Source organism: Arvicola amphibius, chromosome 2 (assembly GCF_903992535.2).
Source record: "Arvicola amphibius chromosome 2, mArvAmp1.2, whole genome shotgun sequence".
Lineage (NCBI taxonomy): Eukaryota > Metazoa > Chordata > Mammalia > Rodentia > Cricetidae > Arvicola > Arvicola amphibius.
In genome coordinates this window covers 11,628,620-11,772,798 of record NC_052048.2, presented here as the reverse complement: position 1 = coordinate 11,772,798, position 144,179 = coordinate 11,628,620, and positions in this window count along the sequence as shown.

The window sequence follows — 144,179 nt, the reverse complement described above, 5'->3', positions numbered from 1 at the left end:
AAAGAGCCATATCCCTTCTCTTTGTTTTTTCTTCTCTCTTTTTTCTTCTGCTTTCTCAGATCCAGGCCATACATGAAATACAGGCTCCACATTGAGCACCAAAATGTAGCTTATTTACTTACTTTCTTACTTTCATATTTTTACTCTTTAGGGGTCTGCCATCTAGCTACTAAATAAATACATAGAGACTTTTTCTTACCTATGAATGCCCAGCCTTAGCTTTTCTTCTGTGTAACCAGCTTTTCTGACTTAAATTATCCTGTTTCTATTTAACTATGTTTTGCCTTTGAGCTTTTCACATTTCTTCATTCTATATATCTTTCTTTCCTTCTTACTCAGTGACTGCCTCTGTGGCTGGTTGGCTAACCACTGGCATCCTCGTCCCCTTCTTCTCTCACTTCTTGTCCCTTTCTCAAGCCTAGATTTCTCCTCCGATTTATTACCCTGCCTGACAGTCATGTCTGTTTCTCTCTTGCCTAGCCATAGCCATTTAGCTCTTTATTAGACCAATCAGAAGTTTCAGACAAAGTAACACTTTACAAAAATAAAGTCAACATAAAAGAATGCAACACATCTTTGCATCATTAAATATTCATTCTACAGCATAAGTGATTGTCACACATCTTAAACTAATATCCCACAAGAATGGGTATTCTTGGCGATTTTCACTCATTCATTCATGCTAATTTTAACGCTCCCAGGTTCTGAACATCACCTCAGATCACATCAAACTCAACAACTCATTTGATTATACTTACTCTTTTCATTATCCATCTTTGTTGATACCAGAGAAGGCATGGAATGTGAAGCTCTGTTGTCTCTACTAGTTTTGTCTCTGCAAGTTTGCATTCCTGCCTTTTTCCCTGAAGCTGACTTTTCTTCTCAGCACTTCTTCTTATCTCTCTGACTGTTCTTCTGGGTTCTGACAGCACTTTTGCCACTTTGGATTCAGATTTGTTAACAATAATGCTGCCTTATATTTTTCCTTTTTTTCCTTAAAATGTTCTCCAAGCTATACCTTTAACATCATCCTCTTAAACGTGTAGTTTTTCTAACTTGCTCAATTTGAATGTGACATCTGACCAAAAAAATGACTGCCACTTACAATACCTTCCATGAAGAAAGAAGATGATCTTATTCTTAAATCTCACCTGAATATTTCTTTCCGTCATCTTCCTGGAAGATCTGGGTTTCATGTGATGATAGAGACCACCTATAGGGAGATTTAATTTCGGAAAATTCCCAGTGTGGCCTTCTTGTCTGGAAGCTACCATTAAATAAAAATAGCAATGCTTTATCACTTGAAGCTCTTTGCCAAGTTTTGCTTCTACTAATAAATCCTGCTTATCAAATTCAGGACCAACAAGCAAATTAAAAGCCAGAACAAGTAGAATGCAGCCAGGCTACATACACTAAGAAAACCTACTATCTTTTAATAAAGCACAATTTCTCCTGACCTGTTTATAATTAAGGAGGATATCCTCTGTGGTGGGAAACTACAGACTTTATACTTTTTTCATCAGATTCCCTTTATGATTGGTTTTGCACCCAAATGCTCTGGGCCTGTGGGAAAGTGTGGGCTGTATCTGCCTTAGGCCTAGGATCCATTCCTTGAACACGATGGTCACAGGAAGCTAAGACTAGGGGCCTCTGGAGTTCCAGGAAACATAAAAAAAATGGAATAAAAACAAGAGATGTGGCCAAGTTCAGACTATCAAATGTTAATTTGAATTTTATCTGTGCACACATATTTCTCAAACAGTTTAGTCAATATATTTTTATATGGAATATACCTTATTTTTCATGAGTTTTAGAATGGCTCTTGGGAACATCTTAATATTTTAAATCCTACATCCTTCTTCCTTGTCTCAGAAAGGCTGAGGTATTTCTTGTCTCTAGCTTATGTTTTTCCTTATGGTAAATATAGAGGTTAAAAAATATCAAGTCCTTAAAGCTTAAGTGCTAGTATAGTCTATTAACTATATTCCAACTCAATTTTTCTCAAACCCTCCAAGCATGATCCTTACCTTTCCCCTTGCTGGACCATTTTATTACAAAATTTGTCCCCATGTTTAGCCTTTTATTTCTAAATAACATTTCTCAGTCTTAGACCCCCAGGCTGGAAACTTGCCTAGCAATGTGGTAAGTAATCACTTTCAGGAAAAGGAAGACAGTCTTCACTCATGACTCTTTGGTCTCTCTGTCCATTAGGGTTCTAGGATGACTGTTTTCCTTACATGATATCACACTAATGAAGGGAATGTGTTTCATGGTAAGGTCAAATAGCTTCCCAGTTGGAAAAAGAAATCACTGATAGTTGAAAAAAGTGGGTACCATCCATCAAGTCTTGCTATCCAGAAATAACAAAATTCTGTCTGGAAGAAGAATGAATAGCTTTATCAAGAATGAAAACCCAAGAGACTTCTAGTGTGCTAGTGCTGACCCTAGTGTGTCACTGTCTAGTGTCTCAGGTTATTTCATCCAATGTTACATAGGACTCCTGCTTTTAAAAAGTTCCTCATTATCTTCTATGGCCATCCTGAAGTGGGATTTATGGAGCCAACAGCTTTTTAGCACAGAACATGACGGGGGTGGTGTGTGAAAAGTTCCTGGGTAATTTTAGAATCAGGACAAGTGTATAGCTTTTAAGCCATTGCTCATTGATGGCTAATTGCTTCCTGCTTGTTTTCTTTTCCTTTTTTTCTTCTCTTTTCTTCTTTTTTTCCCTCCCCACCACTCTTTCTTTTTACACTATAATGGTTCCTTAAAAGAGTCCTTGACTGAAGGTTAATTTAGATCTAGTAATTTTCAGTCATTATTTGTATGAAATTTTCTATGAACAGTTCTTTAACCATTATTAAACACTGAGTTGTGTTCTAGACTTATTCTTGATGTAGGTGTGTCTTCTATCTATCTGATGATTTCATTGGTTAATTAATAAAGAAACTGCTTGGCCTGATAGGTCAGAACTTAGGTGGGTGGAGTAGACAGAACAGGAAGAAGGAAGTGAGGCAGATGGCTCAGACAATAGCCATGCATCTCCTCTCTGGGACAGAAGCAATGGAGCCAGCCACCAGGTCAGACATGCTGAATCTTTCCTGGTAAGACACCACTCGTGGTGTTACACAGATTATTAGATATGGGTTAGTCAAGATGTGAGTAAAAGGCTGAAACTAACGGGCCAGGCAGTGTTTAAATAAACACAGTTTGTGTGTTGTTATTTTGGGGTATAAGCTAGCCAGGCAGCCGGGAGCTGGGCAGGAATGCAGCCCGCAGCTCCTCACTACATATCTTCATTTTAATAATTATGAATTTAATATAAGCAGAAAAAAGAACAAGCCAATAAATCAAAGAACTGCCTTTGTCCACTTCTATCAGTAGAATGACTTCTGTCTTACTGAGACGTAAGGAAATTTTTATGCATTAATATGTAAGTAGTGTAGTTAACTAAAGTTGACTTTTCCATCCCTGTAGTCTAATAGATCTTGGATTGTTTGAGGCCAAGGACAAATAAAATACCCAGGCTAGAATTCCAGTCTATTCCAACTATACTTGAGTTCGGTCAAATATTGATTTGGCCCTATTTCTTACAATAGTTGGATAAAAATCTCAAAAAATATTCAACATCCCCAAATATCCTGTTTTTCTTTTCTATGCCCCATGTAACATTCTTCTCAAGGAATACAATATGTTTCAAAAGGTATTGCTTGGGGCATTATTTTACTCGTCAATGATATAACAATATTCTATTTTTATCTTGAATATATGTTTTCACTCTGTCACAGTGCCAATGCAGCAAGTTTTGTGATGACATCGTATTGTTAGTACTTGCATTTCTGTGTATTTATTGTACAAAAGTAAGTCATGATACTTCTTGTAGAATAGTTTAGGTATATCACGTACTTTGACCTTGAGCCTTCTTTACTGCCCTTCCTGTATCTATCCTCCTTCTGTTAACTCTCCTTATCTAATTTCTGTTTCCAAACCATACTTCTGTTTTCATGCTATGTGCATACATTACTTTAGTTCTCTACGCGTGAATAAAACACACACACACACACACACACACACACATATATATATATATATTAGGTAAGAGCAATATATACAATGTACACATATATATTATCTATTCATTTACTAACACCACATAAGCTAATCCTATGTATCAGAATTATCAGGATATTGAATTTTTAGTATTTCTGAAAATAGTCCAGAAGCGTGGAGATGGGGACTGGTTAAGTTGGACTTCCAGGAATTAGCTTTTCTAGCATCTTTGGTGTTTGAGTGTGTGTGTTCCAAAGTGAATAAAATTGAAATAATATGTCAGCAAAACTTTTAAAAGCATATGTACATGCATGTTTATGTAGAACTAATTTATGCCATATTGAAACAAGCATGGTATGGTGAACCTGTTTGCTTCCTTTCTAATATCAGCTTTCTTGGTTGATGCAGAGTGTTGCAATTCTGATAACTTGTCAATTAGAGAAAATGATGCTCTTCCACACCATCTCTATGGAACTTTTGTCATTATCTAACCAAACATAGCAGTGATTATCAAAAGTTAAGGAATATGCTAACTCTGTTAGGCAAATATAAATCTGAGAGTCTATTCCAAGTGACTATTATTTCATTCTAAATTTGGTTGTTCCTGGTGGGTACATAATCATAAATATTATGTACATAGTTCATTTTATAATCAGGCCATTCCAGATGTTCAATATATATTTGACATGCAAAATTTGTTTCAGAATACCAGTAAATAATTTGTTTATTTTGTGGATATAAGAATTTGTAAGTCATCTATATTCTATTTGCTTTTAATTTGAGTAAAACAGTAAGACTCAGAAATGGAGTCACTGATGAAGTTGTAAGAGGAAAGATGATGCTTCAGAATTAATAACATACAGTAACCTTTCAGTTGCATGGAATGGAATTGAAGGCAAGAATTAAGATTGTAAGACATGATTGGAAGTATGAACTATGGAAAATTGAAAATAACATTTTGATAATTTTAAGTATCATTCAGAAGCTTACTATAGAATTTTCATTAGAAAACGTCAACAGCATCAGATTAAAGATGAAACTGATATTAATGCTGTGGAAGATATTACTTCTTCAGGATAGATCCAATGAAAATAAATTAAGGGTAAAAACATGCCATGGTTTTGAGGGTCAGTAGTGGAGAATATGATAAATTGGCATAGAGTAAGAAGTAAAAGCTCATGTGAGGAGGGAGATCCTTCCTTAGTTTTGGATATCTTGTAGATTGCCATTGTCAAGAAGTCCAAAAGGCTTTTATGAACACTTACCAGAAACCTCTTAAAGACTGCTTGAATTTGACTACTTTCTTTACTTTTTTGAGAAATAAATCCATGGGGTTCCTAGGAGTCCACGGGGTTGACCCCAGTTAGGACCCTGGGCAGTGGACGAGAAGGTTCCTGAACTGGCCTTGCCTCATAGTCAGACTAATGACTGTCTTGAATTATGGCCATAGAACCTTCGTCTGGCGATGGATGGAGACAGAGACAGAGACCCACATCGGAGCACTGGACTGAGCTCCCAAGGTCCAGCTGAAAGCTGAAGGAGGGAAAATATGAGCAAGGAACTCAGAACCATGAGGGGTGGGTTCACCCAATGAGACAGTGTGCCTGAGCTAATGGGAGCACACCAACTCCAGCTGGACTGGGACTGATCAAGCATGGGATCAAACTGAACCCTCTGAATGTGGTTGACAATTGGGGCAGACTGAGGTGCCAATGATAATGATACTGGGATTTTTCTCTACTGCATGTACTGGCTTTTTGGGATCCTACTCTCTTTAGATGCTCACCTTCCTAAGCCTGGATGTAGGGAGGAGAGCCTTTGACTTCCCACAGGGCAGGGTGCCTTGCCCTCTCTTAGGACTGGACAGGAGTGGTGGAGAGGGTTGGGACGAGCCACAGGGAAGTTGGAGGAAGGGAGGAAGTAGGAATTTTGATTGGTATTATTTATAAAGTAATAAAAAAAGAAATTAAATAAGTTCTCCATGGCTCAACTGCACACATAACCATCTTATAAAAAACACAATCGATCAAGTGCAACAAGTGGAGCTGAGAGTGAGGAGAAGGAAATGAGAAAAGCTGTTCCAGTTCTTGCCCTGTACTGACATAGCATAGCTGGCAAACAACTGTACTCAAAGAATTGCACAAATACTGATACACTGCTATCTAAAATGATACAATATATCAAACATATTTATATATCTGAAGTAGCATTAAACATTATTAAACCTGAAACTGAGACTATCAAGGGGTTTCTTTGAGGAAACAGGCTATGTCTGGTGAGAAGAGTTAGATCAAAGTACAGCTTCTAATACACGGCTTTACCTTTCTTTGTTTCGTTTTCTTTATCATAATGACACCATCCAGTACTCAGATATGACCAAACTGTTTATGGATCCAAAATGGCACCTTTCTTCTTGAGAAGCTGAATAATAAGATGGGAACTCAGGAACCTGTGCAAAAGCCTCAAAGTAAGAATATGAGGAGGTGTATGCTGTTGGACTCTTGTAAACCTCTAGGTGAATCCCTGGGTCCCTAGATAGCAGTGCACACATGTGTGGTTGTGTGCATGTCCAGAAATGAATTAGAGTCTTCTGATGTTACCTCTAGCTAACTTTGCAGGTTTGAATAAGAAAAATGTGAGGAGAAATGCAGACGAGTAATGTCTGGCAAAAGTGCCAAGTGCATGCCACACACAGATACCATCTTGGCAAAGGTTTGGAGAATTGGTCTCATGTGTTTCAGGAAATGTCTGTCTGGTTCCTAGCTGACCATAAACCTTACCACACATATGGATAATGACATGTGGCAAAGAATGCACACTTAAGTTTTTTAGGGAGAAATTTATCTTAAAAAGTCATATTGTTGCTTCAATATTCATTTTTCAGTACAATACTTCAAACATGTCTCTCCTCATTTTTTATCTATTTTTCCTGTTGTCATTTCACAAGGCTTCCCTCAGATGCCTTATGACCTGTGAATCTTTAACCCTAGTTTTGACTAAGAGGCTGAACTGCTAACTGAAAGTCTCTGCTGATGGATTAGCAGACTAGTGTGGAACATTCAGAGAGGTTATAGGGCCAGTTAACCTAGATGCTTTTTACCAAGACCAAGGTACAAGAATGTTCCCCAGGGACTGTTGCTTAGAATGGCAAATGTGTCATAATCTAAAACAAGAACTGGGGACAGGTTACAATATATGACAAACAAGCATCAGGAAAAGTCCCCTAAGAAAGGAGCTCTAGGGCTGGCAGGACATGGGCATTCTTTCTGGTAATTCTAGCACTTGGGAAACCAAGACAGGAGGATCAGTTTGAGGTAATCTGCAATGCATACCAAGTTCAAAACCAACTTGAACCACATGAAATACTGGAGGAGAAAATAGAGAAAGAGTAAGGGAAGGATCGGGAAGAAGGGAGGGAGGGAAAGAGAGAGGGAGGGAGGGAGGGAAAGAGGGTGGGGGAGAGGGAGGGAAAGAAGGTGGGGGAGAGGGAGGGGGAGAGAGACAAAAGAGACAGGAAGGACAGAAAGTAAGATTGTAAGGGCAAGTCAGTTTAGGTGTGTTTGATTCAGACTGTCTCTGTTAAAATCAAAGCTCCATCCTACCACAAAGACACTTGTTCACCCATGTTCATTGCAGCTTTATTCATACTATCCAAAACTGGAACCAACCTACATGTCTCTCAACAGGAAAAGAAAATGTGGTACACTTGTACAGTTGAGTATTACTAAACTGTTAAAAACATTTACATCTTGAAATCTGCAAGCAAATTGATGGAACTAGAAAATGTTATCTTGAGTGAGGTAACCCAGACCCAGAAAGAAAAACATGATATGTTGTCACTTATAATAAATATTGTCTGTTAAGTAAAGGATAATCAGAGAGGCTAAGAACCAAGCATGGATCTAAGCGTGGGAGCTAGGTCCTTCATATATATATATATGTGTGTGTGTGTGTGTGTGTGTGTGTGTGTGTTTCGTTTGTGTAGCCCAGCATTTTTGTAGGACTACTTAACAGCAGGTGTGAGGATATCTCTGATTGCTTTGCCTGTTCTTGGGACCCTTTTCCTCTTCCTGGGTTGACTAGTTCCAGATTTGTTATGAGAGTCTGGCCTAGTCTTATTGTACTGGCTCTGCTGTGTTTGGTTGATATGCCTGCAAGACATGTTCCCTTCTGAAGTGAAACAGAGGAGGAGTGAATCTAAAATAAGGAGAAGGTGGGAGGGTAGACTGGGAGAAGTGGAGGGAGGGGAAGCTGTGGTTGGGATGTAATATATGAGAGATGAATAAACAAATAAGAAATCAAACAAACAAATCCAATTAAACACACTACTACTCGGATCTAATTTTTCACTCACAACTCTTGCAGGAGAGAAACACAAAATGAATTTAGAGAGTGTAATTTAATTGACACCATTTTCACGGTCTTCTGATTGATGTGCTGGTGTATGATGCTATCCAGAGACAGATGGTAAGGTAGAGGAAGGATCCAAAAGCTTAAGCACCTTAAGTAACTAACAACAGTGGCTCCTAGAAGATGTATCTGTAGCTGAAGAAGTTCTGAAAGGATCAATCTTACTTCAGAACTGAAAGTTGTACAAAATAAACTTATAAAATTTGGGGCTTATATATGTAAAAACATCTTTCTTTCCGTCCTTTCTTTTAATAACATAACAAAGACCTTCAAAATGAATAAATTTACTGAACTGAATGTTATATCATTTGTCTATCATGAGGCACCTAAATCTATACCTTTGCGGTGTATGTCATTGTGCCCATAATGCAACAATTGAGGAAGATGGATTAGAAAGTTTTTCATGATTATCACTTTAAAGTTTGCAGCGAAGTAGCAATTGACATAATAATAGTAGAAATGTAAAAGTAGACATATAGAAAAAGTCTTTTGCTGACGCCTGATGATATACCATAAAAGTGTCATTCACTCAAATATTAAAGTATGATGTGTTATTTCAGATCAAAATACCTGTTTGGGACCTAGAATGAGAGCTAAATGGATAACTTTGAACATTTATCTGAGGAAACAAATTCTTTGGAGAGAATAAAGAGATGCTATGGTGATGTGGTCTTCGTTTGTTCCAATAGGCTGAGAATGTTAACTGGAACACTGACGTTCTCTTTAATGCCATGTCTGTGGGTTCATGTTTTCTTATGGGAGTGACCCAACTCATGATATTATTACCAGTTTCTTTACTGTCAAATCAACATCTTCACAGTAGGTTTCTTATTCATTGTTCAAAAGGGAACTGGAAGAAGCAAAGCCTTAGCAGGTAGAACTTTCATCTTACGTTTTTGCATTCTTCCAGATTATCTGGTTCAGTATCAGAAACTTATTTAGTGATGAATTAATGAACAAATGAATGAATAAATACAGTAAATGGAAACATTCTCAAATGTTTGAAGATAAGATATTAATAACCTAGCAAACCTTTAACAACTTAGAAGCAGAATACTCATAATCAATTGCATTATTTATTAAGTTCATCTTGGCAATTCACTCTTTAATTCGTGGGGGAAAGGATAAAAGTTTGATAAAGTGTCTTATATTAAGCAAGGAAAGAGTCATCTCTCCACAAGGTAACTCTTAAAATCCTCCAATTAAGATGGCTTCCTGTAGTCTAAGGGGACTGATTGCAAACATTTATTTGAAAAAGTTGTTTTTTTTCCACAATTTAATGTAACAATAGCACACTGCATCATCTGGAGAGTTTATCCATGCATCTATACCACTTATAAGTCCATGCACTTGTCAGAGATGACATACAATATCCCATCCCCGGTACTCATGACTGTGTTAGCTGGCACAGAAGGCAGCATTGCAGACTCTTCACCTAGATGTTATTCACTTATTATTCACTTGGTTACAACCCTTTTCTAAGTAGAATAGACACCTTGTCTCCCTTCCTCATAGGTTTTCTGTTCTATTTCTTCAGCTTCTTTAGTGTCATCAGCTTGGGAAAGCTATTTCTATATTTTTCCATTTATGTAGCAAATCTTAAATCAAGGAAGTTATGGACAGTAGGGGTGACATTGAAAGTTTTATTGGGAATATTAGTTATTTTGCAAGTTCACCTAAAATATCCTCACTCACCTTCAATCTTCTACCCTACGACCCCCAACAAATTCAGTCTTCTGAGTCTGGAAGGTGATCAACTGAAGTTGTATTGGTGGGGAATGTAGACAATGAAATTCAGTCTTCTGAGTCTGGAAGGTGATCAACTGAAGTTGTATTGGTGGGGAATGTAGACAATGAAATTCAGTCTTCTGAGTCTGGAAGGTGATCAACTGAAGTTGTATTGGTGGGGAATGTAGACAATGAAATGAAACAGCTGTCTATGTACATTGTATATGTATATATATATATGTATGTGTATATTGTACATTGTATATTGTATATGTTTAACTGAACTGTTTCAAGCAATAGGTGACAGATAATGGCTGTGTTTCAAATGCTCTGTTCAATCTTTTGTACCACATAAATGCCTTAGGAAAGAAGAATTAATTTAAAAAAAACTCAACAAAATTTTCAACACATTGGAAGTTATTGCTAATATAACTTTATTTCTTTCTTGCACTACCAGTATACAGCAGGGGGTTGAAAGTAGAGTCTATATATTGGTTTCACTGGAGAAATATTCATGGAATTGATACAAATAAATGCTTTAATAGTATTCAAATCCAGAGAGTATGTGAGGAGACATTCATATAACATTTTAGAACACTTGAATGATTCTCAGAAAATGTTGGGAAGCATTCACTGTTGCCCCAAGTTGTCTGATATCAAATAAAAAAGACATCTAACTCAGAAATAATGGCTTCTTCCTTTATTTTATAAGCCCATTTTGGCTTACATAATAATTTTTATTTATACAGCATACATGCCAGAGTGCTTGCATGCTATGGGCTTTCTTTTTATCAGAATTTTTCAGTTTATTTCTCCCTCAGCTAGGATGAGTCACTGTGCATTTCTTGTCTTTTCCTCCTTTATCTGTGTCTGTGGGCTGAATGCGCCTGAGTTGACTTTTCTCACTCTCCTAGCAGGGGAGACATCACAGTCAATAACTTTAATGAGAACATTTGATGCATAAATATTACAAATCTGGGATCTCAGTGATGAGGTAGTAGGAGAAGAAATAAATATTGTAAGAGAAGCAAGTGGGGCCCTAATGGAGCTGCAGGAGATGTATTCTTGTTAGGAGAACAGATGACACGGAATGTTTGGTCTTTTCTGATGGGAATGAGGGTTTTCAAGGATGCAGTTCTTGTTCTATAGCACAGAAAACCAGGAGAATGCCATTACTATTAGAGAAATTCTTTTGGTTTGACTGTTCATGTATTTCTTACAAAGATAAAGCTAAACTGAAAGAGGAATTAAAAATTGAAAAGCTAAAAAGCTATTAAAATTTAAAATAATTATTAAATAGAAATCAACATAAGCTTTTTACATTTATCTTGACAGGTTTTGAAACAATGTGTCAACATAAAAAGAAATGCAACATCAAACTGTGTTGGAATGAATTCTGTCCATATTTCTTCTTTACTGAAGTACAAAAAACAGAAACTAAAGTGGGCAGACGCTCTTGGATGGAAGCCCTCTTCTTCTAGTTTATGTGTAATGTGTTTGCACCTGTTTTGAGCTTCAATTTTACCAATAAGGGGTCTAGGGAAGCACTCCTCACACTTGGCCTCCGGCCAACCCAATAAACACAAATGTCATTAATCACTGTCACTTGTCAATTCTCCATTTAAGAAATTGTCTCTTTTCATTGTTGCTCCTAAAAGAACAAGGGAATTTGATGAATTTTGTTTTGGAGAACTGAGGCTGAATTTTCAAAGGTTGAAAATGTTTTCTTTTCCCCTTTTCTCTTTTTAAGGAGACTGTGTTATTTAAAGATAGATTACAGCTTCTGCTAAATATAACTAAAGAAGCAAAGGCATGAATGGCCTTGAGGATAGTCATCCAATAAAGATCTTGCTAGATGAATCTGCGTGTAAAAGGCATGCTATTTCTGCAACTCATTTCCTATAGGCCATCATTGCAAGCTCAGTTTGTCATTTAGGAGAGCTATGTATTTGTCCTCTACTGTTGCTCAACATGCTTACTCAATGTCATAGATGGAGCTAATCAAGAGAAGAACATTCACAAACTCGTAACAGTCCTCACTGCTTATCAACGTTAGGTCAAGTGAGAGCATCCCTTTCCAAAAGCCAAGTGGTTAAATTACCCTATATGCAAATCTCCAAATTCCATTTAACAAACAAAGCATGGACCAAGCAGGGAACATTGTCTCCACATTACCATCCTAACTGCATGGCTTCAGAAGAATATAATAGAAAATTTTCAAATCTACCCTTCATTTTATTGCATAAGATTAAAATAATGGCTGAAAGCTTCGGTCCAGTAGTAATGGAAGTGAAATACATATTGAAGATGGAAACACATGGATTCCATGCAGAGTGTGAACTTTCAAACCAAAGCACACCAAGTTCCTGTCTTTACATGTCTATTAGGTAAAGGCTTGGGATATTATTCCTTTTTTAATATAGTAAATGGTATCTGCCTTGCAACACAATGCACCACTCACACACGCACACAAACTTAAACACACACACACACACACACACACACACTCCTCATATAACCAGATATAGTCAATAGCAAGTGTTTGATCATTAAATATATAAATGTTCCATATGATACACACTCTATGCTTTCATGAACCACATAATCTGACATTGTACTTTCACTATTTCCTTCTTTTGTTTCTTTATTGTTTTTAGTTTTTCAAGACAGGCATTCTCTGTAGCTTTGGAGCCTGTCCTGGAGCTCACTCTGAAGCCCAAGCTAACCTCAAACTCACAAAGATTCGCCTGTGTCTGCCTCCTAAGTGTTAGAATTAAAAGCTTGCCCCAACCACCTCCTGGCCCATTCTTTCCTTTTTTTAAACTCCTTTAGAGAATTGGTCCTTTTAACTTTACAATGGTGAAAACAGGAAAACAAGATTTGGTAAACTTTTTTGCAATAATTAATCCAAATATGTGTAGAAAGGCTCAGTATAGCATCTTACTAACCAGAGACAATATTAAACTAATTAGTATTAATTATTTTTGGTTTTTCAAGACATTTTTTCTGTTGCCCTGGCTGTCCTGAAACTCTCCTTATGCACCAGGTTGTCATCCTAATAATAGAGATCTGCCTACTTCTAACTCCCTGTTGCTAGGATTAAAGGCATTCACCACTAGCCCCTGGCCTCCAGATTATTATTATTTTAATTTGAAAGCATATAAGACATTTTTATCATGTCTAGAATTTGGTGGGAACTCTGGATTTCAAAAGATAAATTGATTATAAATTTTAACTCTGAATCATGCTGTCTTAGTGTCCTCTAATTGGATCTCAGGGCTCGAGTAACATCAAATAAGTAGTCCATCAAATTAGATATCCATACTTGTTTTCTGAAACCCAGAGTCCTAGGGAAATTATGGTAATGTAGGGGCCAAGGTCAAGTTTCTTCCTTTGCCATACAGAAAATGAAACCGAGAAAGCTTATGTGGCTCATCCAAGATAAGAGCTCTGTTACACTTCTCAAGATATTGGGAATTCATCATAGCACTGAGATGATTTTAGTGATGCCATGAGCAGTAATCACATTGAGTCCATCCTCGGTTGATGTCAGTTGAAGCACCAAAAGGAAAGAAAATTTGGGAGGCTTTAGTAAGGAGATGTTGACTAAACATAGTCAGTTTACTATTTAGTGACCACCTCAGAATCTGAACACCATTTCAACTAAGGTAATCAGTCTATGCAAGGAGATAAATAATTAATAAGACATGCCAACTTTAAAATATCTAAGACTGTGAGTCCCTCATCATGCCTCGTTCATCTTTACGCAATAAATTATTTGGAATGGAGTTCATTTAACTTCAAGAATGGAAGGAGGCAATGCTACTGGCATCTGGATTTTCAGTGTTTGTTTTTCCAGAAAAAATCAGGTTTACTTTCTAATCCTGATCATTAAGCCACCCCAATAGCTTGTGGCATGTTTTAATTGAGTTGTGATTGATTTTTGTCTTCAAAAACGATATTTAACTTAACAACTAAACTGTGATGCTCCTGAAGTTTTGGGAAGAGAAACATCTGAGTAATAAGAGTATCTTTTTATATTAAAAACATTTAACCTCTTGTGTACACATGATAGTTTATGTTCAAGAAAGTATAACCTACTGTTTTGCCATAACATTTTATTAAGGTAAAATATTTATTTAAGTCATTTCAAACTCTTTCCTATATTTCTCATTTAATGCCAGAATATTGATGTCTGTTAACTAGTAGGGGAAATCACCTATATAAATATGTTAGTAATATTCCTAAAGACAACACTGATAGTTTTACTTTTTCAGATCTAAGGTGGGCAATCAGTTATTGGGAGAAGCCAGCTATTAGCTACCTGCTGAGTTTATTTGCACATGGCCTTCTCTGCGTGATGCAGGCATCTAAAAATTAATTTGTTACTAGATTACTTTTTGGTACATAATATTGTATTGAATAATATGAGATTTTGAGAAAAAAGTGGGCAATTCAAAAGCATTATTTTAGGTCATTCAGCCTCTAATCTTTTCTAGGGCTCTTTTGCATGTAAAGTGCCTTTTATTAAGTTATGGAAATTGGAACCCATCTCCTGGTTTTTGAAAACAATGATTATTTTTGTCTGTGTACTAGAGGAGTTCATGCCTTTTCTCTTTTCTATTACAATGCCTTTTCTTCTCATTACTTCAAATGTTCTGCTCTCTGGCTGAGATGTCTGCTTTTCAGTTCTTGCTTTTATTTTCTTATTCTTCATCTTTTTAGGTGCTTATGCTTTATCAAGACTTCTTCCATTTGTGTTGCCTCAGTTAAAAGAATATTTCCTGCACCCGTCTTTGAGATTGGCTCTTTCTCCACAGATAGCTTACAGCACATTAATATGTACACATTTAGACTATTATATAAATATCTGTACATATCAGCTTTGCAAATGCACATTATATAATTTTATATCAAAAAATGTTTTAAGAAAATCCTGAATATTGGTAAATGCACTGAAGGATAATATAATTTTTATATTTTAATGGACTCAGAGTAAAATTTCTTGTGTCTCACAACCAAAATTATGAACTCTTAAGGAATGTGATAATTGTACATCTGGTAGAACCAGGAAGGATTGTGATTATAACAAGGACCCTTGAGGCTGGAAATTTTTGGTATTACCTAAAAATCATCTTTCCCTCTTTTATTTCCTAGTTACTGAAACAGAGTTTTCAGTAATCGCTCTTCGTTTTATATTTTTCAGATTCATGTCATTCTTTTGCCCTGTATTAAATTAAATATTTGAAACTCCTCTTCCTATGAGCTATTTTTTTTTTTTTTTTGAGTCATGTCTTCACTGACTCGGCTGTGCTTGAAGGAAAATATGTTCAAAATATCTGGCAATGAAAGGTTTACTAAATAAATGCCTAGCCTTTTGTGACATTTATTCTTCTGACACAATGTTGTAGAAAACATTTGTTCAACCAATTGTCTTATGAATTTGACCAAGATTTTTTTCAGATTCATTTTTTGTTTCTGCTTTTTAAATGCATGCCTCTTTTCAGAACTAATGATGATAGAGTCAGAGTATCCAGCTCCTATGGTTTTTGAATATGAAATATGCTAACAAATAGGTCAGAAGCAGATGGAAGTTGGTAGAAGAATGTATATTCATATTAAAAATTTTCCTTACTTACTAACCTTAAGATTTCTTCCCATTTCGTGCTTATCATTTCTGTTGTCTTACCCACAGAGACAATCCATCTAGAAAACATCCAGGACTAGATCTGGTAGGATGGCTCTGTAGATAAAGGCATTTGTTGTCAAGCATGCCTTCCTGAGTTCAAGCCCTGGAGCTTATGTGGAGAAAAAGGAAAATTGACTTCAAAAGTTGTCTTAGGTCCTACAGCCATAAATATAATAAAAAAAGCACATGCACATATAAATATGATAAAGAAGTAAATGGAAGATTAGAATTATAAAAGTAGTCAAAGAAATATAAAACATTCTTTATATAAACCAAGCCACCTTAATCTTACACCTTCATTCCTCTAAGTAAGTTGATATTAGAGAGAAATGAATAATGTGTGATTTATCTTTACTTTAAAGGTATTTGTCAATATTTGTACATCTTAAACAAATGAGAATAATAAAAAAGATTGAAAACAGCAATTCTGTATGGAGTGAGATGGAAAAGCACAGGTGTCATACTGATAGAAAGTGTATACTTTTTATTTTACAAAATTGAGATTACGTGAGTGCATTATACCTGAATTAAACTTTTATATCCTATCTCTAATGACTTTTAAAAGTATCATAGAGAGGTTATGAGGAAGAAAGCACAGAACTAAAGACCTAACTTGGGATGGATAGCTTTTCACCTGAATTTTAATTTAGCAGACCTTGAAAGTCATTAGTCATATGACCACACAAAGAAATTTGTGAGCAAATATATATATGTTATTTTTCTCAATACCACCAGACAATTGAGATCATGGTAAAGTTTACTATCTTGTGAACTGGAGAGAGTATGGGATGTTAAATTAAACTTTTTTATATTGCTTTACAAAGAAATTGAGTTTATTTTACTAAGGGTTATAAGGTTGTGAATGTTGGGGGCATGGTGCCTGCAGTGGTGAGGATGACATCAGGAGAAGCTGTGTAGAAAGGACTCATGGACACAGAGGAAGACAGCAGTACACAGGGATCCCAAAATACTTTACCAAGAGGCTCCCCCAGTGACTAAAGAACCTCCCTCTGGCCTTTCATCTCTAAAGGTTCCATGCCATTTCCCAATCCTGTTATCCTGATGATCAAGCATCCAGGATATAAAACACTGGACCACATATTCAAGCACCAATTTCAGCCCAATAGACTTACTGATAGAAATCCTTAGAGCCAGAACACACAGGAAGCATCTAATTTTTCATATTGACAGATCCATTATGCCATCAACAAAACTTACAAACCATGTTAAAATATAGTGTAAAGAGACAAAGCAGAGACGACAATGACAAAGATTGAAGACTGTAAAACAAGAAATGCAAAAACTATATAATATATTTTATATATTATATTTCAATTTGTAGTTATTAACTGTACTATTATTATGTTCTACTTAATATCCGTGTTTTCACATACCTTACCCCAACTTCTGCTTTTGAGCTCATGGGATCATGGATGCATCTCAATTTTATCAATGAGAAAAGGAAGCCTAGATTTTCTACTTCAAAATATTGACATTATTAGTATGATGTTAGTTTTATTTGTTAATAAAAATGTTTTGTTTTTCATGACTTTTGGAAAGTCTAATGGTTTTTAATGATACTCCTTAGTTTGGAATTCTGAATGGTCACTTAATAGACTGTTAATTCTGTTTATCGGTACTCAGCCACAGTTTGAACCATAAGAATTTCTACTAATACTTTTTTAAAATGTCTCTTTAAGGGAACAATATTAATGGCTTTGGGGACATACTTAAAACATATATAGTATATTCACCAGGTTAAAGGAATGTTCATATTCATAGTTTGAAATACTATTTAAAATTACAAATAAGGGTTTAATTATACCAAATGTTTTATGTGAATCTGTTAGCAAATAATGATTTCTATTTTTCTATTAACATAGTTAGATAATACAAATGTTAAATTTTTCCTTGAGTTTCTAAAATAAGCTTCATTTTTGTTTTGATACAGTATCTTATTACATTTTTATTTACTTTGAGAGATATGGACTGACAAGATTTTTACTTGAAAGACTTCGGAAATTTTCAAAGCAAAGTTTTACTAATTTCTTTAAAAAAATAAAACTTTTATTCTTCATTTGTACATGTTGGAAGAATTTGTAAACAAATGTGAAAACTTACAGAATCTCTTTGATAGAGCTTTCTGTGTGATAAGGGATTAAAGTTCTTCTCTCTCTCCATCACAGTGAGTAGTGATCTTTGCAGTCTGTGTATGGAATATACAGTGCTGAATTGGATATGCACAGACTCCAGTTGCTGGGCCCCAAATGCCAGAGAGTAAAGACAGATCGAATCTTCAGTTTGTACTTTATTCATTTATGCTTCCTACTTCTTTTCCATCGTTTTGACTTGTAGCTTTTCCAGGTTCTTCAAATTATTCAGAGAGCTGGTGATCTGAGATGGGAACAGATTAACATAAAAAATAGCTGCCTTATGTCATTTGGAGTCGGCAGGCTTGACAGAGAGTGGGGGGTGTTCAAGCCCCAGCCTTACCCTTCTGACTAGGTAGTCAACCACATCCCCAAGACTTGCAGTGTTCCTGTCTCCCATGCATTTCCCCTTGGTGTTTGACGTCTGCTCTCAGAAGCACTGCAATCGATGAGTCTGGTGAGTATGTACTGGTGTCAAATTTGTTCTCCTCCAGGGTCACCAGTACTAGGGGCAGCCTTCACTAAGGCAAATAGAACTTTAACAGTCTGTGCATGTTGAACAATTGATTGACCTCTATACACACCATTTTGCAATAGGAAAAGCAGGCAATTTCAATGATACATACTTTAAAAGTGTCTGCCTGTCTCTCCTGTCCCCTATTTACAGCATCACAACTAGATACCTTATTTTTTAATACAACATCACCATTTTTTATATTTCTAATATCTATAGTTATTACTTTTGGGTTTTAATTCCTGAGAAGTGTAATTGTGTTTTCTCTTTATCCATACTCCAAGTATGCAAATTTTTAAGTTTTGAAAAAATTTTTAATTATGTAAGGTTTTACATAGTCTGCATTTGTTTTATTTTCCCTATCCTTCCTGCTCCCCTCCTTTCTTCTTTCTGATCTCCTTCCTTCCTTTCTTCCTTCTTCCCTTTTTCCTTCCCTCATTTCCTTTCTTCCTCCCTCCCTTCCTTCTTTCCTTCTTTCCCTTCCTCCCTCTGTCCTTCATTCCTTTTTTCCCTCCATCCCTCCATCCTTTTCTCTCTCCAGTCCTTTCTTCCTCTCTCCCTCCCTCTTTCCCTTCCTTCTTTTATTTTCTCCCTCCCTTGCTCCCTCTTTCTTTCCTTCCTTCCTTTTCCCTTCTTCCCTCCTTCCCTCCATCTCTCCTTTCTTCCTTCCATCCTTTCTTCCTTTTCTTCCTGTTTGAAGTGTCAGGGACTGACCCTGGGGATCACCACAAGCTAGATATGTGCTCCTCTTCCCCGAGCGCTTATGTCCATAGTCAATTACTTTTGTTCTTGTTTTTTTCTTTTTTTTTAAGTTTCTATATCTTTTTAAATAATGTTCTTAAAAGGGAAACTTAAAGTTTTGGGGGGACATTCTGATTGTTAGTCTGTTTTAACTACATAAATAAAGCTTAAGTCACTGGTTCCTAACCGTCCCAATGCTGGGACACTTTAATACAATTCCTCATGTTGTGGTACTCCCCAACCACAAAATTATTTCATTGCCACTTCATAACTGTAGTTTTGCTACTGTTAGCAATCATAACATAAGTATTTTTAAAGAAAGAGATTTATCAAAGTGGTTCTTTTTTAAATATTTATTTATTTAAAATGTATACAATATTCTGTCTGTGTGTGTGCCTGCAGGCCAGAAGAGGGCACCAGACCCCATTACAGATGGTTGTGAGCCACCATGTGGTTGCTGGGAATTGAACTCAGGACCTTTGGAAGAGCAGGCAGCGCCTTTAACCACTGAGCCATTTTCCAGCCCCTCAAAGTGGTTCTTATCCACAGGTTGAGAACCACACTCGTAAGAAATTTCTATCTACATCCCACAAATTTCAATCTGTCATGGATCATTTTCTTTCTCTTCAAAATGCTATTAAGTTTCTGTTTTTTATTTGCCATGTTCCATATAGATTGTTCTAAAGTTTGTTGATTAACAACACTACTATCCAGTTTATTTACTTAATTTTTGTCATTAGTTTCTAACGTATATCAAGTTTGGTGAATACAATTTTTTAACCAATATATGGGTTAAGTGTTTTTGACATAATTAAAATTCTACTGCTGGGGATCTTCTAAATATCTCAAGTAGATTAAATTTGTTCACTATTGCATTATATTATTGTGTGTTACAGTTTTGGAAAGAGGTCTTACAGTTTGATTAAAATTTCATTTATTCTATCAGTCATGATTTTAGTTTTCAAATTAAGTTGATGTGTATTTAAATGGATAATTGCTAAATTTTCCAGTGTACTGATCTCTTGCAACATTATGTAGCACCTAGCACCTACAGTCATCTTGCTTTATGGAAATTATTTAGAAATAATGCTAGTTTTTGGCCTCTTTATACTTAATTTTCCATTGTGCTTCTTTCATCGCATTTATTTTTAACCTTTCTTTGTCCATGTAGTTACAATTTATCTTTTAAAGAGCATATTTTTGTATTCTGATGTATTTTTCACTTCTATACGATATTATTTTAAAAATTCAATTGGTCTATAGTTTAGTTGGTAAATATTTATTATAAATAGTGAAGGGTTCATAAAGACATTCTCCTTCAATAACATCATATACTTTGCCTACACTGAGCCTTAACACCCTTCATATCTTCCCTTTCCCTACTGCCTCCCATCAGTCCTCTGCTGTTGCCCAGAAAATCTTGCCCAGTTACCATTCTGATGCATACAGAGGGCTGGTGTGGAGGCTTGGAGTTAGCCAGGTAAATTGAAAAAAAATCATTATTTTGTAATGAGATCCTTAAAAGATGCTTAAAACCTTGCCTACGACTGACCTGGAAAACATAGTGAGTCCCAAACTAGTATGGTCTCCTGTGAGACCTCACTTGATAAAAAACAAAGAAAAATATAGCAAGCAAGAAAGCAAACAGTGCCTTGAGAACACCATTACCATTTCATAGCACAAGTAACTGCCCATCCCCTCATAGCTGCTGTTTTATGGTTCTCTGTTAGGTTACTGGTTGTTCTTAGTTAATCATTGCACTTCTCTTAATGTTTATCACTGTCCTCTTTTAATGCCTCTCCCAGATATGCTCTTTCCATATAAAAAAAAATTTTCCATTGTAATTAAAAATGTAAAAGTAATGGGAGATATTTAAATTATTCCTTTTAGTCATTATTAATACTCAAGGAAAGTGACACACACACGTATGCATGAACCTCAGGTTCAGGAATTCAGTTTGTTGCAGCACGGTGCATTTTGCCTCTCTTGCACATTTTCTTCACTCTGATGTTTTCTCCTCTGGCTTCCCTTATTACCACAGAACTTGTTTGTGAAATTATAAAATTCCAAATGTAGACATTTCTTTGGAGGAAAGAAGGGAATAAGGTTGGGGAGAGGCACATTGGATAGATGGGTATCTACCCTATTCTTTAAAATTTTAGTGAATGATATTACCACAGGGGCAGGGAGAATATTTCCTCATGGTGCTGCATATATATTATTTAATCTGGTAGTAAATGTAAAATATAGCCTTATATAAACATACAGATGTGTTAACAGTTGAAGGTGGCAAATGAATTATAGAATAGAAAGTTGGTCCCCAGTAGTCTGACAGTTCTGTGCATGAAATTGCATACTATGTGAACACTTTCCCTAAAAGACCTTCCCTGAATAATATTCTAAACAGTGTAAGGTACCAGGACCTTGATGTAAACCTTTTCATTTTTGAAAGTGCATTTACTACTTTAAGATTCTGTCTGGAATCCGCTGTGCATTTATATGCTGCCTCCTACTTTTTACCCTGTGTACCTGAATCCTGACACAGAGGAACATGAGAAGCTGGCTTATCCTCCAAAGTTCATTTCTGACTACTGATAGGGTATGGGTCAGTGCTACTGTAGATGGTGGGATCTTATTTCTTCATGATTTGTGTGCTGTGCATTGAAACTCAAGTGAAATGAAACAGTTTTGGATAAACCAATCAATTCATGTTGTTTGAGCTCTACTAATATGATAGACAAAATTGAAATTGAATGTGTACCTGGAGATAGCCATGCCTTCTAGGACACTAAAACCTAGCTAGCTTACAATAAAAGAACAAACATGAAAAGCTATAGTCACACACAATAGCCTAAATCACTATGGAAGGTAAACTAAATTTAGTATGCAAATTTTATGACTAGTGCTTCCTATCAGTAAATAAAGATAAAGCACCTAAATATTCAAATAATACATTTTTTTAAAAAAATTAAAGATAGTAGTCTCTAGGCACTAAGTTAGAAAAGCACCATTACAATAGTCCTGTTGCTGTCAATTTTGGTAACAGTGACACAAGTCTTGTGGTAGAATTATATATGAAATACAATTTGAAAATGAGGCCAACAGGATGGGCTAATGTAAAGAATGAGAGAAAGTGGTATGGACGATGATTTATAGATTTGAACCCAAGCAGTGGAGTGTAAGTTGACACTCCCAAATCCAGAGAAAATGAAAATGAAATCATATTTGAAAAAGAAAATCAGAAATGTAGATCTCAACATGTTAAACTCTGCAAAATCTCTTTGGCAATGAAAAGAAATGCTGAGAAAGTAAATCCCAATATGATGATTTTGGTGGAAGATAAAGATAGAGTTTTGGCATCATCAACACTTAGATTGTATTAAAAGTATGAGACCTGATGGGTTTACAAAGGAAAGAGATAAAGAAAGGTGAGGTACATAGACATACTCAAGCACTTCAAGATGATGAGGACCCAATGGATGAGGTAGACAAAGAACAATCTGTAGATGGGGAGACATCAACAGCAGTACTTCCTGGAAGTCTAGGGAATGCATTGTTTCCTGAAGTAGGTGATGAACTCTTATGCCAATTTTCTGGGCAAAGTAGGATGAATTCTCTTAATGCATCATACTGCTGTAGCAACAAGAACTTTATGACCTTGAAAATGGTATGTTTATTAAGATGAAGAATAAATCATAAATGCAGTGGTTTCAAGAGGGAAGAAAGAAATTAAAGTATGTGGGTGTAATTATGTTACCCTTTCATTATCTAGGAGTAAATTAGTTAGACAATTAGTGAAGGAAATATAAAGTTGGTTTCAATAGGAGTTGGTGAGATGGGAAAGTAATGAAATGTACTAGGTACATCAAGTACCACCTAGACTTAGTGGTTTGTAGTAGATAAATATATTTGTATTATTATAGTTGTGTGGTTTTCAATTACATTCATTTGTACCAAAATTTGTAGTCATCCATTTTACTGTATTTTCTGCAACTGTACAACTTTCATGGCTGAAGATTTAAACATGCAATTTGTTTTCTTATGTACTACTTTTATATTTGAGATACATCAATGATGTTCCTTGAAGCTCCTCCTCCTTCCTCCTTTTACCCCTTCTTCCTGCTTCTCCTTCTTTCAAGACAGGGTTTCTCTGTGTTGCTTTGGAGCCTGTCCTGGAACTACCTCTTGTAGACCAGACTGGCCTCAGACTCACAGAGCTCTGCCTGCCTTTGCCTCCCGAGTGCTGGGATTAAAGGTGTGCACCACCACTGCGCGGTGGTGACACTACATACTCTTAATTTCTCATATAACATCAAAAAACATGTCATTATTTATCAGTCTTTTTGTTGAATAAATTTGGTTTATTTTCAATGTTAACTATAATAAACAAATAATGATAAGTATTCTGGAATGCCACTCACTGTTGAACACATGTATGTATGTTTGTTTGTTTGTATGTATGTATAGAAGAAAAATTTAAGAATCTTGGGATTTTTATGGGTTTATCTTTCTGATTTTATGTCACAATCTTTAGTTGTACCAATTTGAACTCTTTTTCATACAATGATATTTTTAATACGTGATGTGTTGGCTATTAATTAAAATAAATACTTGTAGTGTCTTAAAAAATATTTTAATTATGTAGTTTTTAGTATAGTCCCTCAACTGGGGGATTTTCTGACTTGTCACAGGAATGCTTCTACAATTTTAATATTTGTATGACATTTGGCTTTGGTGTACCTAATACTACATAATTGTGTATTCTGTATGCTGCTCCATAAGTCACCCTATCCTTATTTGTATGACAAAGGAATTAGTAGATCTGTATACTAAATAAGTGTTTTTTTAAATATTTCAATGCTCCTCTATTTTTCTAAAATAAAAATCTGTATATTTTAATTTGTTCATAAATAATTATTGATTAGACACTGAGAAAGACCATTCAAAACACTACTTTTTTCAAAGCTCTATGTAATAAAAGCCATAGGGGAATGTACTTGATAGATGGCTGAATGTCCTGCATAAATGGAATTATCTCATGTGCATGTGTGCTGAACCATGACTTAAAAGTTCATTGTTCCTTTTCAAGTATAGGACTCCAAAATCCTATGATGACCCATCTGGGCATTTATAGTTCCATATCACAACCTGTAGTGTCAGGGTATTAAAGGGTCAAATATGCCAGTTCCTCAAATGTAGTCCAAGCAAAATGATAAAACTTCTGAGAACACTACTTCCTTCATTAAATTGCTAACCATTTCATCATTTTAGTATGGGTATTAAGAGAAATAATATGTAAGTTCTTTGTAAACATTAAAGCTAGTACCTGGGTATATAGTATTGCTAGAGTTCGTGTACGTGTGTCCATGTGTGAGTGTGTGTATGTGTGTGAAGCCCTAAATTTAATATTCAGGAAGAGTCCAATAAACAGTACAGATTTAAAATGATGCTGTTTTGATAAGCAGTGATGTCAGTGGTATGAACCTGGGTACTTCTGACCTAATTTCCTCGGGACCAAGATACAAATTTGGCCTTTTCCAACTCTCTTGGAAGCCTGGAGAGCTTAATTCTGAAACTGTTGACTTTAAAGCCTAGTATTTTTTGATTCAGCACAGATGCAGGATATCTATGCTTTAAACCCTGCACTGTTATAAACTCTACAGACTGCCATAAATCAAAAAGAATGAAAACCGTATTATGAACCTACTGTGCTACAGAGGTGCCAGGGCAGATTTATTCATTTAAGCAACAGTCCAATCTGTCTGCATTTCATTGACCTCTTTCTAAATATAAAGTGCTACATAAATTCTTAATGATAACAATAGTGACCCGAGTTACTGTTGTCTAATGGCTTTCAGCTCTAAATGTTGATGGTGCAAGATCAGTTTATGAGACCAGTGAGTGCCTACACCATGGAAACCTTTGTCATAATCAGCAAGGATTAAGAGAAAGGCCAAAGTTTGACTAAAGAGGTTAAATTCCCTTCTTCCTTCTGTGACTATTGCCCCTAGCTCGATATTACCAGCATGTTTTTTAATGTAGTTTCTTTTCAGAAAACCATAGTTAAGCATGAAATAAAGCTGGACGGGTCAAATTTACATGGAGAGGAGAGAAGTACATGTAGGATAAAGTCTGCATTTGTCAGAAGAGATCACCTAGAGCAGAATGGAGGTGCTATTAGGTTTTGTTTTGTTTTGTTTTTTCTGGACAAGCCACCTAAACCTTGTGATCCTGTTGCTTCTTCCTTAAAATAAGAATAATAACAGGTACTCCACAAATCTGTAGAATCTCACAGGAAATGAATATGGAACAAGGTGATTTACTGTTCGCATTATATAAGTTATTCTGTTTGAAGATTTGTCTCTTGATTTCCCAAACCAATTTCCTAGCCATAGCCTAAAATGCAACCATTAAATTTGTCAGCAAATACTATCAATTTCAAGTAATATCATAGCTAAAATCCATCAGTTTTCGTCATCATATTTCTTTTCCTCAATTCTTTCTCATAAGTTACCTGTACTCTGTCTTAAAAATCTTTTGGAAAAACAATGTGGTAATGCTTCTTGCTTATGCAAACTCATTTTTATAATTTCTTATACTTAAAAGGAAATGGAAGCCCATATAAGCTTGGTGTGAAACTTGCCTCCTCCCACCCTCTTGTCCTGCAGACGTCAGGCTCAGTTTCGGACTTCACCTTCAAGGGTCTCTCTCATAACTGTGCATTCTTGATAAAAATAATGAATAACACTGGGAAATCCATTGTGCTTTCTCCTCAGTCTGGGACCTTGAAGTTTTCTCTTTCTGATGGACATTTACATAGTCATTAACAATTCCACTGGAAGAGACTTCAGGGTTTCCTAAACTCTAGCAATCTAAAGTCTGTCAAAGATACAAATGAAAGAATGATCAATCTGATATCATTTGAGTAATTGTATTTTATAGTTCAGTAAATCAGAATCAAAGGTGGATATATTTGTTTTCTTTTTTATTTTATGCCTCTTTTTCTTTTTGTCACTTGTATTGAATATGGTCCCAGTTTTTATAGAAGACCTTCATCCTTTCGACAAATTAAGAAAAATACAATTTGGAGTAATAGCTTTTTATTTCAGTTTGACAACTTTTTCAAGACAAATTATATGAAAATATGTTATATTCTGGGAAAGGAAATTTATATGTTTTAAGTTGTTTGACACTTACCTACTGATGTTGTTTTCTATTTTGAGACATAAATTGTGCTGTTTAAGTTCTCTTGTTTCTGTTAGGTAAGTGTCACGGCTTCCACTCGATGTGTCTCAATTCTTCCTGACTTCAGTCCCGAAGTCTTTATTCTTTGGCTCAGGTTTTAATCTCTTCCATCACACCTGACATGACCCCTTGCTTTCATTTTCCACTAGGCAGCCCTTGTGTTTTAATCTCCCTAAAGCCTCTCACACTGTGCATATGTACAGCAAGCTTGAGCTGGGTGAGGTTGCAGAGAGGATCTGGAATTACAGCCAGGACCAGATTGATACTTACTTTCGCAGTCTCTTCCCTGACCCCACTCTCGATGTAGTTTCTCGCCTGAAACACTCCATCACTGAAAGATGCACAAACAATAAATATCTCGTTCTCCTGTCATTTTACACACATTCTAGTTTCTCAAAGCAAGGTATTTTAAGTAAAGTGATTCAGGGGAGAAATGTAACCTGTACTAACTAATAAAAGGAAGAGATGTAATACCATTGCAAGTTCCCCACGAGTGACCGTACAGATCAAATTTCCCCTGGGCAGCCCAAATCACATCTGGTGGTAAGAGCAGTACAAACCTTGTCAATATTTGAGTCATGCCTCACTTCTCCCACAAGAAGGGCCAGTAACTCAAAAAGTGCATTGATAAAGATATAAAAGGGAACATGTTTTGGAAAAGAGGAGGTGTTCTCCTGTGTGACAGAAGTGAAATCTTACCCCACCAGCCTGGATTGCTTATTGGAGAACCAGTCTGCTTTTAAATAAGCATTTGGCCTGAATACTCAAAAGGAAATTAAGTCAATTTCTCCACAGACAGATTCTCATTTGGTGTCCTGTCAGAACCCAAACGGAGGTCATCTTGAAACACAAGAACACTAGATTATTGCAACAATGCTTTCAGATGAAATTAAGAACTTTACATTAGGAGTTACAAACTTGAACATCCATGTTGGTCAGGTGATAGCCTTCTCGTATAATGGGAGTGATTCTGTACTTCCAGATATGGCATGGGAGCCTCATCCTGTTCTGAGGGCAATGTGCCACACTGATGTTGCTTTTTTCCACTCTTGAAAGAACAGTGGAATGAAACCTTGGAGTCTCTGAATACTTTAGAGCACACATCTTCACCAACGGGGACCTCCCTGGAAATTTCTGTTAAGTCACATGATTTTTTTCTGAATTATACTGTTGTCTTTGCAAAAACAAACAAACAAAAAAAAAACCCAACAACAACAGACTTTTTCTTTTTTGTTTTTTTTTCCAGTTTATTTATTTTTTATTAAAAATTGCCATCTCCTCCCCTCCTCCTCCCCCTTCCCTCCCCTCCACCCACACCCCCACTCCCTCCCTCTTGAGGCCAAACAGCCATCAGGGTTCTCTACACTATGTTGAGTCCAAGGTCCTCCCAACTCCCCCCAGGTCCAGAGACTTTTTCTTTTTAGAATTTGTATTTTAGGTGCTTTATAGCTAACTACTACATATACTATACATACCAAAGAAACACACACATACATATATACAAACATACATATGCATACACACTACACATTCTGTAGATGAGTGGATATAATGATTTGATAGTGTAAATTCTGTAGGAATCTTTTTTACTTGACTAATTGGAAAATGGAAGGATTATTTCCATCTTCATCATCATCATAATTAGAATTTTTTTCTTGAGTTTAAAACTAACAGGTGGGAAGCCTGACCCTTTCTGAACAGAAACAGAGGAGGAGTGGGTTGGTTGGGGAGGAAAGAAGAAAAAGGGGAGGAGAAAAAAGAGGGGAAACTTCAGTTGGAATAAAATTAATGAATAAATTTAAGTTAAAAAAAACTAACAGGTGGAAGCCATGAGGATGAACCAGCAAAGAAGCCAAGAAGGTAATTCCAGCACTGTCTCTCCTGTCAATGCCCCTTTGACCACACAATCTTATTTCTGACTGATCCACTGTTGCATAAGATACTGAACACAGCTGTGGATCAATGAAACCATTTACAGATTCACCTCATGGGTAAGATAAATGATGGATTAATCTAAGTTCCCAGGGACTTTATATTTGGAGCATATCCTAGTAGTAGCACAAATCTATTGCTGGCATTTCCTAAAATTATTACCTTCCTTTCTCATTTTTTTCCTCAATGTATTTTTTTTATCGTTCATATTACTGTCCTGTCATCATTCCCAAGTTTGCCCCATTCTGGGGGAATATTGACCAGCCTTAGGTTTTTCCATGTCACAGAGATAAAAATAACAGACCACTGTCTTGTCGGTGACACATGGGAAAATAATCCCGCTGTTTGTGATTAATCGGCACTTTTAGAACTGTGGGCTGCACAATTCAACTCTAATACCAGATGTGAAGATGGAGGGAGAAATAAACAGGGGACAGAAGATTTTGTGACAAAAATAGTACCACATTTTCCATGGAGTCAAAATTTAGGTTGGTCATGTTGAAGGCACAGTTAAGATGATGCTGGGTGGCTTCCATGCTTTTAGTGTTCTCATTTCTGATGTCAACGGCAGAGCCTGGTTTCAGTGTCAGTGGTGTTAGACTGGGTTGTGTTTGACTGATATATATTATTTTTATTCAATTTCATGATATTAAAGTAACCATATGAGGAAGGTGAACCTTTAATAGATAAGGCAGGGTCATTAGAAAAGGAAGCCTTTGCTGGGCTGAGAAGATGGCTCGGCAGTTAAGAGCACGGCTTGCTTTTGAGGAACTGAGTTTAGTTCCCAGCACCCACAGCATTGCTCACCATCATCCCTCTCTCCTGCTTTGAGTGAACCAACATCCTCTTCTTGCCGCTGGGGGCACTGCACATATTTGTTACACATGCAAATCAAAAACACTCATATACATGATATAAAATAAGCCTTAGAAAAGAAAAGGTTTACACTGTTATATAAACAGAAAGTAAATGAATTTAAAATGGATTTATGATGTTGAGTTCAAGATGAAAAAAAAAGTATAAGAAAAACTAGACAATGCATTTTTATCACCAACTCTATGGAAGAAACAGAAAAAATGTGGGCTTAAAAGAAGGATAGAGAAAGTCTGTAAAACTTCTTCTGGGAATCACAGAGCTCTTTGCAAACATGAACTCACAGAAGTTGTGGGTATTGATGTTGAGCACAAACAAGACTGGCCCTGGCAATAGTCCAACATGAGTCCGGTAAGGAGCCTATGGAGACTGACTTCTTTTTGCTAAATTGTTGGCTTTGAACAGTTCTAAGGATAGGAATAGTGCTTATCTCCAAGATCCAAAGGACAGAGAACATAGAAGACCCCAGTTTATCTCAATAGGTCACAAAACAAAACAAAAATACAGGAAAGCAGGAAAGAGGCTTGTGAGGAAAGAAGCAGGATTGGTGGAGGGTTTACAGAGGTGCTGTGGGGGAGGGTTTCCAGAGGCCCTGTGGAGGAGGGGTTTACAGAGGTGCTGTGGGGGAGGGTTTCCAGAGGCCCTGTGGAGGAGGGGTTTACAGAGGTGCTGAGAGGGAGGGTTTGCAGAGGTGCTGTTGAGTTCAGAGAACATGCAATAGAGCTTAATCATACTATATTATATGCATATATAAAATTATCATACAAGAACAATTCTATTATTTTAAAGTCCACAAAATGAGCTTTGGACAAGTAAGATGGATCAGCAGATAAAGGCTATTGAAAAGCAAGCCTGGTGACTTGGGTCACATTCCTGGGACCCGTAAAAACGTGGAAGTGCAGAAGTGACTTCATAAACTTACCCTCTAAACTCCACAATGCAGGATGGCATAGGTGTCCTCTCATATCATCTCATATCATATCACACACACAATCTCAAGAAAGAAAAAAAAAAAAACATGAGTGACATGTATGTTCAATCTATATGCTTGATGTCAACATTTTTCTGTATTTTGTATACAAAGGAATATGTTAATTAAAAGGTCATTGTGTTTTTATGCAATTGGTTCTTTAACTTCAAATGCATTTATTAAATATATAACATTTATTTACTTATGTATTTGTGTTTGCATGTTTGTGTGTGTATGTGTTTATGTGTTGGCAGTGTAGGTGTGCATGTGCCACAGCACACTTGTAGAAGTCAGAAGACAACTTAATAGAATCAGTTCTCAGTTTTTACCATGTGGTGATAGACTCAAAATTATCTCTTTTATATATCTTTCTTTAAATATTTTAGTTAACCAAAATCCAACCATATCTTATATCATTTATTTATTCTTAAACTACATCGTGTAGAATGAAGCGGCGGGGCTGTGTCCCGCCACCCGGCTAGCTTTACCCAAAATAATTACATGGAAAACTGTATTCTTTTAAACACTGCCTGGCCCATTAGGTTCAACCTCTTATTGGCTAACTTCTCACATCTTGCTTTAACCCATATTTAGTAATTTATATAGTACCACAAGGGGTGGCTTACCAGGAGAGGTCTTAACCTGTGTCCATCTCAGAGAGGGGAAGCATGGCGACTGCATATGGCGAATGCCTGAAGCGTCTCCCCACTCCTGCTACCCAGCATTCTGTTCTGTCTACTCTGCCTACCTAATTTTCTGTTCTCTTAAAGGGCCAAGGCAGTTTTCTTTATTAATTAACCAATGAAAGTAACATAGACAGATAACTCTCCTCCATCAACATCGTATGTATTACTTTTGTGTGTTTCAGTTAATAAGAACTTATTCTTTAGAATGATAATGTCTGTACCATGGGGGATGATGTTTGGGCTCACATATCATCCAAAATGAATGGACAAATTTAGTCTCGGCATCTTGGGGGCAAGATGAGTTAGCAAAAGATTTGTTCGTTTAAAGGGTGACTATCCATCAAACTCTTCTGGCAACATATTTCATCTAATTCTTATATTTCAATAATAAACTTTTGTATCTGTGAATTTAGAATTTGTCTAACCTCTTCATACTTACTTAATTATCATAAATAAGCACAGTATTATTTTAGAGTAAAGCAACCCAGGCTTAATAATCTACCTTTTCTAAGTGAACAACACAAAACTTCCTTGTAGATCTGTTTAAGTTCCTTCTTTTTTTTTTTTTTTTTTTTTTGGTTTTTTTCGAGACAGGGTTTCACTGTAGTTTTAGAGCCTGTCCTGGAACTAGCTCTTGTAGACCAGGCTGGCCTCGAACTCGCAGAGATCCACCTGCCTCTGCCTCCCAAGTGCTGGGATTAAAGGTGTGCGCCACCACCGCCCGGCTTAAGTTCCTTCACTTGCCTTCCAAATTTTTCCATTTCTTCTTCATTGTTAGACTTGTCTTTCAGCTGTATTAATGGTACAACTCTAAATAAAAATATTCCATATTTGGGTACTTTTCTGCCAAAAGAGCTATGTAGCTTAAAATTACAATTTATTTCTATCTGGTTCAGGAAACATTGTTGGTGGTGGTGGTTTGGGGTTTTTGTTGTTGTTGTTTTTTAATTTGGAAAGGAAACCGAAAGAGTATTTGGAAATCAGTGAACATGCAAGAAGTGAAAAATATCTAGCACTTCCTAAGAGCAACAACTTAAACACAGTTCGTGTATTGATACTTCAAGTGACAATGTGTATAGATATAAATTTCACACAAGAATAGTGTTAGTTTATGATCTTTACCTTTGCATGTATGTGTCTGTATATGTGTGTGTATGTTTGTGTAAATGTGTGTGGATGTACTTGTGAATGAACATGTACTTGGATGCATGAATATGTATGCGGTGGGAGAAGAGTTCAATTCGATTTCAGTATCCTCTAGTCATGCGCCACTTTTTTTGTGGGTGGACAGCACCACTTAAAGGCTCATCATTCAGCTAGTCTAGGTGGTCAATAAGCTCTACAAATACCCCTTCTTCTACTTCTTCACACCTGACATAAGGGTCTATGACACGATGTGCCACTCCCGTTCATTTTTTTTTACATAAAAGTGCTGACGACTGACCCTTGACCTTGTGTTTATGCAGTAAGAACCTCAGTAACTAAGCCATATCCTCAGTTCCTTGCATCTTTAGCCTTACAAATATTAGTGACCCGTGAACAGGATAGGGAGGACAGAATAACAAGAGGAAAGTAGAACAGTAACCAATGAAAATTAGAAAAGCTATGTGTTATTAAAGAAGACTGATAGGGGGTTAGATCTCAAGAAAGTGAGTCAAATTGGAATGTATTCATGAAGCCTGAATCTGGATTGTAGGCCATAACTTGCAAAGACAGACATGAGAAATGGCAGCAGAATTGGTAAAACATTGCTTTCACTTTGCAACATCTCCTCCCCAAGCTATCAATGCATGGTAGCAAGGAAGATTCATTGATTAACACGAAATAGAATATGTACACTGCTTGACAAAGAATTCAAAGTAATTCTTTAATCTTAGTAAGCTACAAGTTAAAATATCAACAACCAACTGAAGTTAGAAAAAATAAGCATTAATAAAACAAGCAGATGAAAAAATGGGATTGAGAACTTTTTAATGAACCAAATAAAGATTTCTACATCTGAGGTTTACAGTGAGATAACTGAGCAACTGGCTAGAGATAGTCAGAGAATACTGGGTCAGTCAAAATGACAGAAATCAACACATTTGATGGCAAGTCCTGAAAAATATTCATCCAGAGAAGAAAAAATGAGCCAAGAGGCACCAAAAAGGTTCAGAAATTGCCTAACGTACACCAAGCTTTGAATGCATGCTTTATTATCACATAAAGTAACCAAAAAGAGGAATATATATATATATATATATATATGTGTGTGTGTGTGTGTGTGTGTGTGTGTGTGTGTGTGTGTGTTAAAAAAGGGTATGAAACTTAAGATGCATATTGACTAAACTAACATATACTTCATGGGGGCTTCAGAGAGAAAACAAAGAACTGATGAACTGCTTAAGTTCAGAGAGAATCAGAGCCACAAATCCCACATGACTCTAAAGAGGTATACATATAAACATATTTTAACCAAATGATTAAAAGTCAAAGACAAAGAATCTTGAATGCAACAGGAAAAATGATACATATATTATGGAATATCTATGGCTGTAATTGAACTTGGTACTAACAACCTGGAGGATAAAAGGAACTGGAAGGTCATAGTCAATGAGTTAAAATAATTACCCAAACCATAAATACTATAGAAGAAAAATAAATCTTTCTTTTAAAAATAGAGATATAATGACATTCACAAAAAAAAAATGGAAGCATTTTCTTACTACTATACCTACTTAACCAGAACTCCTCAAAGGAACTGTTTAAGTTAAAGTAATTAGATTCTAAATATTAATAAAAATATGCATAATGATATAAATTTCTTTGGTAAAGTTAAATGAGTGGATAGATATAGAATATTTCAATATTACAGAGCTGCATTCATCATCCTGACCATTCTGTAAAACTGAAAAGATACTGGCTCACTTTTATAGTACTAAAAGGTACTATACATGCTACCAGAGGAGAAAAAAAATCAGTCTTACTTGACTGTGAGCCTTTTAGGCTACAATGATGATAATCCTGGCAAGACATGTTTACTGATACAATAGTGTCACAAATTCCATGCTAGTAGCCAACTACTTTCTGATTGAATTTAAAGCCCACTGCACAAGACATAACCCATAACAGGGCCAAGAACCTGTGACTAGAATGGTCATATAGGCCCTAGGAGAAAATGTACTTCCCTGATTCTGCTAAGTGGTGATAGTTGTAAAACAGCTCTTAATTATTCACTGTTATACCTTTATGCTAATGTTTCTCTCAGTCCTCATCCAAAGTGCTTCTTCTAGTAGTTTGTGAAGATTAACTCAGAGATTCCTGACTGGTTCAGAGACTAGAGACTGCAGAATGCTCAGGTCTGAAGATGACATTTATATCATGCTCCTTCCTTCTAAGCCTCCAGGACCAGCATGAGAAAGGAGGCAGAAAGATTTTGAGAGCCAGAAACTGTGGGTGGCTTCAAAGAAACAGTGTTTCCTGGACAAACAGGGAGGCTACATATGAATTCACAGCAGTTGTGACAGTGTACTCAAGATCTGGGCAAGCTCAGACCAGACAAAATTCCACCATGGGAAGAGAAAGTGGGCATGAAGTCCTGCTTGGAACTGTTGAATTGAGTGACAAGCAATTAACAGCTTCTGGGAGAAAGTCAGTTTTCTTTAATGGTGCCACTCCTGCTAAGTCAACCGCATCCTAGATACAGCTCTATACCCGAGAATACTTGGGTAGCTTAAATTTTGCTCAATGTGTTAGGAAAAAGGAAGACTAGAATATAAAAAGTAGGATGGATCTGAGAGGAGTTGGCGAAATGGGAGCGGGATATGATCAAATACATAACAATTAATACAAATAAATTTATAAAACAAATGAATTAGGAACAAAAATAAATTTTTAATGGACTCAGAGCTTTATAAATAAGTAAATTATGACATTACAACAGCGAGTGTCAAGAAAGCAGAAGTATACAGACTTTTCTTACACTGATGTCAAATTGTTGTTAAGGCAAAATATTCTATTATCACTATGACAAATTTTCTGTAACCTCATGAAACTCTAAAAAAATGCTACAGTAGATAAAAGAGAAGTAAAATTTACTACTATCACAATAATAAATAAATCAAAAGAGCAAATAATATCAACAGAACCAATGAACACAGCAAAGAGACAATGTAAGTTTTTGCATAGCAACAACCCTACAAATGTAAATAGAATAATTAATGTCTCTAAAGTTCTAGAGCAGCAAATAAATAATAATATAATAATAAATATTGTGCTTGCTGCTACAGACACATTTGAGTTTTAAAGACATATGTGACTTAACAGACATTGTAGTATATTAGCCTAGCATATATTGAACACTTTCAGACACTTAGACTTTTTGGAGAAAACTGCTTAATGAAAGTCATGTTTATAATAAATAATGAATACTTATTGTAATTAGTGTTTGTAGCATGTGTCTTAGTTACTTTTCTATTACTGTGACAAAACACCATGATCAAAGGTATCTCATTTAAAAAATCATTTTATTTGGATACTCTTTCAGATGTTTAGAGTCCATGATGGTGGCTCAAGGGAATAGCTAGGAACACATATCATGATCTATGACCAGGAGGCAGAGATGAGAGAGAGAGAGAGAGAGAGAGAGAGAGAGAGAGAGAGGGGGGGGGGGTGGGACAGTATGAGTTCTTTAAAGCTTTCAGCACAAGTGGCAAGTCCATACCTCCTAACCCTTTAACCCTTCCCAATGAGTTCCACCCCCTGGGAACCAATTCTCATTCAAACTCCTGCAGTAAGAAAATGTTAATAGTAGCCATCAGTTATGTTAAACCAGTTATGTTCAAAATTCAAATGCCAACATCCTTTGTGTAGTTTTTATAGTAATGTGAAACAAAAACACAGAAGTTAAATATTTATTTTTTTAAAAGCACAATTTCAATATCAACATCAGGACTGGTACTTTTGTGGTTTTTGTTTGTTTATTTGTTTGTTTATTTGTTTGTTTTATCTTACTAAAGAGGAAAAAAAGAGAAGAAAATAAAAGAAAGTTCTATCCTGTGTGCCATCAGGAATCCAAAACAAACATTGTGAGACCCCACTTATCTCAGTAGGAAAGCATAGGATGCCTTTAAAATGGGATTACAGTAATGAATTCCAAGGAATAAAAGAAGGAAAAATACTGCTGGTCATGTCTAAAGGAAACAAAGTGTGTGGCAGAGGATGAAGAATTCCTAGAGATATACTGAGCATCATACTGAAAGCTTAGTTCCATTGACCATGTTCCATTTTATGATTAAATACTAAGAGCTTAGAGACTCAGTCTTATCATGCAGTAAATGATGAAGGAAAGTGAACTCTCAAAAGTGATCAATAGGCTCATGGCATTGACATGATGACCATGGCGAGTGTGTGTGTGTGTGTGTGTGTGTGTGTGTGTGTGTGTGTACTCATCCCTGCTTCCTATTCAACTGCATATGATAAATGTATAGAACTGATTGATTGATAATACCACTTAAACATAAGTGCACATTATTATATGTGCAACTTAGGATTCAATCCTCCCAAGATCCTTATGATTCTGTACTAAATGAATGACTCTGGCAATGCTGATGTATAATGTACAGGAATACAAGTCACCCTTTGGGCAGTCACGAGTACCATAGCCATCACAGATGTTCTTAGTATTTGTTTTATACAGACCAGACATCCTATGTAACATTTATAGTCTCTTTATCTGTTACTAATTTTGTATTTTACTTATGATGACATCTGTATATGGTGTATGATTAAGTGTGAGCTAATGCTCTGATTATCAAACGTTATAAGCAGCAACACATCAGATGGTGGGATTGTAACTTGCAGATTTTGTGAAGTTGAAAAAAAATGTATTTCTGAGGAGGAAATTCCAGCCTTCCTGGCCTTGATAGTTACTTTCAGCAGGAAGATAATATGCACATTCAGCACAGCTCTCTGTTGATGCTTGCAGTGACCAATTGTTTCTGGGTTACATGTGCTGGACGGACAGATAATAGGTGTGAGCTATGTGTATATGAGGCAAATAAGATAATACACAATATATCCTGGTTTTGATGTTCTGAGTTCTGCAATGCCATAAAACTGCATTTCTTCATTAACTACCATCTCATTTATCTGTGAAGCAGCATCTCCCCTAGCTGGAGTATGCTGAGGTGCTACTCTCAGCCATTTCCAACCACATATATACTTGGACCTATTTGTTTTTTAAATACAATCACTTCTTTTACTAATTGCAAAATAAAGTGTACTGGCCCACAGTGGTGGCATGGTTTACAATGTGTGATCTGTGATCTCTGCTTTCATGAATTTCATACCTAAACAAAAATGATAGACACGGTAAGAAAATGGTAGAACTAGTATTATCTCAAGTGATGGGATATTCTAGAATATTGCAGTGACTGAGCATTAGAGATGACATGCCATTGAGAGGTAATAACATTTAGAAAAGTAAAGTATGTTAAACTGCATGATGCTGTCATGGAATTGATGGTCATTCAGGGAAGGGACAGGAGTCCTTCCCTTGACATGTGGCACATTATGTCCTCCCTTTCAGCTCAAAGCACCTGCTTAGTGAATGATTGCACTCTATTATCCCCAATTTCAAAATCCTCCGTAGTTTCCTCTGTGTTGCTTTGGGATCTGAAGACTCTCAAGACCATAGGTAACATTGCTTTTTTTTCCCTTAGTAGTGAAGATCAGAAGGTATGGTTAGCATTGTCATTCATGATTTAAATGTGAAGCATTTTCCAACATCGTTAGTTGAAATGTGATTTAAGAGTTCATGACTTTTAGTAATTGGACAAAAAAAAAAAATAGACCTGCCAATTCATCAAAGACCACTCTCATATATGTTGTGTTGGTATTTCAGGTTTTAAATATGCATCTTGTTTTACTATAAGGAAGGTTTCAGACAGGATATATTTACTCTTATTTATGTGACTGAGGACAGGTATGACCTGACTTCAGCTGGTAAAAGATCAGGCGGGATGAGTGCCCCTACAAACTTTCCTCTTTGATTCTTCTGGAATTCCAAGAGGAAGCTGGTTCTTTTCATTTTATTTGCTGTCTTATCTTTGTACATTTGATTCTGGGTATCGAACTCAACGCCATACACTTGCTACATAGACACTTGATCAACGAGCTGCACTAACACCATTGAAGTTGACGCTTTAGAGCATTCATTTATGTGTGCATTTTTCACTAGCTATGTACGCACACAATTTCCTCCGGATAAAATGTGACTAGCAAAGCACTTAAAATTTAAAGGAAACTGAAAAGGAGAACAGCTGTAGGTAAGGGTGAAAGAAAACACAAGAATTCAAGCTACGAGGAAGCTGACGGCTCACCTGCACTCATTACACAAGGCAAAGATTCCTTAGAGTTTGTGGTTACTATTATTTACTTTCAGAGCAGACTGATAGTGAGCTGGTACTTCCTTTTGTTTCATTTCTTTGTTTCCATTTTATCATCATCATCATGAAGATTAAACAAGAACTTACTGAATTGTAACATCAAATACTTATTAGCAAATTGCTAGGTGATCATATATATTTAATATGTTTATGTATTTATACACAGATGACCTAAATCTGCAACCAGAGCCACTGGTAACTTCCTATAACTCTTGCACCATTAATTTCTTCCGAGTGACATTCTGATGTGAGCTGAACAGATGGAATTGCAGGATTGTTCTAGCAAATTTATCATAAAAAATGCATCCGACACCTGTGTAATTTGCCTAATCATTTTCCTAATAAGCTCCCACCATTAATTATGCACGATTTCCACAATGCAATCAAGATAAAAGTAAATCTGATGACTTAATACCCTTCAAAATAATTGGTTCACCCAACACAAGGCCGCCTCTGCTTTCCGTAGCCATTTTAGTTAATTAGGAAAAGGGTGCACCCTGTTGGAGTCAGCAGAAAGGAGCCTGAGCGCTTGGTGGGTGGTAGACCTGCTGGGTTTTTGGGCAGGAGTCAAGGATATTAAACGTGGAAGAATAGAAGAGAATGTTGCCCCGTCCTCTGATTCTCTTCCCTTCAATCCCCCTTCCAAGTTCGCTGCCTCCCCCACCCCACCCAGCAGCAAACAGATGCGATTAGTGTTCCTCAGCCATCAGAAAACTGACTGCGGGACTCTGCGGGTCTAATGAGAATCAACTTTTGCGAGGCTGCTGTCTTGCAGTGCGGTCCACCTGTCACATCATTAGGTGCGGCGTGTGCCTTGAATTCACTTTGCTAAATGAGATTTAGAGGCCCCACTGAAACCCATCCCGAAGCATTGCTGCTTCAATTAGCCAAAGATTAATTGTCTGCGAAAGGGAATGAAAGTTTTACTTCAACTGACCTGGAAAAAAAAAGTGGGCAGTGAGGAAAAAGGTACGGCTCCAGTATTCCACACAGGCCTAAGGCTCCGTGGAAAAACGTGATAATTTAAAGGTGTTTCAAATTTCCTTCGCCTCGCCTGGATGAATGAAACTAACTAGCACTAAAAGCTGTCAAATTAAAGGTTGACTTCCAGATATTAGCACCTTAAATGTCACCGAATAGTCTCCTTCTTCTTCTTTTCTTTTTTTCCTTCTTCTATTTTTTTCCTCTTCTTGGCAAACATTCCTGTCAGCACACCTGCACAACCACACAAACATTTTCTTACTGCTGTTCCTGCTAACTGCTTGTTCGTGCCCAGCCGGGAGTTCCTCGCTATAAATCCTTGATGTAACCATGGCTACAATGCAACTGGCAATTACAAAATTTCTTCCATGTTAATGCTCCACTAATTATGTTTGAATGTGTTTTAATGGAGGAAAAGAGTTAGAGGTGAGAGCCGCTCCAGAAATGAGGACGGTGTGTGGGCTCGCTGCTTCCACCTGCCACGGTTTCTGGGCTCCGAAGACACTCAGAGGCCTCAAGTGGAGTTGGTGTGCTGATAGCTGCGATTTCTTCATTTCAGGATCTTTATGCAAATTTGAGAGCACAAATGCTCTAACATTACGGGAAATGGACTTAGGGAAATAATTGTTAGTATTTATCATTGTGGGATACTCAAATACTTGTTCAGATTTGGGTGGAAAAGAAGTAAGCCTTACTAGCAAAATTATTATTGTTTTACTTAATTGACTAAAGAAAACATCTTGCACTCCCACTACTTAACACAATGACTTGCACAGGGAACCTCATTTGGGTGCTCCAGACACAGTACAGATAGAGCCCAGGAGGAAAGAGTGGGCATTTTCCACAGCAGGCAGGACCTTGGCTATCAGGGACTCCTCTCCAGCTAGCTTTCTGCACAGTGCAAGGAACAACATCTTTTTGGTAGCTTTCATGTATGGACAGCAGCACCTATTTCATTTAGTATTTTTTTTTTAAAATTTTGATTAAGGGAGCCATTATGGGGCTAGCAAGAAACCTGGCACTAGAGAAATTCCCAGGAATCCACAAGGATGATCCTAGCTAAGAGCCTAAGCAACAGAGGAGAGGGTGCCCTGTAGTCAGACTATCTTAACTGTCACCATATTATTTTTATTATATTCTCTCTGTGTCTCTGTCTCTCTCTCTCTCTGTGTGTGTGTGTGTGTGCGTGTGTGTAGCTCAGATGACAACTTGAGGAATCTTTTAGCTTGGGTGTTCCAGCGATTGAAGTGATGTGCCAATCATAGAAGCAATTCCCTTATTTTTTGAGACATCTCACTGGCCTAGCACCAGAGAATAAACCATAACTTCAGAAAATAAAAACCAGCCCCCAAAAATCTTTATGAAAATTGCCTGAGTTTTAAAAATATTGGAAATGCAATCAGAAATTGCAATAAGCACATGGTAGAACTGAGAGGCTTCTGTCTCCAGGATAAGGTCTCTGTTACCAACAAAAATCAAAAAATAAATAATTACCTAATCTAAGCACTATGTTAAAAAATAAACTCTTTTAGAAAGGGTAGAGTTGGCCGGGCGGTGGTGGCGCACGCCTTTAATCCCAGCACTCGGGAGGCAGAGGCAGGCGGATCTCTGTGAGTTCGAGACCAGCCTGGTCTACAAGAGCTAGTTCCAGGACAGGCTCCAAAGCCACAGAGAAACCCTGTCTCGAAAAACCAAAAAAAAAAAAAAAAAAAAAAGAAAGGGTAGAGTTTATTTCATACATGCATTTGAATCCGCTGTCATTTACAATGGCTCTTACTGTAAAACACATATTTTTGTAATACTTGTTAATAGCCAGAGCCAATGCTATGAAAAGTAAAGACTAAAATATCACCTAAAATATTTTATTTGTTCTAAAATTTTGTGGATTCTTTTCTATAGATGCATTATATATATATATATATATATATATATATATATATAACACATATAAAATGCATTTATATCAAACATATGTTCATTTCTTTACTTGCTGGGGAAAGGTCTCATTGTGTTGCCCAGACTAGCATCAAACTCTTCAGCAGTTCCAGCAACAAAGAATCTAGCTAATATGGATGAGAAAATCTTCAACAATATGGTGGCAAATTATATCGGCAAGCATCTCAAAGATGATTTTTATTTCAGAAATTCAAAGGTGGCTTTATATACCCAAAGAGTAACCATAATATATCACAGAGGAAATTTAGCACTCAACCACGATGATATAGCAATAGATGCAGAAAAAATACTTGTTTTTAAGATGCAAACTCTTTTATTTTAGGGAGTTTCAATCAGTTCGACTGCAGGAATGGACCAGCAAAATCAATGATGTGTATGAAAGCCTGAAAGATCACTTTATTACTGATGTGAAATGTTTAAGTATCGCCTTGACAGTCTGGAAAAGACAAGGACATTCCTCTGAACTGTAGGAAAGGCAAGAGAAAGATGAAATAAGAAAGCTGAGCCATCTGTCCTGGAGAGCGACACAATTTTACCCAGAGAAACATCTGAAGAGCTCACGGCAAAGATACTACAACTACTAAAAGGTATAATTTCACTATTTAAGATAATTCTATAATAATTAGTGTTTTCTCTTACACACTATGAAGAGTATAGGGAGGGAGATATAAATGAAAATGGCATTTTCAATAACTTCAAAATGTGTAAAATAAGTTTAAGAAGATGAACTATCTATGATTAAAAGTATAGACACAGTTGAAATGCAGAAGTAGAGGAAGCAAGATGAGGATACCTTACAGAGAAAAAGTTCCAAGATATGTGGCTAAACATAGAAAAGAAATATGAGTTAATTTAAGTTGTAAGAGCTAGTTAATAGTAAGCCTGAGCTAATAGACCAAACAGTTTATAACTAATAGAAGCCTCTATGTGTTTCTTTGAGACTGAATGGCTGTGGGACATTTTGTCCTAGTGGGACAAAAGCTTCAATCTAAAAATGGTGCCTAAATGTTTGGCAAAAATTTCTACATAAAGCCTGAGAAAACTTTTTAAAAAGTAGATTCTAGAAAGTCAAGAACAAAGTCAAATTCAGTTCCTTGATCACTGTCTTTACTTTACTAGGCTCTGTTTGCTAGTGACAAGCAGAGATGTAGCTCCTTTAAGAAAGGCTTCCTGACTGAACATTAGCAGCAAAAACCCTGTTGCTTCTTCAAGAGACCCTGCACCAAACACTTAAATAGTATTTATGTGCAGCTGGTGGCAGGCTTCTTGGTGGTGGCATAGACTTTAAAACTCTACAAAGTTGTGGCAATAAACATGGCTTCTGCCAGTACCTCTGGCATGAAGCTAGACTCTCAGAAAGCTACAAAATTGGGTGGAACTAAAAGCCAAAGCAGCATCCTTAATCTTAGCCATATTACTTAGCAGATTAAAGACTTGTGTGCTCAGAAAAAGATGGAGATATACAGTAAAGACAGATTCAGATGAGAAAAAAGCCCTCTATAAACAGATTACAGTGTGTTTAAAAATATACATACACTTGGGAGAGAAAAAAAAAGCATGGAGAAACTCCTTTAAAAAAGACAGAGTATCTGGGTATGGTGGTGCAAGCCTTTAATCTCAACAACTGGGAAGCAGAGATTAGTTAGTTAGTTAGTTAGTTAGTTAGTTTGAAGTCAGTCTGGTCTATAGATTAAGATAAAGGACAGCCAAAGATACACAGAGAACCTCTTTCTCAAAAAACAATAAAAATAAAAATAAAAATAAAAATAAAAGAAATAGAGTTAAAATGTCTCATAAAGATGGAAAATACAGAGACTCTGGATACTATATGTTATTGTGTTGTCTTTAAATTGTTTGCCTGGTGAGGAGGGAGCAAAAGCTGCTGCTACAAATAATTGATTATTTAAGTTGTAAGAGCTAGTTAATAATAAGCCTGAGCTAATAGGCCAAACAGTGAATAATTCTTAGGGAATTTAATAATTAAATTAATTTCAAGACTTTAAATAACCAAAGCAAATCCAAAAGAACAAAGCTGGATACACACCAATTCCTGATGTCAAAACATAATTCAATGATAAAGTAACCATAAGGTCACTAGATACATAAACATACACTAGTCTATGGAACTCAATAGAAATCATAGAAATACCTCTGATTATTGGTTGCTACCCAAATACATTATGGAGAAAGGACAGTCATCAATACATGGTGATAGGAAAACAGATTCACCAAGTACAGAGGAATAATGCCTGACCTATATTGCTCAAAGGCATAAACATTAAGTCAAGAGTCTTCAGAGACTTACATGTAAGGTCATACACTATAGAAATGTGAGGGGAAAAGACAGGGAATATTCTAGACATGGGCTGTATGAGTTTATTTTTCCTTAAAAAAAGATTTTTAGGACTTAAATAATGTGAAGAGCATATATCAATAAAGGAATAGTCAGTATATGATTATTTTATTAAAATATATCAGTATAGGAACTGATACAAAGGCTAAACCTCCACTTATAAGTGATGTGAGAGACAAAATTAAAGAAAATTAAGTTAAGTACTAAGCAATTATAATCTTTATATTTGAGATAAATGGGTACAAATCCCATTGAGTAGAAGTCTTGCTATGAATTGAAAACTGTGGGTAAAGGCTATAAACAGGTAACTGACATAAAACAAAACTGTAAAATGAAATCAAAGATGGTAAGTTCCATGTTTCATCCTAAAAAGATAAAACGGTGAGTAGTCAGGTGTTGTTTTAACTTTACAAACTAGAATGTGAAGAAATGAAAATGTAACATGGTTAGTGAGAACATCTAACCTAGGTGTAGAATCATGGTTCTGGGGAACACAATTATATATTTGAAAAGTAGATGCCAACAGAGATCAAAGATTTAAAGATGTTCTTATCTATTTGCCAAACTCAACTGTCTTGCTTCAGTAACTCACCTTGATCCACTAAAGAGGACCTGGCTGCAAATGAAACAGTAGTAAATGCTCTAAGTGTCAGGAAAAGAAAAGAGAATCATTAAATACTAGTCATCAATTTTAAGGGGAAAATTCAATAATGTGTACAACAATAAAGGAATGTTTATGCTCAGTATTACAAAAGTAGTATAGGAATCACATGACATCAAAAAATCAGTTGCGCCGGGTGGTGGTGGTGCACACCTTTAATCCCAGCACTAGGGAGGTAGAGGCAGGCGGATCTCTGAGTTCGAGGCCATCCTGGTCTACAAGAGCTAGTTCCAGGACAGGCGCTAGAAACTACAGGAAAAAACCAAAAAAAAAAAAAAAATCAGTTGCATGGAGCACCTAATTTGAATAATATAAAAGCATTTTAACTATATAGCATAGAGTTCAAGGCTAATTGTCTGCAATACAGGCTATAAAACTGCTTTCATCCCTTTAATTATATCATTTTCTAGTTTTCTTGTTCTGTTGGAATATAAGTTACTTGATTAAAATGATAGTGATGACCTGTACTCTACATTGTATGGAGTACGAAGTTGGTTAACTACAAAGTGGGCTTTGCATGAGCCCCGAAAGAAGATAGCACTAAATATTGCTATTGTTGTCCCCAGATGTTGATATGGTGCTATGATTATTCTCCTCACTTCCAAGCTCATTACAATTTAATAAAATTTTGATAGGCTTACATTTTTGAAGTCTATGTGAAGAAAATATGTGTCTGTTTTTCAAAAGTCAAGGTGGCCATTGACTACAGAAGTTACATGCACAGATTAAAAAAAATCTATTTACCTGTTTTGCTAGTAACTGTAATTTTATTATATATGAACACCTTGTCCTTTTATTTATTTGCTCTGCAAATAATTATCTAAGTATTAAGAATTAAGTATGGGGACATATTAAAAACACTTGCTCATTTTATTATTCTATTTATAAACTTTATTGATAGAAAATTAGAAAAAATAATGCACACTTTAAACCAATAGGTGTCAAAGAGTAAACAGGAGTTATAAATGAGAAATAAGTCATATTCCACATAGCCGGGTGGTGGTAGTGCATGCCTTTAACCCCAGCACCCGGGAAACAGAGGCAGGTGGATCTCTGTGAGTTTGAGGCCAACCTTTTCTACAGGAGCTAGTTCCAGGACAGGCTCCAAAGCTGCAGAGAAATTCTTTCTTAAAAAATATATTCCATGATCTCTCTCCATCCGCTCCTCATCAGAACTTTGGGAGCTCAGTCCGGTGCTCCAATGTGGGATGCGTTCACCCACTGAGACGGCAGGACAGAACTAATGGGAGACCACCAAGTCCACTTGGAACGGGACTGATGGAACATGCGACCAAATCGGACTCTCTGAGGGTGGCTGATGGTGGAGGCTGACCGAGGAGCCAAGGACAATGGCGATGGGCTTGGTCTCTACGACATGGATGGGCTCTGTGTGAGCCTTGTCAGTTTGGTTGCTCACCTTCCTGGACCTGGGGGGAGTTGGGAGGACCTTGGACTCAACATAGTGTAGAGAACCCTGATGGCTGTTTGGCCTCAAGAGGGAGGGAGTGGGGGTGTGGGTGGAGGGGAGGGGAGGGAAGGGGGAGGAGGAGGGGAGGAGATGGCAATTTTTAATAAAAAATAAATAAACTGGAAAAAAATATATATATATATTCCATGGAAAAATCACGCAAAATATACTTAAAGAGATGTCTTTAAAAGCAGAACTCTGATTAGACAGTATATTGAGACAATATATCAAGAATCTAAGTAATATGGTTTTGTCTAAAATTACATTAGAATCAACGAAGGAAAATGTATCCATGTGTATAATAATGTAATCAAAATATATTGTGATTAAGACTTAATTTCTGAATATATAGTTACAATATATTAATTTCTTTTAATGCATTTTTAACTTATTCTTTTCTCATATATTATATCCCAACTACAGTTTCCCCTTTCTTTTTTTGTCCCAGTCCTCCCTTCCACCTCCCCTTTCTCCATATCCACTACTCCTCTGCTTCCCTTTAGAAAAGAGCTGGCCTCCCTGGAATATCAACAAAACATAGTGAGCAAGCTATAAGACTAGGCACAAACCCTCATATCAAGGCTGGATTACATAAGTTAGTAGGAGAAAAAGGGTCCCAAACACAGGCAAAAGAGTTAGGGACACTCCCGTTCCCACTGTTAGGAGCACCACAAGCACACCAAGCTAAATAACCATAAGGTATATGCAGAGGACCTAGCTCAGACCCATGCAAGCTCCGTGATTATCATTTCAGTCTCTGTGAGCTGCTATGAGCCCTGCTTAGTTGATACTGTGGGCCTGATTCTCCTGGTGTCCTCAATCTTTCTGAATTCTACAGTCTCCCTCCTCAACTTCAATCTCCTCATAAGATTTGGCTGTGGATCTCTGCATCTGCTCCCATCAGTTGCTGGATGATGTCTCTCTGATAATAATTGAGCTAGGCTCTGATATATGTATGGTTTTGTTTCTTTTCTGAAGAGTTGAGTGAGATGGAAGAGCGCCACTCTGTAATGATTACTTCCATGCAATAACCCATGGCTAGCTCTCTCACACAAATGTACCTTCAAAGGACCTAAGATGTGAGGTTGTAATACCCATGATGTCCTTCATTCATTCCCAGCCATCATACAGGGTGGAGAGTCACCAACCACTCAGTAGAAACAGAAGGAAGCAAGAATAAGACTTTGTATTGATCCTTAATAACAGAACAAATAATAAAATCCAACACTAGGCAGACAAATAGTCATGAATCTTGACCTCAGAACAAAAGCCACAGCTTGACGCCCTGAACATATAACACTGACAAACACTTCCAGATATTGCCAAAAAAAACTTGAGTTCTAGCTTATATGATTGACAACTAATAGCAGTGACCTTAGCATATGGGTAAATGACACAGGTAGACTGTGCCCATAGACTTTATGTTTCAAGTGTCTCACACTGCTACTACAGTTTTGGCACTCGTGGGATTTCAGTCAGAGTTTGTGTAGCTCCAAGATTCAATACATTCCAGATCAAGCTATGTTAACTGTGACTATCAAGGGGTTGGGGAATCCCAAAGTGCTGTTGCATCAGCAGTGGTCGATATAAGTGTTTCTCAGAAAATTTTCTCATAGATTCAGTATTAGATAGTGAAGCAAGGCATCAAACACTGGGAGAGGTTAGTTTTTAAGTTAGATAATACTGATATATAGCCACTAAGACAAACAACTGTGAGAAAACATGATACTAACAAATGGATTTAAACATTGACAATAAATGATCATGAAAAGACGGAGGGAAACAAATTGTGTGACAAAAGATTAAAAATAGATGTTTTGGATGAAGCTTAATAAATGTTGAGAACATATAGACTAGAGACACATGATACAACATACACAAAAGAATAGCTAGAGAAATAATCTCAGAGAAATTACTCAGGTTCAAACAAAACACAATTTCATAAATAGCTGGGGCTGAACATTTCAATTACTAAATGAAAACTGCAAGAAAAACAACTCATAGCAGAATTAATCTTGCAAAATGATATATCTATGAACTAGAATATTACATGAAAATATACAATCACAAAGGAAAACGAATCAAAAAGTATGAAGGAAGCTTACGAGATTGATAGGATGGCATTAACTGAACAAATATGAGTCACTGTCAGGTAAGAAGTGTACTAATAACATATTCATTATATGCTAGAACAATGAAGGTGCAGAAAACCCACTTAAAGAAATAATAGCAGAAAACATTCTAAGCTGAGATTAAGGCATAAATATCCAGGAACAGGAAAGTTAATGCTTCAGATTTGATTCAGATAAGACCAAATAAAACATTATGTTCAAAATGCCAAATATCCAAGAAACAGAGAAGATGGTGAAAGGATCAAGAGGAAGCACACAAATAGCATATAACAGTGTTCTGAAAAGCTGAACAGCATTCCCTGTCACTTCAGGGACGTAAATTTAAAAATTTGAAAAACAATTATCAACAAAGAATAGCATTCTTAGAAAAATCATTCCCAAAGCAAAGAAAGAAACAAAATAAAATCTTTGGAAAGTTTAAGGCTCACTGGTAAAGGTAAATCCATTGTTGAATTAAAATACTTTCTATCATATAATGTGACATATGAATCACATATTTTTCATGAGAAGGTTAGCCTGTAAAACAAATTGCTGTTTGCAACTTCAATAGTTTGATACAAAAAAATGCATTTGAATGAGATATACATTGTTAATTTGGAAATGCAAGGGATCAAACTTTTCATGGGAGAAAGTTAATTATCCAGAAATAATATATTAAAGGAAGAAAGAATCTACAAGGCAAATATTAAGTGACTGAAAAGAGAAAATTTTAAGGCCTTCCCAAAATTTACTTTGTTTGTTGTAGTAGAAGGCTGCTTGTTCATTCCCAGCTGCCCAGACCCAAAATAATCACTCAAAAACTATATTATTTAAATCACTCCTTGGCCAATCACTTAAGCATATTGTGAGCGAGCTCTTATATATTTGGTTAGCCCATTTCTATTAGTTAATATTTTACCATGAGGCTTGTGGCCTACTGGCAATGTATCGGCTACCAGCTCATATCTTTCACTTCTGGCAGCTAAATGGCATCTCCTACCTCTACCTTCTTTCTCTCAGCATTCAGTTTAGTTGTTCCCGCCTATCTCTACTCTGCTCTGTGCAGGCACAAGACAGTTTCTTTATTAACCAATGATATTCACAGCATACAGAGGGGAATCCCACATCAGGATGTCAATGAGACAAATTCTCTTACATGATTGGATAGTTGCATGGATCAAAACAAGCCTAAATGCACTTTTCAGGCATGATGCCCATTTGATATGAAGGAGGATGTCAACTGGATGAACAATCATGATGATACTGCATGTAGATGGGAAACAAAGGAGCAGAAACAACTTCAGATAGATAAAGCTGAGTTTGACTCAAAATTTTAAAATCAGACAAATACAATCATTATGTAAAAAAGGCATTAATTCAATAAGAAGATATGCTCATGTTTTCAACATTAAGAAAGCAAAATATGAGCCGGGCGGTGGTGGCGCACGCCTTTAATCCCAGCACTCGGGAGGCAGAGGCAGGTGGATCTCTGAGTTCGAGGCCAGCCTGGTCTACAAGAGCTAGTTCCAGGACAGGCTCTAGAAACTACAGGGAAACCCTGTCTTGAAAAAAAATAAACAAAAAAAGAAAGCAAAATATGTTAGTAACTCTAATGAATCAGATATTGCTGTAATATAATATTTGGTGATTTCCTGTTTTCTCAATACAAAGACCATCTAGATAGCAAATCAATAAGGACATATCCAAATGAAATTGGACCTACATCAAACTTTAGAGAATATCTCATTCAATAGAGTATAGATTCTTTTGTACTCAACATAGAATATTCTTCAGAAAAAAAGGTACAGTTTAGATCATTATATAAAGTTAAGTGAATTGTAAAAGTCAAAATTTGTCAATTTTTTCCCTTCTAATGAGGAATCAAGAAAAAGAAGTGGCTAACACAGGGCACAGGATCTTATATAGGTTCAGGTGGGTAGCTGCCTGACATCGGTGCTGGGAACTGCACTGTGTTCCTCTGGAAAAGCAGCTAGTGAATCAATATACAAGTTAAATCAGATTAATAGTGAGAAATTGTAATACCTTAGAAATAGTAGCAGAGGAGATAGAAGTTGAACAACAATCCAGTAAACCATTTTTTCTAAAAGCTAGACAGACACAAACTAAGATAAAAAGAAAATAGGAACACAAAGAGAAAGGAAACTTTAACTGATTAATGATGATACGCAAACTGAATTGGAGGGACTGGGGTGAGAAAAAGAATTCTCACATCCACCACACCCCGTCATTGCTGATGAATCTTACCAAAAATCTATAATATCTGAAGACAACTTTTGTCAAGGTATATCTAAGAAGTTGAAGAGGAAGAACAATATGCAAGTTCGTTCTATGATCCCAACATTTCCCCCATTCTAAAACAAAACAAGACACAACACAAAAAGACAACCGTATGCTAATATCTACAGCTACAAATTTCTGAAAATCTATACTAACAAACTGTCGACAATGGCACATTATGATTATTCACTATGATCCAATGATTTACCTCAGGCATGCAAGTATGGTTTAACATAAGAGCAAAGACTCAGCGTGTTATATCTCATTGGCAGTAGATAGGGACAATGGTGATTTCAATAGACAGAACAGCATTTCACAAAATGTAATATCATTTCATGATAAAGATAACTCTACAAAATAATTCTAGAAAGTATCTCAGCACAATAAAGACCATACATTATAAGTCTGTGGCAAACATAATAGTGAATGGGAAGGTGTAGAATGCTTCCATTTAAGAACCGAAAAAATACAGATGCCCATTTCTGCAACTTCCATTTAACTTGGTGATAAAAATCCTAACCATAAAAAGAATTCAAGTAGATGCAATAACAACCTGAGCCAAGGATAGTATATATTCAAATGAAGTCTGCATGTTAAAATAGTTGCACTGTTTTGTAGATAGTAGCTCTACTGACAATGGTTAAATATAGAATTAGCATGCATTTGTCAACAAATGAATGAGGAGGAGTCTATACTACATAGATCCTAGAAAATGTTATTTAGCCTTGAAAAAGGTTAGTCTTATTTTGTCATTTGCAACACAAAGAAACAACAAACAGGATGTTATGCTAACTGACAGGAGACAGGCACAGAAAGAATATACTAATTGAACTCATTGTCCTGGAATGTACAAAGGCAAAAAGCTGAGTTCATGTAATAATTTAGTAGATTAACCATTAGCAATAGTTGAAGGGGAGAGAGACAAAGGGATATTGGTTAAACTACTTAGAATTATAAGGAATACGTTTAAGTCCTTTGTATACTCTGGCAACTATAACTAGAAAATAAATATTTACTAATGTAAAATGCAAAAAAGTGGTTATTAAGCACTTTTACTAAAAACTGGTAACTATGTGATGAATCTTTTAAATTTTAGGTTAATTTTTAAACATTGTATGTATGCTTTAAAACAAAATTTACACAAAACACAATTTAATTTGTAAATATGTGGACAGATATGCAGTTTTAAATATACATTATTAATGTTTAAGAAATCACACTTCCAAATATAATTTTCAAATTTTCTTATTACCTGGTATGTTAATGTATTACAAATATAATGATAATTGTGCAAACTATACATAATATGTACTGAAAATTCCTTAGGTGCTTATCTATTCATCAGGCCCTATGGGAACTTAGTGAAGAATTAATCAATATTATTCCTATTTTATAGAAGAAAAACAAAGAGACCAGTTTTCTTCAAAGTCACTTGTTTGCAAATGACAGAATTGTGATTGAAGCCAGGTTTCCCAGATATCAAAACGACTGATCTAATCCATGGGCACTATTTGCTATGACTTTGGGCATTTGAATTCATATGAGAGGTTTTTATTTTAACTAAATGATTTTCTAATTATTTTTAATTAATAAATTCAAATATTAAATTGGTCATGTGAAAAGAAATCTTAGTAGATTTGGCTGCAGTACAATAATTAACTGGTTCATTGATTTTAAATATGCATAAGGATTTGAAATAACTGAAGTGTTAACTCATTCAGTCTAATGCCAAATTTCACAGAAGAATTCCTTGATACTCTTGTTTTCAAAGTTAGGTAAAGTTTAGAAGCTACATATGTTATACTAGTAAGTAATGTTATACTAGTAAATAAAGTATATTTCCCAGGGCTCAAACACTTTTCATACCTTGTCAAATACATTCTACTATAAGCTAACCATTATTAAACAAGTGAGTATCTTAGAGTAATTATGAAGGGTCAAAGGAACTATAAATAAAAATGATTTAGGTGCTAGAAAAATGGCTTCATGGTTAAGGGCATTTTCTTCTTTTGCAAAAACCAGCACTCAGGCTTAGCTCCTAGCACCACAAGGTGACTCTCAGTCATTTGTGACGTCAGTTCCGGAAGATTCAACACCTCTTTCTGACCTCCATGGACAATGTGTGCATATGATATACAAGTAGGAAAATATGCATACATAGCCCCTTTAAACATGAGACATGTACCACCATACCTGTTCTAGTAGTTCTCTGGAAGTTGATGTAGGAGGATTGCAAACTCAAGGCCAGCTTGAAACATGAAGTGAGAGTAGAGATTAGCCTGAACCATGTAACACGTTCCCTCCATATAAAAATGGTGTATACAACCTTAGGTCTCTCTATAAGCCATCTCCGTTCATGGATGATGTGCAGTGTTTAGTCAGCTGTTGTATCTCTACTGTGTATAACATGCAACTGAAACAGGGGAAGGTTTTTATGGCCTTGCAGCCATAGTTCAGAGTTGTATTATCATTGTTATAATGATACTTCTAAATTGATAACCACATCTAGAGACACAATATCATTGTGCAAGTAATTTTTCTGTCCCATTTCTAATGCAAAGGTTTCCATCAACAGTGTCAGGAGCAGTGCCACCATTTAAAAATGAGAAAACCTAATCCTTAGTATACCAAGAACTATATAAATCTCTTTAAGAAAAAAAAAATAGTCAAATGGAAAGAGCTTAACACATCTAATTAATGTGCAATTTTTCTATGTTTTGCTGAAAAAATTATTAAAGCATGCCAATTTAATCGCATGTTCTCATAGTTATTGGACATTCATTAACATTCATTCATTTGTTATTTGATCACCAGATTTGATGTTTGAGGTAAGCACTGGTTATCCATGTTATATACTTTCCTTTTTTAAAAATTATAATTTTTTTGAACTCAGAGAAATAACTTCTTGATAGTCTACAGAATATGCCTTATGTATCTTGTCTGTTTCTCTTTTTTGAATTTTTGTAAAGGGAAAGAGAGTAGGATCTGTTTTATCCCTCTTACTTTGAGGCATGTACATTATTTACTCTCTGCTCGTCTTGTTTCCGACTCTGTCTATTCACCAGACAAATGTGCGCCTTGTACATAGATATGTGAATCGTTCCTCATTGCTATTAGATCGTATGAATAAGTTTTGTTTCCAAAAACTGTCATTAATCTCTTCTCTCGCGAGTCTGACTTTCTTGTCAGCTGCCTTCACTAAATAACTAAATCATCGGATGGAAATGGGCTGAAAGGCCATTACCATGGAGTCACGGGAGGATGAGGAAACAAGGCACGCTGCCCTCTTCTTAATGCCTGGACTTAAATCTGGTGTTTTGTATTTCTGGCTGACATTTCTTCCTAATACCCAAGACACTGAACATAAACAAAAATAAGTGTTCACTTTCTATGTAGCTATGGGATAAAAATAATATATTGCATAGGTATTATTGCTTCATTCCCATGCACTTTTGAGAAACACTGAATTTTACAATGAATAGAATAAAGTACTGGGCACCCTGTGCTGCTAAGTTCCCAGTAGTCAGAAGTGAAGTTGAGAAGGAAGGGAGTAGAAAAATAGTTGAGATGCTGCATATTTATATAAAAAATTAATCAGATACTCTTACTCCTGTTACCCCTATTTTTCTCTTTATTTCTTATTAACAAAATTTAAAATGCACACACACACACACACACACACACACACACACACACATGCACATACTTTTCCACTGGTAACTTCAGGACAGGAAAACAATTACAAGTTTGCTCACGGCAGTGAACTCTGGATCCCAGCTGTGTCTTCAGTGGCAGGAGCCAGCTCAATGATGCTAACACACCCTTGGATCCCTTCCTCTTTTTATTTCATTCCACTCAGGGTCTTAAAGCTTAAACATTTGACACACTTAACCAGTGTTCTCCCCGATTACACTCCAGATAACTGTACACCAAGTTTAATGTGTAGGCACAACCTTCAGGCAAAGTTTTTTTTTTTTTTTTTCTGTAAATTTTCCTGCTAGCTGTCTGAACACTGGGTATTTTCCTGGTTGGGACAAAACTGTTTTGGTAAGAAGTTGACCACATCACAGTGCAGATCAAAATGGCTGAGGTCAGTGTCTTTGCAGATATAAGTTAATTTTGTACATATGAACTCAAATTTTAACAACACAGAGGATTGGCCTGCAAGTCAACAGAGCCTCATGCTTGTTTTAAATTAAGTTTAATTGCAATTTTAAGACCATGTAATGAAACCTGCTTCTTACCTCAGTTTTCTCAAGGTTTGCAAGCTCTTTAGTGCAATGTCAGTTAATGTAGAAACCTACAAGTGGAAAAAAAAAACTGCCTATGATAAGTGATGGTGGAGTCCATATTCCTAAGAAATACAGCCATGTAGTCCAGCAAACAGTTGTGAAGAGGCAAAGGAAAGAATAAAAGATAAAGAGAATGGGGAGCTGTGTGGCACAATGGACAATGGGTGCATTCTGGATATAACATTGACATTGCACCCATGAGCTCACAGCAGCTGTGGGTATTTGTGCAAGTCCTGCCTCTGATTGGGATCCTCGACATTTTGTCATTGTGTAGGAGAGGCACTCAAATATCCATCCATCCCTGTGGGACTATTGGCAATTAATAGTTGTAGGTAGATTCGTGGTATTGCTGCTAATTAGTGGCCTGATCTTGGTTCAAAGCACAATCCCCCACCAATGTTTGGGCAAGAAACTGCAATTAAATTCAATGGCCACAGATAAATAAAAAAGGCATACAGGTAGAAGACGGTATTGTTGTAAGTGGGATTGGAAAAGAGGGATATGCATGAAAATGACTAAAATTCATTACATAAATGTATGATGCTATAGAACAATAAAAATTTAAAACTTTGAAACAGAAGAGATAAATGAACACACAAACTATAAAAAGTTGTTGCTTATTTTTATTTTGGAAAAGAAAAGAATTTAATAAATTTTTCCAAGTTTTCATAGCAACAAACTTGGTCTCAAACTTCAACTTGGAGGATCATCTCCCTTCCTTTGAGGCATGCTAAAGTCTCCTTTTTAAAGAAAATGTGCAAAGTGTGTCATGTAAGTCAGATTCTTAGGCAATCACACCCATTTTAGCATTCACATAAACATTGCAGTATATAGTTTTAGGATCCTATATATTACTCTGTTCTCCAAACAATATTGCATTGATTTCACCATGTTTCACTTATTGATCATTAACTCCTTTATTGATTTTCTTTGTGCATGTGTGTACACACACACACACACACACACACACACACACACACACACCCTATACCTACTGAAGCTGCTTAGTGTAGTAACTTGTCCTTTGCAAACTCTCTTAACTCTAACTTTTCCATACCACATAGCTACACTTAAAGAATCTCAAAATGATTTTGAAAAAGAACAAGAAATGTAAAGGAAGAATATTATGGAAATTGAAGAGAAGTAGAATAGAGGAATAAGAGATGGTAATAGGTGAGACTGATCAAAAATTGCTGTGGACATTTATGAAAAATGTCACAGTGAAACCTCTAGTTCTGTTCAATTAGTGCATTCTAAATGTTTTCCTAAAGATCTCCTAGTCAGAAATCCTTTAGATTTACAGAAACCAGAACATCTGATGACCTTTAGAAAACAACAGAATGTGTGTCAAAAAATGGACCAGTGAAGGATTAACGATTGCTCCAACATCCACTCATCTGTGGCCAATAGTACACTTCCTTAGTTTCATAGATAAGCTCTTGGCTTGTGGGTGTTTACCTAAGATGGTCCACTTAGGGTAAGAGTCTAGCCTTTTGTTGAGAAACAGATAAATGTAATAAGATTTGGTTTCTACCTTTATCTTATCTTTGGGCAAATTAGTTTCCATTATGTAGTATCTGTCCGAGCCACCATACTGTTATATGACTTTACTGACTTACTGATCTATATAAATATTCTGTTGAGCTACATGCTGGTGTCTGTGTTTTCTACAGACAGAATGGCATGCTATTTCTGCTATTTCGTTCTTCCTGAGATCCTCCTAGTTTTTCCTCTCCCATACCTCAGCCAACACCATCCTGTCACAGGCTCTTTGCACAAGTTCTGACCCTCCCAAATTTTTACTTTAAAAGTTTTCTCTAAACCCCTATGATTCAGTACTGTTTGTACATTGAACACCCACTGAACCAATGCCATGTTCACACACTGTGAAGTTCTTCAATTTGCAAGAGTCATCAACTTGAAAAACCATTGCGGTTACCTGGATACCTGGAGTGCTTCCCCAGAAAGTACGATTATCAAAGGGTCAATTAGACCACAGAGGGCATGCCAGAAGAGGCTTTGAAACACATTTGCTCTTTGTGAGTTGCTCTTCGCAGTCTTATCCATCTCTTCAGCTCTGCGTACTTCAACCCACACTTAGACTCTAACAGGTCACTCAAGCCACAATCACTACATTACACATGAGCAACTGCATTCCACACGCTATCATTAAAGATTGTTGTATTTATTAGCTTTAGCATTTATTTATGCTTGTATTTATTTACTTCATGCCATGCCTACAGAGGCCAGAAGATGGTTTTGGCTGTCCTTGAACCAGAGTTAAAGGTGTTTGTGAGTTGCCAGCTTGGGTGTGGGTATTTAAATCTGGGTTTCTACAAGAGCTGAAAGCATCTTTCTTACCTGATTGTTGGGGAATATTATTTTCAGGTGTGTGACTTTTGTTTATGCTGCATTTGTTTAACTCTGTGATGCTGTTATTGGGCCTGTCTAAAAGACCTGATGGTCCTAATAAAGAGATGAACAGTCAATAGCAAGGCAAGGATAGGCGGGACTGACAGGCAGAGAGTATAAATAGAAGAACTCTGGGAAAGAAGAAAAAAGAGAACAAGGAGAGGAGGACATCAGGGGCCAGCCACTCAGCCACCCCCAGAGTGAGAGTGAAGAATGATTTACAGAAGTAAGAAAACTGGAAAATCCCACAGGCAAAAAGGTAGTGGGGATAATTTAAGAAAAATGGGCAGGAAATAAGCCAAGCTATGGCCAGGAATTCATAAATAATAGTAAGCCTTCTTGTCTGTGAATTTTTTTGGGGGGGAAGGAGCTGGATGGTGGGCTTCTCAAAAAAACCATAATAGTAGAATATCATACAATACTTGATGAAACATCTCCACAGACCCTTAATTGTTTAAAGAAAGAATTTATTTATTCATTTATTTCTTACATTATTAATTAAAAATAAAATGTAGATTTTTTTTAGGTCAGCATGAGTTTGTTACACATGTGGTCATCAACCTACTAGAAAAGTCTGGAAAACTGGTCCAAAAAGAAGCATTCCTCTCAAGCTGCCCTTGCTTCAATCTGTGAAATGGACATGCACATCACAAGATCTGAAACTGTAATTGTCATGAGAGCATTTTCATAGTTCAGATCATTTCAGAGGTTTGAAATACTAGCCATAAAATGGCAGATCCCTTACGAATACATGCCTGTGTGTCTGGCATGGGTGCAGGTGTGTGTGTGTTGTTAATGTTTACTTGCTTTTATGATCATGTGATCATGTCTTTGGCCTTGCTTCATTCCTTTTTTTTTTTTTTTTTTTCGAGACAGGGTTTCTCTGTAGCTTTGGAGCCTGTCCTGGAACTAGCTCTTGTAGACCAGGCTGGTCTCGAACTCACAGAGATCCGCCTGCCTCTGCCTCCCGAGTGCTGGGATTAAAGGCGTGCGCCACCACCGCCCGGCCGCTTCATTCCTCTTTAACTGCCCATTTTTTTCCTTTTTAAAATTCATCCCAATACCTTATATTACTATTGTATTTTGGGAGCATGAATTATTTTAAGTGTTACAATGTCTAATGCGTAAAATGACTTCTCTTAAGCCTCCAAAGAGACTTTGAAATGAGACTTTTAAGTGACATCTGAACATCGGAGGTTCCCCTACACAAATAGAATTCCAGCCCTCACTGCTTGAAAGCTTGGCTGTGGAAGAGGAGTGATAGTTGGGAGTAAGTCAAATTTATTGAAGGGTCATCACTTTGGAAAATGAGAGGAAATTATGACCCCTAGTTCAAAATTAAGCGTGCCCATCCTGCTTTGAGTCACAGTTAAGAATGATCAGGTGAGAACATTTAAGTCTCTTGAGTGCTCCATTTGTGGACTGAGGAGATGACTCAGGACATATAGTGCTTTCTGCACAAGCACTAGGACCTTAATTTCGATCCCAAGCACTCACAAATGTCCAGATATACTGGCATCTAGCTATTACCATAGAACTGGGGAACAGTAACCAGCAGATCCCAGGGCTTGCTGCTTAGCCATTCTAACAAACATGGACTCTAAGAATGAGGAGTAGATTATTACAGCCTCCTTGAGAAAAACCAATAGAGCAGTGATGGTCACCTTTACATAATTTGCATCCTCTAATTAGCCTCTTAAGGATAGTCATTCTCTCAGAACCTCAGGTGTTAACACTGAGGAGGTGGCACCACTCCAGCAATTGACGTGGTGATTTGGAATGAATGAGTATGTGATCAGTAAATTATTCCTAGTCTCAATACATTTGAGGTAAACTCTGAAGCCATCATAGCAATGAAGAAATTCCCCATCTAAACTTAAATTGACTGTCATTATGATCATATTTTCTAATGGAACTTGGAGACTGAAAAACAGCAGTGTTACCTTGATCCATACAGAAGACAAAGAAGCATGAGAAAAGGAAAAGAAAGCTGAGTCCTAGGTAGGGCTTCCTATGTGAAAGTGTGTTCCCCTGGGCAATGCCTTTCACTTTCCTGTTGATGGTGGAAGGAGCAATGGTTCCCTTGATGCCAGAAGATTCCACTGAAGGAAAGCTTTTTAACAAATTCTGTAGACAAAACTAATCCACCATGAACCCAAAATCAAAATTCATTTTTACAATTTGTAAGCTATGTTGCTGTAAGGCTTTACTTAATACCGTGGTTTTTGATTCTGGAAATTCATCCTGAATGTGTGAGATTCATCTGAGGCACAGTTGGCTGTGTTAAATCAAATACAGAGGAGAGTCTTTTACATTTTTTTAAAATCAATCCTTTAAAAGGATTATTGGAACTATTAATTTTTTAGCCATTTATTTATCCTTAAGTTTTACTTGGATAATTTCTGTTGTTTACTATATTTATGTTTACTATATATTTTAAACACATATTATATTTAGCATATGTAATGTATGTGGCTAATTTTGTTTGAAAGTTACAGACATGCTTATAGTGCATTATTTTTCTGCCATCTCTTACTCTGTATCAGACTGTTCCTTCTTTCTTACAATTCTTTTCCCAAGTCATTACTTGTGGGGTTTGTTTTGTGAGCTATGTAGTTTAACCAAGGTAATCTATGTAATTACTATATTGGAAATGTTCACTGGAGCCTAGGGGGAACATGTGCGTACATATGTGTGTATGTATGTGTATATGTGATTGCTTCTATATGAGTGTGTGATTTTGTGTGTACTTGACTGTCTCTCTGTGTGTAGGTATCTGCATGAGATTAAATGTTTATGTCTGTATATATGTTATTGCTTGTGAGTATAGGAGAGTATGTGTTTGGTTTTATGTATATATAAAATTGTGAGAGTGTGTATGTGATTGTGTGTGTGTGTGTGTGTGTGTGTGTGTGTGTGGTATGTGGCCAGTGATATGTATTGGTGGAGGTTAAATGTCAGTGTAAAGTGTAATCCAGTACTTCATCTGTTTGTGCTCTGTTTCAGATGTTTTGAGCCATGGTCACTTGACTCCCTTGCTTCTGTCTAGTGATTCTTGAGAAAAAGCTTCATACTTAGGATTACATGGTGGAGCACACCGACTCACTTCATGAAGGACATGATATAGAAGACAGAAGGGACAGGGACAAGGATACTCAGCCTAGTCATGGATCAGTGCCCTCTTTCTTCTAACCCTCCCTCCTGATACCCCATTCATTTCTGAGCTCACCGGGAGACAGACCCATTACTGGAATTAGAGCTCTCATAACCCAGTCAACTCCCAAATGCTTGTTAGCTGAAGAGCAAATCTAACACATGCCTTAGGGTGTTAGATTTAGATCATAATACCAACTGCTCAGGACAGAAAGAATAATAGAGAAGCCCTTTCTGAGGTAGGGTTGCCAATGAGACTCATAAGTGAGAATTTGTGAGAAAATGTAAATATAGAGATTTAATTTTGTTGATAAAAAGTTTCCATCTCAGAGGCATCTTCAAGAAATGTAAACTGCTTTTTTCACATAGCGAGACTGGGAAACCATAAGTGGGGTTCATGCTATAAGAGCACCCACTGTGTACGCTGTAGATAAGACGATGCAAGCAAACCACTGCAAACAGCACCTCGTTCAGCCAGTGCTCAGATTACTGCCTACTAGACAACACGGACGGTGATGCTGTACGATGAAAACCTGTGCGTGTTACATTTTGTCTTGCTCACAGACACTTTACTGAGTTCAAGTACTAAACCAGACCTTAGGGATTTAGCCCATTTTTAGCCCACACAATAAATCCTCCCAACTCTTATTTTGAGCTAAAAGACATTAGCTTGATATTTCTACTATATTTTGCTTCTAGTGAAAAAAAATGGATGCATACTCGTCAAGAGATGATGGAAATTCTTTTTTTTCTCAGTGATTTGTCAGCCATTGCAATAACTACATTAATTCTTGTGGCTGCTAAAATAACCTAAGATATATAGCAGGAAGTTTTGCAGAGTAGAAACAGCCACATAATTTTAAAAGATAAACTTTCAGATTCAGTTATTTTTCCTTCTTTTTTTCCTTTTACATTTCTCATGTTCCTATAGTATAATTTGCTAATATTCAAGGTGATGTTCCAGTATGTGTAAAAGTACTTTTTCGTCTTTCTCCTCAAACACAGCTTCATTCAGTAAAGGTGAATTTGTGTCTCCCCAGGGACATCAGGAAAAAGAGAGGTGAAAGGAGAAGTTGAAAGACAAAAAGGAAGTTCACACTGTCAAGCTGTGTGATATGTCTTGAGTTTTACCCGAGGGACCGCCCACTCCTACTGTCAAAAGCAATAAGATCATGAAGAGTGAGAAAGACAATTCAATAGATTGGAAATTCCAAACCAAGTGGTAGAAATAAATGATAATATTTTACACAATCTGAAGAAGTTTTATTCCAAAGTGATTTTTTTCTTTCTGTAATAAATAGTTTCTCAGCTACTTACCATTTCTAGCTGGTTCAGTTACATGGCAATTGAAATAGAATTGGAAAGAAATGAGATTTTTGATGAAGCTTAATTCATGTTTTATATCTTTAAAGGGATATTTGTATGATAATATTTGGATGTAAATTACATATATGCTTTGCAATGGCCTAGCTCACTACAGGCATTCCTAATCCTACATGCATGTGCACACACAAACACAAACACACACACACACTGATGGAGGAGTGTCTATGTGTTAATTTCATTATTAATAAAGATACTGCCATGGCCCTTTAAGAGAACAGAAAATTAGGTAGGCGGAGTAGACAGAACAGAATTCTGGGAAAGAGTTGGGGGGACGCTTCAGGCAGTCGCCATAGTGAGTCTCCATGCTTCTCTTCTCCGAGATGGATGCAGGTTAAGATCTCTCCTGGTAAGCCACACCTCGTGGTGCTACCCAGATTACTAAATATGGGTTAAAGGAAGATGTGAGAATTAACCAATAAGAGGCTACAGATAAGGGGCCAGGCAGTATTTAAATGAATAGTTTCCGTGTAATTATTTTGGGTAAAGCTAGCCGGGTGGCGGGACACAGCCCACTGCTCCTTTTACACATGCATTCACAAGTTCAAATACACACATACACAATTTTCCAATTCTTCTTTTTTGGAGACAATTTTCAGAAACTAATCAGTGTTGGAAGAAATGAACTTTTGGCATCATTTTAACATGACACTTCCTTCTGATACCCTTAAGTTGGCATATGTATCTGCTTGGCATTATATATTGAACTAAGAACACTGAACATTTTATGGACTCACACTTGAAAAAATATGATGGTGTCCATCATTTCCCTGATACAAAGAAAACTTAGCTTAAGGTCACAGAATGATAGGTTTAGGAATAGGACCTTTTAACTTCCAATTTCAAGGCTAGAGTTCATTGTACAAAACTAGATTTGGTGTAACAGATTTGAATGTCAAAATTATAAGGAATCGTCTATAACATTATTAAAGACATTTCTTGGCACAGTGTTCTTAGATACATGGCAGTGAATGTTACAGAGGGAGATTTGTATGTTATTGGTTTGTGCCATTAGGAAAATGTATATGCTGTCTCATATTTCAAAATATAACCAAACAACTAAACACTAAAAATAGTGCTTAGGGAAAACTTTTTAAAGCTTTGTTGTGTGTATGTGTATATATGATGTGCTATTTGAGTGTATGTGTTTGTAATATGTGAAAATGTATGTATGATTGTGTGTGTATGTGTCTGTCTGTGTGTGTCTGTGTGCATGTGTGTACAGGTATCTGAGCTGCAAATTTTCCCGGATGTTATAACCTATGTTTTAAGATATATGACATAAATCAGTTTTAGTGAGTGCTAAAATTACTAAAATGCTGTTTTCAACAGCAGTACCAATGTTCTTGAAGCACACTTTGATAAGAGCTTATCATCTTCTTAGTGAATGTGCTTGGCTCAGTTGCTGAAATATGAACCATATTTGTCTGTGTCTGTACACACTATTTTATTCCATTCATTTCTGAGTATGCTGTAAACCACACTCTTTTAGTCACTGTAACTTTATATTAGTTTGTGAAATAAAAATGTGACTCCTTCACATATAACTTTCACTTTATTAAGCTTGATTTGGATAGATTAGGTTGGCAGCACCACCACATGGAATTTGGGAATTAGTTTACATTTAAAAATATTATATAAAATTTTATATATAACTTATATCAAATAAATATACAAATTATATATGTTATATAAAATTATAAATACGTGTTACATAAAATAAATTTATAAAATATTTACATATAAATATCAGATAAGAATGTGTGATATAATTTTATCTATACAATATTATGGCGAAATTTATGCACTATTTTTTAATCTTTCAATTACGCATATATATATATATATGCAGGTGTGTTTGTGTGTATGTGCATGTGTGTGTGTGTGTGTGTGTGTGTGTGTGTGTAAAATTTGTGGGGGACTAGGTATTATTGTTTATAACATGCCAGCCATGCATTCTCATTCTCTTACCCTAGCATGTCCTGTTGGGATGATAACTATGTGCCAAACAAAAGGAATTTTGACTATTTCTGTATAAACATAAGATATTATTTGGACTATTTAGGATCTATTTTCTAATCCTCACTATTTATGCTTGGTTTCTCTGTATATTTAGCTAAATTTATTAATAAATATTTAGTATAGATTTATGATCATGTTAGTCTAATTTTAAAATTTATAAACATCATTTCCTTTTTTCCTTCAAAATAATATTGTTTAGAAATAAAATATATTTATGTCTTTATGCCATTTGAGCTTAGTTATTTCCCTTTTAATTTTTAATTCCTTGCTTATAGTATAGTATTTTCATATATATATATATATATATATATATATATATATATATATATATATAGCCTGCTCTCTATCATAAAGAAAATCTATATAAGATGAAGCATTAAACCCCCACATCCTTTAAAAAATAATCTTGATGTGGACAATTATAGCAAGTGTGATTTGTTTAATTGGTGATTTTTCTTTGGGACATTTATGGGAAGTTTGAGGATGAAATATTGAAAGAAAACTTAAATAGTTCTTATACAATTGTAGATTTATTTTCATTATTTTATATTGTTTGTTTTATGTTGGTTTTAGTTACTTTATATTGTTTATTTGTTTATTTTATATTGTTTGATTATTTTATATTGTTTTTCTATCTAGTTTTTTCTATTGTATAATTATCATACTTGAAATAGGAATTTTATTCTCCTAAAGAATCATTACTTTAATTATCAAAATACAACTTTGACAAACTTTGGATAAACACATAGTAGCCATAGCATGCACTCCTGGGTATGGCTTCTGGCATTGCAAACACCTCTGTGCTATGTTTGATTTAGCTCAGATGCCAGTACTTTGAGAGTTTTGAAATTTTCCATTTTTATGTTCTAAGAATGTTGTATTTCTTTAGCTGTTACTCTGGCATTTTGAAGTCTTTTTTTTTTTTTGTATATGAAACTTAGCATTTACCCAAAGACTCAAGGTGGCCTCATGCAAATATATGGAACTTAGTATATGTGTCTTTCTATCAGTCAGTTATCTACCTGCAAACTACCAGCTCTGTAAACCATTCTAATCACCTATTCCTTTCTATTCAGTTCTTAGAGATTGCAAATGCCGTGTTGATCCAGTGTCTTCAGCCAGTGCCCAGTGCTTAGCTCTTCACAGACACTCGAAGAATTTACAAGACATATTGTAGGCACTATTTTTAATTTTATTCTTATGTAGGGTTCACCTTGCTTTGCAGTCTACTCTCCAACAAGTGGTAATAGTTCCATGAATTAAGTCTTCCTCACTTGCAGATGATTAAAGCTGGTTGAGAAGGTAGGCATCCCTACACCTCAACCATCCATATCATAATTACTCTTTGGTACGACCTTGTAGATTTTTTTATGCATATATACAAACACATTACACATATATATCTGCATATTCATGTGACATATTTTCACATATCTTAAGACCTAAATAATTGAAAATTTATACATGGGTTGAGTGTATTGACTAACCATGAGTAAAAAAGAACATTCATTTTGCAAGTTCAGAAGTATTGTAAGTCAAAATCTACAACAATTTAGAAAAATTGAAGTTACAATTATCTCTTCATATTTATATACTTGCAGGTGAACTTTAAGTATCTCAAATACATTTTTAATTTTTTTAAAAAATGTATTTTCTTTACTGACATATTCATAGTTACTGTAACAAGCTAAGAGTTACTAGACAATGGATAATATCTGAAAGACGGACTGAGTTGGGCTTAATCTATAATTAACAGAATGATCTTATGTGTTACATTAGTTATTAAACTGAATAAGTAGGCCTCCCATATGCAAATGACAAAATATGAGAAAGAAGTCAGGGAAATATAACCTTTCACAATAGCCCCAAATAATTAAAATATCTCAGGATAACTCTAAACAAACAAGTGAAAGATTTGTGTAATAAATATCTTTGAGATACTATAGAAAGAAATTGAAGATGGTATCAGAAGATGGAAAAATCTCCCATGCTCATAGATTGGTAGGATAGGGCATCCAACTTTAGCCTGTGGGCCTAAAATATCTGACAGACTTTTCTGTGAAGCAGGGATTTTGAAGGATTTATCCACCTTATATTGGCAAAGTTCAGCAGTTCTTTTGTGTTCTGTTTGTCCATTTCGGACAGCATACTGTCAGCAATTGAGGTAAGGTAATTTGCTCAGTGGCTAACTTCCCCAGAAATTAAGGCAAAATAAGTATGAAGGTTTTTGAAGGCCATCATCCTCTTTTGGAATAAATTGGTGCTGCCAGGAGCAGACGTTATCTTATTGTCATGAAAAATCCCTATGTTATTAAAACATTAAAATACTGTATGCTGTAAGTCTCTAAAGTGTTTTAGAACCATGTATCTATTTTTAATATGTCTCTGATTGGCCTTGAAAATATACCTAACATGGCTATGTCTGATTGTTAGAAATAACAACTCCTTACCTGTATATCTTTATTACCCTAAAATAGAGTTTAAAGGCTAGACTTTACATTAACATGTGTAAATGAGCTGCATAGGTACACTACCTTAAATAATAAATAGATGCATATAATATAATGTAAAAAAGTAAATTTACATTTGTATCAACATACAAAAATATTTTAATTATGGTAGAAACATATATACATATATACCGAAATTTGGGATTTTCCTTTAACAAGCATTCTTGAATTTAGAGGAAAGAGCCATGCTCCAACTACAAAGCCAGCTTTAATTTTTACTTGAATTGATACTACAAAAAGAACATTTGCCTTATATATCTGTATAAAACAGTAGAAATAAACATTTGGGAAGATTTATGAGATATTATCTTTTTAGAAGTAACATTAGGTGAATTTTCCGCTTTTCTTGACTTATTTTCTTTGGATAATTCGTTCTTCTTTTCCAGATGTCTCATTTGTCTGGAAGTCTTCAGATTCATTAGTTGGCTACTTTTATTATCCTGGAAAGAAAAACAAAAAACAAAATATTGCCCCAACTTTAACTATGGGTAGTTTCCCTTTGGGGCAGGTTAAATTTCCAAAGCTGTTTAATGAACTATCACCTCTCCTAATACAAAGGTCTCTCCCATTCTAGTCTAATATTTAGCAATTCTAATGGTATCAATAGCTTTTCTTATCTGGAAGAAAAAAAAAAAAGCAAAACCTCTTCCACAATCTAATACATATCCTGATTTCCATTCTGAGGTCAACACATTCTTGAAGTATATGGGCTGATTTAATTCAGCATTTTTTTATTATTTATGTCCCTCTGCAGCTGTTGTTCCTTTCTCACTATCATTTAAAAAAATAAAAGCTAATAAAGCATTGTGTAATTGATCTCTGGGTTCTTTATTATCCGTTTCTTTTTATTAAGCATATCTTGTAAAATGAAACTAGTTCTTTCTATAACTGCTTGTGTGGTATACCTGCCTTGTGTGGTATAAATGCCTTATATTGTAATATGCATAAAAATTCATTTTACTAGAGACATATGCCAGAGCAATGTCAGTGTTGTACAGGTATCCCCATGATTGCTATAATTTCTAAAGATATGTAATTGCAAACTCAGCCTTTTAAGAACTTAAAGCAGTTTTCTATTGAAATGTTGACTACGTATCTATGGTATGGTGCATATACTTTAATTTTCTAAGCACCACAAAATGAAAGAGACCCATTTTTCAATTTTCATTTCTTTGAGCATATATGGGCTACTTCCTGCAGGTAGTGGAATTTGGCTTTACCTATGTAAATGGAGACTGCTTTTTTATTTCCTGGCCTCTCAGACTCAAATCATCACACAGAAACTATATTAATTATAACGCTGTCTGATCAATAGCTCAGGCATATTTCTGGCTAGCTCTTACATCTTAATTTAACCCCTTTCCATTAATCTATGTTTTGTCACAAGGCTGTCTTGTTCAGGCCTCTGTCTTGTTCAGCAGCTACATTGTATATGCCTGATTCTACCTTCTTTTTCCCTGCATTCAGTTTAGTTACCCCACCTAGCTCTATTCGACCCTGCCATAGACCAAAGGAGATTCTTTATTAACCAGTTTTAATAAACATATTCACATCATACATAGAGTAATCCAAAATCATACAAAGAATAAGTAGGACATTTCCTTATAATTTCTTTGTTTTATTGCTAAGGGTTAGAACAATCTTGTTTCAAACATTTGCTGTTAACATGGTGGCTGTTATAAAATTCTGAGGCTTCTAGCACATTTTCTACCAGTAGCAGATTAATTTTATCATTACTTTGTGCCAAAGGGACTGGTAGACCCATATGGGATCTGATATGTGTGTGTGTGTGTGTGTATATATATATATATATATATATATATATATATATGGAATGATATCAATTTCCATTTATTTCCTGATTTCCTGTTATTGAACAAATAGCAGAGTTAATTCTGACCCATGTGGATTAAGTTCTGTGTTTTAAATATGTAAAACAATTCTTTCTGCTGATTGAGAATCAGTAACTATTTTATGAGGTTCTGAAAATCTATACCTTGAGAATAGCATATAATTCTGTCATATGAACAGAAACATAAGGGCTTTGAGTCACATCACTTATTTTTTCCTCACCTATAACTGGCCTTTCCTAATTTGTTTACATCAGAATATAATGTAAAGTCTCCATAAAATGGAGTTCCTCTGACAATGTGAGGAAGAAACCAATAAGTTCTTGTTATAAACTTAAATCTCTTTATAGATTTTTGTAACCCTTAGTTGCTTTGGGGATATTTGTTACTAATCTCTACCAAGCAATTACTATGGGCTCTGAACATTATTCAGAGTTCGTTTTCTGCCCATAATGAGGAAATATTTCAGCATTATCAAAAGGTACCACAATTTCTGCTGAGTCAGTTTCTGTTAATTGATGAAGTCTTTTTCCATTCAGAATCAGTTCAGAAATCTTTTATACATAGAACTTTAATTTTTAATGTTTGTGTGGCAAAAATATCCTGTCTCAAATATTATCTCTGCACAAGAATTACTGTATGAAAATGTATAGAAGGAAAAACTAATATACAGTCTAGCTCTGGATCCTTACAATCTACATGTTTACCTTGTAATTTCTTCTCTGCCAAAGACATTTCTCTTTCATCCTCAACTGATTATTTTCTTGGAATATTTAAGTTTTTATCACTGATATAGGCTTGGGGGTTGGGGTGGAAAATATGAAGGCTTAGGGGTCTCTTTGGAAAAAAGGAAAATTGAATTAGATATTAGGTAGATTAGTGTGAACTTACACTAATAATAATTGTAAATAATAGCATGAATACTTGTGAGCTATTATTTGTAGGCAATTTATATTGGTAAGATTCTTGTATATTGATACAAATTCAAATTATGTTGAATATGCTTCTATTTTATCTACAATATGTGTATACCTGAGCAAAGTTATTTTGACATATTGTATGCATGCATGCTTCCACCTCTGCTTAACACATTTTGTATATTGATAAAAATTTTAGGATATATTTATCACATTGCATGATACACTTCTACCTTTGATCAAGATACTTAGACATTTTTACATTTTGAGGTAATTGTTCTCATTTGCTCCACAGTTGTTTAAATTTGTTTAATTTTATAATATAAATTCTTAGTCTTTAAACTATATAGTTATTAAGAATTAGAGGTCAATAGTCATCCATGTTTGTCATACTTATAGTTAGACTAATCAGGTTTTTTAGATACATAAAAATTGTTTCTACATCAATAGGTAATCTTTAACCATTTCAAAGAACTATAGAATATGGCATTTAAATAAATTAAGGTTTTGTTGACATGGGTAATGATTGCTCCTGGCAGAACTGATTTATTCCTGAGAGAATGTTGACTACCAAAGACACTTCACTTGGAGTTTATTTTATTCCTGACAAAATTGATTTTGGGCAAGGAGCTGTCATTGCCTTGACCACTGACAAAATGCAAGGTGTCCAGAGGGCTAACAGGAAATAAGAAATAAGACTGTCAAACCTTGCCAAGACAGTTGGTTCTGAAAATTCTCCTGCCTATGAAAATGGTCTGTCAGTTACTCTATGCCTTAGCAAATGAGTTTGCCCAGGTAGTCAATTGTCTCTGTCATTTATTGCACATTTGGAAGTTGCTTGATTGTACTTTCTGTTTACTGAAGTAATATTATTTCCCTTCTTAGGTCTTCAATGAAGCTGAAGACTAGATAGTTATACTTACTTTCCTCCCATTACTTGACCAAGTCATTTCTAGTACAAGACTTGGACTCCATACGATAGGATAATTATTGAAATAATTATCATATGTTTCTTGCTTGATATTGGTGTAGGAGGTCCTTTTGTCTATGTGTTGCTTTCATTGGTTTAATAAAGTAACTGCCTTGACCTTTTGATAGGGCAGAGCTTAGATAGGTGGAGTAGACTGAACTGAATGTTGGCAAGAAGGACAGTGTGGCAGATGCCATGAAATCTCCTGCCTGAGACAGACATAGTTTAGAATCTTGCCAGTAAACCATAACCTCATGGTGAACACAGAGTAATAGAAATGAATTTGATCAAGATGTGAAAGTTGGCCAAGAAGAGGTTAGATATAATGGGCCAGGCAGTAATTTAATTAATACAACTTCTGGGTGGTTATTTCAGGGGTCAAGCAAGCCAGTTGGTGGGTCACAGACAGCTCCTTCTACAACATGTTATTGTTTATGCTGGTTGCAATTCTAACTTTTATACTTGATATTTGTTCTCATTTATATAGTTTTGTATTTAGAATTCTTTTATTTATACAAAAATGGGAGGTGCTTTAGGAACTCTTTCAGCCAATAGCCTTTAAGATATCAACCCTCTTGGGCATGGTCTCATACTATAAATTCAGCTGTTGGATTAAGTTACTTTTTCCTGTTTGTGCAGAGTTCTATGATCTGTGTGTCTACCTCTAAATAAATAACCCTTTATAATACTCAATTCTGAGCTTTGTAGTGTCCATCTTCACTCCTTTTTCAAAACCTAATTCCCCATTTAATAATTGCCAAGTGACTTACCTGTTCTGATGATGCTTACAGGTTAGGTGGAGATGTGCAGGGGTAATCCACTTCAGTGACAATGTTAAACTGTGTAGGCTTGGAAGGAGAGTACAGCTGGGGCCACTGTGGCTTCTTTATCTCTGTGAATTGAGAAATATAAGCTGTCTGAAGAGCTAACATAGAGAAGCCAGTAGGAGTAATACAAGTGACTGGGACTTAGCAGCATGAGACAAGACTGTCATACCTATTTCTAGTGGTGGCTAGTTGTTGCTGCTCAGCAAGGCTGGGCAGAGAACACTGGAAGTGCAAGTCTGGATCCTCTGAAACATGGCAGGGCAGTAGCAATAAAAGCCAGGGCCAGCACTGCAGGTGGTTGCCATGGTGGTGGTGGCTGGGGCTGGGTGGCTGGGCAGAGTAGTTCTGCTTGGCCCCAGGATTTGTGCTGTCAACATAGGACTGGGCTGTCAATGAAAAGGCAAACTTCTTCTACTTGGTTCAGGTACTTGTGCATGCTCTTCAGGGAGGGGGGGTGGAGAGGCCTGAGAAGGAGGTGGAAAGGGGAAACAAGCAGGAGAAACAAGCCTGACTAGAATGCAATGTGGGAGAGCCTTGACTGTCTGAATGATGGGGACCGCAATAAGCAATTAGCTCAGGGGTCTGCAGAGCTGATGTGTGGATATGCAGATAACAATGGAAAAACCCCTTGGATTGTAAGTCTGGTGACCCATGGTGTTACAGAATCATGCAGGAATGTAACATGAGGTCCTGCTCGTTGGGGTTTCTGTCCCGCCCGGTACCCCACAACTGGGAAGCCCCAAAGAAAATCACACAGAGGTCTACATTAGGTTATAAACTGATTGGCCCATTAGCTCAAAATTCTTATTAGCTCTTATGACTTATAATAACCCATTATTTTTATTTATGTTAGCCACATAGCTCGGTACCTTTCTCAGCTGTGCACATCACAACTTGCTTCTTCAGTGATCTGGACAGGACTGTAGAAATGGGCTTCCTCCTTCCGAAAATTCTCCTGTTCTCATTGCCCCACCTCGCTTCCTGTCTAGTTGACCTGCCTATACTTCCTGCCTAACTAATCAGCATTTATTTAAAATATGATTGACAGAATACAGACAATTCTCCCACACCACAGGAAATTGAAGTAGATTAAAAAGTTTCTGCATGGTGGCACACCACACTGGATGCCAGGTATTGTGATTTCATTATATTAAACAATAAAACTCAGGAGTAAATATTAGAGAATAAACCTAAGAGACCCATGGAGGATTAGAGACAGGAATACCTTCCTCTCCCTACTTCCTAGATCAAAGGGCCTGCAGCTCTTAGCTCCTCATTTTTTTTCCTTCTTATGTCTTCTATCTTACTTCGAATCTACCAGGAAAATCTATAGTCTACTCTGGTCAACGGAATGTGGACTCTGCTCTTTTGCTGGACTCTATTGATGGTCTTGAAACAATCAACACAATGTGGTTATTAGTTCTTCAGTCAATGTTAATCAATCCACAATCTATAAAACTAGTGTAGTTAGTTATAAAACAAAGATTTGGGCGTAGGGGTATAAATAGATATTGCTAAGACAGGGACAGAGAATATGTAGTTATGGATGGATGGAGGGTGCCAAATGGAAAAGATCAGTTGAATAGTAGGATGGGAGATGTAGAAGAGGGAGGGAATACATAGAGACATCTAAAATTAAGTTAAGGCCCATTTGAAGTGTGCTATAGAAACCTAATACAGTAGAAGCTTCCTAAAACATATATATATATATATATATATATATATATATATATATATATATCTCAGTCTAAATAAAATTTCCAAATACTGAAAAAGACAGAGCCTCTGCTTGATGTTGTATCCCCATGTGCTGTGGATACCATTGGGGAATAAAGAAACTGTCTTGACCTGTTAGGGTAGAACATAGCTAGGTCAGAAAAACTAAATTGACTGCTGGGAGGAAAAGGCAGAGTCAGAAGAAGCCATGGACCTGCCATCAAAGACAGACTCTGGTAGGCCATGACCTCATGGTGATGCACAGATTAATGGAGATGGGTTAAATTAATATGCAAAAGTTAGTTAATAAGAAGCTAGTGCTAATGAGACAAGCAGTGCTTTAAATAATATAGGTTTTGTGCGATTATTTTGGGGTTGACCTGCCAGAATGAACAAGTGACCTATTACAACAAATTGGTGACTATGTGACCAACTAAAATCTACTTAAAACATGAATTCTAGACACTAAAATCCAAGTTTAACTGCATTTTTTTGAATGGGCTTGCTTGCTGGTGGTACACTGCAGCTCCTTTAAGAGAGGTTTTCCTGATTCCGTGGTAGCAGAAAAAAAAATGCTGCACTGTTTTGAAACTGTGGCTTCCTAGGCCATGCTGCCAAAACAAACTCTGACGAGGTTTGACTATAGAACATTTAAATCAGGTTGTGTGAACAGCGTGCTACAACCTGCTTAATGGTGTGACATATTCCTGCTGCATACCTGGAAACTGTAAAAAATATAAAACAAAGTCTTTAAAGAAAGAGACAGAATACTGACTGTCATAGATTAAAGGAGTAAAAATAATAAAATAAATTGTGTAAAGTTGATAAATACAGATAATCTGGATTATGTATATTGTTGTGTTTTCTTTGAATTATTTGTGAAGGAGCTAAGTAACCAACATTTATACTTTAAATGTATCTTGTCTTCGAAATTTGGGTCCAAGGATATATTGCTTTGGAAAAGTTCTTTTTTTCCACAGATAACGAGAACCTGTGGATTCATTTCACGCTAATGTAGTTTGATGCACTAAGACCCCTTGAAAGGTCACTGTGAACACTCCCCAAAAATAATTTACACAAGAAAAAGCAGGAAACAGAATGGAGAGAACTATGCCCATATTCCCAAATATTGTCTATAAATGTTTGTTTACATTGAAAGGGGAAGATGCTAAAAATATTTGCATTGGTATTGATTTTGGTTTATTGATACAAATTTAAGGTCAATTTTTTTGTATGTATATTTCTTCTCTTGATTAAAGTATTGTGTTTGTGTAGCTCATTTAAAAATGTAACGTATGATTAAGAAATATAAGTTAATAGATAGTCACCTATAATAGTCAAACTTGTATTCATGTTAGGTTTTCTAGAAATACAGAGGTATATATCAGTTAGATAGATATTCTTCAAATCTTCCAGAGATCTTCAGAATATGGCATTTAAAATGTTTTAAGGACTTAGGACTTTTCATGGCAGTGAGATACATCTGTTCCTGGAAGCACCAATTATTTCAAGAGGAAGATGGTCATCAAATAGGCTCCTTATGGAGTTTGTTAATCATTTGGGCAAGAAGCTACTTTTGCCTGGACTGCTTGAGGGTATGCCATGTTAACTGGATATGCAGGTCCCACAGAAAATGACTGCTGAACTTGCTTAAAGGTGAGACAATACTTTGAGGTCTCTGCTTCATTGAAGAATAGAAAGAGTCTTCTAAACATTCTGAAGGACACAGAAGAAAGTGACTGACAAACTGCCAATATAGACGGAACTGTCTTTGAAATTTCCTGCTTTGTGAAAAAGTCTGCTTAACACTAGGGGCCTGTTGGCCAAAGATGGGTGCCCCAAAGATACAGAAGAACTTTCAATGACAATTCAGGCAGCTAGATGTCTCTGTTATTTCTAGAGTTTTGGAAGTCACTTACAATGTATTTCCTTTTTACTTAGGTAATACTATAACCTTCTGGAGTCTCTGATGGAGTTGAAGAATTTATAGTTATAGTTTTCCTTACTTATGATAAAAGATAAAGTCAATATAAATATTGCAACTGTAATTATTGCTTGATATCTGTTTATTCATATGTAATTTTACTATGTTAAGGTTAAAACCTTCCTTTTCATTTAAACAGAAAAGGGGAAGTGATTTGGGATTCCCCTCTGTATGCTGTGAATACCATTGATTAATAAAGAAACTGTCTTGGGCCTGTGCAGGAAACAGAGCTAGGTGGGGATAACTAAACTGAATGCTTGGAGGAAGAAGGCAGAGTCAGAAGAAGCCATGGAGCTGCCACTGGAGACAGATAGGCTGAAACTTTGCTGGTAGGCCATGACCTCATAGTAATGCACAGATTAATGGAGCTGGGTTAAATTAATATGTAAGAGTTTGCCAGTAAGAAGCTAGTGATAATGGGCCAACCAGTGTTTAAATAATATATTTTCTGAGTGATTGTTTTGGGCCTAAGCTGCCAGAAGCTGGGAACCAACAAGAGGGCTCCTTACAACACCAGCATGACAATACTGGTCAACTAATAAAACACAGTATAGGGACTGGGTTATATCTAATAGATTGCTGGTCAGCAGTATTCTTCTTGATCAGATAGCCTCTTTTCCTCCTGACTATTTATATTGGCCAATTCAGATGTGTTAATTTCTGTTTTATATTATTCTATTATATTTTACTTATTTAAGTATTATTTTATTAAGTATTTATTATTTAAGTATTCCTTAGAAGCCTGTTTTCTTTTTAATCATAGACAGAAAGGAGATGGAAATAATGGAGAGCAAATCATAATCAGAATACATTATGTGAGAAAAAATATTTTCAATAAAAGGAAAAAAATAAATTAATTTTTATGTTTAAAAATCATGTAGAGAAAATGATAATATTTAATTGGTTATATGGGAATTGTTGCATTTATTTATCTGAATGGAACTTTTTATTTTTATAAAGACATGAATTGTGATAGCCCTTCAATAGGAATTTATTTAGTGAACATTGTAATCAGAAGGTACCCTCTCTATAATTCAGGTTTGGCTCTTGGGGGAGGAACATTTAAGACAAAAAAACAGGCCATGATGGCATTCCATTAACACCAGAATTCACTAGTTTGCCCTGCAATCTTTTACCACTTAAAAGGCTCATGTTATTTCTTCTTAGGAGGATGCAACAGTGAGCTATCACCTGGGAGGCAGAAGATATTCCATACCAGACAGCCAAGTCAGTAGGTACCTTAATCTGTGCTTTCCAGTTTTTAAACCTAAGAGATTTCTGTCATTTATAAAGTGTTCATTGTGTGGTTACTATGTTATAGTCACATAAATGGACTAAGAGCAAAGCTGTCTTAACAGAGTCACTAGCCAAAGGCTTGCATCTAAGAGTCTTAACAGCCCAGATTCTACCAGTCACCGCTTGATAAGCAATCATTGGTGAAACCAAGTAAAGAATAGCGATGTTGCAACAATTGGAAAAAGAGATCGAAACCTGTCTGTAAGTGTCAAAAATACCTTTGGAGTTAGAGAGATAAAGAGCAAAGTCAGGATTTTTGAACAGCTAGCAGCCTTATAAGGCCATGATTTCATTGTTCATTATTGTTGGAGCAGCTGACCAATCCCTGCTTTGAGGGGCGTGGCTGCTCCAGGGGGTAAAGGTACCTTTAAAAAGAACCGGGTTTGGGATAGGCACCCTGTTTCCTCCTGCTTGGCTCTCTGCTTCGCTGGAACCTTGGCTTTGTAAGTGTATCCCACTTTCTCCTTTTATTATAACTGATTTATTCTAAAAGGACTATTTTTGGTTATTTCCAAATTCCTCCGACCGCCGATACACTTGGCGCCCAACGTGGGCCCCCCTTTTTTCTTTAGAACCCAGGGGGCAGTAGCCGCCAGGGACTACTCATATCCCACAGTCTGCAGTGGTCGGCAGATTTCTACTTGCAATTCGCAGGCGGGCTGACTCAGCTCAATTTTAATTCAGCGGATTGAGCTGAGCCATGCAACCCATTTTATTCCCACACCTCCATATGGAGACTGCCCACAGTCATATGCTCGCTCATGGCTGCCTCAACTCCACCCAGGAGTTATTTGCCTGCGCTTGCTTAGGCTGAGGATGCAGCTCCCCTTTTCCTCCAAGCCCGTTCAGAGCCCGGTCACATGGTATCACCACTCGTTACTTTCATTATTAATAAAAAAACTGCCTTGGCCCTTTAAGAGACAGAAAATTAGGTAGGCGGAGTAGACAGAACAGAATGCTGGGTAGAAGGCAAGAAGCAGACGCTTCAGACAGTCGCCACATGCAGTGGCCATGCTTCTCCTCTCTGAGATGGATGCAGGTTAAGATCTCTTCTGGTAAGTGACTATCTAGTGGTGCTACACAGATTACTAAATATGGGTTAAAGGAAGATGTGAAAAATTAGCCAATAAGAGGCTACAGATAATGAGGCAGACAGTATTTAAAAGAATACAGTTTCTGTGTAATTATTTCGGGTAAAGCTAGCCAGGTGGAGGGTCACAGCCCCGCCGCTCCATCTACAGATCCATTTACACATTGTACTGGGTGCAGAGTCTTCTAGTAGCTGAGGAGTTGTATTTCCTTATCTATCATACCTGCAATTCTGAATTCTAAGACAAACTTAAACAATAAAAACTTGGTGATCTCACTCAGAAACCAAGTGGAGCAATCCAGGTAAAGATTATATTCTCCTGTTGATGCTGGGAAGTAGGAACATTGAATTGCTTTAACAATCAGATGAATTAGCTTTGAAACTGAGTCAGTGGGAAGAGTCAGAATTAATTTGGAGGGACAAACTGGAGACTGATTTTCCTATGAATGGGGCACCAAGCAGAATTCTAGGAGGACTCAGAAAAGAAGAGTTGGATGAAGTTGGCATTCTTCTTATTAACCACTTAGGCAGCTGTGAGTGCAATATCAGTAGAAATACACAGAGGATTCACCATTCTGCCAAGGCTGGAAAGGTAAAAGAGTCCAAGGTTTTAGAAATTGGGGAATGATCATTGAGGTTAAAAACTCGCAAAGACCTTGAGTGAAGTTTGCCCTGGTGTTAAAATTTTAAGACAGAACTTGAGTCTTGAACTTAATGAAAGTATCTAAGAAGAAAGGTGTTCAGGTGTTTCATGACACATATTACATGCTTGTAGTAAAATCAGACAACAGAGACATGACTAAAAGATGGAGTGTATAATTCAAAAGGAAAGTAGATTCTAAAAGCCCCTGGTGTGATGACTCACATCTATAATCCCAGTACTTGTTTAGGTGAGGCATGTTCAAGTTAGAGTCTAAGTTCAATTTTATTTTCAGCTGCTTTGTAAGTAAAACCAACAGGTAACTGCAAATAGATGTCCAATATGGCATTTACTTGGCTGATGTTTTTCAATTATCCTGTTGGCTAATACTGACTTGACATGTATAGTTTTAACAATACATTAAACACTATATAGACTATTTAGGACCAAAATAATCTACAAATGCAATCAGCAATACTGATACCATATTTAAAGGTGTTAATATCATGTTTTACCTAAATGATGAGGATGATATGGTCTTTTTAAAGTATTGCAACATTTCTGATGCCATAAATTTAAAATGTATTTTACTTTCCAAGCACAAATTTGTTCTATAACCTAATACCTTGATTTTAGTCAACGTTGAAGGAAAATATTCTCTGCTAACTTCTCAGTAAACTGTTATATTTATCCAAAGGAATTCTTTTCTGTTTTGAGCATTGTGATCCCCTTTACCAATTAAGAAAATTTTGACTTCTGACTTAAATATGTTCAGAAAGTGCCTTCACATTAATTTAGATATAATAGATCATACCACAGGACATTTATTATCTCGGCAGGGTTTCTGAGAGAAGGGAAAAACTGAACACAAAGCTTCTAGAAACCAATAAGAAACAATCTAGTATAGGATATTTTGTTCAATTCAAAGGTTCACCTCCATCTTGGTAGGAGGAGGCAGGACAATTGCAAGATCAAAGCTGACCTCAGGATTATAGTGACCTACTACAGAAATACAGAAACTAGAGATCTCTCTCTCACACACACTCTCTTTCTGTTTCGTTCACAAATGCACACACCCCAAAATTAAATAAGAAGTATTTTGTTCTGGAAAGTTGTATGTCTGAAACTATTTCAAATTTGAATTTCAGTATATCAGTATGGAAAGAATCTTTCTCTAAGGTGATTGAGTTGATGACAGACACTGGAATCATTGTCATGACTAGCATTCAGCCCTGCTCCTAGGAGCTCAGGGCACAGAGCTGGTGGGCGATGAGTGAGATGGCACTTCAGCTTTTATCCCTGGTGTGTGGCTTGTTAGGGACATTCTGCAGCATCAGTCAGCTTCTTCTCTGCACTCCCCCCATCCTTCTGGTTGTACAGGGCAACAGTCCGGCCTTAATGGCTGGATGCAGGGAACATCATGGTGTGTGATGGTATTTAGAAACCATTGTCCTTGCATGCTTTTGCTGTGCAGTTCATCTATTAACAAAGGACTCCAGTGGAAAATGCGGACACGAGTGGAGGGAAAGTGCTGGGGGGTGAGCACTTTGTAGCAAATGAATTACATTTAAAGTCAATTTTCAGCCAATTCTTCCTGTGGTTATTAAAAGAGCTCCCGTTACATAGAGTCACAAACCAGATAATGAGTACTAGTGAGAGATTCACTTCTGGGCATAGAGCATCACTTTTAGAGAAAATCACTCTTCAAATCCATATATTAAGCTTGTGCTCACAAGTCCCTGCCTGGTTTAAAAAATATCACAGAAAGAATGAAAAACTGTTGGGTTTTTGCATCTTAAAGAGACCATAAATTGATCTCCTGTGGATAACAGTATTCTTAGTAGAGAATAAAAGCAAAAAACAAAAAAAGATAATGAAGAAACCCTTCACAGCTAACAATAGAGAATGCTTCTATTCACTTTTCACTCATTTGTAGGAGTCAGCCTTATTTAGCCTCATAATAGATTTATTAAGAGAAAAATTCATGAAGCTCATCAAATAGCTGAAAATAAAGCCTAATATACACATGTCAAAACATTTTCTTTACATAACTTTTTCACTCTTATTATTTGAAATACATGACTTCCTCCATCCCCTTTTTCACTGCCTCTTTTATTTTACCTTTTTCTTCTCTCTTTTTGGAAAGCCTCATTTCCTCCAGAGGAACAAGCTGGATAAAACATTTCCCCCTCAAATGGAATTCTTAGTATAATATCTTTAGTAGCCTATACCTGGAAAATCTTGCACTACTCTCTTAGTTTTAGCAGATACATAATGGCATCATCCACTGTAATTCTACCAGGATGGCCCCAGAAAGGAGCCTTTGTTTTATCTACCTCATTCCAGAATTCATTGTTCAGTAAGAACTTCTTAAAGGTGACCATATATATATATATATATATATATATATATATATATATATGCACATGTTCTCATCAACAGTCCATTGGAGACTTTGAAATGGCGCTTGATAACTAGCATCATTTTGTTCAGTGTCTTGGGATTTGCCATTATCTTCACCCCTTGGATTTATTGTCTTTGTAGACAAGTTGATAAGGGAAAGGGGGACTTCAGAGTTAACTCAGCAGTTCTGGCAAATGAATATATCTTGAGAATGTGCTGCAAACCCCAAGAGATGACATTAGTCTAACGCTCTATTAGCAGGGCAAGGAAAAGCTGTCCTGTGCATTCCTGGGTAGACAGACTTTATTCTAACTGGAGTTATTCCCTGGAATTAAATTCTTTAAGGTTCTTAATACTACTCAAATCTTTATAGAAAATGAGATAAGGAGGAGAGGCTGAAAATATCAAGAACAGAGTTTAATTTTTTCAGGGATATGGTGGTTTTAGAAACTGAGAGGGAAACAAAACAATTACTTTAAACAGTATCAACGTGAAAGTCCAACGCTTTGCAATTTGGACATGTGCACTAACTAATAACACTAGAAACTTGGCTCATTTACAAGTTTAAGGTTATTTTGTAATTTCCCTGCAATAGTTGATAGATAATAGATAGATGACAGATAGATAGATGATAGATGATAGATAGATAGATGATAGATAGATAGATAGATAGATGATAGATAGATAGATGGATAGATAGATAGATGATAGATGATAGATGGATAGATAGATGATATAGATAGATAGATAGATAGATAGATAGATAGATAGATGATAGATAGATAGATAGATAGATAGATAGATAGATAGATAGATAGATAGATAGGATGATAGAGACATAAAGGTAGATAGATGAGAGATAGATAGATACAGATAAAGTTATATCAGAATATGGTATTTAAAATATTTAACTTCACATCTGCTTCTTGCAGCACCAATCTACCTTCAAGAGGATGATGGACATTGACAAGGTTCCTTATGGACTTGGTTGACCATTTGGCAAGAAACTGCTCTTGCCAAGACTGCCTGATAAACTGGACATGCAAGACCTGCAGAAAAATGACTGCTAAACTTGCCTAAATGTGAGACAATGCTTCGGGGTTTCTGCTTCATGAAAGTATCTTCTAGACATTCTGTGGGACACACAAAAAATAAAATGTGAGGGACAAATTGCCAGTATAGGTGGAACTGTCTCTGAAATTTCCTGCTTCATGGAAAAGTCTGCTGGAGGATTCTATGGGCCTGTTGACCAAGGATGGATGCTCCAACAGAACATAAGAACTTTGGGTGACTGTTTAGGCAGTGAGAAGTCTCTGTTAATTTTAATTTTGGAAATTTCTTTCAATGAATTTATTGTTTACTTAGGTAATATTATATCCTTATGGAGTCTTTGATGGAGTTAAAGAATAGTTATAGTTTTCCTTAGATATGATAAAAGATAAAGTAGATATAAATATTGTAACTATAATTCTTGCTTGGTACCTGTTTTGTTATATGTAATTCTACTATGTTAAAGTTAAGGCCTTCCTCTTTGTTTAAACAGAAAATGGGAAATGGTGTGGGAGATCCTTACATTTATGTGTTGCTTTTATTGATTGATGAATAAAGAACAGCTCTGAGCCTATAGCAAAGCAGAGCATGGCAAGATAGAACAGAGCTAGACAGGGAGGACTGGACTGAATGCTGAGAGAAAAAAGGATGGAATCAGAGCGAAACCATGGAGCCACCACTAGAGTCAAACATATCGAAATAATCCACTATCATGTGGCAATACACAGATTCATAGAGATCGGTCAAATTAATATGTAAGAGTTAGCCAATGAGACTCTAGAGCTAATGGGCCAAACAGTGATTTAATTAATACAATTTCTGTGTGATTATTTTGGGACTAAACTAGCCAGGTGGCTGGAAATCAACAAGCAGCCTCCCATTATAATTTGTAGCTATTGTAAAAGGTAATATTTCTCTGATTTCTTTATTGTCCCCTTTATCATTTGTATATAGGAAGGCTACTGATTTTTATTGAGTTGATTTTGAATCCTGCCACGTTACTGAAGTAATTTACCAGCTATATGAGTTCCCTGGTAGAGCTGCAAAAACACCAATGATAGCTTATGCTAGAGAAAATGTGGAGTAAGTGGAACAGTCATCCACTGCTGGTGAGAATGCAAACTTGTACAATCTCTTTGGAAATCAGTATGGTGCTTTCTCAGAAAATTGGGAATCAACCTACCTCAGGATCCAGAAAAACAGCTCTTGGGCACATATCCAAAAGATGTTCAATCATATTACAAAGACATATATTCAACTATGTTCATAGCAACATTATTTGTAATAGCCAGAAAGTGGAAACAACCTAGCTGCCCCTCAACTGAAAAATGGGTAAAGAAAATGTGACACATTTACACATTAGAGTACTATTCAGTGGTAAGAAACAATGGCATCTTGAATGTTGCATGAAAATGAATGGAACTAGAACACACCATCCTGAGTTAAGTAAGCCAGACAAAAAAGATGAATATGGTATGTCTTCCCTCATAAGCTATAAACAAAGAATTTGAGCCTATAGTTCATGATCCTAGAGAAGCTAAGTAACAAGGTAAACCCTAAGAAAAATATGTATAGATCCCCCTAGAAAGTCAAAATAGACAAGATCGTCTGACAAAATTGTGAATATAGGGGTAGGGGGAGAATGAAAGATAGTAGGAGAAGAGAAGGAGAGAAGGGGAGGGGTGAGGAGAACTTGAGCTTATGGATAGTCAAGATGGAGGAAGTACAGAGATGAGAGCAAGGAAAGAGATATCTTTTTTTCCTCATATTTTATTAAAGATTTCCATCTCCTCCCCTCCTCCTCCCCCTTCCCTCCCTCCCTTCCACCCATACCCCCACTCCCTCCCTCTCCAAGCCAAAGAGCCATCAGGGTTCCCTTCTATGTTAAGTCCAAGGTCCTCCCAACTCCCCCTAAGTCCAGGAAGGTGAGCAACCAAACTGACAAGGCTCACAGTGAGCTTGTCCATGCTGAAGAGTCCAAGCCCATCGCCGTTGTCCTTGGTTTCTCAGTCCTTCTCCACCGTCAGCCACATTCAGAGAGTCCGGTTTGGTCGCATGTTCCATCAGTCCCATTCCAACTGGACTTGGTGGTCTCCCGTTAGTTCTGTCCCACCATCTCAATGGGTGAATGCACCCCTCACGGTCCTGACTTCCTTGCTCATGATCTCCCTCCTTTTGCTCCTCATCAGGACCTTGGGAGCTCAGTCCGGTGCTCCAATGTGGGGCTCTGTCATTTTCTCCATCCAACGCCAGGTGAAGGTTCTTGCTTCTGCTGGGACTGTACTGGCGAAGATCCAGCACACAGTTCCCACCACCTGGTTCGAAAGGGCTGGAGAAGTATAGTTTTGGTTAGGAGGCTGTTTTCTCGTGATTACGCAGAACCCACTCACGGTCTTGACTTCCTTGCTCATGATCTCCCTCCTTTTGCTCCTCATCAGGACCTTGGGAGCTCAGTCTGGTGCTCTTATGTGGGGCTCTGTCATTTTCTCCATCCAACGCCAGGTGAAGGTTCTATGGTGATATGCAAGATATTCATGAGTATGGCAATAGGATCTGGACATTTCTGGCTCCCTCTCCTCAGCTGCCCAAGGAACTAGCTGGGGGCGTCTTCCTGGACACCTGGGAACCCCTCTAGAGTCAAGTCTCTGCCAACCCTAGAATGGCTCCCTTAATTAAGATATATAGTTCCTTGTTCGCATATCCACCCTTCCTATATCCCAACCATCCTATTCCCCCAAGCTCTTCCCATCCTCCACTTCACACTTTTCTCTCCCCATCCCCCCATCCCCCCATTCCACCCCATCCCCAAGTTCCCATTTTTTGTCCGGCAATCTTGTCTACTTCCAATATCCAGGAGGATAACTATATGTTTTTCTTTGAGTGAGGGAGCCATTATAGGATTGCAAGAAACCTGGCTCTAGAGAAATTCCCAGGAAGCCACAAGAATGACCCCAGCTAAGACCCGAAGCAATATAGGAGATGGTGCCAGAACTGGCCTTGCCCTGTAGTCAGACTGATTAATGAATATCTTAAATATCACCATAGAACTTTCATCCAGCAACTGATGGAAACAGAGGCAGAACACTGGACTGATCTCCCAAAGTCCAGTTGAGAGGTGGTCAGAGTCAGTTGAGCAATGTGGTCAAGATCATGATGGGGACACATACTTAAACAGTCTACTTGAGCTAATGGGAGCTCACCGTCTGTAGATGGAACAGTGGGGCTACGTCCCACCACCTGGCTAGCTTTATACCCGAAATAATTACATGGAAACTGTATTTTTTTAAAACACTGCCTGGCCCATTAGTTTCAGCCTCTTATTATCTAATTCTCACATCTTGCTTTAACCCATATTTAGTAATCTGTGTAGCACCACGAGGTGGTTGCTTACCAGGAGAGATCATAACCTGCGTCCATCTCGGAGAGGAGAAGCATGGCGACTGCCTGAGCAATCTGCCTCACTTCCTTTTACCCAGCATTCTGTTCTGTTTACTCTGCCTACCTAATTTTCTGTCCTATTAAAGGGCCAAGGCAGTTTCTTTATTAACCAATGAAATTAACACATAGACGCTCCTCCATCAAACAACTCCAGCAGGACTGAGAAGGAACAAGCATAGGACGAAACTAGTCCCTCTGTATGTGGTTGACAGTTGCATGGCTGGAGCAGACTGAGGGGCCACTGGAATTGGCATCAGGATTTATCCCTACTACTTCTACTGGCTTTTTGCGAACCTGTTCTCTTTGGATAGACCTAGATATAGTAGGGCCTTGGACCTTCCCCAAAGCAATGTGCTTTACCCTCTATGAGGAGTGGATGGGGGTGGGTGTAATTGGAGAGAATGAGAGGAGGAGAGGAAGTGGGAACTTGGATTCAGTATGTATAATTTTAAAAAGATTGTTTGTTTTCTTTATTAACAAATTAAAAAATAAAATAATAAACTGGTTAGCCTATTTTAAAAAACATTAAAAAGAATACAACTTGATATCTATCCATAAGTTCAAAAGATATCTCCAATGAAAACATTGGAAACGATTTTCTTTCACACAATGGAAGTGTCCTGATGAGAGTGAGCCACACATGCAGACCCACTTTACTCTTACAAACTCTTAAACTTCTTAGATACAGAGTTTTGAAAACATGCAATTTATGGAACTTGTTCTCTATGCACTAGAGGTGATCTCTTCAAAATGAGCACAGTCCACCCAATTTGTTTTAGGCTTGGGTTGCTGTATATGTAATGAAAACTTTATGAGTCTCGAATTCAAATTAGTTACATTGTGTGATTCTTTTTACACATTTGCAATGTAGATAAGTGAATAGTGCTCAGCACTGAAGACTATTTAGCAGTGACATTTGCTAGAACAATAATTACAGAGTATTTTCTTCATCCTTTACTAAAAGAGTATTTGAAAATTCAATGCTTCAGGATAGGGAGATCACTCAATTTGTATAGTGTTTGCAGAATAAGCATGAAGTCCTCATTTCTAGCAATCAGACACAATGTAAAAACTATACATATGCTCAGGATGCTAAGACATGAAAATCTTCAGCCTGGCTAGCTAACTGACTTGTCCATCAAATCAGGGAGCTCCAATTCAGTGTACTTGGTCTCTAAAAACAAAGTGATAGGTTGATTGAGAAAGACATGTGATCTTACATCTAGTCTCTGCACATGAACACAAACATATATATAGTCACATACACACAAGAATATGTACACTCCCCCAAAAAAGAAGAATCTAAGAGTTTTAAAGACCTTACAATGATCAGTAAGATGTTCCATAGTGTGTTTGGAATTTTTGTTCTGTATGATGGAGGTTTAGTACATCAAGTTCTATCCCCTGCCCATCTCTGCAAGAAAAGTTGCTATCCAGACATAGACATATGAAAATAGACTATAATCACATCTTACCCAGCAATCACATTATGGAGTAAAGGGAATTGATAGTACTGTATAGACTAATTTCTTAGTTATTGCATATAAGTTGTGATTAATCTTGGGTTAATAGAAAGTAAAGGAGGAGAACATGAATAGGAGAAAGAATTGTAAGGACCAAAAAAAATCATGAGCATGAAGGAACCGTGGCTAAAGGTAGAACAAAGAGGGATGAAAGATATCATGAGCATGAAGGAACCATGGTTAAAGGTAGACCCAAGAGGGATGAATAAATACCATTGGAAAACAACCATCCTGTCTTTCAGGAGACTGAAGCTAGTGATCCTATAACCCAAGCAAGACTTGTGTTCTCAGGGACCAGTAAAAGCAAAAGAAAAGAGTAATCAGAGAAGGGAAAGTGATACACACACACACACACACACACACACAAACACACACACACACAGAAAGAGAGACACAGAGAGAGAGGCATTGGTAGATGATGATAGATAGATTGATAGATAGATAGATAGATAGATAGATAGATAGATAGATGATAGATTGATAGAAAGAAAGAAATCTAGATAAATATAGAGGCAGATATAAAGACATAGATATACATATAGATGTGTATACATACATACATATATATATATATATATGTTTGTGTGTGTATTCTCAGGAAACTGAAAGAGAGACACATAGAACGAGAGAGTGGAAATAGGGAGAGAAATAAAAAGCAAGAAGAAAATTAGGATAAAAACAGAACTTAGCCTAGATGGTCAATCAAAGTGATCTTGGGTATCCAACATAAACTGTTTTAGTTTAGAGGAATAGAAAGTGACTGGCTTGCTCAATGGCTCTCATCACAAAACCTTCTGTATTTCTTATGCTATAGTCCCTCCCTAGGAGGTCCTCTATGATGGGCAATTCAATTTCTCCTTTGAATTTTGAATGATTTGAGTAGTGCTTCCAAACTGTTGAAATTTTGAAGAGATGAATTGTTCTATAAGTTGATGTTTTTATAGGACTGATTTCCTTTCTTCAGAGTTCAACAGAACACAGAAAGTGTGCTTTGTAAAAAAAAAAAAAAAGCAGTGACTTTAATATCAGGTCAGTGAGAGGTGGCCTTCCTGTCTTTGCTGGACAGTGCAGATCTTGTGAACATTTCTACACTTAACTGTCTCATTGATGTTTACAGGAAAAGTTTGGTCTCTTAGCTAATTTCTCAAAATTTTTTTTCTACATTTGTTTTAAAGATTAATGATGATGATTATTATTATTGTATATGTGCTTTCTACATAAAGGAATGCTCCCTGAACAAGGTTCTCTGCCAAGACCAGAATCTCACCACCAAGCTACTTTTTCTCTATTTGCCATCACTTGCATTCTTTTACCTATGGTAATTTCTGATTTTCAGTTAATGTATTATCTTGCTGTGTTTTCAACCTAGAGAGAAGGTTAGTTCTTGGGATTGAGTAGTCAAGATATATGTAATACATTTGATTTTTTTATCATTAGGTAAATAAACATGAGCCTTTTGTGGTATGACTTCCTCTATTCTGACCAAAGTAGAGTTTGGTGTGATTCTGCAGAATCCTCTTTCTAAATGCCAAAGGTTGAAAGAAAACAATACAGGCTAAGCAAATGATTTTCCTAATACCCCAGAATTTATTTATCTAAACCTAGTATTACAAATAAGATAACTTAATACTTAATTCTGATAATGTACAGGAAAACACTCCTATTAATGGTATATATTAACATTTCATATATATATATATATATATATATATCTGAAATATTAAGGTAACCTTTCTGAGTGACTGAGGAGAAAATTTGAAACAACTATAGAGTGCAGCCACCAACCAACAACATTCTATTTAGAAAAGATAGAGCTCTCAGTCACAGAAAATAGGGTCAGAGCTCATCTAAACTCTTACATGGTTTGATCATTTTTCTATTAGGTCATGGTCAGAACAGTTTTATCAAGTTACAATAAAGACCTTCTCCAATAAATCTTACTTAAACTGTGTGTTTCATGACACAGAATATGCAGTGGAGACTTTACCCACAAATAGGAGCATCTCAGAGACTCCTGATGAACCAACAATGAACTTTACCTCTACAGAAAGTTCTGGAAATGGCTAGTACAGCCCGCAGGGACTTTAAAGTGTGCATTTTGGTAGATATATTCATCCTCTAACCAGCTGCTTTTCTTTTTCATTTTTATTAAATTAGATAATGATGTAATTATTAGAAGATTTGAAAATGTTTCCTGCCTATTTGTGTGCCAAGGTTTTTCTGTTCATGAAATACCATATTTGTTCACCCTGTAACATCACAAAATAAAATTTATTTCCCATTAAAATAAGCTTGCAATAGAATGGCAATTCAATGAAATTTTGTATTGTGGTATTTATTAATTTATTAATGAGTTATTTTTCTTTTAGATTTTAAAGAAAACATTTTTTCTGAGATCTGAGTAATTTCAGGGCAAAAATTATGTATGTTAGCAACAGCTTGACAGTACCTGAACAATGTTAGTGCCTGGTTAATTTTGGGTTATAACTGTCTCGGACTATAGTGTGAATTGCCTTTATTTAAGAGCTCATAATTTGATTTTTATTGGTCCATACTTTTTATGTATTACTTCAAATTCTCTTTAAGTGACTGTTGTGGATTATTATTTCCTTGGTTAATGTATAAGAACTTAGTATTTATGCTTTGGCAGAGAATCTAATTGTTCTCTAGGAACACTAGAAAATATGTCTTGTGCAATTTTTCAAGCCATCTTGGCAAATGTTTTCCTATTTCCAACCACCAAAGTCAACATGGCTATCTCATCCACTCCCATCATCTTTGTTATTTACACTTTAATAAAAACAATGATGAACTGGAGTGTTTAGCTAGTCTTCTCGAATTTCAGTCATAGACTGGATTGTCATATGCCTTCCTTACTTCCTGGTTTCAAATGGGCCTATATGTGATTTCTTTTAAGGTTTGGGTATGCGAATCTATTCTGTTTTCATGTATTCATTAGTTGCCCAAATGGTAGGGGATGTTTAGAGAGAGATCATCTTCAGAAGAAGATTAAGCTTAATAAGTGCAAACAGTGAACATTTCACCGAGCCAGGGATTCAACTAGTGACAAAGCATCCTCCTCCAAACTTCCTGGGCTACTTGCTCAGCTGAGAGTAAATTCCCTGGATGGAGTCAATGTGGTCTGGCATAGCAAGCAATCCCACCCTAAATCCCAGCTTGATTTCATACCCTGACTTTGCTCAATGAGGAACTCTGTCCTGGAAATGTAAAATGGAATAAACTTTTTCATTACCTAATAACACAAGACAAAATGGGACGGACTTGCTTTACTGGCATCACAGGGTTCAAATACAAACATACAGATGACAGTTGACATGCTGTTATAATAATAACATGCCTGTGAAGGTTACACTCTCACCTGCCTTCTCATCAGAATGATGGCAGAGTCAGATCAAACTTCTGATCAGAAATTTCCAGGCATTGTCCTTGCACAAGAGAGCTCTTTTGCAAAGCTAATGCTTCTACTACACAAAGGCAAACAAATAATTTTATCTTTGCAATAAATTGGATCCAAAAGTAACCCGCTACTTTTTTTTATACATTCTTGGACTCTTTGAGATTGACTCATTGTAAGAGAATTTACTTCTATAACCTTTTTTGAAAACATATGCGAACAATAAGATGCATGTGACGGGAGTTGCGAAGGCAGAAAAATCTTTTTCACTGATTTTAAAGAATACACATTCTACCAGGGGAGCCCAAACATTATAGTGAGAATAGAAAAATATAAATTCAATAATTCTATTAAATATATGTGAAATATTTGTATGTAGATAAAAATGAATCTCATGAAGTATAATTTTATTTAGTGAAGGCAATAACCTCTATGTCTGTGGTATTATTTTACCATGAATGGGGAACTTACTCTCTGCTGTGTGACAATGGTCTTTTATCTTGTCACTTGCATTATTTTAATAAAACACTGATTGGCCAGTGGCCAAGCAGAAATTATAGGTGGGGCGACCAGAACAGGAGATTTATGGGAACAGGAAAGACTTTTTGGTCATTATCCAAACACAGAGGAATCCAAATACAGAGGAAACAAGATAAGAATATCTCACAGAAGAAAGGTATCAAGCCACATGGCTAACACAGACAAGAATTATGAGCTAATATAATTTATAAGAGTTAATAAGATCTAATAGGTGAACCTGTTTATAATTAATGTATACCTCTGTGTGGGGTTTTTGGGCTGAACAGCCGCAGGACAGAAAACCTCTGCTAACTACTCTTAATTGGAAATACACGTCTCACTCTTGCACTGTTTCCCCATGATCTGGGATGATCTAGTCATAGCATACTGCTGGGAATAGGGTGGGGAAGGCTCCTCAGCAGTTCTTATCCATTCCTCTTTTTAAATAGTTTGGGCTTTTTAATGTCCTGGAACTCTCATTGTATACCAGGCTGGCCTTGAATTCACAAAGATCCACCCACCACTGTCTCCCAAGTGCTGGGAATTAAGCCATACCATACAACCACCTGGCTCACGCATTCCTTCTCAAGTACACTTTGACATGTCTCCATAGAAATCACTGTAGTCAACAATAAACGTTCCCATTGGGAAAGTGTTCTCACTCTTCACTTTAGTTTTTTTTCCTTTTATAGCTGCATTGGGAAAGATGTCTTCCCTCCTATGAGGGTGTTATACCAACTGGTGTAGATGATAGCAGTTTGCATTTAGCTTTATTGAGTATGCCCCATACTAAGTTTTCCCATCTATACTTGGGGCTGAGCAAAAAGAATTATTAATAGCTGTAGTAATTAAAAGAATAGACTAAAAAAGTATCAAATACTTATTTCTCCCTGTAAATCCTTTTACTTTTAGTTTTTTGTTGGTTGGCTCATCTGCATTCCAGATGTTACTTCTAGTGTGGCATATGACAAGTGTTGATAGTATTCTCTAACACTTTAGGGATTTTATGATTTAAATAGACTCATGTCTAACAACATATTATGATGCAGATTCAATAAATTTGTGAGTAAATTTTTAATCCCTGTGAACACACCTAAAATTTGTAAGTTATAATGAAGAAAAGGTTGCACTAGAGTCTGCATCAGGAATATCCACTGAAAACCCACTGGTGTAGTCTTGGTTTCTATTGAAATAATGTTCAAAGGTGGGAGATCCACACTTTTATTGGATCATGAAGACTCTGACACTCATCTATAGGTTAATATGTTGATGGTTTGATAGCCGAATGGGCTCTTGGCAGATTTTATAGCCATAAAAATGATTCATGGCATAGCTAGAGAAATTAGGTCACTGAAAGCATTTCTTTGAAAGAGGCTTGTTGTCTGAGTCCCTTACCCTCTTTCCTGCTCCCCAGTTGCCACAAGTACCTGCCTAGCTCCATGAATGTTTCTGCTAGCATGCCTTGTCTTACCTCAGGTCCAGAGGCCATGGTGCTGACAGGTCATGGACCACAGTCTCTGAAACAATGAGCCAACTTAACCTTCTCTAAGTTGTTCTTCTCAGATATTTTATAACACAATAAAAAGATGAGTAGTACACTTTATTACTCTCATGTTAACACTTAAATTTATGGTCACTTGTCCTGGTGGCTCTATGGTGGCATGGTCCAGTATGCCCAGATGCCAAATCAAGAGGAAGAGACAATAGTCCAAGTATCTACTTCAAAGACAAAATGACCTAACTTCCTTTCTTTAGTTCTCGACTTCTAAAGGAGACACAGCTTCCAATAGTACCAAAGGCTATTAAACAGAATTAGGAGCATAGGACCCATGAGAAACAATTATGACCCAGACCTTACAAATCTAATTTGGTAACAAATTTTCTGTGGTGATAAAAGTTCCCTGTCCTCCACAGTCTACCTTTGCCTTCAAACCATGTACTGATCACTACCACAAAACTTGAAACATGTAAAAATTTAAATTCTGTTGCTTTGATGTGACAGGAAAGATTGTTGCTCTTTCAAAGACCACACCTCATTTTATTGCTTTCAATTTATTTTTTCTTAACAATGTGCTTGGGACTAAACAAGTTAAAATATTGAGAGTGCATCAATATAATTTTTTATGCTTCTAAGGGAGAAAGCCATTTTTACTAGTAAATATAGGCTAAATTTTAGTGAAGTGGTATGATATATTGGTCATGAACACTGTATTGTCATAATGAGTACATAACATGTGGAAGTCTGACACTCTCTGGAGGGTATATTTAAAGAAATACTAGCTAAGACTTAGTGCAATGTGACAATGGATTTCTATACTGAAAAATTAATTGCCACATTACTGAGGGTATGAACTGGGATATGAAAAAGACCAAGTAGCTTGAAAAAGCTCCTGTGACCTCACAGCCAAACTAGGTCTCTAACAACATGTCAAAACTGGAAATGTTGAGATGAAATAGTGACCTACCACCAATCAGAAAAACAATACAGAGACTGACTACTGGTTTTGGGGAGAAACTACATTTCATTTCCTTAGCCATTTGCTATTTCTTTGTCCATATTTCTCTGTTGAGACTCTCCCAAACACATTTTCTATAACCTGTGCTAACTGTATTTTTAAATAAAGCCATACAACCTTTACTTAAAATCTACATATAGACACAATTTTGATCCAATTGGCAGAGTTTCCCTCATATTTACAGATGAACAGTGCTCTGTTTTGTAAATGAAATATGTATTATTTGTAGTGTTGGTCCATTTTTGGGTAGAGAACTGAGTCATGGAATAGTATCTGAGGTCACGAGACGGGAAGCACATGGCTAACCTTCTTACATATTTCCTTGATCAGTCTTGGGTGAAGGGATGAGTGGATGAGTGGGTGAGGGAAGAGAGAATGAGGGGTAAAGGGTGCTCTGATTTATGATTTCTATCTCATGTAAATAATTTCCCAAAATCCCACCTCTAAACTTTAGAGAATAAGTTTCTGCATTCCTTAAATATTTTCCAATGAGGATTAGATGTCAATACATTAAGTTTTGAGAGCATTTAAGTCACATTCAAGCCACAACATGTGTACACACATGCAGATATTTATTTACTACTTCAAGTGAACAATCAACTCTGTAATTATTGTATTATTTTCATGATTGATTTAAAATAGTTCTAATAATCAAAAACTTCTAACATTTGGGATGTAAGGTTTGTTAAGTTTTGACAAAGAATATGTTCTCTCCAGGTAGGTAATATTCAAAAACCTACCTGATTAAAATTACTGTTTATTTACTAAGACAACTATTTATTATTTTATTCTTATATTATGGGATTAGAACAATTTAGAGAGAAAGGATATAGCATATACTGAGAGCCTGAGGCAGGAAAATGCATGCCTGAAGGCCTGTGGGGAATGAGAATGGTGTATAGTAAGGAGGAGTGTGGTGCTATTGAAACACAATCCAAGAATGGAGTCTTGTGAGATTTCTGAGTGCTTGTGAGAAAATGCCAAAAAAAAAAAAAAAAAAAAAAAAAAAAAAAAAAGTCTTGTGACTTCAGTTTCTTCAAAACAGAATTTTTCTTGGGATGAGCTTTCATGCTTCTCAGAGATGTAGCAGATAGGAGTGAGTTTACTTTAGGTTTTGTCGTTCATGTGCTCCTATGGAAAAACGTGTAGTGATTGGGAGCTATGGGCTGCATTCCCACTCGGCTCACAGCCACCTGGCTAGCTTATGCCCCGAAATAACAACACAAAAACTGTATTCATTTAAACACTGCCTGGCCCATTAGTTTCAGCCTCTTACTCACATCTTGATTAGCCCATATCTAATAATCTGTGTAGCACCACGAAGTGGTGCCTTACCGGGAAGATTCTAGCATATGTCCATCTTGGGCTGGAGCTTCATCACACCTGGCTCAGAGAGGAGAGGCATGGTGATTGCCTGAGGCATCTACCTCACTTCCTTCTTCCTGTTCTGTTTACTCCACCCACCTAAGGGCGGACCTATTAAATGGGCCAGGGCAGTTTCTTTATTAATGATTGAAATCAACACAAACAGAAGACTCTCCCACATCAAACATGGTTTTGCTATGTGCTGCTTCTCCTTGTGATTATAAACTGTCTCTGGATGGCTCTTCTGAGCGCTCAAAATATAAATTGTCTGATTTTCTTAATAAAGTTGGCTATTGCATCAGACATTAGTCCATCTCATTTGTAGGATGAACTCTCTCAGGTTCACCTCACCAACTAGAATGGTAAATAGAGTGCCAGCTAAGAGTGGTGAGATTTGGAACCTTTGATCTTTTGAAGCTACAGGAAGTTCTGGTATATTTTAAATCAAGAGAATCTTTAAGCAGACTAGTATCTGGAAATCAGATGAGGAAATAATTGGCTAAGTTTACACTATCTATAGAGAAATGGTCAGGGAGCTTAGTGTGTAGAAGAGTTCAGACTTTTGAAGGATATAACAAGTGCTATGACAACTACAGGGCCTTTGTATAGAGTGGAGAAGCTAGTGAATGTAAGCAATAGACAGAAAGACAGAGGATGGATAGCATAGCAGGTTAAAAGCCTAATAGAGGGACTTGAAAGTAATCAGTAAAGCACTTCTCTGTTGTAGAACAATCGTTTTGTACCTTGTGTATGTCTCTCATGGAATTAATAGAGAGATGAAATACGATTAGCTAGACAGGAAGAGGTTAAGCTGGGCTTGCAAACAGGAAGAGAGCTTTCCTGGATGAAGAAGGGTGGGGTCACCAGTGACACAGAGGAAGCAGGACATGTACAAGATGAGATAATATGCCATGAGCTATGTGGTAGAAAAAAGTTAATAAGCAATGGCTTCATTATGTAATAAGAGCTAGTTAGAAACAAGCCTAAGCTATTAGCCAAACATTTATAGTTAATAATGAGTCTCTTTGAGGTCATTTGGAAGGTAACTGGTTGGATAGAAAATGACACACAATGTCCAGGCTATGTATAGCCACATAACACCAGAAAAATCTTAAGAAACAGCTCTACACACACACGCGCGCGCGCTCGCGCGCGCGCGCACACACACACACACACACACACACACACACACACACACACACACTAGAACTGGATATGGCTTTCTTGTCTCACAGTCTCATGCCAAGTGCAATATAGAGATGCATCTCTCCAGCAATTGCCTGCATGATGGAGCTAACCATCAGTACATGTGCTAGCATCATGTACTAAGCTGAGCTCCCCCAGTGGCTGATATAGCAGTTTAAGATTTGTCTCATATGATCAAAAATGTCTGTCAGATATTCTAGACCTTTATGCCAAAATGGATGGCCCAACATTGCAGAAAAACTTTGAGTGTCAGTCCAGGCAGCCAGAGGTCTCTGTCATTAGGTAATGTTGCACCCTTCTTGGGTCTTTGGTGAAATTCAAGACTAAATAGTTAACTTTATATTTTTTCTTAGTTATGATAAAGAGTAAATTAGGTATAAAATTTTAGACTCACAAAGGTAAGATTGATAAGAGCACTTTCTCTAAATTTGCCTAATACAAATGGATTAGATACTAAAAATCTAATTCTTAGTTGATAACTGTTTTGTTACATATAATGGTACTTTGTTAATGTTAAAACCTTCCAGTTTAATTAGACAAAAGGTGGAAATGTTGTGGAACAATCTTTTTGCATACTATGGAAGATTTGTTTCTTTCATTGGTTTAATAAAGAGCTAAAGTATCAATATCTAGGCAGAAAGAGGTTAGGTGGGACTTGACAGGGAGCAAACTCTCTGGAATGAAGAAGGGCAGGGCACCAGACAGATACAAAAGAAGCAGGATATGTATAAGATGAGGTAATAAGCCATGAGCCATGTGGCAGCAACTAAATCAATAAAAATAGGTTCATTGAAGTTATAAGTGCAGTGCTAGTTAGAATCAAACCTAAGATATCTGTCAAGCATTTATAATTAATAATGTTAATATATACAGAGTATACTGCCTACACTTGTTCCACAAGTGTCAAAACTTTAGTTCAGATCCTTAGAAGTCATGTGAAGTCAGACATGGAGGCACAAATCTATAATCACAGCTTCCTATAGAGTTATGGAGATAGAGACAAAAACTTCCCTGGAAATTCAGCACTTGCAAGCCTGATATACACAATATCAATCAAGACACTCTGATTCAAACAATGTGAATTGTGAACACTGTTTTCCAAGCCTGACCTTTGATATCAACATACACACTTTGGTACCCAAACTTACACATGAATGTACACACATGTGTATATGCAACAGTCCACTCCCCCAAGATTCTACATAAAAAGTGAACATTGAAGATATGCAATGAAAGGAAGGAGGAAGAAACTATAGAATAAGAATCATAGCACCTTGTTAATCAAAACAGATTAAGGTTTCAGTCTTAGAAACTGATGGTAAATTATAATCCAAATAGATGTGGGAAACACAATGTGATATACATAAGAGTAGAAAACTGGGATTTTTTCTTCACACCATTATGTATTTGAGGTGTCTGAGAAAGAAGTCTACACAGGATATAAGAAAAGACTGAAGATTGTCTTAGTGTATTTTCTATTGCTGTGATAAAGACTATGATCAACAGCCCATGGAAGAAAGAAATTATTTTATTTTATAGACCACAGTCCATCATTGGTGGAAACCCAGACAGGAAGTCAAATCAGGAACCTTGATGCAGGGACTGATCTACAGGCCATGAATCAATGTTGCTTACTGACTTGCTCTCTATGGCTTGCTCAAACTACTATCTATATCACATAAAATCACCGGTTACAATAACCTAGTTGATCCTTTCCAATTATCAATCAATAATTGTCTATATGCTTGTAGACAGGCCATTCTGATGGAGCCATTTGCTCAACAGAGATTTCCACTTCTCAGAATGCTCTGGATTGTATCAAGTTAACAATGAGTTAACCAACCAAGGATGCCTCACTTGAAAAGTATTAGCGTAAAAACTGTTAAGAGCTTTATGCTACCATAAGGAGTTTGTTGTATGCTTCACATCTAGTCTTTTAGTCTTTGTGTCTGCTTTTTTAATTAAAATGTGCACATGTCTGCATAAATTAATACATAAAGTTTAAAGATAGACATTTCAATATTTAATACAATGTTAAGAGAAAGATAAATGACAGCAGGTTGTAATAATACACTCAGGAAGCCGAACATAGATGATCTGTTGTGATCAATTCATCTTTCCAATGGCCAACCTTGAGGAAATTTATAAAACATAACAGGGCTACAGAATATAAGTTTGGGAAACTGAGCCACACTTGACCATTTTCCAATGAGCATGTCAGATTTGTCTTAAGTTTTACTTCAGAGTTAGAAAGTATTCTACTGGAATTTTGAAAGATTTTTTCCATGATAACAATGTCAAAATAAACAATTTATAAAAAGCATATTATTCAAATTGACTAATTACTTCTTTCTAAATTTACCATAAACACTCTTAATTCTCTTAATTCACCTTAAGTTCTAAACATGACACTTAAGATTTCCTGTGGTTTTGTCCCTGTCTTAGTGAAGAGCCCTACAGACAAAGCCAGGATGGCAGAATCAAATGGTAGTGTTAATTTTCCCTCTCTTCTTATTTTCTATTAATAAACACTAAATTTGTGTGTTCCTTTCTGAAATGATTTTTACAAATCCAAAATTACTCTTAAACACTTCAACAAATTACACAGGATTCTGAGGAAGAATTCATATTAAGCAATTCTTGATATTACCATTTTGATTGGTGATTTTTATCCCTTTTTAATAACTTTCATAACATATATATATATCATCAGAATAAAATCATTATTGAAAATGTTGGGAACTATTTGTAACATTAAAAAATGAAGTTATATATCATACATATCATCTATAGTTTAGACATTATTTAAAATTATGGAAAATATATGTATTCATACAATTTTAAAAGTATAACTATGAGAATTTTTGAGAACAATCTTTATGTAATAAGTACCTGGAGGCCAGTATAACAAATAATTTAAAACCTGGAAATTAATTTTTGTCTTCACACTTAGTACCTGATGCAACACAGCTGCAGGTACCTTGTATTTAAAGCTACATTTTATAAAACCTCACTAGCAAAAATCAATAGAAAGCTTTAGTGGGGAGAATGTGTGTAATAGTAACAAGTAGAAAGGTTAGTGCAGGAGTTAATGGTTCTACCAGGAATAAAACAGAGTTAAAATGTGAAGGAAAGGTCTCCCACAAGTGATTCATTAACCTTTCCGAACTCTGATGTATCCGTACTGTAAAGACTACAACAAATCTGACTGCAGCTCTGCCTGCATTGGCTAACACTGCACTGCAAGGCCAGCACTGCAAGCCCTGCACTGCTTGAAGTTCTTAGGGTAGAAAGACTTTCATTCCAACCCCATGTCACAGCTAAAACCTAAAGCAGGAGGACCACTGAGGTCGCAGAGAGCATCAGGACCCAATATACCTTCAAGTGTGCTTTCCTTTGTTTTCAGTAGGACATATCTGTGTGTGGGATGTGAGCACATCAGTGCATAGCCCACACCTGTGCCATGCACAGAGACCAGAGGAAGATGACACGTGTCTTGCGTTATTTTGCCGCATGACTTTCACCTTAACTTCTTGGGACAGGGTGTCTCTGAACTTAGAGAGTTACAGCTTAACTAGTTCTGCTGGACCAGCTACCACCACCCTCTCAGTGGATGGTACTAGCATGGCCTCAGCCTATGTTTAGTGTGTGCTGGAGTCTAATCGCAGGTTCTCTTGTTCTTGCCGCGTGTACACTTACTCATTGAACCATCTCTGCAGCCCTAGGTTTTCTTTTTATAGCTGACATAACTTTAGATTAAAAGAAAGTTAGCATATGCCATCGTCAAGTTTATGATGTGTGGTTGTAATTCTTTCAGAATCCTGTTAATTTCAGTTATTTCTATCATTGGGTAAATATTAGCAAAGCTGGGAAATGTTACAAGCATCCTTCATCATTCCAAAAAAAATAAATTAATATGCCATTCTTTTTTAATGATATGATTTATGTGGCTCCTGAATCAGCTGTCTCCAATGAGTGTGTGGTGACAACTAAAACATACAGTGATAGTGACAGAAGCCACACTTGTGGCTCAAGGCTAGTGGATCAGCAGTGAATGCCCTTGGCGTGTAATTCCTTTATAGTTTCCTTAGATTCTTTTCCACTTCACATAAAAAGAACAAAGAATAACCATCCCATGCACACACCCCTTCCTCAGGCAACTTCCTTATGTCTTCCACCCACCTTACTGCCTCTCCAAATCCTTCTTGCATTTCTTCCAATGACTGTTAGGCCCAAAGTTTAAATGAGCAGCTGACAGCAGGCAGATGAATGTTCCAGTCAGCCAACCAGCAGGGGGGCTCATGCACAGGATAGCTGTCTGGCCTTCGGAGACAAAATCAATCCCTGTGACAAATTCAGTGGCCATCAGCTAGGGACCTGAAGTCCCAGACCTCACATTTCTTCCAAATTTTCCACTTGGTAATCTGTCCTGCTGGGCTGTGTTCTTTCAGATTTCCATAGACTCCAAAAATGAAGTTATTTTTATTTCTCCCTTCTTTTTTTTCCTTGAAGAAGGGTAAATTCAGTTCATAATTAGGGGAGGAGCTGTATTTGGGTTCCATCCCCTACGTGAAATCTGTTATAAATATGCCCTGCCAAAATCCTGAACTCTCCGTGCCAGGTTTTAATAGCTTCAGTTCTTAGTCTTTTTCTCTAAATTCCAAATTTCCTGTCATTTTAAAATGTTTTGTCCTTGGAAATCCTTAGATTTTTTTCTCATAATTTATATATATATATATATATATATATATATATATATATATATATATATATATATATATATAATATGCTTGTGTGCTTAAGCCATTCTGTCTGCAGCAGCTGAAGACAAAAAGAAAAACATCAGCTTGTGTTCTGTCAGAAGTTGGATCTGCAACCTGTAATCTCATTTGCGGCTGTCCTAGAACTATTCTTATTATCTGGAATATTCTTATCTCAGAGCTACAGCTGAGGGCAGCATTGTGTCTGTTGGAGTGTAATCAGTGCACTGGCTAACGATGTCCAGATCTTTGTTAGAGCAGACACCATCTTTGGAATCGACTCCAATGCTGGAAATTGCTGAAGCCCTTAATCCGTAGGGTTTCTCTTGCCTGAATGGTGGTCAGAATAGCACATCAGAGGACTATGATCCTGGCTCTTTGAAATGTTGATTTTCATCTGTGCCACGATGTGGCTGATTTGCACAGAAACTCTTGATAGAGTTGGTCAATGATAATACGGTTTTCTACAAAGAGCACCATATTGACAGTTGAGGGAGGAAGTCACTTGCCAGTAAGCTTTGCCTACAAACACAACACAGACTTCGTGAAGCTGATATTTCATGAATAACTTTGACATATCTGAAGCAGCTTCAGTTTGTTATATTTTTGTATTTTCTTTGCATAATTTTAAGAGCAAAACTTCATTGTACTGAGACTTTGTCATCAGAAATTTATTTTTCATGATCAAGGAGGTGATTTTCTCTCTTTTGAAACAGCACTTGTTCATGTGGTACTGTATATTAAATAATTCAGAGAGTATTTATAACTAAGCAATGCTTCACAATGAGATAATAGGAGTCAATAAACCAGAAAACTCCTGAAGTTGATCTCTGAGGTACCAATAATTTTATTAATTATTGGAAGCTTAAGTGTGTTATCACCCAGAAAGAGTGATGGTATACAATAGCTATAGTCTATCTGTTTGTTTATCTATCTATCATCTATCTATCTATCTATCTATCTATCTATCTATCTATCTATCTATCTATCTATCTATCTATCATCTATCTATCCATATCAAATATGAGTATAATGAGTATATTCTGCAGTAATATATGAAGTTCAAGTGTTAACATTACAAAAAATATTATTTCAAAATCTAAAAATTAAATCTAGTTAACAATTTAATACATGAAGCTAAAAATATTGACGTCTTTTAAGGTTGCAAGTCATAAAAGACACATGATCTTTTAGGATATCTCAAGATAAAAACAAAGGCTTCCATGATGGAGGCGGGTCTTCTATCAATTTGTTGATTTCATTGGTTAATTAATAAAGAAAGCTGCTTGGCCTAATAGGTTAGAAAATAGGTGGGCGGAGTAGACAGAACAGGAAGAAGGAAGTGAGGTAGATGGCTCAGACAATTGCCCTTCCTCTACAACGAGATGCTATGAAGACAGCCACTAGGTCAGATGTGCTGAATCTTTCCCGGTAAGACACCATTCGTGGTGTTACAAAGATTATTAGATATGGGTTAGTCAAGATGTGAGTAAGAGGCTGAAAATAATGGGCCAGGCAGTGTTTAAAAGAATACAATTTGTGTGTTGTTATTTTGGGGCATAAGCTAGCCGAGGACCCGGGAGGCAGGAAGCTGCCCGCAGCTCCACACTACACTTCCAGAGCACAAAAACCATGACATCAAAAGGCAACTGTTTTTCCTTGACTATTCTGAAATATGAAGTTGATTCCCGGTTACTTTTATTATTTTTTTCAACATAACATTTTTTACTGATTATTGGGAGTTTCACATAATGCATCGCTATCTCATTCACTTCCCATGGTGGTATAAGTTTGTCAGTGGCCCATATGGCAGCTGATAGCTGTGTTGATGTCTGTGGTCTCTTCTGGTGCTGAAAACATGGTGCAGAATCCATGTTGAGGTCCATGGCCTCGATTGACTCTGGAAGCCATGCGGATGCTACTGCTGATTGTAAAGGGCAAGGAGGCTTTTCTTGCAGTTGGTGACTGCAGACTCAACATTAAAAAAGAGGGACATAAAAGGCTTCTGTGGTAGCCTCTTGCCCCCACATACAACACACACACACACACACACACACACACACACACACAAAGACACAATCTAGTCAAGAAGCCATTGAATAAAACTCTTAAAATTTATGATAGGAATCCTGAAATGCAGTTCTTCATAGCTTATGAATTCTGGTAAGGGTTGGGGTGGGGAAATTTTTTCTAAGGGGCTGGCAACCTGGAGTTCGATCATGCTACAGTGACTACATACATAATGCAAATTGTATTTAGTAGGTTTTTTTCTATTCTTTTGGGAGGAAGTACATCACAAGTGTGGAGGATGGAGTTATTTTGTAAAAACCATATATGATTGCACATTGATGCAATCACACAGAAGTTCTTACATCACATGGAAGAATAGGGAAAGGCTGTCATATTTTGCTTAATTGATAATATCATTCAGAAATCTAGGCTACCCCAAGCTTAGGTAGCAGAAAGCTCCCCCCCCAACTTGTACGCAATTGTACAAGGAAAAGAATCAGAGCCAGTAGGACTGTGGGTGGATTCTTATTCTCAAGGAACACCACAATCTGTACCATCAGAGATTCAGTTAACAGCAATGACGGCTCTCAATCAAAAGTCTCCGGCAGAATTTCTGACTGCCCAACGCAAGGACTGCATAGAAGGCTGATTTCTTCTCACTTAAACTGATAGGGAGACCAGTAAGCAGTCTTACAAGCAAGTGAAACTGAGAAATATTAAGTAAATTTATTTATTTTAAATTTGGTGACAAAACCATCCTGCTAATACAAACATTGTGAGAGGTAATGTTTGTCTTATTAATTAACTTCATTTGGAAATCACTGTTTTCTGAGACTTTTCAGTTTTATTTGATGCGCCAATGTGTGGGATGTATGCAGCTGTTCTCCACTGCCAGTATTTTGCTCACTGTTCTTCATGTCCAGTGTCACTGAGAAGCTACATGTGAGTTGATTGCTTAGTCATTGGGCGATCTTCTATAATGAAGTGCTAGGTCACTGGCATTCATGCCAGTGTGAATGAGAAGACAGACAGGAGTCTCTACACAGAGCCTCTTCTTACTCTACTGTGTCCTAGTTCATAATGTGGGTTAGTATACATAATCAATCAAGCAATCAGCTTTACAGTTTGTAAAATAATATAAGTATTTTTTTTTCAATTATTTAGTTTCAAGTTCAATTTTGTATATATACAAAATTTATATATCTATATATATAATTATAAAATAACTACATCATTTCCCCCTTTTTCCTCCCATCAAATCCTCCATTCACCATTCACATTGCTTTTTCTAATTCATTATATTTTCCTCTTTAGTTGTTTTTAAGTATACTTCTCTTCCTTTGTCCCTTCCTGGATCTTATTTCCCACCCTATGATGAATGTGTCATCTTTTCTCTATGTATGCAGTATGTTTGTATGTATGTATGTATGTATGTATGTATGTATGTATGTATCTATCATCTATCTATCTATCTATCTATCTATCTATCTATCTATCTATCTATCATTATCATCATCATCTTCATCTTCATCATCATCTATGCCTCTCCACCTATTTACCATTTATCTATTAATCTATCTCATCTGTCATCTGACTATTTACATTATTACCTGATATCATTTGCATGGAATTAATTAGACACAGGCCTTCCATTAATAAAATACAATGCAAAACTGCAAAATGGAGAGGCAGAAAGAGTAAAGACTCAGAATGTGTGGGTGACTACAAGGAAACAGTGTCTTCCAGACACAGTAGGATCCCTGAATGTATGAACTCATATGGTTTCTTGTGTCAGCATGCACAAAATGCGAGTAAGCTCAAGGCAGACTAAATCACAGTAAAGAGAAGTTGGCTTCAAAGTCCCACTCCTATTCTCCTCTTCATGAAGCTATCTGCAATTTATAGCTTCCAGCAGAGGAAAGACAGTTTTCTCTGAGTGCATAACAGTTTTGAAGACTGGGATGGACAAGGGCAGAGCTAGAGGTTAGGAGGAAAATATAAAGTAAATACAATATTCACATCTGAAATCCTCAAAAACTTAAGTAATAAAAGTATATGAAAAGGGAAAAGACTAAAGAAGGATACAAAAAATGTATATTTGTAGTTCTTGGTAAGTGGATCATGTTGCAGCAGAAGAACACACATTCAAGATTATTTTAGAAGCACAAATTGTATTTCATGGGTTAAAAAATAAAACACAAATTTGGATAGGTAAGGAAGGGAACACGGGACTGGGAAGATTTGGGAATGTGTGAAAATGGTCAAAATACATGAAATCCTCGAAGTAGTAATAAAAATTCATATTTAACAGAAATTTAAATTGTAAAAAAAGAATGAAATGTACTTTGTAAGATATTTAAGATACAGAGCATATGAAGTGTGCAAAGTAGAAGTAGACAATAAATAATTCCCCCTTTCCATTTGTCTCTTCAGTTCTGAGAAAAAAATAAGCCTTCCAAAGACAGGGACCACAGGCCCTCATCTTCACCAAAAGACATCCAAACTATTGTACTTCATTAGAACTGATGTTTTCAAATTTTAATCTATGTTTAGACATGATATACACATAAGAAAATTGGTGATTTTGAAAAAGTTTTCATATGCACAAAAATGTTATTAATAGATTTTTAAAGATGGCAAAGGTTCAATATAAGGTTCAGGCACAATACTATAACTATACTATAGTATAGCTAATACCATAACAACTGCATATTCTACACGAAGAAGGCAACCCTTCTAGCATCCTTTCCATATTATGATTAGAAACTTTTCTGCTTGATTTCACCCTGAAAAGGAACTCCTGGAGTTGGTAGCATGGGTGTCATGAAGATCCTTTTGTACCAGAGCTACAATGAGGTTGAAAGCACAGACAATACATTTACAAAATATATATTGTGTTTGCCAATGCAGAAACAACATCAGTGTGTGCATTTACTTCTTTATGAAGCCAGAATAAATAGTTACAACAACTGATCACTTGATCTGATTTCATATAGATTGTAACATTGATAACCCAGAATATCATGTTCAAATTATAAACTGACATAAAAGGGTTAAATGGATAAATCTTTAATTTTATTGGCTAAAATCACATAGTTTAGTGTGTAAATTTCATTTTAAGTATTTTCAAGCACAAATTACAGATGGAATTGAATTAATTTTGCTCTCATTTTGAGGAACAAATAATGAATTTTACTGTATTTCACAAGAAGAGGACTTAGCATATACAACTATTTCTTTGATTTTGTTAATATTTAAATATACCTATTAATGTTTTTATAAAGCTTATATGTGGTGGCAAAACAGGTTTCTGTGTGATGGAAGATAGAAATAATTGGACCTTACTTAGGCAATTATTTCATTCATAATGCAGGAACTCACAGTACCACAAACTTGTTTACATGAGAAATAGTTATTTGTGGAGCAATCAAACTAATAAGTTGGAAAATTCAATCTTTAGCTTTGCATTTAGAAACAGGAGGGTTGTGTGCTGTTTTGCTAACACTGAAAATGCCTAAGAAGGACCATTATTTTGCTTAGATATATTTATCTTATTTTGAATTAAGTGTATGTGAGGGCATAGACACCTGTGTGCAGGTTCACTTGGAGGCCCAAGAAGCATTGGATTTTCTGGAGACGAGATTATAAGTAGTTGTGAGCCTCCAATCCTGGACACTGGTACTAGAAGCACAGCTCAGATCCTCTTTACTGTGTGCTGTTAGCAGTTGAAAAATAACACTAGTCCCTTAATGCGATGATCTTGAAACTCAAGGCCTGCAAATGTCTGTTAATTATTTTCCTTAATTAACCCCTGAAATTTACTGCAGTAGGGGATCATGAATATTAAACAAGTCTGTATTTTTTAAATTATGAACTCAGCTCCTAGTTGTGCCAAAAATCCTTAGCAATTGGATGTTTTATTCTTACAGTAAAATACCATTAGATAGAAAACTTGACAATATATCTCAATTTAAGTCTGAATAAAATTTCAAGCCATAAAAATATACCATTTACCTCAGAAATCACGAAAAAAATATCTGGAATCTCGGGAGAAGTTCAAGTCTGCATTGGCGATATACTCTCCATTTCTCTGGCTCAGACACCTAAGATGAATAAGAATTCAACTCTCTAGGTTGAATCATTTTCCGTTAGTCATATTCTGTGGCCATTTATCTCCCTATCATTGCTCTATAAGGCTCTTACGAAGACAAGTGGGAGAGTTTTCTCCAAAGTGTTTAAACTCTTAGGAACAAAAGTACGTCATAAGAACAAATTTTTATTGTCTTTATTATTATAACAAACACAGTGAATAATTATTTTTGAGCCAGGAAAAGAAAGTGTTGTGAGCGTCTGCATCAGAAATGGCAAGGTGGGTGCTAAGTGACTCTCACATCTGTAAAGAACAGAGCTGCAATTTTTTCATTATTTTGCCTGTAACATTTTTCTTCTGAAGACCTTGTTTCCTGTACAGAGTTTCAGAATTTCTTTCCTTTCTACATGTCTTATATTTTTGTCTTTAATACCTGTGAAGCTTAGCATTTTTAAAGAGATTAACTTACTGCAAAAAAAGACAAAAAGCAAATAATAATAATAATAATAATAATGACTTTAAGGAAACCAAGACATCGTGTCTAAGGAATCATTTAATTTTTATTCATTATTTTATTTTCATTTGACATTTTATGTTTGAATGTAAATTTGAACAATTTCTGTTCAACCTTTCTTGGCATATTTCTAAGATTTATTTTCTTTTTATTTATGTGTATATGTGTAGGTATTTGCACTGGGGTTCAACCCCTTGCCAAGGAAGCCGACAAGAGCCCAGTATTCACCAGAATCCAACCACTGCAGGAGCAGGAAGTGCTCTTAACTGCCAAGCTTTACCTCTCTCTCCCTTTTTGCAGTCTGGTGAGCTTTTTTTGTTTGTTTGTTTGTTTTGTTTTTTTCTTTTTTTGTTTTTTCGAGACAGGGTTTCTCTGCAGCTTTAGAGCCTGTCCTGGAACTAGCTCTTGTAGACCAGGCTGGTCTCGAACTCACAGAGATCCGCTTGCGTATGCCTCCCGAGTGCTGGGATTAAAGGCATGCGCCACCACCGCCCGGCCGTTGCAGTCTGGTGAGCTTTTAATTTATTTTAATAGCCCCTAAATTAGAGACAATTCTGTTAACATCATAAGGAAATGTCTTTTTGTGTTCATAGTACGGTTTCCAGCTTTATTTTCCAAAATACTTATTTCTCCCGAATTGCATTAATTATCTATGTTTGTGGAATTCTGCCTGGGCTATGATCAGTAGCATTTGAGGTAAACATACAAAACCCCAAAGGAATAGTTCAGTCCCTCAGCCTTACTGTTCTTAGAAAAATGCAAACTGGGTTTTGCAAATGACTTTGGGCGAAGCAAAAGGGAACGTGCCAGTTCCTACAAAGGCAGCCAGACAGGAAGGCTGCCTTCTAGTTCATTTCCTACTTCTTATTTTGTGGTTGCATCTCGACATGCAATCTTACGACTTGTGCCTTTCCCAGCACTCCCCCGCTTATGTGTGTTATTCTCTGTAGCTTCACTTCTAGTGTCAAAAAACCACTAATGCCTCGTCAGTTCCAGAGAGCCACGCTCTGCCCCGCCCTTGAGAGAGTAGCAAAGATCCGTGTTCAGATGCATTAAAGAAGAAAATGGTATCTGTATGATTGGGAAAGTGCCAAATACGGTTTCAGCTTTTCTCAATAGCCACGACGCAGTAATATTTTAAGATCCCCTTTCTTCTTTTCCCCTTTCCTTCTCTTTCTCAATCTTCCTCATAGTCTATAAAGAAAAATAACTATGAATTACTCAAAATTTAATCCCAGTGTTTGGTAACCACAGAAGGAAGTTTCATAGTGAATGTATTTGATGTTTCTTTTCCTAACAATTTTAGAGTTTTCAAAGAAAAGAGATTAGATTAGTTTGGGAAATATTCTTTATTAAGTTGTTCTAGTTTTTCAGATGATTTCTGACATGTTGGTTATGAAATTTCACCACTGCTTTTGCTCTTTGCAATAATGATAATGATAATAATAATAATAATAATAATAATAATAAGCATGTTTAAAATGACAAACAGTAGCTACTAGGTATAGTGACCACAACATTTAATTCTGACACTAAAATGTGGAGGCAGGACAAGCTCAGTATGTTTGAGGCTCGACTGGTCTACTTAGTGAGACCCAGTCTTAATTTTCTTTTTTAATTTAAGAAAACACACAGTCTAATTAAGTATTGAATGTTTTAGTAACAAAGTTATTGAGACCAGGGTTCCGAAGGGTATAAGAATCTGTGGCATTGGTATTTTGGTTAACTTTATATTAACTTTTGCAGATAAGGAATATTGAAGTGCTAAATATGCCAGTTACCACAGAAAATATTTGTTGAAGGTGTGTGTGTGTGTGTGTGTGTGTGTGTGTGTGTGTGTGTACATGTGCTTGTATGTGCTCTATTTGTGTGGTTTCCATCTGTGAAAGTAAAGATTGCCGGGCAAAAGTTGGGAGGGGGGTGGGTTGGGGGGAAGGGGAGATGGGGAAAGAGAAGGGAGAAGGGGAGGATTGGGGAGAGCTTGGGCATTCCGGAATGGGAAGGTTGAGATGGAGGAAGGGTGGATATGAGAGCAGGGAAGAAGATACCTTAACTAAGGGAGCCATTTTAGGGTTGGAAAGAGACTTGGCTCTAGAGGGGTTCCCAGGTGTCCAAGGGGATGTCCCCAGCTAGGTCGTTGGGCAGCAGAGGAGAGGGAGCCTGAATGGCCTCTCCCATAGCCACACTGATGAATGTCTTGCATATCACCATAGAACCTTCATCTGGCGATGGACGGAGATGGAGACAGAGACCCACACTGGAGCACTGGACTGAGCTCCCAAGGCTCAGACGAAGAGCGGAAGGAGGGAGAACATGATCAAGGAAGTCAGGACCGCAAGGGGTGCATCTATCCACCTAGACGGTGTGACTGATCTGATTTATGGGAGCTCAACAAGGTCAGCGGGACTGGGACTGAACGAGTATGTGATCAAACCAGACTCTCTGAATGTGACTGACAATGAGGGCTGACTGAAAATCCAATGATAATGAAACCGGATTTTGATTCTACTGCATGTACTGGCTTTGTGGGAGCCTAGTCTGTTTGGATGCACACCTTCCTAGACCTGAATCGAGGGGGACGGCCTTGGACTTCCCACAGGGCAGGGCACCCTGACTTCTCTTAGGACTGGAGAGCGAGGGGGAGGGGGAATGGGGAGAGTGGGAGGGATATGGGAGGATGGGAGGAGGTGGAAATTTTTAATAAATAAATAAAATAAAATAAAGAAAAAAATTCTATATTCTAAGTAAAAGTTCAAATCAACAAATCATTTATTCTCTGTGCCAAGTGACAATATAGGTATTTGGCATGTACTATCAAATGCCAATTAACAGAATTACTTATGTGGGTTTACGTTTCAGTATAGAGCCATAAAAATCCCAGTTAGTAAATCAGGTGTTTATTTTTTGTGGGATGTGAAATTTGAGTGCAACAAATAAAAAAAATAAAGCGGCAAGGTGCCTGGGCTAGAGAACCCTGGAGATGATGGCAGGTGGAGACATACGTTAGCAAAATGAGTCTGGGAAAACACTTAAAAGGAGATTCCAGTAAGGGACATTTGTCCTAAAGAAACAAAAAAAATAATGATTTAAAAACTGGAGAGTGGCTAAGAAAGGATGGAATTGGCAAGGCCTGTGAACAACGGTGAGTGAGTGGAAAAGAGTACACAGGGATGAGGTGTGGGGACCAAGATGTCAGACATAATTGGGACAATTAACTAATTAGATTTTACCATAGAAAATGTTATGACTGTTGAGACATCCTATGCAGGGAATGACAGAATCTGACAAATCTTGATTGATATTTTATTAGAACCCTCTGTTCTAATAAACATAGAGTGAAATGCGAATCTATCTCATACAAAATGATGTCATTGTATCAGTCTTCATTCACTGTTTCTCTTTGTTCCTTCAAATCCACCATTAGTAGAGCTTCTTTCTTTTCCTCTCCCTAATTAAATCTGTTAGAATTCACCAGAGCAAGTGCTCTTTACAGGAATTAAGAGGCAACTTTTCACACAGTGGAGGTTTCTTGACTCCCTGTAATCATACTGTACTTTTCACTCAGACCATGAACATACTTTTTCTCATACGATGTAAACCTGAGTAAATTGGACCTTAAATCATCCAAGATAACGAGAAACTATACCAGGAACTATATCAGACACATTCTGGGCTAAATCTGTGGAGAGAACTTTGTTGATGGGATATGTAACAAGTATCCATTGGTCATTGCAACAGGGAAATGGACTTCTGGTCTTCAGAAGATAATCCAAAGACAGAATTGGGGGATTTTCACATTCCTTCTCCCACACTTTCTTGAAAATCTACATGTATTAAAAAGTGACATTGTCTGGCCACATCCTGGACATTCAACAAGACAAAGTGATCTGGTATCATTTGTCAGCAGGGCAAATGTACATTATTAGCAGGAGAATAGAAAGAGCTGACTCTTCCTTCAGACCAGGCAGGAGGAAGAGAGGACAAAACATTAAAGGACAGTGAGAAAAGTTGGTGTCCCATCATGTGTGATGTGGAACCATTTTGATTTTCTCTCTCTCCTCTCTTTCTGTCTCTTTCCCTTCCTCTTTGAATGTGTACATGTGTTCTTATGAAATAAATAATAGCAATATAAGTTAATCCAAATAATCACTGTTATTTGCTAGTATTACTAATTTTGGTGCGATGATGTCTAAGCTTTATATTATTTCATATTGGTAAGATATAACTTCAGCTTTATCTTAAAACTTGAGCATAGGAAACAGAAAGTCATATGAGGATCTTAATAGAGTGCACAGGAAATAATACCCATAGATAAATTCATAGAAAGATGTGATAAAAGAGAATCATATATCTTCATAAACATGGTGTTTTAAATTACAGTTAGCCAAGGTCAGGCTACTGAAATCACCATCAGTTGCAAATGCTATTCTAAGGTGGTCCTTACTAATTATTAAATATTTTTTTCTGTCCAGTCTTTTGTTGGGTTTTCTGATCCACAGAATTTCCAATATTACATTTTGGAGCTTATTATTTCACAAGATATTTGACATGTAAAACTTTCAAAAGTATTTAAATATTTTGACTAATTTTCTCTTTTTTTGTGTGTGTTCCAGGTATTCACACCTTTTTAATGCCTATTGAAGGCTAGAGAAAAAAAAAATCATCTGATTGTTTTTAACCTGAAAAATCATTCAGTGTATATTTACAGTGACCCTGTATCATGTTGATTATTAGCTATGTATTGTTTGTAGGAGATAAGTCAGCATACATTTATTTGTATGTGTGTATGATCCTTCAAATGTGACAAGCTTCTTCATTGTAAGAAGAGAAAGTTTACCATTATTTTTATCAGGATGAATTTTTTTCTGTCAACATTTGTCCACTTTAACATGTTAGATTTAATAATGACTATTTGAGTTTTAATTATCTATTGAAACACACACACATACACAAACACACACACACGCACACACACACATACACACACACGCGCACACACACACACACGCACACACACACATACACACACACATACATACACACACACACGCACACACACACATACACACACACATACACACACACATACACACACATACACACACACACATACACACACACATGCACACACACACACGCACACGCACACACACACATACACACACGCGCACACACACACACACATACACACACACGCACACGCACACGCACACGCACACACACACACACAATTTGCCTGGTCACCTTGCACCACTAACACATCACTTTTTTGTCCTAACTAGTGACAAGAGGACAGTCATCATTAACAAGATGACAGGCCCCTTCTCTAAGCTGTAAATGCAGTAGAGTTTAAAAACAAACTTCAAGAGATTAAGCATCCTCTGAGATGGCCTCTTCAGTGGACTCATCAATAGACTTGACAGTAAGCTGTCACTTTCTTTATTAAGGAGAACTGAACTGCTCACTGCACGTTACATATGTAAACTGACAATATGCCTTTAAAGTCTGGAGTGAGAGCAAGTCAGTACTGGTAATGTGCGTGTTTGGGGAATTCAAGGCCATCTCAAAAACGTAAAACAGAAATACATGTCCAATCTATGAAGCATCGCACTTATTTTTAAGCAATATGGTCTTGTTATTTCAACGTATTGGCAATAGAGTTTTTTTTTTTTTAACAATGACCCAGCGATTTAATTTAATGTCATGTTTTCTTGTGCTGTTCTACAGTAAAACTTGTTAAAAGAAATTCACTGTAGTTAGACAAGTTTGTCTATCAAAGTATTTATATAAATAGACTAATGAAAATGATGCTTGAGCCATTTTTAAGGACATGGTTTATTCAATGAGATAATTTTCCCATGAAAAATCTGTGGGCATTGTGCAAAGTGGAAGGTACTTTAGCAATGCAGAAGACAGACAACAGCATCTAAGCAACAGATACATTGTAACAGCTACACCACACACTATTTCTTTAAATTTATAAATGACTCATTGGTGATTAAATTTCATTATTTCCCCATATATTTGAATTATAAAATTAAATATTCACAATGCACTATGGGTAGATAAAAAGAATAGTCATTATCTTGTAGAACTTCATATCAAAGCAGGATAACAAAATAAAAACACCATGAACATTGTTTTTAAAGCACTCCTAAAGGTCACAAGCAGCCTGAAACAATAGAAAGTGGAAAATGTGGCAACAATTAGGAACGACTACGGTGATCAGATTGACAGTGGTCTGTGTCTGAATTCATGCTTAAGGACCTGCACCAGGTGTGTGTGTAAGAGAGAGAGAGACAGCTTTCTGGTTGTGCCTTCACATAGAGCACAGCAGAAAGGCAACCACATGAAATCCCTCTGGCAGACCTTTTCAAAGCAGCTTGTATACATTTACAAGAAGAGTGACTTCTTGATCTAAACAACTCCCCAGTCATCTTCACTTCTCCGTGTTGTTGTATTAAGAATTAAGTTCCCAGCATATGAATTTCGAAAGACAAATTTTAGCCACATGGGAGAGCTTGGTAGTGAATTGCGTTGTTGGGAGATATCTGATTTTCATTCATCCAGCATATCCAGTGTTCCAAACCTTCAATAGAAGGTTTTTCAATTGCAAAAGGCAATTGAAAATGAGTCTGCAATTCAAAGGAGATTTGGTATTTATCAGAAAGGAGATGGTAGCATAGCTATGATTGATGTTTTTAAATCAAGCAAAGAAAGATTGATCTTGATTTGAATAAAACTTGATAGAGTCTTCAAATTTGCTATTTAGAAGTGATATGGTTTCCGTGAGTACACAGTGGGGGAAGGGTCTTCTAAACTTGAGAAATATCAAGAGTAAGAATGTGATATAGCTTTTCCAATAAGTGAATATTCTCTTTCAAATGTAGAAGAAGATCATAATACAAGTATATGCAAAAATCTATACATGATGTATACACACTTGTATGTATATGTGTAAAATAAAAAATTCTTGGTGGGTGATGGTGAAATGTGATTTCCTTTTGTAGAAATGTATTGTGGATTATAAGGATTCATCTTTTAGTTGTTAATAGTGTTTTCCTTTATTATCCCATTTGGTTTTCTGTTTTGTTGCTGTTGTTTGTTTTTGCTATTGTAGTGGTACAAGGTGTCACTATTTTTGCCCTAGCTGATATGGAAATGGCTCTGTAGACGAAACTAGTCTCGAACTTACAGAGGTCCTCCTACCTCTGTCTCCTTAGTATGGGATTAAAGACATGTGCTACCAAGCTTGGCTACTGCCCTATTTCATAATATTTCAAATAAATAGCCTAGTTATCATGATCATTCATGAACCTGTTTATTTTTTTAAAATAGTAAATTTTTGGCAATATCATATATGTATATAATGCATTTTGATTATTACCTCGACCTCTCTTGTCTCCCTTCTACTCATGACATGTCCCCTCCTTCTTACAGGTCCCATGCCCATGTTCCTGTTCTTTTGTTTAGTTTTGTGGCCCACTAAGTGTCACCAGGGTGTCTCTCAGTGAACATGGCTTTAGTTTCATACCTTAAGGGTTCTCATTTTCCTTACTGCATAATGAACCATAGGTTGGCAGCTATTTTTAATTTTACAGATTAGATTTATTGTTTCACACTTTCAGAGATCTTGTTATTTTCTTAAACATTAGCTGCCAGTCTCCATTGTCCAATATAAAATAGTGCAGACTGATTCCTCTATGACCATGCAGACCAAGAGAAGCTGCAAAAAAAAAAAAAAAAAAAAAAAAAAAAAAAAAAAAAACCAAAAAGTAGCTGCTCCAGATGAAGACAAAAAGGAACATGCTCTGCTTTTGATTGCACAGTGGAACCCTCTGTGCTGGCCTCTGAGCCTGACATATTCACTATGGAATCCTTCAAGGGGCCTCAATGATTCTATTTTCTGTTTTTTTTTTTTTTTAATTTTTGGTCATATATGGCCACCAACAGTGACTTCTTGTGTGGCTTTAGGGATCTTACACATTTGCCTACTTCTAATTTTCATACCACTTAAATATATATCACTTTTCTAAATGTCCATGAGCCTTTCTTTCATAAGAACCCCAATCTTTGATTACTCCTTTTCTTATCCTTAGCTTTCTCTCTTCCTGTATCAACCTTCTGCAGCATCAGGACCAGGGCTATCAGGCTCATATGTGGAAGGATGCAAATGTGCTCAACTGTGTAGATTCTGTTATTTACATCCCTGGTTGGAAATATTCTTCACCTCTAAGCTACACTTTTTTTCCTAAATAATACAACAACTTTTTAAAAGACAATTTGAAAATATTGAATCAATTAAGAATGAAGAGTAAATGTTAGATTTTATAAGTCTTACCGTAAAAGATTATTTTAATTTTTCAATAAGTAAAAGGGTTTACAATGTGATAAAATAATCATTCTATTTCTAGTACTGATCATTAATTGGAGTGATACAAAATAATTAATCTATTTATAGCTAATCTATTTATTGTTCATTTATGGAATATAATGAGGTTGATATTTACCATTTAAGCAAGTTCGTGTTATTAGTCTCTGAGGCATGTCAGTGCCATCTCTGGGTGGTGTAAAACTGCACGAGTTGGACCCTGGCAGGTGGCCCCATGATGGATGAGGGACAAATATGGCCACGCAGACAGAACTTAAATGGGAAGTTTTATTGGGGGAAGGGAAGGGAGAGAGAGGAAAAGAAGAGAAAGAGAGAGAAAAAGAAGAGACAGGAAAAATCCTTCCTGCCCTTTCAGAAGAGCAGCAGGAAAAGAAGCAGGAATGGGACAGCTCATTTCTTCAAGGGATCTTCTGCACCTAAGCACGGGTAGCAGTCATAGCACCCTGGGCTGGCGAGGGTACTGCCTGGGTTCATCCTGCTAGGTGACAGGAGTCAGCATAATGCCTGAATCCTAACACTTGGTTGTTTTAAAAGAAACAAAACTAATAGCTTACCATCTTTAATATTAAGTTTAAACACATTTTATAAGAGCCATGGATTTAGATGATTTACAGTACATATGGCTTTCCAAACTATGCTACCCCAGCAGTCAAGCAGTTTGGAACAGCCTTAGAGAAAAAGGAACATCATATTTTAATCTTGGAATTCTTGTTAAATAAATATTTTTTTTAAAGTTACTATTTCTTTGTCATTCAGCTTTCCGAAGGAGAGAATGTTTAGCATTGTAAAACCAAGAAACACTAGTATAATATGTAATTTTGCTAAAGTGAAACGTGGGAAGTTAATCTGTGAGTTTGCTTTTTACTTGTGCAAAAGATTCCCCATCACTTTAGTATTATCAAATACATAACTTACATTTACATAAAATCATCTATCTTTAAAAGGTACTTACAATAACTGTTAAAATAGTTATACTGTTTTAGAGAATAAAAATGGAGCTTATACTTCTAGATGCTGTGCATGCCAGGTTCTGATAAAGACCGGATTGGTATTATCTAGAGATGAAGGCTGGAAATACTAAGGCACAAAGTCTCCAATCAATGCAGCTACTCTGCACAAGATCAGCTGGAAAGTTGCACAAATGCTTTTGACATTGACAATTCTCTGCAAACCTAATGGGTCCTCTTCCTATTACTTGCATTCAATGCATATTTCTGACACTAAGATGCTATGCCCAATGAGTTAGTAATGTCCCCATCAATCTTAGGTTTCCAATGAAGATGACAAAATGTTTCTATAAATGATAAATAAAAAACATGCTATGCTTTATTGACAAAATTCATATATTACCATAGAATAATAGCATGCCTATTCCACACCTGAAAAGTCATTTTTACTTATAAAACAAATCCTACATTTTCTTAAGAACAAAGGGTTGTATTTAAAGAAATCATGATATTAGAGTTCACCATAACTCAATGAAAATGCAATGAAATTTATTTTTTTTGTCATTTGTTTAAAGTGATCATTTTTTGATATGAGTATAGACATCAAGGATTTACCTCATTGATTTAGTTTGCATACATCATGTAATGTTATTTCTCCTTTTTAATAGAGCACATAGCTAGAAGAAAAAAGAATAGTTTAAATTTGAGCAAGCTAACTTTAAACCCTTGAGTAAAACAGAACTGTGTTTTAGTTGAAAAAAATAAGAAAGAAAAAGATAAACATGCAACATAATACTTCACAATATAAAAAAATCATAGCAGTTTTTGAGCTTTGTACCATATCACTGGACTTTGAACTTTTTATAATGCATTCTGTAAACATCACCATTATAGTAATATCATAACGTAGTTTTTTTAAAAGCCTATATTTAGGTGCATTATGTTAGTTGCTCCCAACTCTTTTACATTTGTCTGCTTGTCTGCCTGATCCTGTGGTTATGGGTCCACAATGTTGTATTAAGAATTCATTCATTCATTCATTCATTCCTTTATTTGAGACAGGGTTTCTCTGTGTAGCCCTGGCTGTCCTGGAACTTGATCTGTAGACCAAGCTGGTCTCAAATTCAGAGATCTCTCTGCCTCTGCCTCGCAAGTGCTGTGATTAGAGGGGTGTGCCATGACCACACATCTTGCTTTATTCTTTAAAAATATCATATGTGTACAAGAAAATATGAGAACTCCACCATTTCCTCCTTCCAACCTACCACATTCCTTTCATCTTGTCCATCTCATAGCTTGACTTCATCTTTCACAAATTTTTTAGAGTAACTCAATAAATCATTCTTGTGCTGTTTATGTATTCATTAGTGTAGGGATATACATATAAAATGATGATAAATATGTCTTGCTTAGGGCTGAGGAAGAGTGTCTTAGTCTTACTTAGCCTTTGATCACTTCTGAGTTCCTACATTGCCTGTTGTATGCTGCCAAAAAAGGCCTGCCTTATCAAAGCTGAGCAGCATGACTCTACGGGTATAAACATAAACATTTAAAAGGAAATTTGACAACTTAAACATTAACAAAATGACAATAGTGTGTTCCTCCCGCCCTATACCTTATGATCACCCAAGCCATGTACTTTCACAAGGTTTACAGTACCAGGCATGAATTCTCTCCTGTGAAGAAGGTCTTGCAACCACACAGAAAGTGATTGGTTATCCTATAACAACCATTCCACTATTGAATCATTGTGTGTATCCTGACTGGTGTGATGGAGGAGTGTCTATGTGTTACTTTCATTATTAATAAAGATACTGCCTTGGCCCTTTAAGAGACAGAAAATTAGGTAAGCAGAGTAGACAGAACAGAATTGTGGGAAAAAGGAAGCAGAGTTGGGGAGACGCTTCAGGCAGTCGCCATGTTTCTCCTCTCCGAGATGGACGCAGGTTAAGATCTCTCCTGGTAAGCGATCCACCTCGTGGTGCTACACAGATTACTAAATATGGGTTAAAATAAGATGTGAAAAATTAGCCAATAAGAGGCTAAAATTAATGGGCCAGGCAGTGTTTAAAAGAATACAGTTTCCATGTAATTATTTTGATGTAAAGCTAGCCGGGTGGCAGGACACAGCCCTGCTGCTCCTTTCTACACTGGTGGGTCAGTATTATAGCTTGCAGATGAATGTTGAGTGAGGGGATTAATATCTTTTCTTCTCCTGAAAACTTCCAAGCACCTTCTGACATATGGAAGCTCCCAGCAAGGAGGGTGCTTCTGGGTGATGTGGAGACTGATTTCTCTATGTCCTGCAGCAAAAGTGAGTGGTGTTAGCCACAAGATACTGGTTTCTACTCTTTCCAGTTATGTTCAACACAATGCTTGGAGTCTTAGAGCAATAAAACCAAAGAGGAAAATCAAAAGAATGCAAAGAGGAAAAGTCAAAAGTAGTCCTTGCTAAAGAACAAATTATAAATAAGATACACTAAAGACTCCACAAAATACCCAAACAAACAAAACAACCTCTTAGTGCTTATTATAAACACTTTCATCAAAGCAGCAGGATTCAAAAATAACATGTAAATATCAGTATTCTTCCCATGTAACTTTGACAAATATCCTGAAAAAGAAATTATGGAAACAATCACATTCATAATAGACTTTAACTCTACACAAAAGCTACATGGAAATAAAGAGAGGGAGAAATCATCTTCCACAGGGTAGAGCACACCAGCAGCTACCCAGCCAAATGGTCAGTCCTACAAACTTACCTAAAAGTAGCATTATATAAACTGAGCATCCTATTTAGAAATACAATGCTGCATTTAGGAAAACATATGTATACACTTATATACTTATAATAGCATTTAATGAATAAAGGCCATGAATTTGAAAGTAAGCAATGCAGGATTTGCAGGAAGTGAAGGAAAAAGAAAAAGAAATGCAAATACAACCTCAGATGTAAAGGAAAAAATGCAAAAATTAATTATAAAAAGGAATTATTTGGGAATAAACCTACCCATGAAAATTGAGAAACTTAAGAAAGACACTAGAAGAATGAACTCAAATGCTCATACGTAACATGACTGTCCTATCAAACATGATATACATGTTCAATGCAGTCTCAAACAAAATTGCAGGGCCTTTTTTCATAGACACATTTAAATAGACCCTAAAGTTATATAAAAGGCACAAAAGACAAAAAAAAATCATCCAAAATAAAAAGAAAGAAGGAAAGGAAGGAAGGAAGGAAGGAAGGAAGGAAGGAAGGAAGGAAGGAAGGAAAGAAGGAAGGAAAAAATCCTGAATCCTACAGGATGTATTACTTTCCAAGACTTCAAATTATACTATGGGCATTTTTAATAAAACCAGCATGAAACTGGCATGAAAATAGGCACTTTGATCAGTGGAATAGAAAAGAGGACTCAATTATAAGTACACATAACACATATGTCTGACTTTTGATAAAGAACACTTCTTGGCTGGGCGGTGGTGGTGCACGCCTTTAATCCTAGCACTCGGGAGGCAGAGGCAGACAGATCTCTGTGAGTTCGAGGCCAGCCTAGTCTACTAGAGCTAGTTCCATGACAGGCTCCAAAACTACAGAGAACCCCTGTCTCTAAAAACAACAACAAAAAAGAATATTTCTTATTTCTCTTGAATACCCTTCAAAATTTTATTAATATGTGCTGGAAAATGTAAGTCTAAAAATTATCTCTTCTTCAGTCAGTCACTGAGAAATGAAGAGGTTGGAAATCATACAGTAATGCAAAATAAAGGAAATATTAATAAACACATGCAGGAGAATGGACAAAAAGAAAGAGGGGAATAATGTAGTATTAACTGATTCTAAGGAATCAGTGGAAATCTGGGAGGAGGAAGGTTACATGGATCACTGGGAAGAGATATGAGCATTTGTATCAAAGTTATCTTTTTTTCTTGCTCTCCACTATTATGTTCCTAAAACCATTTAGCAGTCAAGAGATATCCAAAGTACATAAGCTAAAATAAAATTCTTCATTGTCTTTCTATGCTTTAAATACTTAGGTCAATAATGAATTTAAAAATAAGACAATCATGCAAATCAAAATATATTATGTCATTGAAGTCTTTATTTTTTAAAAATACAATGATGTATCCTGTCCATAAAAGAAAATCCTACAGGCTGCTTTTCTAGAGCAAGTACCTGTGTGATACAAATATAAATAATTTGTATTGATATTGATCTTGGTTTATTGGTACAAGTTTAAGGTCAATATATATATATATATATATATATATATATACACACACACATATATATATACACATATATATATGTGTGTATATATAGAGAGAGATGTGCTCTTGATTAAGATATTGTGCTATGCAGCTCATTTAAAAATGTAATGTATAATTTAAAAATACATTGCATTATTATTAGGTTAATAGAGAGTCATTTAAATAGTCAAGCTTGTAGTCATGTTAGTTAGGTTTTATAGATGTACAGAGATATATTTCAGATGGATAGACATTCTTCAAATCTTTCAAAGATCTCCAAATTATGGCATTTAAAAATGCTTTAAAAACTTAGGACATTTCATGATAATGAGACACTTCTGCTCCTGGCAGCCCCTCTACTTCAAGAGGAGGATGGGCACCAAAGAGGCTCTTTATGGGGCTGTGGAGCTTGCTAGCCATTTGGACAAGAAAATGCTCTTGCCTAAACTGCTTAACTAGACTTGCAAGACCCACAGAAAAACGACTGCTAAAGCTGCCTAAAGAAAGTAAGACAGTCCTTCGGGGTTTCTGAAAAGAGACTGCATGACATTCTACCAGACACAAAAGAAAGTGACTGACAAGCTGCCAATGTAGGCAAAATTGTCTTTAAAATTTCTCATAAAAATGTCTGCCAAATACTATGGGCCAGTAGGCTGAAGATGGGTGCCTGCAACATTACAGAAGACCTTTGGGTGACTGTCCAGGCAGTGAGATATCTCTGTCAATTCAAGAGTTTTGGAAGTTGCTTACAATGCACTTCCTGTTTACTTAGGTAATATTAAATCCTTCTGGAGTCTTTGATGGAGTTGAACAATTAGTTATAGTTGTGGTTTTCCTTAGTTATGATTAAAGATAAAGTAAATATAAATATTGTAAGTATAATTCTTGCTTAATACTTGTTACATCATATGTAATTTTAACCTTTCCAGTAGGCCACGAGCCTCATGATAAAATATAAAATAATAAAAATGGGTTAATTCTAGATGTAAGAGCTGGTAAGCAATACACTTAAGTAGTTGGCCAAGCAGTGATTTAGATAATACAGTTTCTGTGTGGTTATTTCGGGAGTCTGGGTGGCTGGGAAATGAACAAATTGCCTCCCACTACACCATGGTTACCCAGTTCTTACCTCTATGTCTGTAAACTTTTATGGCTTCACAGAATCACATCTTGAAAGAATATTGCTATGTTTTCTTATTAAATTCTCTAGTCTTCTATTTTATTTTGCTCTTCTCACAACATACTAATGAATATTTATCTGTCGTCTGTTTTCTTTTTTGTTTGTCTTTTGTTTGTTTGTTTGCTTAGCTAGTTATTCTGTCAGTCTATTTAGTGTGCTGACGGTGATGGCACCTTGTATTTCAGACAGTCACTGGACTACTGCGTGACATCCCGATGTGCAGGGATGGTAAAAACATAACACAGATTCTGTAGACTAAGACACACAGCCATTGTGCTTACCTGACCCTCCGTGTAGCTTCTGATACCATACTCTCCTCCTCATAGCTCTCTCCCTCTCCTGTCCTACCTCAGTCAGTGTTTAAGTTATGTGATAGATAACCTGACAGAAAGGCAACCGTGTGAAGAAGGGGTTTAATAGCTCTCGGTTCCAAGTTACAGTCCATCAGTTCAGGTAACACAAGGTAGGAACTCTAGCCACGCGTGCGCAATGAAGAGCTGAGACAATTGCTTACTTGCTTCTCATGTTGAGTAAGCTTCCTTTATTCACTAGCAGCTCTGAACCCAGCTCATAGAATGGTGTAACCCACATCCAGAGTGCGGGTTTCGTACCTCAGTTAACAGACATCGGCACAGTTCATACTGACCAGGTAAGTGTTTGTTGAAATTCTTTTCTCAGGTGATTCTCCACTGTGTCAAGTTGACATGAGAACTACCCAGCCCATCAATTGTTTCCAAACAAACTCATAAACATCTTGCACATGTTATTGTTTTCACAGAAAACATCTTGTTTTTCATATGTGCATATTCTGCTCTTGCAATTACATTGAATGAATGTTTAGAGTTTACCCACACCTGACATGCCATTTGTTTTGTTTATATTTATCTCACACTAATGTAAATCTTCCAGTACCAGGTGTTGCGCATGGTGGTTGTATCCTTAGTATCCACAATTATCCCTAAATGATAGTATGCCCACATTTAGTACAATATGTTAAATGAGTAAATGACACACTCGAATATGCTTATGCTGTTTTCAAAGAAGCCTGGGCCAAGATTAAATAGAAGCCTGGGAGAAGTACTTAGAGAAACGCCAAGAAAGGATAAAGAATAGATAAAATGCCAACAGCACCGCAAACTTGAATAGATAACTGTGCCAAGGATCACAGACTACATACGCTACAGTCCCAGGAAAGAGTCGGTGAGACCACTTGAGAGCCCTTAAATGCCAGCATGTCCATTTATAGGAACCCAGTGTCTCACAGCAGTGGTCCTGGTCATGGGTTCACTTCTCCTGGTAATTGGTGGCAGCAACCTGGGGGAAGTGTGACCTCTGGAAAATGTCATGGAGGACCCAGAATATAAGCAGCTGGAGGCTTAGTTAATGATACTCCCCAGCGCTAGAGGTCTGAACAGCACCTTTTGATGAACTCTGTGGGTCTAATTGTTATGTACTATCCCAACATATGACCAAATCAATGAGCACATTAATAATAATATCACCCATATCAAGGGTATGCTCACTTATCTATGTAGGCAAAGGTCCCATTGATCAATATTTTAGAAAAAGTACAAGCATATCATTTTATAAATTTCCCTCAGCAGTTTCATAGTAGACTTGCTCTTACCTTCATATAAAAAATCCATCTCAATTGATACTAATTTGTCATCAGAATGAACAATACCTACTTTATAGTTAAAATACCAAATGTTTGAAAAATATCTAAATGTTTCTTCTGTACACAGAAGCAGTGATAGAAGATAACCTTACAGAATAGTAGAATATACAGAGCAATGGTATATCTATACCATGCACAGAAGCTGTGATATATGATACCATAATTTAATAACTAGGTGTGTAAGCAAAGCAAGAGAAGCTTATTTACTTTCTTCCTACAATTTGGCATTAGGTTATCAGTGATGGCAATCAAAGAATGAAATTTTTGTTTCTTTGGCTAACATTTCTTGTAATTTCAACAGAAGTGTGTACACAGAAACACACAAACACACACACACACACACACACACACACACACAAATTCCTCTTTTAAAAGACCTGAATCACATCAAAATGCCTAAGAGAATTCTTTAAACTGCAAATTTATAGCTCAAAAGCTGATTGAGAATTAAAATTTAAAGGTCTTGATTATGAGATTTAAACAACTACAATTTCTGTATGAGGCCATTGATCTAATCAACATTCAGTTTTTTAATATTAGAAAAACACAAGTATGTATGATCTTGTTAAATTTTTGCATACATAGATTCAAATCTCAAACTAAAACATTAATTCCCAAATCTAAAACTCTATGTGCATAATTTGGCAAATGGATCTTGAAAGATGTCTCAACAGGTAAGAACACTGACTGCTCTTGGAGAGGGTCTGTGGTAGGTCCCAGTTCCTAAATAACAGTTGAGAGCCCTCTGCTCCTACACTTCCAGGGCAGCTACATCCTTCTTCTGCCTCCCATGGTACTTCCTGCATATTATGCATAGAGATACATGGAAGGGAAATGCTAATAAAGGTAAAATAAGGAGGAAAGAAAAGAATCAAAACTCTAAGTTTAAATAAAAAGGCAGTATCAGTATTTTAATACATTTTGTATCAAAAGCTAGTAAGAATGATTCAAAGGCCATTATCTCCAAATACAAACCTAGAACTGTTGCCTGAGACAATACTGCCCACAGTGAGTTACACCCTTCTTTGTCAACCATTAGTCTTGAAAATATCACATGGGCTTATTTTTTACCAAGATGGGAAAATTTTCTCAGTTGAGGTTCCCTCTTCTAATATGACTGTTTATGTGTCAAACTAAGAAAATGATAACAAGTATACACAGTTCTTTTGTTCACCAGACTGGACCTGATCCAATTGCTACTTTGGTTTGTCAGAGTTCCTATGGTCACTCACTGGAGGTCATTTTGAGGTCGCTGGTACATATGGCCATTGAGGGCCATGAGTGGGTCAGTGGTCCTGACAGGGCCAAGGGCTGTGTTGTTGTCTGCAGACTGTGCTACAAATGGAGGCTATGTGGATATTCATGGACATAGCTGCTGCCTGACGCCATGTTGATGTCCCTAGGCTGGCTTGGTTTCCATTATTAGCTGGTTGGTTGCAGTGCAAGGCAATGGCATGGCTGCAGGAAAGCTGACCCTACCCTTCTCCAGCCACCACATGCTCTCCAGTAAGTATATAAACAAAATGGAGGGTTTGGGGGGTGGGGGCGTCTCAGGAACTGAGGTGGACATGGGATGACTGAGAAGTGCATTATGTAAGATTCTAAAATAATCAATAAAAAAAGGAGGAAAGAAAAAACTCTGTGCCCATTTGGATGGAGAATTTCTGAAAATCTCATGTAGAGTTGATTAGAAAGCTAAGCAAAGCACACACCGCTGTGGGGTTAATTGTGACCATTATAGATATAATTAATAAGGGGGTCATTAAGATAGGACCTGATTCAGTATGACTTCTGCCCTTATTTTACCAGCAGAAGGTAATATTAGTACACAAGGACAGAGACAGATGGAACCCTGGACAAGGGAAAGGGAGAGGCCAGCTGCCCACATGCTAACGGATATGCCTTACAGAACTCCTCCTGGCTTTTAGGAGACTCTAACCCCATAGCAATCTCATTTGAGTCATAGAACCTCCAGGATCCCCCACCATGCATGTTCTCTTGCTGAAATCGTCTAAGATGTATCATTCTTACAATAGTCTTACCAGAGAAATATGGGTCAGTTGGAAAATAGTTTGATGAAGGATTAAATGACAGGTATGTCTACTAACTATATTAAGAGAAAATCCCATGGGGATTTCTAAGATGCTTGAAATACACACACACACACACACACACACACACACACACACACAAACATATATAATGTATGTATGTATGTATTTATTATATACATTAATATATAATATTATATATATACATACATATCATTTCATAAAATATAATATATATACATATCATTTCATAAAATGGTATGTATGTATATATTATATATTAATATATATATAATATTATATATATTCCTGTACATACATAATCATACAGTGACCTGAAGTGGCATTTTATTTGTATTTTAATAAATAAATCTTGCATGAAGATCAGAGAGTAAAACAGCCCCACTCGCCAACATTGCAGACCAGGCAGTAGTAACACACACCTTTAATCCTAGTAACCAAACCAGTTGCTGTAGAAACCGGCAGTGCATGCCTTTAATCCCAGTGGTACATTCCTTTAATCCCTAGAGGAAATTATAAAATGGGAGGGGACAGCTCTCAGACACAGTCTCATTCTGAGATTGCTGGTGGCAGGGATCCGAGTGAGGTCAAGGTAAAAGCTAGTGACTGATTTCTTTACTTTTCAGGTCTTCAAATTATGTCTCTGAGTTTATATTCATTGTGCTTCAATAGCTTACTTTGGAATAGTAATAGCAGGATAATCCATAATAGCCTCAAACTCTAAAGAAGCAGGTTATTTGCTGGTGAGGAAATAAACCAATCTTGGTACAGTCATGATCAGAGACTGTTCAGCAACACAGACGCAATATATGTATGAATAATAAATGAATCCTAACTACATTGAATTGTGTTTAAAAAGGCAGATATGAAAGACATACTATGTTATTTTAATTATGTTATTATCTAGAAACGTGATAAATTCTGATTAAAAAAAGGAACTCCATTTTTTAGCCAGTTCTCAATTCAGCAATGAGTTACCACTTCTACATCTGAAGTGTAAAGATTGTTATACAACTACTATCAAAGTTACATTATATAGCTTGTTAAAACATCTACAATTAGTGTAAACAGTTTGTTTCTCCCTAATTTTTCCAAACAACCAGGGGAACAACAAATGAAACCATAATCCCATTCTGTGAGATTATTATTTTCTTCAGATATGACAAGAGAAAACACTTTATTTTTTGCAATACTGTTTTTTTAATTTATTTATTAAAAATTTCCACCTCATCCTCTCCTCCCATTTCCCTCCCACTCCCCCTCCTCCCTCTCCTCCTCTCTCTCCAGTCCTAAAAGCAGTCAGGGTTTCCTGCCTGTGGGAAGTCCAAGGTCCTCCCCCCTCCATCCAGGTCTAGGAACTGGACTCTCTGAATGTGGCTGACAGTGAGGGCTGACTGAGAAGCCAAGGACAATGGCACTCAGTTTTGATTCTACTGCATGGACTGGCCTTGTGGGAGCCTAGTCTGTTTGGAGAAAACACTTTAACTTTGAGGTTAAGAATATGTGGTCTTACTGAACATACCTCAAAACAAATGATACAGTAGATTGTGAATTCAAAGGATTTAAGTTTTAAATATACAACTATAATAAAATTATAGGAGGTGAGAAAATCTAACCGAAATAAAGCCAAGTTTTTGGGAAAAAGATCATATATTCCATATATATTTGTGATATTGATAATGTTCATTTAGTATGAAACAAGAGAAACAAAATCAAAATATGATGCATGGATGACAACTAATTCTGTGAAGAGTTTATAATGTTTGCTTGGTAGAGAAAAGTTCTGTTAATTCACTAGTCTCATTTTTGGAATAATGAGAAATTAGATTGACAATGTTGATGTTTTCAACAAGATGCAAACAAAAATAGATTAAGGATTCTAAATTTAATATTTGGAATGTGTCCTTGCAATGTGAAAAAGAACGAGCCCTTGTTTGTTACAATAGATGATGAGGAATGGAAGGGATATTAAATAAAATTCCAACAAAGCTACAAAGTTGAGTATGAGTTTGAGGCCATATTTGGTTGTATAGTAAATTTTGTACCATTCTCCACTAACCAGCCAGTGAAACTCTTTATCAAGAAAATAAATTAAAAAGAAGAGAAAAGCTAACCTAATGTGTTACTTAAGTTTGGGATACATAGCAATTCTTTATGTAAAATTATAAGAGTCAAATGAACAGTCAGATTTGATCTGATTCAAATGGGATATTTTTTATTCTAATACAAAGATTCTGTGTTTTCTTGCTAATTCTTTTGTGTTATATAAGTAAAACAAAATATGAAAAATTAGGGGAAGACAAATTTCTGCTCAAGACAAGTAAGAGCTGGATGAAAAATATGACTGCACCATACTCTAATGTATTCTCTTAGTAGTAAGCCCCACTCCCTGCTAGTGGAAATGTCAAGGTATATTCAGTGTTTAAGATCATTTGTGGGTCCCCTGAATGCTATTAAAATCAAAATATTCTGCCTGGCATTCAGGCCATTTCTGTAAGACTTTCTCTATCAATCTGCATTTATTTCTCAAGTCAGAGCCTCTACAGTAGACACATTTATATTTATGTGATTATTTATATATTGTTTCTAACATTATTTATTTGATTATGATATTCTAAAGCAAACTTAATCTTTTCTTCCATGCAAATATTACATATATATCAAAATAAAGTTTCAAATTTGTTTCCCAAAACCTTCTCTGACTCAATATCAAGAAGACTTTTTTCTCTGAAAAAAGCTACCTAATCATCAATCTTTCCAGAACAAAATCATTTTAGAATACTTCCTTATATGCATATATTCTAGTCTCAAAGTGAAGCCAAGGCTCAAATTTCATGCTGCATTTCAAGTCATCAAGGCATCTGTGTTGCAAATTGATACAGAATTAAATTTGTAAATGCCTGTTGTTCTTTTTAACAGAACTTTATGATGGTATATGTTCCGCAACGCTCCCTGATACTATATGTTGTTATTGAAACATTAATACTAATTTTTAATTTTTCACCTGCTACAAATTAAGAAACTATCCCAGCACTCACCAACTGAAAATTCAGATGTTTGCTGTCTCTTCCAAATTATGGAATTTGGAAACCTGGGTTTCTTCGGTACTTGTCTCTGTCTTAAGGTCCCAGCTGTGCCTGTGGGGTTGCCCTGTTCTGAAATTTTTCCTGGGACACCCATTTATAAGGGAGTTTAATGAACAGTCTTGTTTCTGATCTCTCCTCAAAGCATGACACCTATATTCAATGAGGAGGTGCCATTCAAAAGAGAGCGAGGTGCAAGTGCCTAGACTTTAACAACCTAGTCTAAACAGCTATTTACCATCCCTTCTGTAATATTGCACTTTCCAAATGCATCTGACCCAGTGAAACAGACAAAAGGGGATTACACGGAAATACAAATATTAGAACTTTGGAACCATTGGTAATATCTCAGAAGACTGTGACTGTAAGTTTCCTGTGACCTGTTCAACAGTTTAATGTAGCGTGCGGGGTCGGCCGGCAATGGGAAATAACCAAACTAGCCCTATCTGAAATAATCAGCTTTAATAAAGGGAGGAAATGGGAGAAACTGACAGAGCCAGGCTTCCAGCGAAGAGCAGGGAACCAAGAGGGCGGAGCTTACCCAAACATGGATCTTTTAAAGGTATTTTGTGCCCTGGAGCTGCCATGCCTCTCAGACAAGGGATTGGTCAGCTACCCCATCAGTTTAACAGTCTCCAGCTTACAAAAGCTGCCTGTTATGTATGTGTGTTAAAATTGTAACATGAAACCAAGAATGATGAGTCTTTCTTTCCCAGATCTGGAGAGAGGATCCAGGTCTTCACAAATGCAGATTGGCACTGAGTCACACCTCTGGCTTTGGGACAATTATTTTAATGAATTTCCCTTTAGGTTTATGTATTTTAATTGCCTAAGAAGAATCAGACATTCCTTTTATTTTGTTTTTTAATGGACACTAAAAGAAGTTATAAAAATAAAGGGAATTTTATAAAGGAAAAATAAAGAGCTTCTGTCCCATCATAGTGTGGTTTCTATTTACAGTGAAGTTATATTATTACTTAATATAATAGATATTTGAGATCAGTTCAATTGAAATGAAATATAAAAACTTAGATGTTACAAAAATCAATTGTAGTTTCCATTCTATTGTTGTCAATGTTAAATATTTTCCAGAATTTCCTTAATTTTCTTTTCCTATCAGTGAAAATCCTTTGGAATAATTATAATGGGAAAATAGTGTTAATTTAAAGCATAAAGTCAAATTACAAATGTTTTTTAAGCTAAAGACATTTTTCATATATTATGATAGCAAATATTTTAGTTAAATATTATTAATATTAACACGAGAAATTCTAATTTTCTTTAAACATTAACTTTTTGTTGAACTTTTCCTTCATGTCCCAATACCCTCTCTCTTCTGCTTCTTTTTTCTTTCTCTCTCTCTCTCTCTTTCACTCTTTCTTTTTTTCCTTCTTTTTCTTTATTGACCCTGGCTATCCTGGAACTTTCTCTGTAGAGCAGGCTGGCCTCTAACTCACAGAGATCTGCCTGCCTCTACTTCCTGAGTTCTGGGATTAAAGTCACTACCACAACCTGGAACTCCAGAAGTATAGTTCCAAATCCTGTGGTTTAATGTCTGGCATCTGGAACTCACTCATGATCATCTGGGACCTGAAGGGTCAGGACAGCTTAACTTCTCCAGCTCTGACACTCACAACACACAGAGCTTTATCTCCTGGCTCAGCCAGCTTCATTCCACACCTGCAACCTTCTTTCCTCTTCACCCATGGTCCTGACATCCCCAGTGTGCTAGAGTCTCCATTGCAACTGAGGCTGTACTTTCACCAATGAACTCTTCTCACCTCTCTTTAGGGAGGCTCCAATCTGATATACTACGCAAAGTTTTACCTTATCTCCACTACTCCTTGATGCCCCTAAAACAATACTGTATGTGAGATAATACACTGAGTTCTCCCAATATGATATACATCCTTGGCCTCCCACTGGGCCATAGTTTCTGTGAGTTGATTCAGAGAAAATACTTTCTAAAAGATTCTACTGCAATGATGATGGCCTCATATTAAACATAGGGGATTTCTAACCAGCACCTATGACCCTAAAAATGCACAAGTTTCACTTTCATAGAAGCTCAACTAAACATATCACACAAATGGCCCCAATTGTGATTGGTTCCCCCTGAACTTCCCAAGCAGGCTCTCCATCATCCTCATTTCTATCATCTTCCAAGTTACCCCCAAACAACCCATTAACCTCCTAGCACTCTGTGGCTGTTTAACCTAAAGCTCCAGACTTCTTTTCCCAAATAACATGAATATGTGCATCACAGCAACAATGCCATTCTGGAATTGACTTCTGTTCCAGTTTTCTTTGTGTTGCTGTGATAAAACATCGACCAAAAGCAAGTTGAAGAGGACATAGTAGAAACTATGGCAGAAACTAAATGCGGGGGATATGACCTAGAGGCATAAACTGAAGCACAGGGCATGGAAAAATGATCATTACTGGTTTGCACGCTGTGGGTTGCTCGACTACCTTTCTTATAGAACACAAGAAAATCTGTGTAGCATCAATAAAATTTCCAGTTGAGATTCTCTCTTCCCAGGTGACTCAAGTTGACCACAAAAATTATTTAACCCACCAGATTACGCCAATCATTTGATGGTCAGATACAACAAAACTTTATTTATGTTTATTTTGCCTGAACATTTAACTTCTCTTGTTTCATCCTGAAAATTAAACTGGTTGAGTCACTTCAGGCTGTTGATATTATAAGAGAATTCCCCAAGGAAATTGAACATTAGAGGAATAGACAAAAAGAGAAAGGGGGTTTAATTTTAAGCGATCTATTTTTGGAATATACCACCAGAATCCTGAAAAAATAGTCAACACTAGGATAACCCTTTTTCTATGACTAAATCATTGCTAGTATTTGCAAGTACCGTATTCTGATTTCACAACTCTTAAGATGTTATGAGAATGTTTGTGATTTTTCATCTATTGAAGCTATTCATGTCCATTTCTGAAGACTTTGGGCCACTACAAATCTGACCAGACTGATTGCTGTATAATTTCATTGTTCTTAATGGCAAGATATGGTGATATCAAAAGCGGCCCCAGGAAACCTTGTATGATGTCAACTGTGGAGTAACTGTCTAGTCAGTATTCTATTGATGGAGGATTCTCATTGGCTAATAAACTGCCTTGGCCAGCCCTTAGGTGGGTGGAGTAGACAGAACAGGAAAAAGGAAGTGAGGTAGATGGCTCAGTCAGATGCCACACCTCTCCTAAATTAGCAGATCACCATGCCTCTCCTCAGGGGGACAGATGCGATGAAGCCAACCGCCGGGTCAGACATGCTGAATCTTTCCCGGTAAGACACCACTCATGGTGTTACAAAGATTATTCGATATGGGTTAGTCAAGATGTGAGAAAGAGGCTGAAAATAATGGGCCAGGCAGTGTTTAAAAGAATACAGTTTCCATGTAGTTATTTTGGGTTTTAAGCTAGCCAGTGGCCGGGAGCCGGGCAGGATAAAAAGCAGACCTGCCCGCAGCTCCACACTACATTCTACAGTCATAGTGTCCAGTCATCACAGTGCCTCCCTTGCTCACTTGTTAATTTAGAATGACAAGGAGTCCAGAGAATTTGAATGAGTTTGAATTTTTAGTTTAAAGTAATATTTGTGTGATTCCTCGGAAGTTTTTATTTCCCTGGCAATAAAATATCAGTGCAAGTAGGACTAAGATGGATGAAAACAAGAAGTAAAGATTTTCCCAGTGAACCAGTAGGCATAACCTTAAGAATGTTTCTCCTATTTTCATTCTTGAGTCCTATAGTTTTGAATCCTATGTGAGAAAGACAGGACCATATGTTGGATACTAATTCTGCAACTTCTAGAAACTCTTGCCCCTGCCTACAAGTTACTGCCATGCAGTTGGCACAGTGACTGAATCTTTAAAAGGTTGTGCCACCATTCTGTCAAACCAGCTGCTTCAGGATAAGAGAACATTCCTTGAGCATGAATATTAATTACAGTGGAGGAAGTGCCACAAATAATCAAACAGTGATGAATACTGTGCTTCACAAAGTGGACAATAGAGGTTTAGACAAAATCATGTCATACAAGGGAGGGAAATCTTTGAACAGAGGAAAAACAAACAAACAAGAAAGAAAGGCAGAAACGGTGCTAAGAGCCCCGCTCAGCCTGTGACAACGGTGATCAAATGTCATCCCTTTGCTATGAAGTAGCTGTCTGGCCATCTGAGAGGATGCTACTGCTTCGGGAATGCAACAACGGGATGCTCAGCACTGTGGTCCTAAACAACTCAGTCGCCTGTACTGTCACTCACTAAGCTAACAGGATTTTTGCTAAGCATCGGATATATCCTGGATCCTTAAACCTTTGTCTTACACTGAGAGATGTAACATCAGAGTCTTAAGTACTGAGACTCTTTGAATTGAACTCAGCCATCCTTCTGGATCTCTGTTTCCTATGGATTAAAGTTGACCTTTGATGAAAGTCCTCAGCCTCCATATTCATACAGGACAATCTGTCTAAATAATCCTTTATTATCTATCTATCTATCTATCTATCTATCTATCTATCTATCTATCTATCTAGCATCTATCTAGCATCTACCTATTTAGCATCTATCATCTACCTATTTATCATCCATCTATCTAATGTACTAGCTAACTACCCATGTATCTTTTTTGTCTCTCTAATCTATTATTTATAATCTATCAACCACCTCTCAGTCTACCATATATCTATGCATTTATCTCATCTTTGTATCTATAGTCCTCTTTCTGATTCTATTTTCCTGTAGAAATATAAATAATGAATTCAAAATTAAGTTTTTCACTTATAGCAACACCTCTGGTACTCAAAGCTGTTTAAATATCACACGCACACATACACACACACACATACACACACACACACACACAGAGAGAGAGAGAGAGAGAGAGAGAGAGAGAGAGAGAGAGAGAGAGAGAGAGGGGGGAGCGAGAACATTGAGGAGAGCGAATGGGGAAGCAAAAGGAGAGAGAGCTCAATAAATGTATTATGTGTTAATGTGAGATATTTATTTTTGAAATTTGGTTCATATATTTATGGAAACTGGCAAGAACTGAGCTATGTGTCTGGAAGCTCAAGGAAGAGCCAGCACTGCAGTTCATATCTGAGGGTATCTGCTGGTAGAATTCTTTGGTCCTCAAGGGAAAGAAGCTTTTGCTCTGTTTTATCTTTCAGTGGTTGAATGAGATCAATCTGCTTCATGGAGGACAAAGCCTTCCACTCAGGTTTCACTGATTAAATGTTAATCTCACACAAGGAAATAACATCCTCACAGAATTACCCAGAAAAATTTTGAGTAAATATCTGTATGTACAGTCTAGTCAAGGTCACACACAAACTTAAATATTTATTGAATGGGTAACAGAGGATGAAGAAACTCTTATTGCGAAGTTTACCTTATATAATCTCTTTCATAATAATTTTGCCTCACCCTTGAATATACTTTACTCATTTATAATTATTTATATGTTTTATTATTCATTGTTAAGCTTTCTTTTTCCCCTAACACATAAACTGTCTTCTTACACAATCTTGTAAAGATGATATTATGATATAACTACTTTTAAGTCAATGGTTGGCACTTGTTTCACTGACCCAAAGCAATTCCTGAAGCAACATCACAGGCATAGGCAGAAATCCACAGAAATATGCCCTGAACAATCCACAAAGGGCTTGAGGTCTTAATAGGTCATTGGCTGAGACCAAATGAAATTTTAAAAGAGCAAAATCTTATGTCTAAGGAATATCTTGCCTTAGAATTTAAAGGCTACACATTTTAAAGAATTTAAAATTATTTGAATTTTAACATTTTTCATTAGTCTAGTTTCATTGTATTTCAACCTACTTTAAATACTGTATTAAAAGTAACTGGAATGAATTTTAACCTTTTCCGTGTAATAATTTCCCGAGTTCGTTACCTTTTTACTTTTAGAAGAGCGCTTTGAGGTAACAGATAGGTGCAAACATCAGAACATCTAACATCAAGATCTCCTGGAGAAATGATTGCTTTCCTGGTGATAAACAGGTTTATCAAAGTTTTATCAGAGTTCAAGGAATAGTTCAGGACTTCAAAAGAAAACTGTAACTTCCAACCTTATGGAGGTATATTACTCGCTCTTTAACTCTCTTTTAATTTGCCTTCCTTTAACGCAATCTTTATAATAGCTTCAACGACATGATCTTATGCTATAGAGAAGAGTTTGAAAGAAAGTTTCCAGGAACTAACTCTACCTGCTGTGCTGAATTACAGTTCTTTCTGAGTCTTATCACATCTGCGATGCCGTTAACACCTGCATCACACTTGCCCCGCTGAATGGCTGCTGCCTGTTCTGTGACTAAATAGTGGAGCAGGCACAACATATGTTGGCAATTCTTTTATAATATGTTTGAAAATGTGCATATAAACGGGTCCTCTTCAGGTGCAAGAGACTGAATTTATGGTGCAATTAACAGTTTGAGCTCACACCTGCTTTAAATACCACGTAGGCTTGTATTTTAATTACAAGGTATGCGGAGAGAACACCCAGAGACTCTCCTCCATATGCAGTCTAAAGAACTGGGCAGAATTCAATTTCACACTGGCATCTTTGTTTTCAAGGCCCATGCATTTTTTAAATTTAAAGGTAGCCCTCTTATATACAACCCAGTTCTGTAAAGATAATAAGCAAAATGGCATTTATATCAAATGAAAGAAGAGAATGATGAAAATTGCTTCAGTGATCCAATATTGAGCACTCAAAACATGATAACATTCCATTTCTTAGAAGAATTAAATGGATGCTTTAGAGTCAAACACATTCTGGATCTGTATCTGGGTTTTCCACTTGTGCCTTATGTCTCTCTTCATTGTGGATATGGCTTTAAAGATGACAATGTCCTCGCTCTTTCCTTTAAGTGCATTAGCAAAGTATGAAGGCTATCATAGTTCTATATCTTTACCAGTTTTTTAAATAAAATCAACCAACTTTTGTCTTGCCAGCTTTATAGACATGTTACCTGGTTAAATTTGGTTTTCTAATACTGGAGTGCTGTTTAGAAGACGGAAAATAATTTGAATTCCTACATTTGTGAAAACATATGTCGATCACTGAGGCAAATGTATTTTCATCTTAGGCTGTGATATTCATCTTACTGACTAGGAGGAATATTTTGTATCAGTAATTATTTTATAATTATGCTCACAGCAAGTAGCTGCTTCTAGGTTCATCTAATTATTTCTCTATCATTTTGTGTTGTTTTCAAGAATTTTAAAATCACTTCGGATGTAGTAAATATATTCTTATTTCATTTATGGTGTAATTTTTAGATTTATTTTATTTTTACTTATGTGTATGTATGTGTGCATGCACACATGTGTGTGGGTGCAGAAGCTGGAAGAGTGTTTCAAATCTCCTACAGCTAGAATTGAAGGTGGCTGTGACCTACCCAGTTTGTATGCTGGGAGCTCAATTCAATTCCAGACCTCTGTAAGAACAGCAAGTGCTCTTAACCACTGAGTCAATTTTTCACTTCCTAGTAAATGTGATTGGTGGTTTTAATATAAAATATTTTATACCATATAGTCCTAAAGATATGGCTTTATTTTGTTTTAACAGTTTCTTTTCATCTTTTCCATCTTGGTATTTTTAGAATTATTTTCTTTTTTAATGGAAGGGAGCAAAACAAACTCACTTTCCCCTCAAATTAATTGAGGATGACAATTATGATATTGCTCTTTTTCTGATTGAATTAAAATATCACATCTGCTGTACTACTAGAACCCATCTATAGACTAGATTTTCATCTATTTGTCAATTTCTATCTGCCGGTATCAAAGCTACAGTGCATCATTTTTTATTAAAAATTATTTCAATAACTCAAGAGATGGTTCAGTGGTCAAGAGTGCTTACAGCTCTTCGAGAGGACTTGGGCTCAGTTCTCAACAACCAGTTGGCAGTACACAATCATCTGTAACTTTAGTTGCAGGTTGTCTGATGCCATCTTCTGGACTTGATTACCAGGCATAGAAACAGTATCACATAATAAAAATAATTAAAAATATTTAAAAGAATGGCTTTGACTTCTGGTACAGAAAGTCTGCAGGGAACCATGGAATTGAGCGGGCCTAGCTGGCCCATGCATTATACACTTTTCAGGTTAGAATCCATGACTCTAGGGGTGCCTGCCAGTTGCTAAGGAACCTATGCACTCCCTCAGGCAAAGAAACAGTCAAGACACTTTGAGTTTCTCTCTATATTCCCTCAGATGTCAAGGAAACATGGAAGTTTGACAGTACAGTTGGTCTTAGACATGAATCTCATGTACACGATATATCTTGTAAACTTCCTTGCTTTTTGGCAACTACTACTTCATTGATCCTGGCAATTGCCAATATGTTCTGTTTCTTTCTTTTTTTTTTTTTTTTTTTTTTTTTTTTTTTTTTTCTTGAGGCAGGATTTCTCTGTGCTTGTCCTGGAACTCACTCTGTAGACTAGGCTAACCTTAAATCATAGAGATCTGCCTGCCTCTACCTCCTGAGTGCTAAGATTAAAGTCATGTGCCATTACTGTTTGGCTATATTCTGTGTCTCATAAATATTTAAACATCTGATCACTCTCAATAAAATTGTTACAGGCTCAGTTGTGCTGTGACCCCTCCAAATGGCCTGAACTAATTCCTTGTGACCATGTCAGGTGACTTTAGCCCAGTAAGAATGTGTGGGTACTTATACAGTCTCCTCATTTTGGTATTTTTTTAAGAATTACTTGGTTATTTTCAGTATTTTATACTGAAGTATGAATTAGTGGATAGTTATTCCAATTGTTTTATTTTTTATTGTTTTATTTAAATAAACCAAAATTCTATGTGAATTTATGGACAAATGGATTCTTCTAAACTTTTTCTTCATAAGGGATTAATAGGTAGAATATTCTAGAGACGAATATGAGTGACTATAGCACAAAAATACAGTTTCAGGTGCCCCAAATATAATGTTTCACTGTGGTGGTGGTTTCATGAGGCCTTATTAGTTGGGAATCAATGAAAGGTTTAATTCAAGGCACTTTAAAAACACAATTAGTGGTACATTTTTATATAGCTTTATGATTGAAAATTTTTATATGTAAAATTTTCCTGTTTGTTTGAATAGCATCTGAGTATGTTGTCCAGGTTTGCTGGAAATCTCTAAATAGTCTATAGTCTCAGACTCATAAATTTCCCCAATCAGCTCCTCACACACTGATGGAATTAAAGCCAGACAGCACCATGCCCACCACTGATGTGGGATTCCCCAATGTATGCCATGAATAAGTTTTTTACTATTGATCAATAAAGAAGCTGCTTTGACCTGTGGCAGGACAGAATACAGCAAGGCAGGAAATCTAAGCAGAGATAGGGAAGGAAAGAAGGCAGAGTTAGGCAGATGCCATGTATCAGTCAAAGGAGAAAGATGCCAACATATTACTGAGATGTCAACACATTACTGATGACCCACAGCCTCATGGCAATACACAGAGTAATAGAAAATGGTAAATTTACGATGTAAGACCAAGCTAGCTATATGCCTGAGCTATTGGCCAAACAGTACTGTAATTAATATAGTTTTTGCATGATTATTCAGTTCTAGGTGACTGGGAAATGAAAAGGCAGTCTTTGTTTACAAATGGCACCTCTGATTGTTTCTTTTGGAATGGTTGGGGGACCTAGCAGGACAGAATTTCTGATTACACAGCTTCTTTGAAATTCATGAATATTTGTTTGTAGGGTCATAACTCTTTGGTTGCTATTGTAGATGATGGTTTTTGTTGTTTCAGAACAGTTGTTACTCTCTTCCCTGATACTTACATTGTGTGCTCTACACCTTTTCTGAGAGCCATGGGCATCTGCTACCTTTATATTTGCATGATGATATTTCTGAAATCTTTCTTTTTTAAGCAATGCTTCTTCATGTTGTTTAGACTTGTCTTGGAGTTAGGTCTTCCCGCCACAACTTCCTGAGTGTTGAAATTACAGGGTGCCTAAACATACCTGAATTTCAATGGCATTTTTGAGCTACAGTATAGTCATGTCCACTCTATTTAATCCTTATAGTGACATTTTAGGTAGATAATGTTACTTCATCCCAGGAGTTATTAAGGATGTGGTAAGAGAGGCAAAGACACTTCAGGATTGTTCTGCATGGATATGCAGCAAGACCAAAGCATCCCGCTGATTTCTAAACTGCATTTCCATGAATATTTCTTTAAAGCTGTATTAGTTATCTTTTCTGCCACTGTAATAAAGTACTATGACCAAAAGCAACTTATAGAGGAGAACATTATTTATTGTAGATTATAAATTCACATGGTCTACAGTCCAACATAGCTGGGGATGCATGGTGTCAGGACTATGAGGCTGATCTAGCATAATAATGCTTTACCCACAAACAGAAACAGAAAGAAAAGTAAGTGGGGCCTGGCTCTAAGGCCTCAAAGAACATCACTAGTTATGTACTTCTTCCAAACTTCCTAAAGTTCCATGACCTTTTCAAACTGCTTAAGAACTGGGAACCAAGTTTGCGGATACATGGGCCCAGGAGGGACATTTCCCATTCAAACTACGCTAGCTTATATTTCAACTATCTGTTTGCTGGCTTTTTAAATCACAAGGACCTCCATCCTTGCAAGGAGAGTTTTAGAGTTTCAGACAATATTTTCAAGAAGAGTTGAGCTGAGCTGTAAAGCCCAAATTGTTGGAAGATGTGAGATTTTGTTAAATCACAAGAATACTTTTAGACCAAAGATTTACTTTTATTATTCTTAACTATGTGCAAATCTGTATCTTAACTGCTGAGCCATCTCTTGAGATCTATGAACAAGTTTCTAGTCTCCTTAGTGTGATATTAGGTTCAACCTGAAATATTGACTAATGCTTCTGTCCTTTTGAATATCAATGCAGTCGACTTTTGCATAATGATGTTATATAAAGCTTCCTTGCTTAAATCTGAACATCTAATCATTTCCCTTTTAAAAGTCATGGAAATAAATAGCAGCAAATAATATCAATACTGCTTATTTTCCAATCTGTAGATTTTAAGACAGTCATGCATTCTTCTTGCTGACTATTACAGGACTGTTATAGCAACATTAAAAAGACAAGCTGATAATGAACACTGTGGCTTTCTGGTTGCAGATAGAATTTTCCTTTGTTAGTATAGACATTCTCTTCTTGCACTTCCTGCCCAGAATTCTATATTGGATCAGCACAAGCCTCATCTATAATAGTTAACTAAATGTCCTTGTTTTGTTCAGTAATACACTAAAATGCCTCGCTGCCAACAAAACACCAGTTTTAAACTCATAGAGCAATACATCATGGAAATTTGAGAACTACAGCAAGTAGAGCAAAGAACTCACTATTTATGATCATTTTATATATTTTACTTTTACCATAGCTTAACCATTTTTCCTCAAATCTTAAAATTTGCCAACAGTTGAAGAAATTATAAAATAAAAAAATAAATGAAATAAATATACCCAAATATCTATACATTCATGACTTAAAACAAGCAAGTGGAGCTATTTACCTTTTCCATCTGATGAGCTGCGTACTTGCAGGTATGTCTGTATATGTATGTTGATCGCTGAGAATATAGACTTCAGAGTTTAAACATGTATCAGTGAATAACTTTGGTCCAACAAAAGTAACATATAGGTATTAGGGATCTGTAAGCAGGGTATTTTTATTTAAATGTTTATCCTATCATAGTTGAAATTAATTATTTTCCTTTTATTCAATAATATGAATAAATTTCTCATAATATAAAACATTTTATTTTAATTATGTTCTATGTATGTGCATGTGAGTGAGTTGCTAGTAGAAATCAGAAGGCGGCATCAGAACCCCTGCAACTCGAGTTGCATCCAGTTGGGACAGTACTGTAAATGCTGGGGACTGAACTTGGGTCGACTGCAAGAGCAGCAAGTGATCTCAACTCCGGAGCTTCTCTTCAGATCCACTTATACTTAGTTTCTAAAAGTTTTTTGAGTTCAACAAGAAACCAATATATACATCTGTATTCATAATTCCTATGAAATAGTCTCAAAGTTAAAAAAAAAACAAGTAAACATGATTTAAACTGGCAACGTTTGTGAACAGAGTATTCAAAGGTTCTGTTGTTAAATGATAAGCATCTGGAAGATGAGAACATCACAGAGAAAGGTTTAGGTGGAAGAAGTAACACAAGCCAAAAAATCCCTCCTTCTGCTCTTCAACTGGACCTTGGGGGTGATGGAGGAGAGTTATCTGTCTATGTTTCTTTCATTGGTTAATTAATAAAGAAAACTGCCTTGGCCCTTTAAGAACAGAAAATTAGGTAGGTGGAGTAGACAGAACAGAATTGTGGGAACAAGGAAGTAGAGTGGGAGAGACGCTTCAGGCAGTCACGATAGTGAGTCTCCATGCTGCTCCTCTCCGAGATGGACACAGGTTAAGATCTCTCCTGGTAAGGCACACCTCGTGGTGCTACCCAGATTACTAAATATGGGTTAAAGGAAGATGTGAAAATTAGCCTATAAGAGGCTACAGATAATGGGCCAGGCAGTGTTTTAAAAGAATACAGTTTCCGTGTAATTATTTCGGGTGTAAAGCTAGCCAGCGGCGGGTGGCGGGACGCAGCCCCGCCGCTTCCCACTACATGGGGGCTCAGTCCGTTGCTCTGATGAGGGTCTCTTGTCTCTATCTCCATCCGAATATTTGAGATAATCATCAGTGTGATGGTGGGGCAAAGCCAGTTCAGGCACCCTCTGCTCTGATGCCCAAGGACCTAGCTGGGGACATTCCCATGGACACGTGGGATTCCCTCTAGAGCCAAGTCTCTTGCCAACCCTAAAATGGCTCCCTTAAACGTAGATATCTTCCCTGCTCCTATATCCGCCCTTCTTCCATCTCCACCGTCCCACTCCCCCCAAGCTCTCTCCAGTCTTTCCCTTCTGCCTTCTCTCTCCCTGTCTCCAGTTGAAGAGCAGAATGAGGGAGAAGATGAGCAAGGAAGTCTGGACCTCGAGGGATTGGTCCACCCATTGAGACAGTGTGCCTTTTCTAATGGGAGCTCACCAAATCCAGCTGGACAAGGACTGAAGGAGCATGCGATCAAACCAGACTCTCTGAATGTGGCTGAAAATGGGGGCTGACTGAGAAGCCATTGATAAAAGCACTGGCACTTGTTTCTACTGCCTGTACTGGCTTTTTGAGACCCTTGTCTATTTGGATGCAAAGTTTCCTAGGCCTGGATATAGGTGGGAGGGCCTTGGACTTCCCACAGGGCAGGGTTCCCTGCCCTCTCTTAAGGAGGGAGGTAGACAGAGGAGGGTGAGTGGAGAAGCAGGAGGGGAATGGGAGGAGAGGAGGAAGTGTAAATTTTTAAATGAAAAAAATAAGTAAATTTAAAAAAATCACTGGAATCTATTTAATCGTTGAATTTTTAAAAAGCAATGAGAAAAGGTTAACTAGTGGTGTGATACTCAGTGCGGAACTTTCCAAGGAACTAATATGCAGTTTGGGAATTTTGGAATACATTGAATGTCCACATTAACCTTAGATACACATTTTTAAGTGATATTAAAATGGTACTCTAATCTTATCAAAGTAGCAATGTAAGTACAGAATTCCTAAATCAATAGAGATAACAATGAAATGAGTTGTTCAGAAAAGAGAATTAAGACATAATAAAAACTCAGGAATGTAGTGAGATATAGTGATCTGCATTTTAACATATTAGAACAGTTACAAATAAGTAAGAAAATAAACTACCTCAAAAAAACAGAGAGGTAGAGCCTATAAAACCCCAAGGATACTTGTTTAACATAGGTACTGTGAATAACAAAACAACAAACAGAAAATTCAAATCAGCTGTCGTTAATATTCTACTTATAAGTACTTTCCTATGTTGGTGAGGTTGTAGAAACACAAAAATATTAGTTTTTAAATATTATAATGTCATCAGAGTTATTAACATTCAGATACACTCTTATTTACAATGAAACAAAATCTTTAAGAGTATAAGTAATTCTGAAACAGGCATGCATTTCTACTGTGTAATACAGTTGTGATATGTTTTTTAAAATTTCACTTTTGTAAATAGCAATGAAGGGATATCAGAGAATCATAGATTTCCGCATGAATCAATGCTGGCAACAAGACAATGTAGAAATTAAGAAAAATCAAGGAATTGTGTAGATGCAATATTTAGACAGATTTGGCCTCTTCACACTTGACTGTACAGAGAAGAATGACAGATGGTCCTGCATACAAGAATGAGGAGGCTGGGCGCCCCACAGAGCTGCCGGAGCCAGGGTTTGGAGTTCGCTTTATCGGGCATTTATGCAATGTCAGTTGCCAGAATCTGGACAGTATATTTCAAAATCCAGTATATCATGAAAGTTAAAGCACAAGAGTGGGGTAAACCATATCCTGAATTTACAACTGGAAATTGAAATGAACTTCCCCAGTCTACGTTACATTCATGTAGTAGGATCTTCTCCACTTGATCTTGGTCCTCTGGTGTCCTGGCATCAAATATTTCCAATAAGTGAAAAGATATCGAATCTTGGACTCATTAAACTGTACCAATTATACTCTTATTGTTTCATCCCTATGTTCATTGACATTGACTCTTGACATCTTTATACTTTAAACAAGCTTGCCTGAACTTTTACTTTACAATAACAGGCTTTGGGCCCTACTTTGCCACAATTATCTATCAGGAGAAAAGATGAAGAAACGAAAAAAAGTTGAATTTATCCTTATAAAGTTAATACATAGTGATGCTCTAGAAGAATCTGAAAGAAGATGGGAAAGTACTCAGTATTTTAAAGATTTTTGTCCCTACATTGACTTGTAGAATAAACAAACAACCAACACCATCACCACCACCACCAGCAGCAGCAGCAACAACAAAATACCCATATTCCCTTGCAGTCTGGAAGGTCTCATGCTCAGGAGAAGTTGGCCAACACAAAATGAGCTCCATTTTTTTTGTTTTGGGTTTTTTTAGTGTGTGTGTATGTGTGTGTACATGTGTGAACTCTTTTTGATTTATTTTAGTTTTGAATGTGTTATCTTAATATCTCAATTGGATGTAATGACTCTTAAGAGATGTGTGCAACCCAACCCAAGTATTCATCCCTAAACATATGAACAATACTAAATGTATTCAGCAGGATATATATGAATATTTATATATACATTTGCATATATGTAACACTAATAATTAAATAAGAGGTAATGAAGTTGAGATGGTTTGAGAGGCAAAAAGAAGGGGAGAAAATGGAGTGCAAATGATATAAATATAAATTTCGGTTTTAAGAGTTGTAAGGTTAATAAGCTTGTATGCTAGAATTATAACCATCGATATCTTTCATAAGAATTTGTTGAATACATAGTCTGGCATTGGATGGAGATAGAGACAGAGACCCATATCAGAGCACTGGACTGAGCTCCCAAGGTCCAGTTGAAGAGTGGAAGGAGGGAGAGTATGAGCAAGGAAGTCAGGACTACGAGGGGTTGGTCCACTCACTGAGACAGTGTGCCTGAGCTAATTGGCTCACCAATTTGGGTGAGCCACCAAATCCAGCTAGACTGGGACTGAATGAGTATGGGATCAAACTGGATTGTGGCTGACAATTGGGGCAGACTGAAAAGCCAAGGATAATGGCACTGGGATTTGGCTCTACTGTATGTACTGGCTTTTTGGGATCCTATATTATTTGGATGCATACCTTCCTATGCCTGGATGTAGCAGGGAGGGCCTTGAACTTCCCACAGCGCAGGGTACACAGGACTGGGTGTGTGGGGGGGGGGAGTGGGAGGGAAGTGGGAGGAGGGGAGAAAGTGGAAATTTTCATTGGTATTATTTATAAAGTAATAAAAAAGAATTTGCTGAATAAAACATACATCTCTTAGAACCGTCACACAAAAATCAATTTCCCAATCAAAAAAGAAACATATTTGAAAATTGTATAAAAGATAAGAATAAGAAGAGTAGGAAAGGAAAGTGAAGTAAGAGATTATAGAGAATATGGTTTATATGTTGCATTGAATTCAGTAGCATTTCTCCAAAACTCGATACACTCTCAGCATGGGAGTGTGACCTTGTGCAGAAACACAGTCTTTGCGCACATCATCAAGGCCAAATGTGATTCTATTGGATGAGTGTGGTAGTGGAAGCAAAATCTGATATGAATGATGCTTTTATAAAAAGAGGGTAATTTGGAAACAGACTGACCCAAGCAAGAAGTCATATGAGAGGATGGCGGCACGGATTGGAGACAGACAGCTGCTAGTCTAGGAAAAATGAAGGCTTCAGGAAAGAAGTCAAGAAAGACAAAGAAAGCTTATTCTTCCCTCTCTCCAAATAATGTGTCTCAACTGACATTTTAATCATAAAATTGGGAGTCTTACAGTGAGAAAGGATACATTTTTATTTTA